The following is a 135,124-nucleotide window of genomic DNA, read 5'->3' as shown; positions in this document are numbered from 1 at the left end:
GGCCGCCTGGAGCTGGAGCCACACATGGTTCTGAGGTGCTGGAAGTGGGTCCTGGAACCACAGTTCCCCTGTAGGAGTAGTACTAGCTCCTGCCCACTGAGCCATCCCTCCAGCCGTGCTCACGCTTCTTGTTCAGTGAGGTCCTGGCTGCTCTGGGCCTCCAGCCCAGACTTCCCTTACCCTGGCTGCTCCTGGGGGAGGTCCCTTTCCATGTTTATATGGAGTCTCCTCCTCCCTCCTGGATGGTGATTTTCTCCCACCAATCCTGGCACAGCCCAGTTGTGTTCCCTGACCCCGATCCTCATGGAGCCCAGACTAGCCTCCAACTCTGTAACTGACTAATCTGCATCTCCTGAGTCTCTGCCTCTATTCCTAAATACTAGGATTAAGTGCAGCACTGAACCTGGCCTTGAGGTCACAGATGCAATCCCTGGCCTTGACGTCTTCTTTGGGGGGGACATGCAATCCCCGAGATGTGGAGCTCCCTCCCCATGTGGAGCAAGCCCTCCAATCTAAGGCCCCGCCTTTGCCTTTTTAATTTGATTTTTTTTTTTTTTTGAGTCAGGGTCTTGCTCTAGAGCCCAGAATGACCTAGACTTCACCATGTAGCCCAGGTTGGCCCCAAACTCACGGCAAATCCTACCTCAACCTTCAGAGTGTTGAGATCGCAGGTGTGAGCCCCCACACCTCCATCTGCCCTGTTTTGCACATCACCTCATTCCCAGGAGATACCTGTTGGTGGCCCTGAGGCAAGCCAGCCCCTGCTCCCTTCCTCTCTCCATCTTTTCCCTCCCTCTCTCTTCCTCCAGTCCTACCTCACCTTCCCTGCTGCTCCTCTGTCTTTGTCTCTGCTTTCACAGCTCCCTTTTTTCTCTTCGGCTTTTTTTTTATTTTTATTTTATTTTATTTTATTTTTTTTAAGGGCAGAGGAAGGTGAAAGGTAGAATTCCTGAACACGGGGACGGGAAGTGAGCATCACGTGGCACAGGCCCCAGCTGGCAGCACAGCTGGGCACCCCTGCCCAGCAGCCTTAACCTGCCTGACCCTCCCCCGCCAGGAGTGCCCGCCGGCCCCAACCTGGGTCTTTTCTCAGCCCCACTTCCGCCGCCCCGACCCTGGATCCAGATCCGGGCAGGCAGGGTGAACCCTGACCTCCCGGAGCAGAGACTCGGCGGGGTCCCGCCGGGATTCAGAGGCAGGGGCCTGGGGCTCTTCTCAGCCCGGCTATAATTTCACTAATTACAGCCCACCTCTGCAGCAGCCCAGCCAGCCTGGGCTACTGGCTTTAACCCTTCTGCTGCCGGGGGAGCGGGTTCCCGCTTTGGATTGGCTATGCGCCTGCCATAGCGTAAAGTGAAGCCTAAACTCCTAGGAGTGTGACCACCATATTTGGAGGCAAAGTCTTTAAAGGGGTGACTAAGGTAACCCGGGCTCTTTAGGGTAGGCGCGCGGTTCCGGTTCCGGGTGGTTGCCCTCAAGCCGGATGACCTGAGCCCTGTTCCTGGGACCCAGGGTAGCGTTCTGACCTCCACATGTGTGCCGTGGCATGGGCACACTCTCCAGAAATTACAAACTAGAAGGAAGGGGCAGGGAGGCGTGGTGGCTCACCCCTTTAGCCCTGGCACATCTGCAGGGTGAGAAAGGAGGGTTCTGGGTTTGGGCCTGGGGGTGTGTGGGGACATTCCCGTGTACCCCAGCTGGTGCCGTGTGCAGCACATGTGTGAGGCAGGGCATGTTCGCGCAGGTGTCTCTCTGCACCTGTGCGTTTGAACAGGGCCCAGCGATTCCCTGGTTTGCGCAGATTCCCACCCTCACCCCGTGGAGCACACGTGCACCCATTCTGTAAGTGTGCCGCAGGGAGAATCGACGGGTGTCAGGGTGCGTTTGTGAGTGTGACTCAGCCACACTGTCCGGCCTGTGGCCAGAGAAGGGGCGCTTCTGTAGACCCAGCAGGCCGGGTCTGAAGGAGGTGGTTGTCACCTCCTGTGCCACTCTGCGGGAGACCTTGTGAAGGGCGCTGCTGTAGACTGTGATCCAGGCAAAAGAGAGGTCATCCCCCTCAGATGAGCTGTGGGGAGACCGGCTGGAGTGGGCCTGTTGACTGTTGCCTCAGGGAAGGAGAGGGGAGGGAGGGTCCTTAGAGCCTCACTGGAGATTCCAGCCCTTCCCTGGAGCCACTTCTTGCCGAATCTCCTCTAATTGCAGGAGGCCTTGGTTTTAGGGCACAGTATAGGCTGGGGCTAGTTAAACTGAGGGGCTCTTACCTTGTGGGAATGGGGAAGCCATCATCCATGCAGAGAGACTTTCCCACTGCAACAGCTACTCTGGGGTCACCAATGTCCTTTAAGCAACCCCTTCCCCGGCCCAATAAACTCATCCATTCCCAGGTTGAACTTTGGTGGAATGCTGCTTTCGCTTGTTCTTGGTGTTAGTATTTATATAAAAATGCCATGCACACACAGATATTATATGAAAGGGGTTTATTGGATGGAGATTGAGAGAAAGAGGGAGGGGGAGAGAGAGAGACATGGTGGGGGTAGGGGGGCCCTGACAGAGAGAGGAGAGGGCAGGAGAGGGGGAGAGATCAAGAGGAAGAGATGAAGAGAGAGACAAGGGGAGTGGCAAACTGGTCACTATGTACCTGTCATAAGATGCTGTGCTGACATAGGACATTGTCAGGACCCTAACAGTCCCTAAGGGAAGGCCAGTTGAATTGCTTGCACGTGGGGCCTTAGGAGGGGTGGGTAGGTGTCATTTACTTCTTCTCAGGGAAGGGATTTTCCCAGCAGTGACTATCAAACTGTGCTGTCCTGAATGCTCCTGGGTCAAGACAGGAGGCAAAGGACTGGCCCCTCAGAAGAGAGCGCGTTACACGTACTGTGAGAGCAGATGAGGCCAAGATGCAGACATCCTGCCAGAAAAGCCTGCTGGACAGGATGGACTCTACAGCGGTCATGTTGCTAAGCCACAGAGGCCTGGAGAGGGGACTGGGTAGCCCCACCCTCAGTCTGATGGCTGGGTGCCCTGACCAGCAGGTGGCACAGCCTCAGCCTGGCTCTCTCTCCCTGGAGCATTGAACAGATTGATGAGGAAGGATGTGACCCCAGCAGGGCCATCTAGGCCACCTCTGCACTGTCCCTTTGGGTCAGTACTTTCTAGTATTGCACGCCATTCTTCTGGGTCCAGAGGTACCCTAAGTTTAGGACTATCTGTTGTCAAAGCAACTCATTTGTAAATATAGCACCCGGGTCACTCACTCAGCATCCCATGATTGCACCGAAGAAGGTCATGTTAGCCATTTTCACCCAGCAGCAGCAGCAGTCCAAAAGAAGTCCCCCAAAGAAAAGTATTTTGGACCAGGGATGCCCTAAGTTGGTAGAGTTCTTAGTTTATTTTTATTTTTTGTAAAGATTTATTTATTTTATATATATGAACACACTCTGTTTTCATGCACACCAGAAGAGGGCATCAGATCTCATTATAGAGCCACCATGTGGTTGCTGGGACTTGAACTCAGGACCTCTAGAAGAACAAACAGCCAGTACTCTTAACCGCTGAGCCACCTCTGGGCTCCTGCAGAGGGTAGAGGGTACCGGCTGCCCCAGCCACCCGTGCAGCTGCCTGTCTCCATCCTGCTGGGTCAGCACCTAGCTTTCCTAGATTCCAGAGGCCATGGTGGGGGGACAGGGGACTGTCAACACTTACACTGCCAAATGAAACGTGACGGGCACACGCCTAACCCGCAATCACACCTAACCGGCAATCAACCAAAATAGCACTCCAGACAGTGCCTGACAAATAACTGTGTTTTCCGAATGTGCAGCCAACGGTGAGGTCTGCTATGAACCTCCGGGGTTCTCAAGGGTGGGAGGCTTCAAGTGGACTGTGCTGGAAGCCTTGGCTCCCCTGGGGAGCCGACTGCTAGCTCGGCCTTGTGTGTTTAGCTCGGCAGATGCATCCATTGCCACTGACTCCTCCCACAGCTGAGGGAGGAGGTCCTTCAACGGCACCCCAAGACTCACCCAGGCCAGAGCTGTGCTCTGATCCGTGTGCCTGTGTTTGCCAAGACTGAGTCGTGAGCCCGGGCCTCACTCAAAGTCTGTGCTGTGCTTTCTGTTGGGTTCTGTGCCGGACTGTGTTGGGCAGACCCAGGGCGATGGCCCGAATGCTCCGCCCCCGTGTATCAGCGCACGCTGGAATTCCTTGCGTGGGGTGGTATTTAGAGGCGGCAGGTGAGCTGCCGTCCTGATCTTGGGTTTGACCTCCACGGCAGTGACATTTCTGCTGCTGAAGCCTCCAGGTCTCTGGCGCTGTGTCAGGGCAACCGCAGCTGGCCTACATCCTAGGCCCCTAGACTCCCAGCATTCCCGGTCTCACGTGGAGTTGTCAGCAAGACCCAGAAGGGCCTGTCGGAAGACAGCACGTCTGAGCCATCTGGAGCCCCTGGACAGGACCACCCTTCAGACAGACAGACAGAAGCTTGGACAGGGTCTGAGCGGAGCTTAGGGGACAGCCCCCAGGCGTCTGGGTGGCGCCTCACTGAGCACATTTGACTACTCCTGCAGGTCATCCAGAGCCGGCGAGGACAGCCAGTGGTGAAGCAGCCACACCTGTGAGTCATGGTAGTGGTGAGGGGCTTCCCAATAGGTTATTGGCAAGTTATGCACCTCCCCTCCTGCTCTGTGGACAGACACTGGGCTCTGTGGGATGGCCTAAAGGCTCTGCCGGGAGGCAAGCTAGGCCAGCTGTCCAGAGCCAGGAAGAAGCAGGAAGAAGCAATGGGCTGCTTGGAGGTGGGGGCTGGGCTTCAGTGGGGGCTGGAAAGAAGGAAGGTGGTGGGGACCTGGAGTTCTGTAAGGGAGGTCCAGAAATGTGTCTCTTTGATGCCTTTATTTATTTATTTTTTAGGTCCCCCAAAGCCCTGTCTCAGTGTCATCTCACAAGGCTGTCGATTTTCCTGCTATTCATGAATAAGACCCAATTCATTATCAGCCTAAAAATTGATTTAGAAAAAAAAAAAAAAAAAAAAAAAAAAAGCAGCGTCTCAGCTGAAAGAACCATTGAGATTCCAGATGATGGATGGCTGTATTAGCGTGCTTCGGTTTTATACTTATCAAATTAAACCTGCAGCCGAGGAGCACTTAATTAAGAGTCTTTTTCATCAGCCAGAGCCGAGAAGATAGGGAGAGAAAGGACTCCTGCCCCACCTCTGGGGAGAAAGTGCCGGGCACCCTGAGGGGCTCAGGCAGGCATGACGTCACTGCAGGAGTGAGGGGCCTAGGGCAGGGCAGGTCTCCTTCCCTAGCTGCTGCTCTCTCGTAAACTGTCAGTGTCAGTCAGAGGTGCAGATTTTATTTGGCTTTAGTGTCCCAAGGATCCCTCTTCACACATCCTCAGGAGCAGAGAAGCAGAGTGTGGGGAGAGTGTGTGTGTTTGGTGGGGGGACTGGGAGCCTGGGCTTGGGGAGGTAAAACGACCTCCTTTCTCATTGTGGAGGTGAGTGAGCTGAGGCTGAGGCCCTGGGTTCCACCCCCAACACCACAGGGCTTGGATGATGGAGGCAGGAAGATCCAGGGTTGAAGGTCATCCTCAGCTACTCAGAAACCCGGTCTCTTCAAACCAAAGAGAACGAAACAGCTCCCTCCCTTTGAGCCCGCCATTTTCAGTATATTCGAGTTTGTATCGTACTTCTGATTATGCACAGGCCCCAGCCCTGTCTATTCTATGATGTTCCCAGCACACCAAGGAAAACCCCGTGCTCTTCAGTTGTCATGCTCAGCCCCCTCCCTCAGCCCCTGGCAGCCATCAACCTGGCTTTTTTGGCTCTGGGTGTGTGTGCGCGCACACGCACACACACACACACACACACACACACACACACACTCACTACCACTGCACACATCATCACCCTTGCACACACACTCATCACCTTCACACATACTCACTACTCAGCACCTTTGCTCGCACACGCGCGCACACACGCACACACCACCCACATATCACCACCACCACTACCACCCTTGCTGTGCTGGGGGCAGAACTCAGGCCCTTGCCGGAGTGCTGGGGTATAATTGTGTGGCCTGGCCCGGCAGAAACCCCTTTCTTTCTAAGGCACATTCCCTGGCAGAGTCTGGTCACATCTCGCACATCCATTCATTCACTGTCTCTGTCCTGGTGGCCTGAGACATTAACTTCTCCGGCAGCCGTGGGAGAGGAAAAGCCTTTATTCTGGGGTGTGAGCTCCCTGGGTGCGCAGGCCGGAAGGTCCATGCCTGCCTGTGTCTGGCCTGAGGACCCCTGATCAGAGCTGGAGCTCAGCCATTGAGCAGATGGGCTGTGAGTTTGGGGGCCTGAGTTTGGAATCCTGGTGTGCATGAGCTTTGGGACACCTCCGTTTCTTCATCTGTGAGGTGGGTATATGAACCGACGCAGGGAGCATGGTGCCCAGCACTGCCTGCTCTCCAAGGACACTGTGTCTGTTTCCTGTGGCTCCTGTGATGAAGACATGGACGCTTAAAGCACGGATATCCCCGGGTCTCCAGGTCTGCAGCAAGGACTCTCCCAGGAGCACCTGTCCCCTGTAGTTTCTAGAATTCAGAGGCCACCTGCACTCCCAGGCTTTGGGGGCCTCTCTCCATCTGCAAAGCCCACCGTGGCTGATAGAGGCTCTTTTCTGCTGCCTCTCCTCCTCACATTCCTCTGCTTCCTCCTTCCACATGAGGATGCCTGAGATCTCATCACAACCCCCATCCAGTGATCCATGATCGTCTATGAGAAAGTGTTACTCTGTGTCCCTGGTTTTCATAGGACTGACAGTATACACTCACCTGGGTTTTCTGCCTCTGCCTCCCGGATGCTGGGTTATGTTGCAAGCCCTACTTTTATATTATTTTTTTAATCATTTCTTTTTATTCTTGGAGATAGGGTAAGGTTGGCATAGAACCCCAACCCTCTCACCCTCACCTCTTTTTTTTTACATTTATTTATGTGTGTGTGTGCATATCACACACACATACATGTGCACCGAATGGATATGTGTGTGTCACAGTCCATGTACTTTCTGGAGTCAGGCTGCTTCCTCCACCTTGTGGAGTTTGGGAATCCGACTCAGGTTCTCAGGCTTGGTAGTGAGTGCCTTTATCTGCTGAGCCATCCCTCCAGCACAAAACCCTGCATTCAAAACAAAACAAAACAAAAAAACCACAAAAAACATGTGTACAGGTGTTTCGCCTGCATGTATGTCTGTGTGCCTGGCGCCTATAGAGGCCAGAGGAGGGTATCAGCTCCCCTGGAAGCAGGGTTACAGATGAATGTGAACTGCCATGGAGGATACTGGGAGTATGAACCGGAGTCCTCTGGAAGAGCGGACAGTGCTTGTAACCACTGAGCCATCCCTCCAGCCTCCACACGGTGTGGTTTTTGGCAAAGCTGATTAGCACCTGCTACCTCACAGCCGGCCTTGCTCTGCTCTTGTCACGTGTGGTAACATGTTCACAGGCGCAGGCTTAGTGCCCTCCCACTGCTCACAGCTCCTGAACTGGCCCAGGAGGCAGTCTGGGGATTACCCAGGTAAAAGAATCGGCAACTGTCTTTCTTATTTTAAGTTGCCGAGCTGAATCGTGTGTAACTACCACAGCAAAAACATAAGCCTGGAATCACATGTGGAGTCTCTCTGGTCATTTCCTGGCATGCAGTCCGTAGGACATAAACAAGATCTCTGACCATAGTGAATGAAGTACTCATTTGTGTTTGCAGTGTCCAGTTGGAGTTCACCTGGGAAGGACTTGTTGCCCCCCCTGGCGCTCTCCCTCTCACACACACACACACACACACACACACACACACACACACACACACAGCTGCTACCTTCCCAATAGAACTGCCAAGGTACAGTAGCTCTGTTCTCAGCTTCCACAAGCTGTGCAGCAGAATGGCTCTCTGGCATAAATAAAAATAAACCCCAGACGCTGCTTTTCAATTGGAGGATTAGCCTAAATGTTGTGAAACAGAAAGCATGAAATATGCATTGGAGAAGTGGCCCTCCCGGGTTGGGGGCCTCCCGCATGGCTCTAGGCGCAGGGTGTGCGTGGGGCTGGCTTTCCCGCGCACTGCTGTCGATGATTTGTGTGCAGTGTCGGTAAATGCTGTTATGACATTATTAATGTGCTGCACTCCAGCGAAGGACAATGGCCTATTGCCTCGTAATGTGCTGTCTGCTGCGGCACCGCAAGCACATGAAGCCGGGACTTCAAACACGGGGAAGCTGCCTGCTTCCTCCTGCCCCAGGTCTGCGAGCTACAGAAGCTTCTTGAAGCCCTGGGAAGGCAGGAGAGGAGTCAAGGCTCTGATGGCCAGAGAGGCCCTGAAGGAGTTAGGGGTGGTGTGGTGTGGAGGAGGTGCAGGAAGCTCCAGGGAACAGTTTACCTTTCTGTTCCCAGATCAAATCCAGTGCTCTCACCCTTCCTCTCGGGCAGGACAGGGCTCCATATCTCTGGGCTTGAGCAAGAGAAAGATGACGGCTTGACCCCAGGAAGCTGGTCTTGCTGAATGGACGGGGCCACAGACCCTCTTCTGCCTCTGGATAGCTGACATCCACAGAGAGCTGTAAGGCAGGCCATCCGGTGGATTTTACTGGCCTTGCACAACATTCTAAAAATATTGAGCCTACATCTTTAAATTATGCGACTTCACAGAATTTTGGCTTGCTTTAAGTGCGTAGCTGGGCCCATGGCCACACAAAGCAGTGACTGTCTGTTCGGTCCTCAGGGGATGCTGGTCTTCCGTCATCTCTAGCCACTCTGTCCTGTTCCACAGGGTCCCCGTGAAGGGCTGAACAGTGTCACCTGAACTGATATGTACTCACGAAACATTTCAAATCACAACTGACTTAGGAATAGGCTCTATGCGGCTGTCCTCAGACAGGATGATGTCATCCCCGATCAGAGTGGGTCCTCTATGCGAGGACGGGTGACCTCACACACAGGGAACTTTGGACGTAGAAAGACAGGCCGCATGAAGAAAGCAGAGAGTGGTGTGGTGCAGCCGCAAACCCAGAAACACCAGAAACAGCACAACGGCAGATGCCAGGAGCAGCTGGGTGAGGGCTGGGACAGAGTTTCCGTTAGAGCTCCCAGAAGGACCAGTCCCTTGATACTCCAAGTCCAGACTTCCGGCTTCCAGAATCCAGAGAGTACATGGCTGCGGGTTAAAGCTATTCTTCTCATGGTGATCTCTATGGTAACCTAGGAAACAGCTTCAGTGGCTTTACTGGTAGATTTCTCCCACTGAGTCCAAGACCCTGAATAGGGGTGCCCCTCACTCCCAATCTTTTCTAAGAGGAGGGGGGAGCTCTTTCACTTTCTTCAGCAAAGGAACTCCTTGCTAGGCAGGCATGCTGCTGGCTCTGGGTTTCTCCTGGCACCTACAGCCCAGGATGCCAGCGAGAGGGGCTGCAGCAAGGCCAGTTCTCTTACAAAAGAAGGAAGTAACAGAGAGGGCTCAGGTGAGAAGTCCCCTCAGGCCTGACACCTCCTCAGATGCGGCCTCCAGCAGGACTGCCTCAGTTTCTATTGCCTGCTCCAAGATGCATTACATCGGGATACTCTATTAACATTTTTTTTTTTTTTTTTAAGGAAAGAAGAAACCATGGCAGCATGTGCCTTGCATTCTTGTACTTGGGGAAGTAGAGGCAGGAGGATCAGGAATTTAGAGTCAGCCCCAATATGTGGCAAGTTTGAAGCCAGCCTGGATGTGGTGGCCTGAATGAGAATGGCCTTTCATAGGCTCATACCCATACACGCTTAGTCTTCAGGTGAACTTTCTGGGAAGGATTAGGCAGTGTGGCCTTGTTGGAGGAGAATGTGTTACTCACGGGAGTCAGGTCCAGGCTCTGTCTGTCTCTGTCTCTCTCTGACTGCTGCCTGCCAATCAGGATATAAATCTCTCAGCTCCCTCTCCAGCACCATGCCTGTCTGCTCCCCACCATGACGATAATGGACTAAGCCTCTGAAACAAACTGTAAGCCAGCCCCCAATTAAATTTTACACGTTGCCTTGGCCATCACATCTCTTCACAGCAATAGAACAGCCGCTAAGACACCGGGCTATATGAGACCCTACCTCAAAATAAAGCCCAGCAATAAAAACCCCAGACACGCCCCCCAGTGCGACCCCAGGGGCCTAATTAGAATAAAGCTTTTCTTTTGCTAAGCTCCATAGCCAAATCTGCTGTGGCCCAGGGGTGCCTGCCCCGGTCTTCAGTTCAGCAAGGATCTGATTTCAGGGTTCTGAGACAAGGACTCAAGCGCAATGGTCTGTCTAGGAGCTGACCCCAACAGCACTGACTGAAGAATGACAGATGATGCAGGGCAGAGAAGACAGCTATTCCCTGGAACTTGGCACCACAGAGCAATGGCGTCTTACCAGGACCATGAGGGGAGCATGGCACAGAGGTGGGACGCGACAGGGCGTCTGCCTACTGCTGCAGGGTGTTTCTGGGGCACTTCAGCCTTCTCTCTGAATGTCGTCACATCCCCACAGCCATTACACAGAAACCTCCAGCCAGAGCTGAAGGGGTGTCTCGGCAACGGGAATTTTAGCGTGCAGGGTGAATGGAGAGGAGACACGGGCAGGGCACCAGCGGCGCCAGCGACACCAGACAGTGACAATGGCAGGCATCCACAGGCTTCATTCCCTCAGCAACCTCATGGGGCTAGTGCTATAGATAGTGTGATTCACAGTGGGGGAACTGAGGCACAGGGCTGTTGCGTTCAAGGCCGCATAACATGAGATTCATGATTTCTCTCTTCATGTGTCCAGCCAGGGGGCCACGTGCACCGAGCTGCACTGTACAGGCGAGGCTGCCAGAGGCGGGCAGGCTCGCACAGGAGCAGGCGGATGGACAACCTGTCACATTGACTATCCCTCGCTCCTCTCCCTCTGCTTTTCCGCTGGCTCTGAGCCTGCTGCTAGGTGGCAGAAGGGACAATCCCTCTGCGGCCCTTATGGACAGATCCAATAGAGCAAGGCCCAGAGAGAGTGGGCAGTGGAGAGCTAGCTCCTTTTCAGACAGTCTCAGGTAGCCTAGGCTGGGCTCAAGTTCACTGTGTGGTCAAGGCTAGATTTGAACTCCTGAGCCTTCTTCCTCTGCCTCCCAAATGCCAGGATGCCAGCTGAACCGTCACATCTAGCTGCGAGTGTCCTTCTCTGTCTTCTAAATCTAAGTTTCTGGCTGAGGGCAGGCCACCTCCCCAGATGCTACACTGCAGTCCTCCCTGCTAGGGGGCTCCCAGGTTCTACCCTCAAGGAGGCCAACTAGGTAGAAACAGAACTCCTTGAGCTTGGGGGGATGGGAGGCACCTGGTCAGAAGCCTCCTCCTCCTCCTCCTCCTCCTCTCCTCCTCCTCCTTTGTCATTACATTTTATTTATTACGTGTGCATGTATTCAGGCACATGCGTACCGTGATGCACATGTGAAGGTCAGAGAACAGCTTGAGGGGTCAGTTCTTTTCTTCTACCTTGTGGGTCCTGAGGATGGAACTCAGTTCAGTGGTCTTGGTGGCAGAGGCTGTAACCTGCTGAGCCATCTCCCTGGACACCATCCAAATTTCTTGACTTTTCTTGATTTGCTAGTAGAGCCCGTATGAAGGCACTCAGGCTGGATGGGCTCTACTGGAGACCAGACCTCTCCCACACGAACACGTGACTCCCACCAGGAAGTGCCCTAAAGTCTTGGCTGCTGAGTGATGGTCTGTGAAGTGTGCCCTCCCCCCGCCCCAAGCTCAGGAGAAAGCTCTGGCTAGTTTTTTTGTTGTTGTTGACACAAGCTCGAGTTATCATTTGAGAAAATGCCTCCATCAGATAGGCCCATAGGCAATTTGTGGGCATTTTCCTGATTAATAATATAGGAGGTCCCAACCCACTACAGTGGTGCCAGCCCTGGGTAGGTGGTCCTGGGTGGTATAGGAAGCAGATTGAGCAAGCCTTGGAGAGCAAGCCAGTAAGCAGCACCCCCCCCCCCCAGGGCCTCAGTTTCAGTTCCTGCCGCCTGGTTCCTGCCTTGAGTTCCTGCCCTGACTTCCCGTGGTGTAAGACTGAAGTGAAAGTGTGCACTAAATAAAGCCTCTCCTCCAGTGACAGTGGCAGTGTTCAGGACTGGAGGACCTAATTAGGACACCTTTATTCTTTTCCATCCAACCACCCTGGCGTCCCCAGACCCTTTGCAGCCTGCCCCACCTCCTGGGAGTCCTTTCTCACAGTGACTCAAGCTGCCTGCTTTTCTGGTTTCTTCACCGGCGCTTGCCTGTCCTGAGTTCCGCTATCTCACTGCCTTACTCCCCGCCAATGTGAAAAGGAGTGATAAATTGGTGTTGGCGAATTGATGTGCTACCTCAGCTAGGTAACACATTTGCATCGAGCAAGGGCAGGCTGACCGCTCCTCAGCGAAAAAGAGTGACGGATGGCGGAGGGAAATTTGGGCACTCCAGCAGGCTGGCTAAGAAAATGTTTGAGGGCAAATGGGGTCTCTGCTGGGCCCCTAAATCACTCCTCTTGTCTGGTGCCTCCAGCTGCCAGAAGCCGGGGTGATAATTTCATTCCTGGCTGTCAAGACCAAAACCACCTCAACTCTAAGGAATGAAGTAAGATGATTACTGGGCAAAGGTACCTGTCACCAAGTCCTACGACCTGAGCTTGAGCCCCCAGAGCATACCACAAGTAAAACACACACACACACACACACACACACACACACGGTGTGCACCAGGCTCCACAATGCTAAAATTCAAGCTGTGGGTTAGAAGTTGACTGTAAAGAGCCTTGGTGAGCTTTTTTTTTTTTTTTTTTTTTTTTTTTCTTGCTCATTAGCTGTGTAGCAGAAAGCAGGTTAACGCCAGCCCTCCACCACTCACTGATTAAGAGGACCGGAAGCTAGCCCACAGATGACATGAATGTCACAGACCCAGCTTTATTATAGACCAGTGAGAAACCGGAGGACTCGGGGAGTTTCTGAGGTTGGGTTGGTGTTGCTGAGAGGTCCACCTGGTGTGAAGCCGCAGGTACAGAAGCTCTTAGGGGTGGCTCTTGCCCCACGGGAGGGACAAGGGTCCCCTCTCCGCACCCACCTCCCACGCGCTTTGCAGTTACCGGAGCATCCCGGGCTCTCCAGGCTGCTGGATTCCCTAGGAAGTTGCACGGACAGGGAGGGCCGCAGGGCCACGGAGGGCTCCCGCGGCTCGGCTCCCGCACTCGCGTCCCCTCCTCCGTGCACCGCCCCCGGGAGGGAGCGCGGCGGGCCGCGGCCACCAGGTGGCGCCCACGCGCCGAGGATGCGCCACGCCGCTCCCGGTCCGCCTCCTCAGAGGGAACAATGCGGCGCCTCCGGCTGTAGCGCCGCGCGGGACCCCGGGAGCCCGGACCCCGGAGCGCGGGCGGCCGAGCGAGCGATCGGGGGCGAGGGCGGAGGCCGGCGTGCGCGCAGCCGTCCCTCCCCGAGCATGGGCGCGGCCGGAAGGCGCGGGGGGCCGGGGCGCGGGCCTGGGGCCGCCTCCAGCGGGCTCCGGGGGCGCGGGCCCCGGGGATGAGGGCGCCCGCCGCGGGAAGCCCGTCTGCGCGCCGCGGCGCCGTCCCGCCCAGCCAGCGAGCCCGAGCAGGCAGACGCGCGGCCGGCGACCTGGGGGCGCGCCGCCTCGCCGTCCCCAAAATGTGAAGCGGGGAGGGCGGAGACGCAAAGACCGCCCGGCCCGGGAGCGCCCGCCGAGCCCCTGCCCTGCGCGCCCAGGCCGCGCCCGGTGCCCCCTTCCCCACCGAGCGGAGCTGCGAAGCAGCGAAGCCACCGCGCCCCGCGCCCTCGGCGCTGCGACCCCCGGCTCCGGCCCGCAGCGGCTTGGCGGTTCCCGAGGCGGCCAGAGCCGGGCCCAGGACGGTGCGTCCGGCCTCGCCCCGCGGCTCCTCGCCCAGACAAGTTTGAACAATGATCACAGTCAACCCCGATGGGAAAATAATGGTCAGAAGATGCCTGGTCAGCCTGAGACCCTTTCGGTAAAGTTCTCTCCTGGTTGGCGCGGGGAGGTCCAGACGTCCCCCAGGGGGCTGGTGGTGGTGCGGGGGAGAGGTCGGTCCCCTCCGGGGGTGCGAGTTGGGGTGGCAAAGGAGGTTTGCAACTCTGTTTTCGATGAGGGCCATGGGGATGGGGAAACGGAGGGAGATGGGCTTGGGGTACGTGTGTTTGTGGGTGCGAGTCTGGACCTTTCTTGAGTTGATCAAGATTGGGACGAGATTAAGTATGGTCAAGATTAGGTACGGAGGGGTCAAAATGGGGCCAGAAAATACCAAGATCAAGGTCCTGGGCTCCAAAGTGGCCCCAGCCAGCAAGTCCCTTTCCTGCCCCTTGAGGTCTTTTCCACCTCTCGTCGGTCCCATCTGAGCAGCGAAGTTAGTGCGGGGTGCCTAGGAGGCACCCCTGGTGTCCCGCCTGTCGCCCGTCGCCTCCTAGGTCGGCTCCGCCTATCCTCTCTGCCTAATCCATCCCCCTTCCCTCACCCCCACCTCCTTGCGTCTCACTCATCTTCCTGGTGGCGGATGAACCTAGGTCTGACAAGAAGGTCCCCAAGATTGGGACAAGGACCCCTTCTGCCGGGGATTCTCTCCCAGCCGCCGGTCTCCGACAGTCTTGACAGGCAAAGCAGGTGCATGGAACACTGACCGAGCCAGCCGCCTCCCTCCCTTCCCTACAAGGACAGTCCTGGCTAGGCAGGGGCGCAGTTTGTGAGGGACCCGCTAGGACCTGTTGGCCCTCGGAAGGGACTCCACTTCCTTCTCCCAGACTCCAGCAGAACTCAGGCCAGGCTGGGGAGAGGGTGGTGGGTATCCTGGGGTAATGCCTTGCTTGGCAGCTGGGCCGCAGAAGACGAAGAGGGAGAGGTGAACACCCTAGCTGGCGGGACTCGGCTAGGCCACAGGTGGAGTTCCGTCCTAAACCTTGAGGCAGGGGCTGGCTTCCCTCCCAGGGCCTGGGCTGGTCCCTGGTGCCTCCAGACAACCTGCTGGACCCAGCTGGGTCAGGGGTGGGGAGATGTGGCCCACCTGAATCTTGCCATCAGCATGCTGAGCAGGTTCTGTGGGGGCTGAGATGGCAGCCTCTGGGGACAGCAGCAGTCAGGATGTCTATGTGAATGCAAAGGACTGTAGAGCTGAGGGCAGGGCTTTCAGAGTGTTATTTGGAGTGTCTCAGAAACCCGTGGTCTAAGAGTCCAGGGAACCCAAGCCAGCATCTCTGGAAAGACTCTGTCTCCTCCAGAGAGATCCTGGACTCGTGCCCTGCCGGGCAACTTGAGAGGGTTCTGGCTGGTCTCAAATCTCCAGTCAGCTTTGCAACCAGCAGGAAGCCCGGGTTCTGAAGGCCCCTGGTATGATGATTGCAGGCTGCAGTTTCCAGCACCACGGACAGCGCCCTCACCCCGAGCTGGTTTTCCCTCTGTGCCCTTACAGGCAGGCAGGGTTCCCAGGGCAGTGGCAACCCCCTTCCAGCCCTGCAACTTCACCTTGTGGCCTATCTAGGCTGGTGAGGACCCATGGCTCCCAGTCTTCTTCAGGTCCCCTCAGATCTTTAGATTGAGGCCAGGGACACCCGTCTGATGACATCATCCTGACTTCATTTCTCCCCAAGGGAGGTCTGGGGATGCTGTCCCCAGCAGAGCTCCTAGCAGGGCCTTTTTCTTGGTGCCCCTGAGATGTTGCCTTGATGGATGAGACCATTGCATCCACTATAAATGACCACCAACTGCTTTGGGGGGACCCTGGGCCCCAGGCATAGCAACTGGAAGTAAGAGATAGAGATAGATGGATAGATAGATAGATAGATAGATAGATAGATAGATAGATAGATACAGATGCTAAGGTGGTGGATTGGGGCCTCAAAGTCCCCTAGATCTCCCTGGGTTTGCTCTGAACACCATTGAAATGTCCCCTGTGTCATCTTCCCACTGCAGCTCAACATGATCCCCCCTACAAACCGGGGGCACGCCTGTCCCTGAGGCAGCCCGCGGGACCCTGAGTACAGGTCCCCTCCCTCACTGACTCAGTTTCTACCAGCTTCCTTTAACTGTGGCCTCAGAATTTGTTGTGTTTTCTTCTCTTCTTTTGCAATTATGTGTTTTCTTTAATGGACCAAATTTTAATTAAACACTACTCTGTTGGTTTGAAACAACGGCACTTAAAATGTATAAAGCAAGTCTTGCAGAAAGACACAAGCAGGCACCAGGGTTGGGGCAAAGTGGAGGTGGGGCAGGTTAGAAGCATCTGGCAGGACTTTGGGGGGGCTCCCCTTGCTTATTCTGGCTCTATATCTGGTGAGGTTTCTCACCCTGACCTGGGGGTACGGGAGGGTCGCCTTTCAGCTCGACCAGCTCATCGGGTCTCAAACCCTCCTCTGCCTCCGCCCTCCCTCTGGGCTGTGCTGCCAGCTCAGTCTTGTCTGGTGGCCAGCATGGGTCTTGCTGAGCTGGAGGCAGGGACTCTGAGCCTGGGTTCCTGCTGTCCCTTTGGGTTACTCCGCTGTCTGGCACCTCTTACAGAATGACTGTGTGTTTAAAGAATGCATGATGTCATGCTTTGGCCTGCTCTGCCTCCCTGCGTGGCTGCAGGCACACTTGTGTGGCACTTCGTGCCTGGGTGGTGAGGGTTGACGAGTCAGGGTGTGCATGACTGATGGAGAACTGTGTGGAGGGAGTGGACACGGCCCGGGGGGGGGTGGGTAGAAGGGATGTGGCCCTGCCCTGAGACATTACCACCTAAGAATGATGGGGCATGAGGTACCCGTGAGGACACAGAAAAGTGAGCTCAGGGCAGATGGCGGAGGCTTTGTACACAGTGCCAGGGTGGCCCAGGTGATTGATGGGAGCCAGGTGGTCACTGTTTGATCTGGTTTTCGCATGTTAGTGGACCGGAGTCATTGGGGAGCTGGTTAAGCGATGGCATGCCCTGTCCCAGGGTCCCATCTAGGAAGGGGGCCTATCGTGTCCTCTCCACTCCCAACCCTCCTCTCTTTTTACCCCGTGTGCTGGAGATTGGACCTAGGGTCTGATGTGTGCCAGGCAAGCACCCTACTGCTGAGCTACATCCCCAGTCCCGAACATCCATTTCTAGTGGTTCTGGGGAGCTGGTGCTGGTCATGCACCATACTTTGGGGGCTTGCTGCTCCAGATGAGCCAGCCTCTACCTTGAGGCTGTCCCTTGCTCTGATTTCTTCCTATATGCACACTTTTATAGTTTATTTCTTTCGTGTGGTCACTTTCTTCGTTCCATTGAGGTGGGAGCCTCCTGGGCCCTGGAGCTCAGTCCCCAACTCTTGGGTTCTTCCGTGCGTCCACAAGCTCCCTCTCTCACTCGCTGATTCTCTGGTAGCTTGAGATCTCCTTTATCCCAAGCTGGGCTGGAACTTTATCCCAAGCTGAGGAGGACCCTGAACTCCCGAGCCTCCGGCGACCACCTCACCCAGCCCATTTGCTCAAGCCTAGAGCATTCTCATGCTTTTCCTAACTGGAAGTGGGGCCCTGGATTGCTGGCGTGCTCTGCTGACCTACCCTGCTCCTTTCTCCCTGCAGGCTCTTTGTCCTGGGCATCGGCTTCTTCACCCTCTGCTTTCTGATGACATCTCTGGGAGGCCAGTTCTCTGCCCGGCGCCTGGGGGACTCGCCCTTCACCATCCGCACAGAAGGTATCTTGATGACAAGGAGAGCCAGCAAGATCTGTGAGGGTTCACAAGTCAAAGGGGACATGCCTCCAGGCTCAGCCCCTGTAGCAGGTTTTCTGGGACATTGGCTTCTGAACATGGAAATGTGTAAGAGAAGGGTGGCCTGAGCTTGCACTGTACAGGCTGCTCGGGCTCTGGTCCTGCTTGTGCCACCAGGATTCTCAGGCCAAGAAGGAGGACTTCCTAGGGTCAGAAGAGCTCCTGTGTTATTTTTCTTGGCATGTCTGGGATGTGTCTTTGAATACAACACCTGTCTCTGTAAGACTCAGGTTCTGTGTCTTTCATCCAGCAAAGCTGTGGTAGGGGACAGGCTTTGCAAAGGGCTCATATGGTTCCTTTCTGGGCTCTTGGAATGTTGGTCTCACTTGGTCCTTCTGTGTCCCTGGCCTGCATGACGTTTGTTAGGTGTGGAATGGAGATGTGGGCTTTTGGGACCAGACAGACTGGAACCCACATCTCTAGTTTCTAGCTGTGGACTGTTGCCAAATGTTTAAGTTACAGAGAAAAGGAGGGGGGAGGGGAGAGTGAAGACCCTCTCTGATGCTGGACCAAGTGGGTCCCTGTGCAGAAACCCCTCGCACTGTGCTGGCTATCACACAGCTTGAAGCTAACGAGGAGTCCTCAGCCCTGCCCCTCCTCCTACACAAGCCACTCATGGGGCTGCCGGGAGCAGACATAGTGTGCCCAGGGTTCCTTTGGGTTGCTAGGGGGAAGGAGGAGCATGGCGTGGAGGGGAGACTGAGGCTAGCGAGGCTTCTGGAGCCGTTTGGCCCTGTGAGGAGATTTCTGCCTGCTAGAGAGTCCCTCTTGGAAACCACCTCCTCCGGCTCGCCTGGCTCCCGGCTCCCAGAGATGAGCACTGTAGGCATCCCGAGGCTGTCTGCTCAAGTGGGCTCTGAGAGCCACTTACTGTGCCATCTGGTAGCCATCCTCCGGCTCATACCGTGGCTTTGAAAATGAGCCTTTAAACCCGCAAAGGCTCACAGAAGCTGGGCGCGGGCTTATCACCATCCGCCATTCCAGCCAGGCATACCGACCCCGTCTCTGACTTCCAGAGACCCCTCAGTATCTGAGCCTTGGACCCCCTCTGGTAAGTGGGGTAGGACGCTGCCCTCCCCAGGGTGGCCACGGGCCTGTGTTAGGAGGCTTGGAGACGGAATCCTGTGTGGTGACTGCACATTTAGTGATAAAGCTGTGTATGGGGAGGGGGCTGCCCCAGGGAAGGGTGCTTAGGGGAGCAGGAGGCCCCACCAGGTGCGTGGGTTGAGGTTAGAGAAGGGCTGGGCCAGTTGTGAGGACTCCCTGGGGAGGACGTGTGGGGTATAGATGGCGGGGTCTCAGCATGGGGGATGTGCTGACTCCCTGGGGATGTCCTTAGATGCTAGTTGTAACTGTCCGGGCTTCAAGAACCGAGGCCCCCACGAGGTTCAGGAGCCTGATGGGTGAGGATAAAGACAGTTCAGGAAGGGACATTGTGCCTGGGCTCTGGTTTCTCTGGCCATCCCCCCAGAGGATTATGGGCAAGACAACACTCCCACCTCATGGCCCTCGCCTGGACCTTGTACCACAGATGGGAGAGAACCCCCTAGGTTACACATGTACGCTGGAGATGTGTGTGTGTGTGTGTGTGTGTGTGTGTGTGTGAGTGTGTGTGTGTGTGTGTGAGTCTGTGTGTGTGTGTATGTGTGAGTGTGTGTGTGTATGTGTGGGTGAGAGTGTGTGTGTGTGAGTGTGTGTGTGTGTATGTGTGGGTGAGAGTGTGTGTGTGTGTGTGTGTATGTGTGGGTGAGTGTGTGTGTGTGTGTGTGTATGTGTGAGTGTGTGTGTGTGTGTGTGTGTGTGTGTGTTCACGCAGGTGTTTACCAATTTTAAACTGAAGTCTCCTAGGTACAGAGCATGTCCACAGTCCATGCAGCTGGGTCCAGGAGCAACACACTCAGTGTCTAGAACTCTCATCACCTCTCCTTCCAGTTTCCATGGTCTCTGGTGTGGCTACAGGAGGCACCTTCTCTGGGCCAGTTTATCCTTCAGGAGAAAGTTCTAGTTTAGGGACACAGTGACAAATCTACTGAGATTTAGACAAAAGTCGCTGGATAGGAATCCCACAGAAAAGTGGGACTTCCGGCTTAGGAAGGAAGAGCCTTTGGTACTCCGGATAGTAAGGCCCAGGCTAGTTCCTCCTCTCCCCTCCTCCTAAGGAGGTCCTTGCTTTCTTCTCACAGATACAGGCAGATACAGGCAGGAGCTTCTCTGGGGAGCATATAGGCTGGAGGTCCTGGGGCAGCTGCTTGTGTCCAGGCTCTGTTGGACCACCCAGGCCCCAGGCCAGAGACTGAATGGAGGATGCTCCCAGTTCTGTGGATGGCTTTTGGAGACTGGCTGTGGATTTGGGGAAGAGGGGTAACAGCTAGAAGGGCCTCACTTCCAGAGCCTGGCCTGGCCTTTGCCGCCAGAGTCCACAGCTCTCCTGCCTTGGCTGGGCCTGCAGTTGCTATCCCATTCAGGAACCAAAATGTGTTCATTTTTCGAGCTGCCCAGACACCCATTCCCGGCTTCTTCTGCAAGTGCCAGGGAGGGCTCTAGTCTCTGGCAGGTAGAGGCTTGATGGAAGTAAAGGGTCAGGATGGGGACACGAGAAACACGAGGGAAAAGGAGAAACAGAGCCACAGAGAGGGTGTCTGGGAAGGACACAGACTAGCTGGCCTCAGGGGGTAATAAGAACACCCCTCGGTAAATGTAGGGATCTATTCATATCTGCAGCCCCTCAGCCTTCCTTATTTATATGGAAGTCAGAGGGGAGCCTGTGTCAGCTCTCAGACTTACTTCTGGGGCCTTGTGGAAAGTACTTACGTGTCAATTCAGTCAGTGCCGAGAACGGGAAGTGACTCAGGGGAGGATGTGTCAGCCTGCTTCACTGACCTTCCCGGGGCCAGCAGTGGCATCTGAGAGTGTGTCACTCGGGGAGATCTTGCCTCCTGGCTCGCTCCCCTCTTTGGTACCTCTGCCTGGTTTTGTCCTGAGCAAAAAAAAAAAAAAAAAAAAAAAAAGCAGCTCAGGCAGGCTGGAGCCACACCTTAGGGCTTTGGCAGAAGGAGGGAGGCACTCCTGAGCCCCACAGACAGGGGAGGAATCTTTTTTGGTTTGGAATTGGGGGGGGTTCCTCAAGAGCCATCAGAACTGAGTCTGTCTTCTCAATCAAAGCCATAATGAAACCTCTAGCAGTGGCCACTTGCATGTCCCCAAGTTCTCTGGTTTTGGGGTCATACCTCCTGCTGACAAAAAAAATTCCATAAGAAAACCTTATTAATTCCTGCTGAGAAGAGCAGCCTCCAACCCCCAAATGTCTTCAGAGGTTCTTGTGTGTGTGGTGACCTATATTTCCCTGGTCATCTCTTCCTCTGGTTTCTTGCTTCAACAAAGGAACCAGCTTACTTCTTCTCTCCTGACTCCTCCATCTTTCTGGCCCTGACTTGGTAGGAAAGACACCCCATTCTCCTTAAGTCCCTTGTCCAAAAGCCTGTGTGTGTGGCCAACCCCATGGGAACAAAGAGGGTGGATGCCATGGGGCGGGGCCTTCAAACCACTGCCAAGCGCAGCAGACAGATTCAAACTTCTCCATCGGTGGTGGAAGATTCCCCCCCACCCCCGACACACACACACATACCTGTGTCTTTCTTAGGTCCTCCATCCTTTCTCTAGACCTCTTTTCTCCAGTCTTCCTGGCTGTGCCAGGAAACTGTCTTCCTGTGTGAATATGCAGGGCCGTTCATCTCTCTGTGAAGAGTCCCTGCTGAGCCGAGGCCCACCCAGGGGCCGGGGGACAAAGCGAAAAGCTTCTTGAGAGGTCCGTGTGCCAGCTTTTACGACACTCTTCCCAGTCTCCCATCTCTGGCTTTACGGGACCCATCTGTTTTTCCTTCCTTTCTATTTCCTTTCTCTTCTTCTCCCCCTCCCCTCCCTCTCTTGTGGCCCCGATCTTACAAGTAGGGAGGAGACAAGAGATTAGAGCCACAAAACTCAATGATTTCCAGATCACCCCCCAAAAGGGGAAACTGGGGCCAAGAGAAGGAAGTGACCTTTCCCAGTGGGTCAGTGGCAAGCAGGGCTGCGGTCAAAGTTTTGATTCTTACTCCAGCCTGCCCCAGGCCCCTGTGTTGCTCCCCAGACTCTGTTGAGCTGCTGGCTTGGTCTTGTGTTCCTCCAGTGGCCCCTGGTCAGTTCTGCAGCTTGGATGGTAGAGCTGGCATATGTTTTTATTTTATTTTCCAGAGCTGAGGACTGAACCAAGGGCCTTGCACTTGCCAGGCAAGTGCTCTACCACTGAGCTAAACCTCCAACCCCCGGTAGAGCTGGAATATGGATGGGCCCGTGATGGGGGTTTGAAGGCAATGAGGAGGAGCAAGGAAGCCTGGGTTGGGCTAGGGGACTGGCAGGGGTGCTGGTGAGTCTCTCCAGGAAGCATAGCACCACCTGGAAAGTCAAGCTCCTGCTGAACTGCTAGCCAGGCTCTGTGGGCCCTTCAGGCTCTGGCCAGTGTGTGGCTAAGCAGGCGCCAATTCTAGGGTGATAGCTGTAGTCTTGATTTCTTCGTTTTCATCCTGCTCCTTTGGGGAAGAGACTCCCACAGAGGAAGCTATGAACTGTGGCCCACCAGGGTCGCCCAGGAAAGCTGAGCAGGTTATGCATTGCACAAGTCAGCAGCCCTCAGGCCTCCGTAATACAGATGGCACCCTGGGGTTCTACGGGACAGTGGCCAGGTCAAAACTTGCCTTGTCCCTTCTCTTATGAGTTGAAGTGACAGTCCCTGCCTCTTTAGTGATGGCTGTCCTGGTCGCCGTGAACCTGGGGCAGAGACTGCTGCACCTGTCTTGTTGAAGCTACTAACTGGCAGGCCCACAGACTGCACGTTAGTGGCAGAGAATGGGCACAGTGGAGGGAGATTTTCCCGGGAGGACTTACCCCGAGAAACCTGCTTGGAGACTGGGGATGCTGGGGATGTCATTCAGTAGCAGGGCACTTGCCCAGCATGCCTAAGGCTCTGGGCTCAGCTCCTTAACACCACAAGGAAAAGCAAAACAAAACAATGGTCACCTTCTTGGAAAAGGAAGGTCTTTCGCTGTTTCTCTTACCTAAGGGAAGGAGAAACCGTTTTCACTCCCTCTCTTCCCCTTCATCTCGCCCTCCCTCTCTCCCTCCCTCTCTCTTTCTTTCTCCCTCCCTCTCTTTCTTCCTCCCCTTCCTCTTCCCTCCCCCCTCCTCTCTTTCTCCCTTTGCCCCCCCCATCCACTTCCACCGGTTCCATGTGACTCCTGGAACACCTCCATTTTCTTCTTCCTCTTCCTCTGCTCCATTTCTTTTGTTTCTTCTCTTTCCACTGGTTTCAGCAGCAGGGATACATCTCCAAAGGACACAGGTCCTCTGGCTGGAACGCTCCTCTGAGCCCAGCAAGCATCATCTCAGGAAGTTCAGCTGCACCTCCTTGCTTCCCACCTGAGCTTGTTGACTGTTTTCATCCTTAGGGAGGGGTGTGGAAGGTCACCTGAGTGCGCAGCCTCTTCCTACGGCTGTGCCTTGGGGAGAGAGAGGGGCTGTATCTGTGCAGTTCCTGGGAAGTACTCATCCCTGCTGGCCAAAGACTTTTCAGGGGTGTCCAATGTGGGGAGAGCACCTGCACCCCTGTAAGTAACCCATCATTTGTACTCTAGAAGGAAGCCCAAAACTGTTGGCTCTCCTCCTCCCTCAGGGTGAAATTTGGAGGGGTCATGCCTCAGTTTGTGATTGGGACATTAAAAGAAAAGATAGATATTGTTTTAGTTGTATATTGTTATAGACTCTAGTTGTTATAGTCTCCCTCTGGGGTGACTGCTGGTTCCCAGGCTGTAAGAGATCCTGGCTCCTCTGGCCTCCTTTTGATTGGCAGGTAGGCTCTGCTGGCAGGGGAGCCCAGCAGAGGTGTCTTGTGTCAGTATCTGAGCCTGACAGCATAGTGAGGAAGAGAGGTGTGGGGAGAGTCCTGCTTGGCTCTTGCGACAGAGGCCCCTTTGCTCCGACTCCTCTGCTGGCTCGTCACCATCTCTCTTCCCTCTCCCTCCTCTGCCTCTTGTGCTCAGTGGCTCTTGCTGCCTGTGCAGGATGCTGAGCTGCAGACAGGCCGTGATATTCTTCTCTCGAGTTAGGGACATTGAGACCAAGAGCAGAAGGTTGGCTTCTCCCCTGCCAACAGACGGTTTAGGAGCAGAAGCAGGAGAGACTCCACATGTCTCCTCCATCGTACTGCTTCTCCCTTGGAGGCTGCTGGGGCATTCTGGCATCTGTTTTGTTTTGTTTTTGTTTTTGTTTTTTCTTTTTCTGAGGAGTAGTTGGCGGTTGGCTCCCTTTGTATTCTCATGCACATGGGCCAGACTTGCAGCTGTCAGCACCTGGGGCAGATGGAAAGTGCCAGGACACAACCAGCACACAGTAACTGACAGGGTGTAGTTGCCACAGATCATGGTGTCTACAGTGGGATAGCCCAGGACTGCTCCACTCCTCTGTGGCTTCCCTGGTAGGGCCAGGCCGTGGTGGGTTCTTCCCTTCCCACCTCTTCCTCACTTTCACTCTAGGTTCCCCTTCACCTCTCAAATAAGATACCCCAACCTTCAACTTAGACTCTGCTTTTGAGGAGCCCAAGAGTTGACACCCTTTGACAAGTAGCCTGGAGGCATGTGGTTAGTGTCTTACTCATTTGTTGAGAACTTAACCGTGGAAGTTTGGAGGGAGTCAAACAGGTCACTTTAATGCCTGGAGCTGAGCACCTTGTGGCCTGTGTGGCTGCCTAGAATGTGCAGAGACACAGAATTGCAAAGACAAGTATTAATCCCGAAGATGGGAGGAGAAAGAGCAGCGACCCCAGTCATCATGGACAAATTAATTAAAGCAGGGAGTTGACTAAAGCAAGCCTTTTTATTTGTGTATGCGGGCTGCCCCCCTCTAAGGCGGGTTTTAGAGGTCACCATTGGAATTGAGGAAGACAAGGTTTTTAAGGGGGTTTCCACATGGGAAATTTGGACAAGGTTACAGGAACAGAACATAAGCATAACAAGGTAGTCATAACAACCTCCTGAAAGAAACACGTGGTTGCAAGGTGGTCATAACAAGATAGTCATAACAACAGGAAGTCATAATAAGGTCGTTGTAGATGGTCAAAGTAACATTTTGAAACAAAATGTTTCCCAAGATGGTTCTTATACTATTTGAAACAAAGAAATGGTTGCCATTTTCTGAAACAGGCAGTGCAGAACCATTTGTAGCTAAGGTTACAGGTCCTAGCCTGATCCTTCAGAAACAGGTTTAATCATAAACAGGAGTGAGCCTAGTTTGCCTTGCTATAATTTAGGATGGCTTCTAAGCCTAAGGTGTAGGCAGGCTGTTTCATCATTAGACAGGGACAGTCTCACAGCTGCCGGTGGAAGGAGCAGAAAGGAGATGATGAGAAACCTGGGTACTTCCGGGATCTTAGTGAGTGTGCCTCACTTTCACTAGGTCCATCTTCACAGGATCTCCCCAGCAGAGGTTAAGGGACAAAACGGGAATGCGAGACTCACCATGGGGGGCTGAGGCCTGAAGCTCAGGACAAGAGCACTGCCATTTTCTAGAAAGGTTCAAGGAAGTAGGATTGGGAAGGGACAAGTAGGGCGTAGAGGCCAGGCATGCATGGGGCAAGTAGCAGCATGCTGGACCCCCAGGACACAGCCTGACCCGGTATCAGAATCACTCAGGAAGCACTCACAGAGAAGAGTCCAGAGCTTCAATTTGTGGACAAGGCTTACAGAAACTCGCCTGGGAGTCCACAGCTCCCCTTCTACTGGGGCCTTCCCGGCGCCCACAGATACTCAGGACACTCCAGAGGGCACAGCTAGAGTTTCATCATACAGTCCACAAACCAGAAGCCAGAGCGACCGCAAAAGTCCCACAGGATACTGAGCAGGGAGGGGGCCGGTGAGCCCAACAGGCTGGTGAAGGGTGGCCTGGGAAGATGGAGGCGGGTTGGGAGTGTGACTACCCCTGACCACGCCCACACTCTGCCCACAGTGCCAGGCGGCCCCGAGTCCCGTGGTGCCCTCCGCAAGATGAGTGACCTGCTGGAGCTGATGGTGAAGCGCATGGACATGCTGGCCAGGCTGGAGAACAGCAGCGAGCCGCACCACACTGCCGGTGTCGCACACTTGGCTGCGGACAGGTGAGGGGGGAGCGGGGCACAGAGAGAGGGCTGCCCCTGGGGTGTTGGGGGCCAGCACTGAAAAAAGACACAAACAGAGCCGGGGAGATGGTTCAGTGTGTAAGCACCCCTTGCTTTTGAAGTATGAGGACTTGAGTTCAAACCCCAGCACGCGTGTAAAACCTGGGTACAGTGGTCTGCTGTGGGAGGGAGAAGCAGGAAGATAACAGGGGCTCACTTGCTCCGGGTGTAGGGAGAGACCCCGTCTCCAGGGTCGGGGGGCCAAGACAGAGAGTGACAGAGCAGGTCTTCCGGCTGTGCCCAGTGTACGGGGATGTGTGCCCGCTCACCCCCCTACCCCTCCCCAACCCCCGCATAAAAAGGTGAAAAAAACCACACAGGCTCCCCCTCCCAGACTCAACCACCATTAACATTCTGCGGCATGTGTAGACAGTCTTTTGTCCTCATTAAATAGAATACCACAGGTGAAAACTGAAGGGCCCCTCAACGGCCTCTCCCTGGAGATGATCGGTTCACACTTAACTGCCAGGTTTCTCCCATTCTAAGTTCTTTTGTACACACTTATCATATTCATTATAAATGTATAGTGTGTGCCACCTGCCCCCATCCCGTGTGTGTGTGTGTGTGTGTGTGTGTGTGTGTGACCCAGATGGCCTTGAACCTGTACTCTTTCTACTTCAGTACTTGAGCCCAATGAGAGCTGGGATGGGAGGTGTTAGTGGGACCCCCTGAGAGTGAAGTGGAGCCCAGTGTTCTTCTTTGGATTGGTGTGGGGTTCCTTGTCATTTGGCTGGCCTGTTCTGGATTGCTGGTCACCCCAAGCCAGCCTGGCCAGATGGACGTCATCAGTCACACGAGGCAGGGGCACTTGACTCTCAATGCTGGCTGTGTCTGGGGCTCTTCTCATGGGGTCACATCTAGCCCAGTCCATCAACCCCACAACCACTGCACAGGGTGTATTCATCTCTGCAGAGGGGGAAACTGAGTCACAGGCACTCAGAAGCACCATTTGGAGGCACTTGGTCCGGCTCGCCTTTGGAACCATGATGCTCATTCCAGCAGCCACATGTGGCTTAGGTTTGTTTCTCTTATCACTGGGGCTGACGTTTTACTTATGTGTTCTGTGTCTACACAGACACATGCCGTGGCACGCATGTGGAGGTCAGAGGACAACATGCAGAGGTCAGAGAACAACTTGTAGGAGTGAGTTCTCTCCTTCCATCATGTGGGTCTTGGGGATCCACCTCTGGTCATTAGGCCTGGCTACAAGAGTACCTTTACCTTTTGAGTCATCTTTATGCATTTGTGAGAATTTTCATATGTGAATTTACAGTCCAGGAAGGAGAATATTCTGTTCGTTTGTGCTCTTTTGAGACCTTTTTTTTTTTTTGAGACATAGTCTCATATAGCCTAGGTTAGCCTCCAACTCACTCTGTAGTCAACTGAACTTTGAAGATCTTTCTGCCTCTCCCTCCCGGGTGCTGGGTTATAGACATGCTCCTCTACACCTGGTTCATATGGCGCTGAAGACAGAGCCCAGGACTTTGTGCGCGCTGGCCAAGCACTCTAACAGCCAAGCCTCTCCCTGGTGCCTGTGTTCTGACTCAGAAAATGCTCATGCCAACATTACTGGGACCAGGGCTTTGGGTAGGCAGCGTGTGCGGTGCCTGCCATGGAGCTGTGGTCCCAGCTCCCCCACCTCGGGGAGCTCTGTCTCCTCGGGGCCGGTTCCCTACTTAGAGCTGATGCCACTTACGACCTAGCACCAAACAGAACAAAGGAGAGAGCAGGTCGTTGGGGCTACCGAGCCGAGGTAATGAGCTGCATGAAGCGCTGTGTGACGAGGCCGGCAGCATCCCGTAAGGAGCCCCTGAGATCACCTCATACCTGGCACAGGCTCCAGAGGCTTGGCGAACAGGAAGGGTGATATTCACAGAGCTGACCAGGGGAACCGGCCATGTGGAGCCGGAAGTGGGGGGTAGAGGTAGCGAGAGCAGTAAGCGCAAAGGCCCTGGGGTTGGTGTGTTGAAGGAGAGAGGCAATATGGAGGCTGATATAGTAGAAGCCAACAGGGGCAGGTGACATGGGGCTGTGACAGCCGGGACACTGTGCTAAGAGCCTTGAGTAGCTCTTCGGTTTACTTGTTTACTTATTTCTATCTTTTGTTTTGATGTTTGCTCATGTGTGTATCGAATATGCATCTGTCTGTTGTTTGCATATGTATAGATGCATACACACACGTGTGTGTGTGTGTGTGTGTGTGTGTGTGTGTGTGTGTGCGTGTACAGGTTCCATGGCATGTGTGTAAAGGTCAGAGGATAGCTTGTGGGAATCAGTTCCCTCCTTCCTGTGGGCCCAGGGACCTAAGTCACGCTGTCGGGGCTGGGAGCCGGTATCTTCGTCTGCTGAGCCATCTCACCAGCCTGGTTGTTCAAATTTAAATTTAATTTTGTGTGTGTGCTGAGATGCAGGGTTGAATGGATTTGTTTAAAAATATATCTCTGACTGAGTGTAAAAAATGGATTATTCATTGGCAAGAGCAGAATCAGAAAGGCTGCTGGAAAGAAGGCTTGAGGTGTCCGGCTTCTTTGGGTTCCACTCAGTGAGACAGTTTTCTCTTCTGTGTGGACTGCCATCTCTTTCTGTGCCGCTCGGGCCCCTGTCCCTACCTTGTCTTGGCTCAGATCCACCTTGGTCTAGGCCCAGGAAGAAGCACAGGCCACAGGTTCTCAGGGGACAGAGTCACCTCCTGCCATGGCCCCTGCTCAGTGAGCTGCTCTGTTAAGAGTTTTGGGACCCAGTTTGGCTGCAGACTGCACATTCACTGACTGGCTTCTTCCAGGGCTGGCCTGCCCCTCCCTCCACTCCTTGCCCTTCATCTGCTCCCAGGGAAGGAGGGAGCACTTCCATCTGTGGGTGAGGGAGCACTCACCACCCCCAAGCTCTATCTCCCAGGAAATAGCAGCCATCCATCATGACCAGCGAAGCCCATCAAACTCCACAGGCAGAGCTATAAATTGCAGGGTCACCGTGGCTTCGGGACACAGGGAGAGAGGTGGGGGTGCGCCAGGGCTCATGAGAGTGTGTGCTCACACATGCTGGCCCCAGCACCCCAGCCACCTGGGGTTGACCATGAGTGACCAGCCACCCTGCAGCAGCCCTCCCACCCCTGCTGACCAACTCCACCACCTGCCCTTTGGTGCCCACTTCAGGACTGTCTGAGGCCCGTCCTCCTCCTGTCCTTCTGGAAGCTTCCAAGCTGCCTGCTTTCCACCGAGGCTGGTGTGTCCTTGGGGAGAGCAAATTTGCTATTTTAGCCTAGGAAAACATAATTAGGAAGGCAGCTTTGAGGCGAACACCACTGTGTTACGCGTCCTACAGCCAAATAGCTATGATCTTTGAATTTCCCATCAGGCTTCTTTGCAGCGGCGACAGCTCTGAAGTTGGCGGCTGGCCGTATTCAACTACATCTGTCTGTTGACTGTTCCCAGGGACTGCAGTGTCTGGGCTGGGGACTCCAGAGTGGGGGAGGGGCACACAAGAGGCAGCGAGGAACTGGCTGGGGACACAAACGACCATGTCAGCAGCCACACACCCTGTGCCTCGTTGTCGCCCCCCCCCCCCCCCCCCGTTTGGGCTGTGGGCGTGGCACCTGAGCCTGAGCCAGTTGCTCACCTGAGATGGCCCTATGGGAAGGGGCTACCTGCTTGGCATGTGGGAAGGACAGTTTTAAGGGTGACAGGTGTGTGCCACCATGCCCAGCCCTAAATGCTGGGATCTGAGTGTCAAGCGGGATAGCGGGTTCTGTGGTTATAAATAGAGCCATAGCATAAGTGTGGAGAATTCAGCATAAAGTGCTGGGAGAAGACACATCAACATTCTTGTTTGGCGGAAATGAAGCCTTTTTTTCGGCACTGTGTTGGTGGCTGTGTGGGGGCTGGGGTTCAGGGAGTGCAGTCACAGGGAGGTCAGCCTCCTGGGGTCTGTGTGTGAGTGTGAGATGCTTCTTCTCAGGATGCTGTCAATCTCAACTTTACAAGATGGGTCCCATTTCCCTCAAGTCCTGTTCTGGCTTTGACACAGGCTGGCTGACAGGAAGTCATTTTGGACTTCTTTAGGGCTGGAGAGGGGCCAAGCTGGCAGTGAGGGATTGTGGGATAATGGTGATGTTAGTGATCAGCTAGACCACCTGAGAAACAGACCTTTAGTGGGTCAAGGGGAGGAAAGGACCAGTTTAAGGTAACCTGCAAGGAGCCCAAGTCAGGAAAGGGCCAGGAGGGAGAGTGGGGCAATGAGCAAGGACCTGGGGCCAACAGGCAGCAGAGAAGCCGGCCCTGGGTCCTTCCTGCTGTGTCTTCTAGGCTGTGCTAAGGCAGAGCAGAGCAGGATGAAGCTGACAGTGGCCAACAGTCAATCATCCAGCGACAACAAACCTGGCAACAGTGACTTGAATAAGGAAGGGCTTATTGTGGCTCACAGTTTGAGGAAGCTGTCCATCATGCAGGAGGAGGCGTGGCCTCAGGAGGCCTTATTGAGGCTCACAGTTTTTTTTCCCACAGTTTATTCATTACATATCCCAATTGAAGCCCCCTCCCCCAACTCCTCCCAGTCCACCCTCCCTCCCTTCCTTTTCCCCCATCCCCTTCCCTAGTCCACTGAAAGAGTGAGTTCTCCTTTGCCATCTTCCCATAGCTTATCAAGTCTCATCAGGGATGCTTCAATCCCGTTGGGTGGAGCTTTTCAGAGGATTCTCTACAGCAGGCTCCTATCCTGTTTCCTCTCTTCCACCGCTTCTAGTGTCTATCCTGTTTGCCATTCTGAACGAGAGATTTAAGCATCCTCCCTAGGGTCCTGTGGCTCACCGTTTGAGGGATCTGTACATCCCAAAGGAGAAGGCGTGGCCTCAGGAGGGGAAGGCCACTGGTCCTGTTGCATCCATAGTCAGGAAGCACAGAGACGGATGCAGGTGCTCAGTTTGCTTTCTCCTTTGTGTTCAGTGAGGACCTCAGCCCATGGTAGTGCCGCCTACATTTTGGGTGGGTCTTCCACCTCAGTTAACCCAGCCCCAAAACTCCCTCAATGACATGCCTACAAAGCTCGTCTCCTAGGTGACTGGAGAGCCTGTCAAGTTGATGAGTTTATTTTAGGTGTTGGGGTGAACCGTCCTTTCTCTCCCCACCGAGGAAGGGACAGGTCAATCTCATACCATCAGTTTGCATCCTCCTGACCTCCTCAGCAGGGGATGAGGCTGGGTTGAGTGAAGACTGAAGAGCACAGGAGGAAAGGTCAGCCAACAGTTGTGTGAGGGGCAGGGAGGCCTGGAGCACACCTGTTTCCCACAGAGCGTGGCTGTAGGTTTTGTATATTGCTGTGTAATTCTGTGGGCACCTAGATACGTTGGTTTCTGTGTTTTAAAAGCACTTTGTTTCGTAATACAATTATTCCCAGTGAGCTTGCTGGCCAGCTGCAGGGAAATCAATGCTCCTGTTAATTGAATGTAACCCTCGTAAATCACAGAGGAGCTCAGAATTAAACCTCCTTCCCCAGGCAGCCTAGTGTGCCACCTCTGGGGCATGGGGACTGGCCTGGAATTGACGATGAGCTTTCGGGGCCATGCCTTTGGGGGCCTTGTTGGGGACAGGCCTGGAGGGGGACTGGAGCAGTGGTCCGGCAGGAAGTGATGACTGCAGATGTCAGAGTTCCCTGCTGAGTCCTGTCACGCCCGTGGGCCTGGGGGTTGCAGAGGGCAGCACACCCTGGGCAAGGGTCTCCCAGAGCACCTGGGGTAACATGCCTGTGATGATGCCTGTCTGTTGGGGTACCCTAGCGCAGCTCCCAGTATGAGCTTTGGCAGTCGGGGAGGCTGGATCAGCCTGGGTCAACTCTCTCTGCTTGCTGAGTGAGGCCTGGTTGTCTGGTGTGGGGACTGTCACATAGGAAAAAAGGAAGGTGTAGCAGGCCTTAACCTCAGTCCAAATGGCAGCTGCAGAGGGAAGCAGCCAGGGCTGCTGCAGGACATTGCCCTCTTGACCTTCCCCATCTCTAGCCTTCTGCGTGAACCCAGGAAAGTCCCGTTATCAGCTGTGGGCCATTTCCTAGTCCAAGCTATAAAAGAAAGGGTCAGCTGGAAGATTTGGGGGGAGCCCATCCCAGGCCTTTGGACCCGGAGCAGCCCCTTGAGGTCACAGTGCCCACAGGAGGAGCTCTGTAGCAAGTTTGGGCATTCTTATCAGTCTTGAGGTGTCAGGGGCCTTTTCCAGCTAGGCCCATGGGTTTTAGTCCTGTACCAGCTGGCCTTTTCTTCAGTCCTGGCCTTATGAGTATGGCCCCTGCTGAGTGACATGGTCCACTCCTGCCTGGCTCTGATCTACTTTGTGGCACCTCCTGCTTGGAGGGGTGAGAAGTTCTACCCCACATCTCTCATTCAACTATCTATATAGCTGAGGATGACTTTGAACCTCTGATCTTCTTTTCTCCACCTCCCAAGTGTTAGGGTTACAGGCATACCCCTGTGCCCAGTATATGTGGTACTGGGGGTCAAACCCAGGGCTTTGCGCATATGAGATGAGTCCTCCACTGATGGCACCTAAGCTCCCTTTTTATTTTCTACCCAGGCATTTCCCAAGTCAGATTCTGGGGCCGAGGCCTTAGGCTCTGCCTTACTGACGTTTGCGGAAGGGCGTCTCAGCGTGAGAAGCCTAATCATTTATTATTTGGAAAAAGCAAGTGCTGTGCGAATGCTAAGTCCAGTTTAATAATAGTGACGCCAAGTGATTTTGTTTTGAATGACTTGAGCTTGTTAAGTCCAACAGATGCCATGGCACCATTTAAAGCCCGTGCCGGCCATATGCTTTATGCAAAAACTGCTTATTGTAGGAGAATTGCTGAGTCCTCTGAGAAAGGTCCGTGTTTTCCCCAGGGGCTGAGCCTTCCCTACTTTCTCGTAGGGTTAGGGTGTCTGCTTAAATAGGGGGGGGGGTTGGTCTGATGCTTGTATTTTGATGGTAATTACTGGCCCTCAAGCTCTGGTTACTGCCCTAAAACATCTATCCCTGCCGTGCAAATCTGCCAAAGACATTACACCTGATTGTTGTTTAAAAGGCCTCAAACCTGGGCAGGGCAGAATGGCCGGGCTTTGGGAATAGGAGAATTGTGGGAAACAGACAGATGGGAAGAGAGGAAGCAGTAGGACTACATGATGGGTCAGCATGGAGAAGGAACCACGGGGGCCCAGAGGAAGGACTCCAAGGATGGCGTGGACAGAGAAAACACCAAGGTAAAAAATCTAAGCAGTATCTTGGGATTATGGTTGGGAGGTAGACCAGATGAGGATGTTTAGGGAGGGTGGCACGGATGGGGGCTGGGAGATGGATGCTGAGGATATTGAGACAGCGTAGGTAGAAATATCTGCTCAGCCCAAGGTGACGAGGACAATTATAAAATCTAAGAGGAGTCTGTGCCTTATTTGATTATGATAGTGAGTTAAATAATACCGCTATCACAATCATAGGGCAGGTAATAAACATTATATAACCTGACACCCACTTTTTATTGCCAACAAGGGAGGAAAAGCATGTTCCCAGGGCTGGGGAGGTAGGGACAGTGGTAGAGCACTTGTCTAGCATGTGAGAGGCCACAGGTTCAACCTTTTCTAAGTGCCCGCTCTATCCCGACGTGTCACCCTTCTTCCTCAGCGTGAATCCTTGAAGTAATTTTGCTTTGATACCTGAGTTTGGAGAGATTACGTAACTCTCCCAGGGCCACAGTGCTGCAAAGAGAAGCCAGCTTAACGTCTAGGCCCTCTGGCTTTCAGGTTCACTGTTGCCCAATAATGTAAATAATATGTTCAGACGCTGGCTAGCCTTGAAGGTCAGCTGATCCCCCTGTCCCCCCAAGGCACTTGAGTTCAGTCAGAGGGAATCAGCTGGAAAAAGAACTTCCCAGCTAGTGGAGCCTGACATGTTGAAGGAGCTTGGTTCAGCAGATGGTGGTTGGTGTTGTTGGGTCACTCGATGAAGTGACAAGTCACGTGGCAGAAAATAACCCACAGTTGACACTTATTCCCTCCTAGCTGTGGGACTGATGTCTGAAGCCAGTGTGTTCGGTCTTCCCAGCCCCCCCGGCTCTGCAGGTCACTTCCTGCCTGCATCACTTTAGTGCCCACTTGTCCCCAAGCTTTTGCTGGGAGACACACAGAAACACCTACTTAATCCAGATAGTGTACCTGCATCCCACGTCCAGCGTGGGGCTACGTATGGGAGGAATACGGGTGACTCTGGCAGCTGCACCATTGAGAAGGCCCTGCCAGCGTGGTGCCAGCTCACAAAGACTCCACCCCTGGAGTCCCTGCCCCAGTCAACCTTCCCCCTCCTCTATACTTTGGCACCCCCAAGGCCATGCCTGACGGGCAGGGTCAGGATGGAGCGAAAGGTCCATGAAGGTCTGACGAAGCCTCTCTTAGGAGGGAATGGTAAGAGGACAGCTCTGTGAGGGTCTTGTGATGTTTGTCGCAATGGCTGTTGTTTCAGGATGACAACACCAAGTCACACCTGCAGGACAGCATTCCGCTGTGCTTTAACCATCCTCCTGTGGTTCCTTTCCCCCGTGGGTGTTGTCACGTGGCCTCTTGGCAGGGACCCGGTTATTGGATTTAGTGTTCCCCCTAATCCAGCAAGACTTCATCTTCCTGAATCTCAAAGCCTCTATTCCCAGGTAGGGCACATGCCAGGCTTGTAGGAGGATGCGAGCTTGAGGTGGTGCTGACCGGCCAGTGATGGCTCCCTGGGTACATGCCCATACGGGCAGGGTCCGGCTCTGAATACCAAAGCCATCCTGTCCTTTAAGGACTCTGTTGGGGCTCTCAAGCATGGGAGATGTTGGGGTTCTGGGAGGGCAGACAGTAGACACCTCCAGGAAGGTGACTTTGTGGTGGTGAGCTGGGGTCAGAATGTCTGGCTAGTCCCTGTGTGAGCTTTCCAATCCCGTGAACCCCCAGTCCCGGCAGGAGTCCCCAACATGGACCTAGCTGTCCTGTGGGTCAGCAGGCCAACCTGGCAGCCATGGAGACACAGCCTGTGTGCTGGGGCTCCTCCTCCAGTCCCCTCAGCCCTCGGTTCAATCTGCAGCACCGCATAAACCTGGCTTGGTGGGGCATGCCTGTGATCCCTGCATTTGGAAGGGGAAAGCAGCACACGCCCCGATGTCTTTGGAACTCTGCTGCAACTTATCAGGTGAAGGGAAGAGAGGAAGCTGGTTGGGCATGGCGGTTTGCTGTCTAGGGCCACTGCTTCTCTGGTAGGCAGGTCACGCAGCCTGTGAGAGGTGGGGTTTGCAGAGTGGAGTGTAGGCTGGAAAGACCCTTCATACATGCTCCGTGCTGGCTGGCTGTGCAGAGCAAGTACCTGAACAGGAATAAACAGAGCCTCAGCAGCAGTAGCTGTGTGTGTGTGTGTCTGTGTGTGTGTGTGTGTATATAAAACTGTGAAGCCAGAAGGTGAGGTGAGGATCAAAGCAAGTGGAATTAAAGTACTGCAAGCAAGTGGCTTCCTGGAGAAGGCCCCAGGGCTGTGCTTGACAGGAAGATAAGGCAAGCGGAGTGGGACCTATCTCAATAGCAGCTTGTGCAATGAGATAAATATGGAGTCTGACAGTGAATACGATTCCCAGAGCACTGGCCAGTAATCAGCAAGGAAATAAATTCTCCAAAAATCAAAGCAGCCCCACACTGATGGAGAAAAAGAAAACGTTTAATGTCTGTGGCCAAAACTCCTTCAAGATGAAGAAGTGGGCTAGGGGTGTGGCTCAGCTGCTAGGATGCCCGCCAAGCCCTGGGTTCCATCCCCAGCGCCACACCAACCAGACACAGCGGCACCTGCCTGTAATCCCGGCATTTGGGAGGGAACAGCAGGAGGATCCAAGGACAACCTCATCCTCCTCGATGTAGTTTGAGACCAACCTGGGCTGCCAGAGACTGTCTCAGAGTAGTAAAAGGTAGTTGAGGTGGCTCAGAGGTTAAAAATGCCTGCAGCTCAGTCATGAGATCCCTGTTTAGATCCCTGGTCCCACGGCGGGAGGCTCACAAATCCCTGTAACTCAGGTCCAGGGCATCTGATGTCTCCGGCCTCCGTAGGTACATGCACACACACGAGTGTGTACACTCACACAGACACAGACACACATAAATAAACTACATCTTTGTCTTATTTGACTTTGTAGACCTGGCTGTCCTGGAACTCACTGCGTAGCCTGGCCATGAACTCACAGTGATCCGCCTGCCTCTGCCTTCCGAATGCTGGTACGAAAGGCATGTGCCACCACAACCAGCAAATTAAATAAATCTTAAAAAGTTAGTAAAGGGCGGGCTGGAGGGGTGGCTCAGAGGTTAAGAGTGCTTGCTGTTCTTGCGTCTGTGTAAAAAGCTTAACATGTTGTCACATGCCCATTATCCCAGCCCCGGGGAGGCAGAGACAAGAGGGTCCTAGACCTTCCTGCTCCGCCCATCTAGCCAATCAGGAAGCTGCAGGTTCAGTAAGAGACACTTCCTCTAGATGTAAGTGGAGAGCAATAGAGGAAGACTCCAATCAGCTCTGCCCTGCCTCCCTCCCCACCACACCACACACACACACAAACACACATATACACAGTCATACATATCACACACACACACACACACACACACACAGAAGAATGGATTCTCAGGAAATCAGTGCTAGTTCACTGGCGGGTCTCCAGATTGCTGGTGTGAACTTGTCTTGGTGTGAACAGACTCAGATGAATTGTCTGTGCCTAGGAAAAGGCCTCCGTCGTCTGGAGGTTCCTGGGCTCCCCCACTCAGGGTCTTTGTCTGTGTCAGTGCCAGGTGCAGTTTGGGACATACTCAGAACACGTGAGCACACTAGGCCCCTGCAGAGGTGTGCTTTCCTGCTGTGTGCAAAGTGTGACTCTGGTGGAGGCGAGCTCAGCTTCGCTCCCGCTGGCTTTCCACTGTGGCTTCTTTGGACTGTCCTAGGCCGTGGGAAGGCCACGTGGGCTGGTCACGGCTTCACCGCCGGCTCTCCCCTCCCCTCTAGGCTCAGCCCCGGGGCCAGCCTCATTGAGAGGATCCAGGCCATTGCTCAGAATGTGTCTGACATCGCTGTGAAGGTGGACCAGATCCTGCGCCACAGCCTGATTCTGCATAGCAAGGGTGCGTCATGGCCGGGACACCGCCTGTGTCCCCAGAGGCCAATGCTCTGCTGGATGGGGTAGGGCCTCCAGGAGGTCCCGTTCCTCTGGTAATGCTTGCCTAGTTCATGGGGTCCCTACTTGAGGCTCTCAGTAGGCCCACCTGGTCCGCCCACCCTGGCCTGCCTGAGGGTGAGGAGGAAAGAGTGGGTTGCTACAGTTCCAAGAGTAAGGCCACCATTCCATTTGGTTTGGGAAAAGCTGGAGGCTGCTGCCTCTCTGCCTCCTCAGGAAAAGCAAGGGTATATTTTGTGGGGCATCTGGGGTGGGTCCATCCAGGAGGCTTCTATGTAGCTGTTTGCAAGAGCTTGCTGCTCTGAGCCTGGAGAGGGCTGAGTATATGGAGGAGGCTCACTCAGACCCCAGGACTGTGGGGTGGGAGAGACCTCAGGCGGAAGGGGCAGGGGGGTGACCACTGCTCTGTCCTACCACAGACCTCCCCGCCTTGCCCCGTGTATCTTTGGCTGCTTCCAGGCTCCACTGTCTCAGTAGGCCATCCTTTCTTTTTGCAGTGTCTGAAGGTCGGAGGGACCAGTGTGAAGCACCCAGTGACCCCAAGTTCCCTGACTGCTCGGGGAAAGTGGAGGTGAGGCCTAGGGGCACCTTCCTGAGGTAGGATGCAGGGTGAAGGATAGCAGACGGGTGGGCGGCTCCTCCTCAGGGCTCTGCCCAGCCCAGCTCAGCTCTGGATTTCTGTCCCAGCTAGGTGCTTTGTTGACCAGACCCCTAGCCCAGCACAAGGTGGTGGCGACCAAGCTCAGAGAAATGTTTCTCCACTGGGCCTGCCATGCTCATCATCCCAAAGCCATTGGGTTCAGTCACCTTCAGGGGCTTTGGTACTTTCTTACGGCTGAAGGCTTGCTGCCACCTAGAGCCCCTGACATCCTGATGAGGAATGGGTTCGAGTCCCTGTTCTTGGTTCTCCTTGCCCAGCTCATGGCTCATTGGACTGAGGGCCTCTCCTGCCCACCTCCAGGGATGCTTGTGGCTGCACAGTGTCCCTGCCTGCAGGCCACAGCCCTAAAGAAAGCTCATCACTAGCTCTGAACCTGTAAGGGGCGGGCTGTGGGCCTACAAATCCCATCTTTAGGGATCACACGGGGCCACCATGGAAAGACCTTCTCTGGCTCTGGCCCCCATGGAGGTCGCCATATGACTCTGCCTCTAATTAAAGTGACAAAGGCAAGGGGGACACGGGCTGTGGTTGCTGAACCTCCTGAATCTCAGCATCGGTGCTTGGTCCCTTTATGTCTGCCAAGTCTCCTCTCCGAGGCTTCGGGGGAGAGCTGACCTATCTCCCTTTCTGGTCCTCAGTGGCACAGGGCTGATCTTGGGCCAGGCTCCCTGGTCCAGCTGTGCGTCTCTAGTTTTCTGACGCATCTCTAGGTTAGGGCATGCGTCGTAGCTCCTGCCCAGACCGGGGGATCTTCGGGTGTCCGTGGCTGGGGGAGCCTATGAGGTGTTGTGTGGGCTGCTGGCTGCCTGCCCCAGGTCTGACCCCTCTTCACAGTGGATGCGTGCCCGCTGGACCTCCGACCCCTGCTATGCCTTCTTTGGAGTGGATGGCACCGAGTGCTCCTTCCTCATCTACCTCAGCGAGGTTGAATGGTTCTGCCCCCCGCTGCCCTGGAGGAACCAGACAGCTGCCCGGACAGCCCCCAAGTCCCTTCCCAAAGTCCAGGTAAGCCTTGAAAGCTGGGCATCCTCAGAGACAGTGGGAGAGAACCTCAGTCTCCCCTCCCCCATGCCATGGAATGGGGTTCCCAGTTCTGCCGGCTGAGGGTCCCCAAGTTAACTCCTGTGAAATCCTGTACAAGTGGGAACTTGCTTGGGAGGCAGGCTGGGGTCCTGCAGATGTCCCTGAATGGGTTAGAATAACAGCAGTAATGGCTGAGGGCTTTCTGCATGCGGGCCACTGTATTTGTGTCCTTCTGTGGATATAGTTAATGGATGAAGAGTCACAGGCTAGAGAGTTAAGAGGTGACATTGGTGCCCATGGCACTGCTCAAAGGCAGCTAGCCCACCCCTGATGATTCAGAGCTGACTAGTTCCCCAGCAGGGCTTGGGGCAGCTGGTTAACTGGGGTGGGGCTGGGCTGGGGCGAGCCCTGGAAGGTGTAAGCAGAGCTCTGGTGCCGGAGCAGCCCCCACTTACAGTAGGTGAGTGCCTCTGTCCCGGGAGAGCAGGGACCAGCTGCTCAGGGACTGAGAGAGCTGGCCTCTGGCCCAACCCAGGCCATGTTCCGGAGCAACCTGTCCCACCTCCTGGAGCTGATGGGCAGTGGGAAGGAGTCCCTCATCTTCATGAAGAAGCGGACCCGGCGGTTCGCTGCCCAGTGGGCCAAGGCTGCCAAGGACCTGGCACAGAAGCTGGGGGATGTACGAAGGGACCAGAAGCAGGTGTGTCATCCTGTTGGCGTGCTTTAAAAACTCTTTTATTTATATTTCTTATATGTTCTTCTCCCTACTCCACCCCAATCCCTTCCAACACCCCGATACCAGGTAGGAGAGAGAAAGGGTTAGTGGGAGAGGGGGTGCAGTTCTTTCTTGGCTGCTTCCTGCTGGTCAGGGTTGTCAGGTTCCTTGGAGCCAGTCCAGTCCTCGTTTCAGGAGATCTCCAACTTCTTTTTTTTGTATATATATTTTTATATTAATTACAGTTTATTTACTTTGTATCCCAGCTGTAGCCCCTTTCCTCCATCTCCAACTTCTTGTCTCACAACAGCAACCAGGAGCTGCAGGGGGAAGCAGGAGCAGCCTTGTTCTTTCTCCAATCTCCTTTCTGGGCTCTGGCCTTTATTCCCTCCCCAGAGTCCTCAGATTTAAACTATCTGCAGCTGGCAAAGAGCTCCTCTCAGAGCCGGCAGGAGGCAAACAGCCTGCTGCTGTGGACCATCTGAATCAGTCCCACATCCCACACCTGGGACCAGAACAACAACGTGTTTACACCCACAGCGTCATTCTTTCAGGCAGTGCTTGGACAATGTGCCTACAGCACTGGGGCTCCAGGTGGCTGTGGGGCTCCGGGAGGACATGGGCATGAGGGTCCTAGTAGACACAGTTCTAAGCGGGCATGAGCCTGGGGTTCCAAGTGGGCACAGGGTTGCAGATGATCACAGGTAGATGGCCTTCCAACTGGGAAGAGTGCATGTCTTCAAGCCAGTGGCAATAGATGCTTTCATCTTGACTCAGACACAGGACTTGAGGGGTGACAGGGTCAGAATAGATGGTAGAGCCCCTGGTCCTTTCCCAGGCTGGGGCAGGAGGATCAGCCCCTGGAGTCCTGAATCCTTGGTACATTTTGATTGTGTCAGGCAGAAAGGGTATAGGTGTCTGGGAATAACAAACAGAGGACGAATTGTTGGCCTGTCTGTCCATCTATCTGTCCATCTGTCTACCCATCCTTCTATCCATGTAATAGAGAGTTGCATGCTTGTCACCCCTCTCTGTTTCTCTCAGAGTCCTTGTCATTTCGTAAAACCCTCTGTCCTGTCTGTGTGTACTGTTATCTGTCTCTTCCATCTTCCATGAGGCCATCAGACAACCGCCTCATTCACCTATGGCCCCAATATCCTGTGTCTTAGAGCAGCCAATCAGGCCTGTGTGCTGTGGATGGTCTTCTGGGGTGATTCTGGGGGTGGGATGGACAGACCTAAGAGGTGCTGCCCCCCACTGACTGCCCACGTCCTGCTCACCCAGATCCTTGTTCACATCGGCTTCCTGACAGAGGAGTCTGGGGACGTGTTCAGCCCGAGGGTGCTGAAGGGCGGGCCTCTGGGAGAGATGGTGCAGTGGGCAGACATTCTGGCTGCTCTCTACGTGCTGGGCCACAGCCTGCGGATCACAGTCTCCCTGAAGGAGCTGCAGAGGTGAGTGCCAGAGAACCATTCACATCCTGGTGTGGTGGGGAGGGGATGAAGGAGAGCCGGGCCACCCAGCTGATGCTCTGCCGGCAGGGTCCACAGCCTGGAGGTGGCCCTCCCTTGCTCCCTCCTTTGTCTGCTTCCCACTCCCCCTTCCACAAAGACACCTGCATTTAGAATGCACAGAGCAAGTGTGTTTGCATAGCATCAGTGCACAGGCTTCGACTTCTGCTAGCACAGACACTAGGGGCTGGACTTGAGCTCACAGGCTAGTGTGTAATGCCTTGAGAGAGGAGTTAGCCTGTGCACATGGGGTCCTCTCTGCCCGCCTTCTTGGTGGGCAGGGCAAAGGCTTCAGGGTGTCTCTTCCGGAGCTGGACTCCTTGGTAGTGCCAACACCAGCGCTAGGCTTGTTCAGGTCCTTCTGGCACAGCGGAGCCCCAACCCTGTGCTTTGTGGTGGAGCGGGTGGAGAAGATTTTTGTGTGTGAGAATTTGGAGGGAAATATGAGGAGTAAGAGTAAGTGGGTTACCAAGGGGTGAAAGAGAGAGAGAATCATATAGGCAGGTAGACAGACAGACAGGAGGACGTAGGAGGAGCATGTGTGTATATTGGGGCAATATATACATATTATCCACTTATCTGTTGGATACATAAGCTTTATGTTTGTTTGTTTTTAACTTTATTTTTCTTATATTTCTTTGTGGCATTGGATACATTACCAAGGTACATCTAAAATGTGTACTAATGCAGCTGTGATGCGTGGAAATAAAATGACAGAATAATGCCAAGGACATGTATGCAGCCACCCCATTCACAGGAAACCTGTAACTTGAATTCTGTCCCACGGGCCAGTCTCATTGAATCAGTGCAATGAGGAAGTGGGGATGGCGCTGTGTTTTGAGAGGGGCACTGAAATGAGCCAGTGTTCTGGGGTGCTCATCCCCATGGCCTGAAAGTCATTCTTGATGGTAATGCTCTTGTCTTGTTGGCACAGTAAAGGTGAAAGGTGTCTCCAGAGAGAGAGTGACAGGGACAGGAGAGGGGTGATGAGGGCCGGGTGGTCCTGCAAACCCATGGCAAGGAAGCCCCTGCTGTGGGCTACTGCCCACTGAGAAATAACCGCTCTGCCAACGTGCCTGCAAAGAACCATGGGAACAGAAAGCGCCCAGTGGGGAGCTGTCCGACTACACTGGTGCTGACCTAACTGACCAGCTAACTCCTGTATGTAGGGAGGCAGATGGTATCTTACTCGGGCATCCTGTGGGCAGTTCTGTGTGTTGAGTTGCATGGGCCACCTCTGCTGAGTTGCTCCTGCTCACCATCCACCAGTACACCCTCTGCCTTCCTGCACCGTGCCCACCAGTATACCCTGCTTCTCTGCACGGTGCCCGCTTTACTTCCTCAGAGAACCTAGGAGGGTGCTTGATTGAAACCAGCTTTTGCAATGACTGTTCCCTGGCCAGAAGGCTTCCTGTAGGAAAGTCACGTGGTTCGTGGAGTAAGGAGGAGGATCATGGACCCAGGTCAGGTGGCATCAGCAGTCTGGTGGAAGTCCAGACACCCAGGTTGCAACTGGACAAATCCTTGGGAGCAGGGGACATCCTGTCAGGTTCACCCACATCTCACCCTGCTCAGCCAGATCACACTTAGCAGACAGCACTCAGCCTGATTCTGTGCCAGGATCTGTGCCAGAGAGGTGTGCTGACCTAACCCTCCTCCCTGGAGGAACGGCAGAGTTTCTGCTGTGCTCTGCTATGCTCTGATGTACGGAACCACCAGCACACTTGCCTGCTGGAGAGGAGCAGAGACTGTAGATCTTCCTGGAAGGCAGGGACTTAGTTCAGTTCCTCTGTCCCAGCCGATGCCAGGGCCCTCAGCCCTTCCCAGCCCAGAGCACTGCCAGCAACTCTGTCCACTTCAAGAATGGGATGCTGAGCCCAAGGCCAGTGTCCATTGCCATTGCACATCCATGGGCAGAGCAGTGACTGTGGAGTTCCTGGATTTGGGAGGCACTGAGAGGAAGTGACGCAATTGAAAAATGCCCATCTGTATCCGTTCCCTTGCTACTTACACTCACTTGTGTGCGCACACAAAACCCCCACACATGAACTTATGGATGTATATCAATAAATGCATGCATGTGATCCCCACATGCACACACACAAATTTATGCATATAACACACACTCATACATAGGAACTTAATGCCCACATACATGCACATACATGAACTTATGCATATAACACACCTGCACACACGAACTTACTGTGTGTAACACTCACATGCATAAGCAGGGAAGCTCTTGCTCGGACAATGCACATACTATTCACATGCTTGCACTTATGTGCCACTGCATGAACATGTGCCCACTTAAATGGGTATGCACATGCTCACACATTCTCAGACAATGTGCACACATGTCTACATAGCCTCTGCTCTCCTATGCACACGTATGTCATGTACTCATGCATGCTAACATATGCACTTTATGTTTATGCATGTTCAGCATACATGTACCTCCAACATCTCATTGCAGACTCAGGGTCTGTGCGTCTCAGTCCCAGCTGGGACCTTGGTGAGAGCTCACCCCATCTCACAGCTGCAGCTCAGGAAGTCGGAAGGCCTGGCTGTGGCTGAGTGCCCTGGCCTTGGTCCCCGAGGGATGTAAGTGTGAATGATGTCTTGCTCTGACAGGGCAAGACGAGTGTGAACAGCCCAGCCCTTCCAGGGATATCCCAGAGGGATCTCCACTACAGGATGAGGAGCTCATTGGTCCTGTTGGGCTTGCTTAGGGTGGGGCTCCGCCCCCGACTGCAGCACAGGCCTGGCCTGCTGGCCTTGAGCATACACCAGCACAAGGCCCACACTCTCGGCACCCTGGTTCAGGGAGTCTCAGCCACACTCAAGAGCGTTAAGATGAAGCTGCCGCAAAGCTCAGAGCCATGGCTCTTCTCAGCAGCCTCCCTCAGTGCAGACTCAGGGACTGTGAGGCTGGGAAGCCATAGCATGGGGCTGGCTTTGCCTGGCTTGTACAAAAGGGCTGTCCTCAGTGGACCCAGGACAAGACCGGAGGACAGGTTAGGGCCTGCAATGGAGCGTAGCGCTGGCATATTCGTAAAAGTGTGAGGGCTCTTCCTGAGGCCCACTCATGCCTGGAAACACTCAGGGTTTTCTTGGCTGTAGGGGTGAGGCCCAGAATGAGAGTTTAGGGTAAGGAGGAACCCACTGAGAAGCTTAGTTTTCTCAGCTTGATACAACCTGAGAGGAATGAACCTCAGTTGAGGAATTTCCCACATTAGATCAGCCTGTGACCATGTTCGTGAGAGACGCACTTGATTGGTAACTGATGTGGGAGGGCCAAGCCCACTGTGGGCAGTCCCATCCCCAGGTTCTTTGTGGCCCACTCTTTGTTGGATTATACAGACTTTTTTTCTTCTTCCACTGTAATTGTAGGGAAGATTGACAGGCATAAAACCAGGTGGTGCTGAGCTGTGGTCATTGGTACACACCTTGTCCCTCTGGCACCGGAGAAACAGGCCTTTCAGGGCAGAGGACAGTTGAGGACAAGCACGGTGTGGCGTGTGCTGGGTTACCCTAGGGCTGCGGCAACAAAGCCACGATGGCTAGGTGGCTTAAACAAGAGGTTCTCTCTCATGGCTCTGGAGGCCAGAAGTCTGAGATCTGCCCTTACTGGCTGAATCCTCTTCAGCCCTCAAGGAAGTGTCTACTATGGGGGCTCCTTGGCACGTGCATACATCAGCCTCAGCCCCGCCTCCCTCCGCTTGGCCTCTTTCCCGAGTGTGTGTCAGTATCTAAACTTCCCCCAAGTACAAGGACTCAGTCCTAGCTGGCTTCACACCTGTATTCCCAGCACCCAGCAGCGTGCAGCAGGAGAATTGCCTTGAGTTGGAGGTCAGCCTGGGCTACGGAATAAGACCCTGTGATGGTTAAACTGCCAACTTGATACAACCTAGAGTCTCACTGAGGGGTCGTCTATAAAAGCTTGGCATGCCTTGGGGAGGTCGTCTTGATTACTTTAATGGGTGTGAGAAGACCCAGCCTCTTGCAGGTGGCACCATTCCCTAGCCAAGGGGTCCTGGACTGTGTAAGAACAGAGAGAGCTAGTAGAGAGAGTAGAGAGTGAGGCACCTGTGCATTTATTCTCTCTGCTCTTGATTGTCTGTGGACAGCTGCAGTAAGTTTCTGCCTCGACTTCCCCACAAGGATGGACTATGATTGGAACTGCAGGCAAATAGCCCTTTCTCCCCTAAGCTGCCCTTTGTCAGGGTACTTTACCATAGCAACAGAAGGAGACCAGGACAGACCCTGGCTTATAAAATAAAATTTAGAAACAGATCACAGTCACACACGAGGGAGGGCCCAGCCTATTGACCCAAATGGGTATTTTTGTTGTTGCTGTTTGTTTTTTAATGTGTATGGGTATTTTGTCTGCGTGTACATCTGTGCCATACATCTGTGCCTGGTGCCCATGGAAGCCAGAAGCGGGCATTGGATTCCTTGGAACTGGAGTTACTGAAGGGCCGTGCAGGTGCTGTGAACTGAGCATGAGCTCTCTGTAAGAACAGCCAATGCTCTTAACCGCTGGCTGCCTCTCCAGCCCCCACTTTGTATTCTGTGTAAAGACACTGTCTCCAGATGGGCTACACGCTGAGGAACTGGCATGAAGGGGGTGTGGGCTGTGGGTAGTGTGCAGCGTGTGAACACTGTCGGGGGAGGGGGCACCTGTTCCAGGCGACCTGCAACAGCACAATCAGCTGGGATGGGCAGAAACCGTGGGGGGGGGGAGGCGTGGTCACCCCCTTCGCCCTGCAGCAGCAACAGGTGAAGGGGAGCTGAAGGCCATTGCGTTCTGAAGGCGCCCTTGGCTGCAACAGGCCCTGTGTGGGGCGGGCGTCGGGACAAAGACACGGCTTGCACCCTGGTTGTAGCTCATTCACAGACGTCCCTGCCAGGTGTCTCGTCGCTGACTAACAGGAAGTCTGGATGGATGAGCCAGCTCTTCTCTCTTTCCTGTGTTTTGGCGTTTTAATTAACCGGCTCACTGGAGGGATGTCTGGGGCAGTGTGCGGAATCCACATTTGGCTCTGGTGCATCAGGAGATTTCTAGAGGAGGAAGGTGGCGTGCGAGAACAATGCCCTGTGATAAGTGTGCGGCGGGGTGGTGTCAGGCACCCACTCCCCGCTCCGTCAGCGTGCGCACAGGAAGGGAGATACGAAGCCCAGGCCCCTGACCCTGATGCATCCTGAGCCGGTCTCTCCGCAGTGGCTGTGGGAAAGGGAAGCCTTGCCCTTCCTGCCTGTGGAGAAGCGGCGGTGCTCATCAATTTTATTTGCATAATTTCAAGCATTAACAGTACATGGCGTGAGGAAAAACGGTGGGGCTCTTCCTCCATCCATGAGTGAAATTGGGTTTAGTAGAAAATTAGTTGACTTAACCGGTAAGTGGTGGAAGAGGGGGTGTTTAGACAAGGAAGCAGAGGAGGGGGCACCCGCGGCTGTCAGTGTGCAGCCAGGCAGGGAGTCGGACTCCAACCCAGGGGCGTTTGCTCAAGCGTCCCCCGGGATCGTCGGAAGCAGGGACACCTCTTGTTCATCTTGTGTGCTTGGTTGGCCAGCTGTGCCAGTCAGACTTCTCTCTAATGTGACAAATACTGGAGAATAACACTTTAAAAGACAGGGTGGTTTATTTTTAGCTCATGATGTGTGAGGATTCGGTCCAAGCTTCCCTGGATCGGTTGCTTTGAGTGTGAGGTGAGGCAGAAAGGGCATTGTGGCAGTGCCTAGCCATGGCTGGGCTGTGAGGCGATACAGAGCAGCATGGTGGCGGGCGGGAGCCCACAGGGAGCAGGAAGCAGGACAGGAAAGGGTTGGGGAGATGGCTCAGCCAGGGAGATGCTTGCAGTGACAGTGTGAGGACCATAGTCCCCGGAGCCCAGAGTCAGGGAGCTTGTCTGGAAACCCAGTGCTCAAGTGGTGAAGCTTGTCCCGAGGACAAGCTGGCCAGCTAGGCCAGCTGTTTCGATGAGCTCCAGCTTCAAGGAGAAGCTCTACTTCCATAAATAAAGCGGAGAGTATGCCGAGCATTGTGGCACACACCTTTAGTCACAGCACTCTGGGTGGTAGAGGCAGATAGAGTTCGAGCTCAGGGTTCTGAGTTCGAGGCCAGCCTGATCTACACAATGAGTTTCAGGACAGCCAGCGCTACATAGTGAGACCATGTCTCAAAAAACAAAACAAACAAACGAACAAAAACCAACCAACCAAACAAACAAACAAAAAAATCAGCCAAACCAAACAAAAAACAAATCAAACCAATGAAGCAAACAAATAAATAAATAAAATTTCATAGGGGTATTTTTTCAAAATAAATAAAATAGCAAAAATTGTGGCTCAGAGACAGAAGAAAAAATGTTTATTAAAAACAATGAAGTAGATGGATGGCACTTAAGTGACCTTTGGCCTCCACATGCACGTTCACATATGTGCGCACACACACACACACACACACAGGCAAACCCTGTCTTGAAAAACAAAAATAAAATAAAACAAAATAATAAAGTAGAAGGTAGTGAAGGGAGACATTAACTTCTGACTTCCACATGCTTACCCACACATGTGTGAAAAAATGCATACACATACATAGAAGACCGGCAGGAAGGGAGGGGAACAAGACACCCTTCAAGGCATATTGCCAATTACCTACTTCCTCCAACCAGGCTCTACCTCCTAAACATTCTACCACCAGCAAGGACCAAGCCTATGGGAGAGTCTGTGGGAGACACTTCCTATTAAGCCATAGCACCAAGTGTGACAGGTTCTGGGGGTTGAACCTGGGCAGATCTGGCTATGACTGTCTCAGACTGTCCTGACCCAGTGGAACGTGGCCCAACTGTTTCTCAAGAGACAGAACCAGAGCTGGGCAATTGGCAACAGTGAGTGGGTGGAGCTGCTGCCTTCTCTTAGGGGTGCTGTGGCTTGTCAACTTGACATGGTCTTGAATCTCCCGGGAAGGGATTCTCTAGATGAGGTTAGCCTGTAGACATAGCTGTGAGAAATCGTCTTGATTATGTCAGTTAAGGCGGGAAGACCCTCCCACTGTGGGCAGCATCATTCCCCAGGCAGGGGATCGCACACTGCATGGAAGCAGGTGAGCACCAGCATGCATGCGTGGTTTGCTCTCTGCTCCTCACCGTAGATGTGATGACTGACTGCTTCCTGCCTCAGCTTCCCACAGTGATCAACGGTGACCTGGAACTACAAGCCTTATGAACCCTCTATCCCCCAAGGTGCTTTTGTCAGGGTATTTTATCACAGAAACAGAAATGAGACTAAGATGGAGGGTGTCCCGGGAATTCAGGTGCAGGAGACTCACCACAGTCCTGTGAGTGGCATTAGGAGGTAGAGTCTTCAGGGCAATCAGGGTTAGATAGGTCTCTAGAATGGCATTAGTGACTTTGTAGGAAAAAAAAAAAAAGGAGCAGAGTTAGCACACTTGCTGTGTCTCAGCAGATGGCACCCAGGTAAAAAGCCAGGCATAGCCACACTCCTGCCTTTCACTCCAGTGCTACGGGGGGTGGAGGCAGGAGGGCCACCGGGGCTTGCTGGCCGCCAGCCTCACTCCAGGTTCAGTGGGAGACTCTCAAGGGAATAAGGCAGCATGATAGAACATGACACCAATGCCCTCTTCTGGCCTCCACATGTACATACACAGGCACTAGGACCTGCATATAAGCGTGTGTGTGTGTGTGTGTGTGTGTGTGTGTGTGTGTGTGTAACACACACAGTGTACAAACAGCCAGTAAAAAATCAGATCACTGGGCTGGAGAAGTGGCTCAGGTTAAGAGCACTGTCTGCTCTTCCAGAGGTCCTGAGCTCAATTCCCAGCACCCACATGGTGGCTCACAACCGTCTATAATGAGATCTGGCGCCCTCTTCTGGCCTGTAGGCGCACATGCACTACAGAATGCTGCATAAATAATAATAAATAAATAAATATTTTAAAAAATCAGATCACACCTATGAGAATGGCTAAAATTAAAAAAAAAAAACCTCAAGTGACAGCACATGCTGGAGAGGATGTGGAGGAAGGGGAACCCACCTCCATTGCTGGTGGGAGTGCAGACTTGTACAACCACTTTGTAAATCAATCTGGCACTTTCTCAGAAAATTGGGAACAGCTATGCCTCTCCTGGGCATATACCCAAAAGATGCTCCACCATACAGTAAGGACATTTCCTCAACCATGTTCATAGCAGCTTTATTTGTAATAGCCCAAAACTGGAAACAACCCTGATGTCCCTCGATGGAAGAATGGATAAAGAAACTGTGGTACAGCTACACAGTGGAATACTACACAGCTATTAAAAATAAGAACATCATGAAATTTGCAGGCAAATGGATGGATCTGGAAAAGATCACCCTGAGTTATGGAACCCAGACCCAGAAAGACACACATGGTATACACTCACTTATAAGCAGATATTAGCCATATAATACAGGATAACCATACTACAATTCACAGATCTAAAGAAGCTAAGTAACAAGGAAGACCCTAGGGAGGATGCTTAATTCTCATTTAGAAGGGCAAATAGAATAGACCCTGGAAGCTGTTGAAGAGAAGGAATAGAATGGGAGCCTACCATAGATGTCCTCTGAAAGACTCCACCCAGCAGGGGATGGAAGCAGGTACTGAGACTCACAGCCAAACTTTGGGCAGAATGCAGGGAGTTTTATGGAAGAATGTGGGGGGGGGGGGAATAGAAGGACACAGAAAGCACAGAAGCTCCACAGAAGACCAACATAGCCAACAAATCTGGGCCCAGGAGGTCCTGCAGAGACTGATGCACCAACCGAGGACCATGCATGGAGAGGTCCTAGACCCCCTGCTCAGATGTAGCTGATAGGCAGCTCAGTCTCCATAGGGCTTCCCTAGTAAGGGGAGCAGCGGCTGTCTCTGTCATTAGCTCTGTTGCCTGCTCTTCAATCACTTCCCCTGGCAGGGCGGTCTTGCCAGGCCACAGAGGAAGAGGATGAGGGAAGTCTGATGAGATTTGATAGGCTAGGGATCAGTTGGTAGGGAAGGAGAGCCCCCCCCTTTCTGAGGACTAGGGGAGGAGGAGGGGGGAAGAGGGAGGGACGGTGGGACCAGGAGGAGATGAAGGAGAGGCCTACAATCAGGTTGTAAAGTGAATAAAATTTTTTAAAAAGTGAATAAAACATGTGGGGGTGTACACCTCTAAACCCAATACTTGAGGGCTGAGGCAGGAGGATAGATAATTTAGGCCAGCCCATGCTATATACCAACACCTTGTTGAAAGACAGTCAAGGAAAAGAAAACACTGTCTTAGTCAGGGTTACTATTGCTGTGACGAAACACCCGACCAAAGCAACTTATGAAGAAGAGTTTATTTAGCTTAAACTTCCACATTGCTGTCCATCACTGAGGGAAGTCAGGACAGGAACTCAAACAGGGCAGGATCCTGGAGGCAGGGACTGATACAGAGGCCATGGAGGGGTGCTGCTTACTGGCTTGTTCACATGGCCTGCTCAACCTGCTTTCTTAGAGAACGCAGAACCACCAGTCCAGGGATGGCCCTCCCCCATCCATCACTAATCAAGAGCATGCTCTACAGGCTTGCCTACAGCCAGATCTTGTAGAGGCTTTCTTTCTTCTTTCTTTCTTTCTTTCTTTCTTTCTTTCTTTCTTTCTTTCTTTCTCTCTCTCTCTCTCTCTCTCTCTCTCTCTCTCTCTCTCTCTCTCTTTCTCTCTCTCTCTCTTTCTCTCCCTCCCTCTCTCTCTCTCTCTCTCTCTCTTTCTTTCTCTCTTTCTCAAGACAGGGTTTTTCTGTGTAGCCCTAGCTGTCCTAGAACTCACTCTGTAGACCATGGCCTCAAACTCAGAAATTCACATGCCTCTGCCTCCCGAGTGCTGGGATTAAAGGCGTGCGCCACCACCACGCCCATCCCCAGCACGGAGGCATTTTCTTAATTGAGGCACCCTCCTCTCAGATGACTTTAGCTGGGTCAAGTTGACATAAAACTACTCAGTACATATACCAAATAAAAGTCAAGTGAGAAGGAGATGGAAAGGTGTACAAGGAATTTGGTGACATGGGTGTCATGGTCAACTGTAAAGTGAAACATTGTGGTTGAGTTGTGAGCACCAAGACCGTAGAATGAGAAGACAGCTTGGGTAACAGTGACTGACTGGGTGGCCTCCTCCTTGAGTTTGGCTCTGACAGGGATTAAAGAGGGAGCAGGCAGTGCCAGGGTGGGAGCCGAATGAAGGAGGGAGTGATTAGTCAACATGCCACAGTCTGGGGCCGCAGATAACGGGGAAGCATTGCCTGTGCTTCTGGAGCTTGCGGTCTGAGGTCAGAGCTTAGCGGAGCTTAGGTCCTCTGCGCTGGCCAGCGCAGGCGTGCTCTGGAGGCCTCAGTGTTCCTGGCTGGCAGTGACCTACTTCTTGGTCTCCTCATCATCTTTCCTCAGAGTGTGTCTCTGTGTGCACCTTCCCTCCTGCACTAGGAGCACTAGGGATCAGGGTTCTGCCGAGCAACCCCATCTCAACACTGATTCCATCTGCTAAGACCCCCCTCTTCCAAGCACCATCATGACCCCAGGAACTGAGGCTAGGACGCCCATCTTCTGGAGAGACAGGCCGGCTCTGTCAGAAGGCCGGCTGGCTCATTTTGCAAGGTGGGAGAAGTTTCATCGTATGGAAATGCTGTCATAAAGGAGCCCACAGAGGGGGATGTTCAAGACCCAGGGCTGAACAGTCACCCCGGGAGACATCCCAAGGCTACCCGGAAGGAAAAGGCAGGGAGTTTAGTTTTGGGAGCGGTGTGTGCAGGCAGTCCAGGGCTGGGGACCAGGGAACTGAGGGTTACCTGGGGTGAATTCTGCTTTGTTTTGAGACAGGCTGGGAGAAGGTTTGTGGGAGGTGGGAGGAGGGTTGGGCGATGTGAGGAGGACGGAGAAGACTCTCCTGGCGGTCTGTCACCACACTCACAGTATGTCATCCCGTAAAATAATTAGGTCAGATGTGGTCGGTGAGAGGTCAGAGCCAGGCTGGGTGGAGGTGCAGCCTTTATGAACTCGTTATTTTATTTTCCTTAACTTTCTGGGCGCTTCAGATATTTTCTAATGCATAAGAACACGGATCAGGAAAAGGAAGGGATGCGCCTGCTTGGACTGGCCAGTTCCTTACACAGTGCCCCGCCCCCAGGGGTATCAGCCAGCTCTGATGACACTGACTGACCTGTCACTTCAAAGCTCTCTTCCCCGCCTCATTGCTGAGGCTCTTGACGCCTGTTAATCTCTCCCCATCCTGACCCTGGAGGGTCCCTGACTGTTGCTGCCCGCTCTTTCTGCCTGGGGATCCTGGGTGGACATCCCCCATGACAGCTGCCCAAGCTTTGACTCCAACATTTGGCTACTGGGCCCTACTAGCCAGAGCCACTCGGCCTTTCCAGGAGGCCAGAAGCATCCGGTGCCATCTCCCTCCCCTGCCATGGTGTTCAGAGCCTGGGGGCTCTCATATGGAGGCCCATGCCTTGTGGGCCCCACCACATGCAGGACGGAGGTAGCTCTGTTGGGGTGGTGGCAGGAGTGGGGGATGGGAAACAGGAGAGTTTCCCACAAAAAGGTGCAGGTGTGTATACTGGTCCTCTCGGAAGGGCAGGGCTGGCCTTCTGGTGCAGGCGGAAGTACTGGAGGGCCAGGCTAACCGCTAGCAAATCCCCAACTACTCAGCTTAGAAGGTAGTAGGAAGTTTCCCTGGAGCCGGGCTGTGCTTCCCTCCACTCTTCACCAGGCATGAGGCGCCCCTTGAAAAAAATCAGAGAAGGCTTCTGTCAGCCCGAATCTCCTGTGGGGAGCCTTGTTTTGGGGTTGGAAGCAGAGCCCCGCCATCCTGTGTCTCCCAAGGCCTCCAAACGGACTGATCCTCAGCAAGGCTGTGTGGGGCTGCGCAGGGGCATGGTGCTCATCTGAGAGTTTCAAAAGAGAAAAAAAAATCCAGCCTTTAATCCCAGCATGCAGGCGTCAGAGGCAGACAAATCTCTGTGAGTTCAAGGCCAGCCTGGTCTACAAACTGAGTCCAGGACAGCCAGGGCTGTTACACAGAGAAGCCCTGTGTGTGTGGGGGGGGGGCAGGGAATCCCAGTGCCAGACCCCACCTGAGGGAAAGCCCCTAGGAGCCAGAGTGGACACCAAGAGCTTAAATGGGTCACCCTTGGGGCTAATGACCACGAGGGCTGCTGAGACAGTCTGTCCTGGTCCTTGGCAACATGGTGTGGGTAAGAGAATCTGAGATCGTGCCTAGCATCAGCACAGCCGGGTTATATAAACCTGCCGCTCCTAGCTTCTTCCAGAGCAACAGCAGCTTGGTAGCTGCAGGGGTGAGCATGTGGTTTCCGGGCTCTCCTGGGAGAGCCACGGTCCTATTCTTAGCCTTCAGCTTGCTTACTAGCAAAGAACACTGGGGAGGAAGGTGTTAGCCTTAGACAACCCACCTGCCGTGTCTGCCCCGTACTGAGAGATGCTGCTTCCTCAGTTTCCCTTTTGCATCCCTTGGTCCATGGCCACAGAGGCTAAGGGGCTGCTGGATACCTCTGAACCTGTCTCTCTGCTCCCTTTCCTCTGAGCCACTTGTCCTGTGGGAACCCAGTAGTTCACCTTGGCTTCGGTTCAGGACCCCTTAACCGCACCTGTGCATGCTAGGTTGGGGAGGGTATCCAAGGAAGCCTGCCCTTCCTGGAAGCAGAAACTGAGGATCATCTCTCTGGGATGGCATGAAAAGTCCTGTAAAGGACAGTGGGCCCTGCTGGCAGGAGACTGTAATTCCCTATTAGCAATTTCCCTGCTTCCTCTGTAGTCCGATAGATGCACAGGTAGGTCTCTGGGTTCCTTCTTTATGCCACCTGATGGATATGGACAACAGCCTGCAGTAGTTATGGGAGAGTGCGGGGCAGTGCCAGTGATGGAAAGGGGATGGGTGCAGCCCCCAGGAGAAACAACGTTCAAGGCAGCAGTGTGACACAACTGAGGAAGCCGAGGATCCTGGGTGTCCTTTAGTACTTGAGCACTTTGTAGAGAATCTTTTTAATTAGGTCCCCCCTACACACACACACACACACACACACAGAGAGAGAGAGAGAGAGAGAGAGAGAGAGAGAGAGAGAGATGGGGAGGGAAAGAGACAGAGGGAGGAAGGGAAAGAGGGAGGGAGGAAGAGAGGGAGGGAAAAAGAGGAGGAGGAAAAGGAGCAGGAGAGAGAGAGAGAGAGAGAATGAGAGAATGAGAGTAGTTCCTCTCATTCTGTGTGAGCAGTATCTGGAGATTTTTTTCTAGCTGTGGACCAAAGGCACAGAGAGAAGCAAAGTGGGGGAGTTTGAGTTTAGGAGACAGTGGAAATGCATTTGAGCAACGCGGTACAGAAGCAGAGGCGAGCAGCAGGGGGAGGCAGGGTCTTGCCCAAGGGCACCCGGCCGCCCGTGTCCACAGAAGGTTTGCATTGTACCAGAACCCCTCATCCTGCTTCCTACTCTGCCCCGTCCTACGCTGACCTTTTAGCAGAAAGTGAGGGAGCTGCTTCTTGCCCTGTGCCATCTGCAGCCAGCTGGGACTCCCAGGCAGGATGGGACCCCGGTGCCTCTGGGAGGCAGAATGCTGGGAACCCGGCATATGGAGGGGATAGCTGTTTTAATTATTATAAAATGCACATCACATGAAATGTGTTGTCTTAACCATTTTACAGGGTGCAGTCTGGTGGCTACAAGTACATTCAGTTTAGGATGCAGCTGTCACGCTCAGCCATTTTCAGGTCTCTTCTTGTAAAATTGCAACTGTCCCCACCATACTGTAGGTCTGTTCCTCCTTCCCCTAGGAACCAGCGATGTGTGTGTGTGTGTGTGTGTGTGTGTGTGTGTGTGTGTGTCAAACTCAGGATGTCAGCTTTGACAAGGGTCTTTACCGGATCAGCCATCTCACTAGCCCCTCTGCATGTTTAAATTCCCCAAGACGGTCCAGGGAACATCTCTCCGGCCACCAGATTTGGCACTTCTGAAAACTGCATCCTTCCGTGGAGCAACCTTTCCTTGGGAAGCTCCGAGACTCAGGATCCACAGAATAAGAGCTGGTAGTGTGATGGAGAGGAGTCAGGACAGTGCTCTGGCTGGGACTGTGCAGCCAGACTGCTGTTTCGTTTTTGTTTTCAATTAAAGCAGCAGCTCCAGCCAACCACTTTGGTGTAAGATCGACCATAAAATTGCACTTGACTTCACAGGCCGTAGACTTCCAGCTCCCCCTCCCTCAGCTGACCTTTCTGCTCCCTGGTACTCAGGTGCCTTTGGGAGCAATGAAGCTCTACCTGCCTTCCTGCCTGCACCCCTGACCCCAAACCAACAGAAGGAGAAAACCTGGCCCCTCAGGTGAGGAGGCTGCAGCTTCTCACTTCCTCCTCCCAGGAAAAGGCGCGAGGGGACCAGCCTGGCTCCTTCTCCCCATCTTTCTGCTTCTCCAGCTGTATCTGGTGTCCAAGGGCTGAGGGGCTAGAGTGGCGTGCAGAAGCTTCGGCTCCATTAGATGCTGCCTTCAGCCTGGGCTAGCATGTTCTGCTGGGCGGAGCTCCACACTCAAAACCATCCTCCCAGGGTCCCACATCCACTGTCTTTTTATTCGTATGTCTGGGGACAGTCCTCTGCCTGACATTATTGGGCAAGATCCTGAACTCAGCCCTGACATTTTGAAGATGGCCTGAGCTGCAGGAGCTTGTACTTGAGACAGTGTGACTTGCAGTTGTCATCCGGTACATCTCCTGGTAGATGACATGAAAGGGACAGGCAGCTGGAGGTCTGGCTCAAAGCTATCACTATGACCAAAACAATGGACAAAGAATTGCGGGGCCTTCTGACTCCAAGGACCCTGGACATCTTCTCCAGCTAGTTAGATGTACAAAAACATGGAGCCCTAACTTGTGCCTTTCTAGAGAAATGGGCAAATCTTACAGAATGCTCTTTAGGATTAGTAATCACCACGTGCTCGCTGAAACAGAAGGAGCATGAGGACCTGGTCCCAGCCCCCATAAGAAGTGACTCTTGGCAGCCGGGTGGTGGTGGCGGCTCATGCCTTTAGTCCCAGCACTCAGGAGGCAGGTGGATCTCTGTGAGTTCAAGGCCAGCTTGGTCTACAGAGCAAGTTCCAAGCAGCCAAGGCCACACAGAGAAACCCTGTCTTGGAAAAACAAACAAAACAAACAATAAAATGAAAGGAAGGAAGGGAGGGAGGGAGGGAGGGAGGGAGGGAGGGAGGGAGGGAGGAAGGAAGGAAGGAAGGAAGGAAGGAAGGAAGGAAGGAAGGAAGGAAGGCTAAATCCAGTCAGGGTAACAACGGTCAAGACTAACCTAGGAAGTCAGGTGTGGTATCACACATCTTTAAACTTAGCACTGGGAAGACAGAGGCAAGTGGATCTCCAAATTCAAGGCTAGTCTGGTGAGAGTTTCAGGCTAGCCATGGCTACCCACATAGTGAGACCCTGTCTCAACCAAACCAAACCCGAAGCAAGACGATCCAGGGATAGAGTGGTACATGTTGCCTGGAAGCAACTGGAAAGATGCGAGGAGGCCTGTCATCTCGTGGGTGCAGGTACCCGAGCCCAGACACGTCTGTCTTCATCTGGCAGACCCAGATGGTGGCAGCTGCCGGGAGAGGGCCAAAGCAGGCGTCTTCGGGTCCCTTCATCTGTGGTTCTCAGCAGGGTGAGGCCGAGAGAAGGGCCTTCATGTCACCTGGCGTCTGGAGCTCAGCAGCAGTGCGGGTCTTTTGGGGGTGTTGGCTTTCCTAGAGGAGTTTGGGAGTGGGCAGAAGGATGCAGCGGAGATGCCCTGCGGAGTCCAGGTGATGGTTCAACATTGAGAAAGACCACCAAATATCTCATGAAGTCTACAGCTGGGAACTGCTTTAGGGTGCCACAGATCGTGGGCTCTCTGTCCATTCCCCGTCACCCCTTGGCTCAGGAGGCATCCTTCCTTGCCTTAGAAGCCTGCGTTCTGTGACATCTGGGGGTCATGGAAAATGGCCCAGGGAGCAGGAGGGAGGGCCAGGGCAGAGGCTGTGTGGCCAGGTTAAAGGCTGAGTAGATAAGGGGTGAGTTCATTAGGCCCTTGCTTTTCTGGCGCATGGTTGGCAGACAGTTCGGCAAGGCAGGTTGCTAGTCCTTCATGTCCTCATGCTTTGTAGGGACAGACACCTCTGATGCCACCATACCAATCCGTAACCCAAACCCTGTCATCTTTTCTTCTCAGTCTTCCAGGCAAGTGCCATCTACATCACCAAAAAGGGGCCGCTGTGGTTTGTCCAGAAGATAGCACACTGCCCCTCCCCCCAGTCTGGGCCAGGGATGTGCTGAGCTGGCACAAACAGTACAGTGCGCTCTGGGCTGGTACTTTTCCACCTGGCTTGAATTATTTCAGAGAGCCTGAGACACAACCAGGCAATGGATCAGTCATGGCCCCGTGTCTTAATGAATCTGTCCTTGCTGGAACCCATCACCTCTCTTGCGGTGTGGGCTCCCAAGAGGCCTTGGGGCCTCTTCCAGCACTATAGCATCTGAGGCACAACCAAAGGAGGCTTTGTCCTGCTCCCGCAGGCAGCCAATGGCCTGGCAGATACAAAGGCTGGGACATCCAGCCCCCTGGAAGGCCACTGTGCACCCCTTGGAGCTGAGAGGAAAGACAAGGGCTCCCAGCACCCTTGACCTGTTTGGACAGAGTCCTTCTTGCTCTCAATGTCTGGTCAGCTCCCAACAGCTGGACACAATGCCTGCTCTGTCTGCTCATGTCCCCTGTTTGTCCCCAGGCCACGCACTCTTCCAGGGGCTCTCATAACCCAAGGAACACAGGTCTCCTGGGGCACAGGGCCTAGCTACCCTGTAGTATCCCACATAACGTGTGTTAAATGGAAGGACCCGAGGGGCTAATGCATGTGACAAATAGCACATCACTGTCCTCGGTGCTGTTTTGGCCCCGGGTTTTCTTCTCTGGACCAGTGTAAGGAGACGGTGGAGAGGGCCATAGGCAGCAGTGACCCATTCCCCACCTGACACTGGTGCTCAGTGCAGACTCCCTAAATGCTAGAGTATGAAGGGGAGAAGCCAGGGGGCTTCCAGTTCCGCAGAGGCTTAGTGGAGGGGGGATGGTTCTACAGAGAGCTGGAATTGGTGGCTGTGGTGGCTGTGCCGAGGCCTAGAGCCTTCTTCAGGGAAGCCACTGAGCAGATGGTTGTCCTAGAAGTCACAGGGCCGTGGCCATGTTCTTCAGGCTCCAATGAGATAAGATGACTGACAGCAGGCTCCTGCTGGACAACAGAGGATCGCCACTGGCTTCTGACCTAGCCATAGTTTCTGGATCACCGGAGGGAAGCCCTGTCCCAGCATTTGTGAAGCACCAGGCATGGGCAGGCCCCGGGTCCCAGGGGACTCAGTGCTATGGCTGGCTAGAGAAGGGAGGGGGTCCCCAGAGGCCAGCAGGAGCTGAGTTTGCTGTGACATTTGGAATCCTTGGCTCTGAGAAAACTCTTAAGGGACTCCAAGGACTTTGGCTCTGCTCTCCGCAAACTCAGCCCTGTGAGAATTACAGGAATCCCCTTCCTCCCGGCTGGTGACCCAGGCCAGGTACACTGCTTGGCAAAGTAGCCTGGGTGGATTTCCGGACCCCTTGCCCCTGGGTAGGCACCCATGTACAGTGAGACGTCTACCCCACTGAGTCATCTCTGAGAGTATGCTCTCACCAACCTGCCCTTGGGCAGTGTCCCCCACCTTGCTTTCCATCCTTGGCTGGGGGAACTGTTTGGGTGCAAGGCTGTTTGGGAATGAGGGTTTTCTTGGGGGCTCAGACTCTAACGGGCTCTTCTCTCAGTAACTTAGGGGTGCCGCCAGGCCGGGGGAACTGCCCACTCACCGTGCCTCTGCCCTTTGACCTCATCTACACCGACTATCATGGCCTGCAGCAGATGAAGCAACACATGGGGCTGTCCTTCAAGAAGTACCGGTGAGAGGCCCAGGGACCCCCGGGACCACAGCCTCCCCTCCCCCGTGCCAGCTAGCTCAGAGTAGAGCACTGCACAGCCCCGTCCTCCTGCCTCAGCCTTCGCTTTTCCTCTCCAATCCACTTCCATCCCAAACAGGTCACTCCGGAGCCTGCAGAATGGGGGCTGAAGCCTGGTTGGATGGGGAGGTGACCTTGATGGAGGGGTGAGGGAGGGTGGGGAGGAAGTGGGAAGGAGCCCCTTTGGGGTCAAGACCTCTGGCATGGAGCCTGGAGTTGGCCAATCCCCTTCCCTCAGTGACGCAAGTGTGCTGCAGCCAGCAGCAGTGGGTCCATTTCGCTCCGAGAGCTCCACTGTTTGTCCTCATGCTCTAATGCCATCAACACCCAGTGTGATTTTATTAGAGGAAGGTGGTGGCTGCTGTTATTGCTTTTATTATTAATGTGGGCTGTCTGAGCATTGCCGTGTTGGCCGCCCCGCCCCCTCTCCCTGGGAAATCAGGAATCCTGCCGACCTCAGCACTCCTGCAAGATTCTGGGTCACCTGGAAGAAATGCTAGGCCCTGGCAGCTTTGTGTGGGGGTGTCTAGGTGTCAGTGCCATTCTTCAGTAGCCACTCAGGGTAGGATGGACGGCTAGGGTTTCCGGATCCATGGCCTCAGAGGTGACCTGGCTCTAGGTTCGCTGATCCAATAGGAGCTCTGTGCTTTAGACTACAAGTGAGTAGTCTAAAGTGTCAGGGGAGAGGGATAACAGTGGAGCAGGGAAGATGGAGTCAGAACCTTGTTTGAGCCCTACCTAGGAGGGCGCCCCTTGCAGAGGAGGCTTGGGGCAGTCTCCCAAGCCCCAGTCTCCAGGACCCCACCCAGAGACACCGTTCTTCCCAGTTGAGCACCCCCTTCAGATACCTCCCTTCCTAGCCTTCCTCCAGTGAGGCAGTGGCTTGGCTGCTGGATACCAGCCAGGGGCAATGCAGGCATAAGAGTGGCCACGCAACCCTGAGGCGGCTGGACTGACAGTCCTGCTGAGGGAGCCAGCACAGAAAGGGTGGAGGCCTCCCTGTGGTCACACAGGGAGGCAGTGTCTGGCTGAAGTCCTTGCCAAGTACTGTGTTTCCCTGACTTAGCTACAGCACTGTCACAGGGCCACCCCTGGTCCAGGGACACACAGAGAGGTCTGATCTCAGTCCTGGTTCCCTCTGGGGGAGGACAGGTGCAGAATCCGAGTCATCGACACCTTTGGGACAGAGCCGGCGTACAACCACGAGGAGTATGCCACACTCCACGGCTACCGGACCAACTGGGGTTACTGGAACCTCAACCCCAAGCAGTTCATGACCATGTTCCGTGAGTGCTCCTGGGAGAAAAGGGGGTATCCCGGTGTGTGCAGGGGCGGTCTCCCCATGCGCAGGGGTGAGTGTCCTTCTTCCCAGGCCAGTGGGATGGGCTTGGCAAGCACCTGCCGTCCCCTTGGGTAGAGAGAAGGTGCCATCGCAGAGACTGCAGAAGGCGTGTCCAGGGTTGGTGATGACCCAAGGCTGGGAGCTCTCAGAAGCACATAGCTCAGAGCAGGGGGCCCAGTGGTCTTCCAGAAGCTTCTGGAACCAACCAGATAAACTGGAAGGGGGTGGGGCAAAGAAAATGGAAGACTTTCTACCCAAAGGGGTGCAGAAAGCAGGGGAGCTTGAAGGTTCTGGAAACATGGGAGCCTGGGGGAGTGGAACTCCTTAGAAACAGAGTGTTGGCCACTTGCATCTTGTTCTCTTACTTCCGGTGCTGGGGTTGGCTCTGGGACCCTGTGCTTGCTAGGCCGGCAGCAGCCCCAGCCTCCCCTGCTTTTAAATGTTTGAAATAGGGTCTCAGACTGTACCCCAGTCCGGCTTTGAACTCCTGCTTTCGCCTGCTAAGTGCTGGCATTTCAGCTGTGTGGTTCTTGCTTAACAGTCTATCTGGTATCCCTTAAAGTATCTTTTTTTACATTCATTTACTCATTTGTGCATCTGGGGAGCACGGTAGAGGAGCACATACATGCTATGACAAACGTGTGGAGGTCAGAGGACAAGTTGCACGAATCCATTCTTTCCTTCTGCTGTGTGAGTTCCTGGGACCGAACTCGGGTTGTCAGGCCCAGCAGCAGGTGCCTCCTCCCGTCTGAGCCATCTTACTGGCTCCCAGTTGTCACTCTTAATTGTCATCAGCTTCTGCTGCTGCTGCGAGCAGAGTAGCATCGTAAGCATCTAATTTGTGGCGATAGGCCAGAAAGCCAGATCAGCCGCCTCGTTAGGATTGTGTCTGAATTAAGAGCAGAGTGGGTTCCACACAGCTCCCAGGGACTTGCAGAGGACAAGATCTCCATTCAAGGCATCAAACTCATGGCATTTCTGTCAGCACCTTGGGTTCAGGCTGCGCTGGGCAGAGAATGAGGTACCACAGTCAGTGAGCGACAGCTCCATTAGCTCCCAGGAGGGTAGGGCAATTTCTGAAGCCCACAAGGTCTAGGTGAGGAGCAGAGGCATTGCGACCTGCCCGCGGACACACAGCCCTGTGGAGACCACTCTTTGCTGGGGTGTGGAAGGTCCAGAAGGGAATGTGGTTTTGCTATAAGGTGTCACAGGGAATGAAGTCTGGAGGGAAAAGATATAAAGGGGAGGGCGGGGCATGGTGGGGAGAATCTGAGTCTTGGGTGATGATCCACTTAGAAAGGAGGTTCAGACATGAAGATGGTAAGAGAGGCCTGGGGGACCTGGCATGGGCTTTGCAGGCAGAGCGCACTGGCTGACTGCAGCTGGACAAAGGCGTGGAGGTCAGTGGGGGACAGAAGACGGGCAAAAAGGCCTCTCTATGACCCTAACAATCACTGTGGGGGGGATGGGGAGGCAGTCGGGGCGGATGGGGAGGCAGGCGAGGCTAGCCTGTTCTACAGAGTGAGTTCCAGGACAGCCAAGGCTATGCAGAGAAACCCTGCCTTGAAAGGAAAAAAACAAAAGGGCTAGCAAGATGACCTGCCAAGTACGGGAGCTTGCCGCCAAACCTGATGACCTGGGTTCAATCCCTGGGACCTACACTGTGGAAGGAGAGAACCAGCTCCCACAATCTGACCTCCACACATGCACCCTAGCACACAAGTGCACACACAGAGAGACAGAGACAGAGAGACAGACAGACACACAGAGAGAGTTAATTAATTAATTAATGCTATAAAATATTTTAAAAGAATCTGCATAAGAAAACTAAGATTCGTCCCACGGTAGCGCTTATCGAATGTGAAGTTACAGGCGTGGCAAACTCCTACCAATCTGCCTGAACCCTAATCAAATGCCTCCGCTTTTTCACAGTGCTTATACTATCCCCTCAGCTATTTCAAACAGGATTCTGTCCTTTTTAGTGTTTTGAGACAGGATCTTGTCTACCTCAGGCTGTCTCTCTTTCCCTCTCCTGGCCTAACCGTCACCTGTCTTGAGTTCTTTGTTTAATTGTCCCCGTTATTTTAATTGGTCACCATGCTTTCTTGTCCAGTCACAATGACTGATTCAGCTAATTATATGCTAAATCTGTCCCTTCTGGTGGAGCGCAGGACAGTCCTGATGTGTCCTCAGCTGCTGAGGAGAGGGAGGCCATCAGAAGCGGGAGGTAGCCAGCCCAGCTGGAGGGAGGGAGGGAGAGACTCATGCAGGCATCTAACCATCCGGAGGGTCTGGCTGCCTTTCTGCAGTGGGGGTGCGTCTAAAGTTGAGACAAGCCTGGGAGACAGTGGAACTGTCCTCACAGAGAGAGCTCTGGGCCTCGGGACAGGGCTCAGCCTCACCCCCTGAAGCCAAGAGGAGGTGGCCTGGGTCTACTCCGCATCCAGCCAAGGGCCATGAGCATTCCCAGGCTCTGTGACAGGAGGCGTCAGGGGCTGGGCATGTGGCTCAGCTGGCAATGTGTGTGCCCAGCAGGCACAAGAGCCCGGGTTCAAGCACTCCATAAACAGGTCATGGCAGCACACGCCTATAATCCCAGCAGTTAGGCGGAGGCAGGAGAATGAGAAGTTGGGGTCACCCTCAGCTACACAGGGGAGAGTTGGGGAAGCAGCAGCTGTGAACTGGAATGTCCTGTAGGACGCCCCTCGGTGCTTCAGGGAGTGGGTGCGGATGCCAAACCCTGGTGGATTAGAACAGGGAGCCAAGGTGTGGGGAGGAAATGGCGTGACAGGGATTTGGGGTCAGGAGACTGAGCATGCCTTGCTGGCAGCCGGCACTCACCAGGGGCCTGCCCACACGGGAATGGCCTCTGGAGACACTTGATTCCAGGTTCTAGCAGCTTCCAGGATGGCTGCCTGAGCCCGAGGGAGGGGAACGAGAGAGGAGACAGGGACTAGTTCTCAAGACGGCAGATCCGCCCACACCTGACCTTAGGACCTCTGGCTGTTAATGAGGAGCAATTTCCTCATTGACTTAAAAAACACTTTTTTTTTTTTTTAAAGTTAAAATTTAAAAAGCATTAATTGAATAAGGAGAGAGGCCTTTTGGTTACATAATCTGTTAGGCAAGTTGTATGTATTGGGTAATCTTTTAACAACAATGTAATGATGATACTTTTCTGAAGATCCAAGCAAATAATAAATGAATTATTAAAAAGATAAAACTCGATTTGTTCCAGAAGGACAGAGAGGAAGTCAGGCCTTGCCCTGCCTGGGCTGGGTTCTGGAAGAGAATTAGGAGCTCTTTGTCTTAATTCTCTGGTGCCATCTCAACAGAGAGCCAGCCGGTGGGGGCCCATGTAAGGCTGAGGGACCCCAGAGAGGCTCATGGGGGCAGTGATGGGGGTGGGGAGCCTGGGGGATCTTATCTCGGGGTGTAGGGACCAGCCGAGGTAGAGGAGACCGCCTTGCCAGGGTGAGGACAACGCTCTGGAGAGGGGACTGAGCAGAGAGGGGAGTCCCGACTGAATAAGTCAGAGTCAAGCCATCTGAAGACGAGGGGGGAGCCAGGCGGCCCTGCAGGTTCCCTGCTCTGAGCTTTGCCGCAGTCTCTAGGCCAGGTCAGAAGGCCCATGGGTGCTGTCCCCACATGCTCAATAGGGACTCCCGGGAGAGGGAGGTCCGGGGACCCGGGCTGCTGCTTGGACGTTGGATAACCCCTTCTTCCCCTCTGTGGCTGGGCTGTAGCTCACACCCCAGACAATTCCTTCATGGGCTTCGTGTCTGAGGAGCTCAATGAGACTGAGAAGCAGCTCATCAAAGATGGCAAGGCCAGCAACATGGCGGTGGTATACGGCAAGGAGGCCAGTATCTGGAAGGTGAGCCCCAGCAGGCCCACTGCCAACCATGGCAGCTCCAGTGCAGGCCACGCCCACTGCAAAGCCACCCATTCGAGTGTGGACATATCCTCTGTACCTGCCTGTCAGGCCTACACAAGTGCAGGCCACACCCATTCTGCCACTAGCCACACCCACTGTGCTGCCACGATCACTCAAGTGCGGGCCAAAGGCACACAGGTCATGTCCATGCAGGACAGGCCACACCCGTCCTTCCTGGTTCTACTGCTGACCACCATAACCATAACCAGGCGGTCCCTGACGAGATGGTGGCAGTCCCCCTCAACCTCTGAACTGTTCCCAGCGACCTGGATGGTTGGTTTGTGGAGGACGCCGATGAAACCCTCCATCCCCACCTCTGGAAACTAATGAATTGAGTAAACCCCACAGGCAGGCTTAGGCACTCGGTGGGAGGAGAGGCAGGGGTGGGGCTTAGAGATTAGGACCCCACCTTCTGGCTTGGGTCCCCCATCCTGGGGAAACCTGTGAGGGGTGATGCCTGCTTCTGGTCACTAACCTGTTCTCTCTGTTTCCTGTGCTCCCTGGCGATGAGGCAGCTCCAGGTACGGAAAGGAAGCCCCCGCGTGCCTGCATGAGGCTTACTCCTCCTAAACAGCAGTGGCTGCCCTGTGGGGTCTGGCCTTGACTCTAACAGTAGCTCCGTGGATGTACCGGGCGGGGGTGGGGGAACAGCAGGGTCCAAGGAACAGTCTTCCCTGGGCCCCTCCCTGCGGGAGCTCCTGGGCTCAGCCACAGACAAGGCTGAGGGGGGAGGGGCGAAAGACAGGCACGAAGCAGATGGCAGGAAGGCAGGGCTGGGCTCAGTGGGTAGGGTGCTTGCTGAGCATGCACAAAGCCCAGGGTCCAGGCCCTAGTTCCCATAAGCAGCATGTGATTGGAACAAGCCTATGGTCTCAGAATTCAGGAGGCAGGATGACAAGCTCAAGGTCATCCCAGGGTACACGGCCAGTGTCCTGAGTCAAGCTTGTGACATGGGTGTCTTATTCGAAAATTCTCATGCCGTTGTTGGGTAGGATTAGATCAGCTGTCTCGGGATTATGGTGACCTGACAGGTTGGATGTCTTTCACAGTTTCCGGAGGTGGCCAGGCTGAGGTACATGGTCCCTTGGTAACATGGTGCTTAGTCTTCACCCTGAGTCTGTCATGGGCTCAGGATGTCCACAGACATCTGGTTCTCAGAGACACATTCCAGTCAGCGAGGCAGGAGCAGGGGTGAGCAGGGCTGTCTTCATCTCACAGCTCTACCCAGTTTCAAGGGACGCCAAGGAGTGGCCTTATTGCAAGCCACCATGTGGCTGCCTCAGGCCTGGGTTCCCGCTGAGGCAGGAGTAGAAGCAAGCGTTAGGCTTCATCTGGATGGGCACACTGAGCGAATGCGAGAGGCTGGCCTCTGTGCTGTTAAGGCCAAGCGCTGCTGAGGGTCATGTCCCCCCGGGCGGTGAGGATAGCCTGGTATCGGGTCCATTCAGATGGGAGAAGTGGGGGCCAGCCAGCTATAGGGTGAACCCACACCTAGCCAGTTGCCAAGAGAGCACTCTGACAACATCTAGCTGACCCCAGACCTGGGCTGCTGAACCCCAGCTCTGCACAATGGGGTTTGTGGAGTGGTAGCAAAAAGTTTCAGAAGGTCCAAGATCCCTGCTGAGGTGTCTGGGGCCACAGAGAAGGCCCCAGAGGCAAGACTTGCTGAGGTCTCCAGGGAAGTCAAGCCTGGGAAAGGGCACAGTCGAGGAGAACCTTGAATGACAGTGAGTGGGAGACTGAACTCTGGCAGATGAGAGTCCAGCTTTGGAGATAGCCCAGACCAACCCTATTCAGCCAGACACCTCAAAGAAATGGAACTTGCTCGCTTGTAAGGTGTCAGGAATGGCCAATGAATAGAATGTGAAGGTCCTGTCCTGGGGCAGGGGCCAGGGAGAGCCTGGTTCGGAAGAGGGAGGAAGGAGGCCACCCATTACCCTTGGTTTGTGCAGAAGCTGGAATCCTTCCAGGTGTCTTGGATTTTGTGTGTGCGTGTGCGTGTGCGTGTGTGTGTGTGTGTGTGTGTGTGTGTGTGTGTGTGCTGACCCCTGTAGCCTTTATCCCTGTCTACTGTAACTTGGCATGTTTGACTTTCAACTGTCTCACTGTGGTTCTATTGGCTATGGCTTTATTCTTTGACCTATATGGAGTTCATAGATCTTTTTGAACCTTGTTTAATTGGTCACAAGTTTTAGAAAATCCTCACTTGTTACCTCATTAACTATTGCTTCAGGCTGGCTATGGTCCCCAAAAAATTAAAATATAGGAGCTTGAGAGATGGCTCAGTAGTTAAGAGTACTGGCTGTTCTTCCAAAGGACCCAGGTTCAGTTCCTAGCACCCATATGGCAGCTCATAGCTTTCTGTAACTCCAGTTCCAGGGATCCGACATGCGCACACAGACACACATGCAGGCCAAACACCAATGCACCTAAAAAATAAAAAAGGAATCACCAAAAACCAAAAATAAGTTAATATTGCGTTGGCTCCACCAGATTCGATTCATGAATATATTAGATCATTGCTGTTTCCTTCCTTATCTTCCCTTTTTGCTTTAGCCTTTTTTGTTGTAATTTTTTAGACAAAATCTCAGTCCTGGCTGTCTTGGAGCTCCCTAAGTAAACCAACTTTATCTCAAACTCACAGAGATCCGCCTGCCTCTGCCTCCTGCGTGCTGGGATTAAAGGTGTGCACCACAAATCTGGTTCTTTTTGCTTTAGTTTTAATGGAAGTTTACACAGAGCAAAAGTTATTTTCTTTGTCGGGTTTTCTTTCTTCTAAGATTTATTTATTTATTATGTATACAATGTTCTGTCTGTATGTACACCTGCACCTGCAGGCCAGAATATGGTACTAGATTTTGTTATAGATGGTTGTGAGCCACCATGTGGTTGTTGGGAATTGAATTCATGACCTCTGGAAGAGCAGCCAGTGCCCTTAACCTCTGAGCCATTTTTCCAGCTTCTTTTTGTTGGATTTTCTAAGGGTCTCCCTGTGTAACCCAATGGTTCTTGAACTTAGGCTCAAGGCTCAGCCCATTCTTGAACCTCCCAAATGTAGGAGTTACAAGGGTGCATCACACCTGGCTAAGTCTCGATTTTAATCGAAATCAAAAGCTATCTTTTACAGACCATGCTCTGGAGCTTCTGGCGCTTCTGGCCACAAAATCCATGTTTATCCCAAACCCACAGCTTTTCTCCAGAACCTCTGCTGGTTTCATGGTTTTAGTTTTCACCTCTAAGTCTATGGTCCATTTTGAGTTAACTTTGCCATCTACTTGGACATACAGATTCTTCCAGTTCTGTGCTGCCGCCTGGATCCCAGGCTCTGAGGCCCCCTCCCTCTCTTTTCCTGTGGATGACAAATGCCCCGAGTTATTTGTTGGAAAGGCCCGTTCTTCCCCCTCAGAAACATTCCTCTTCTCAGCCCTGAGGACTGTGGGTGTGAGACTGTCTGGAGTCAGATGTCCCCTCCTCCTGATCTGGGACATCCTGGTGTCTGCCCACTGTCCCTACCCCTCCTGCCCCACATGGACCTGGGGTCAAGCGCTCTGTTTGCTGATGTTCTTTCCCAAAGCCGTTCCATCCATTCTAGGTCCTCAGCGTTTCCAAATGGGCTTAGCTTGACCCTGTTCATTTCTGGAGCAAAGCCTTCTGGGTTTTCAGGAGGATTTTTTTTTTTTTTGGTTGCCTTGCTTTTTTTTTTTTTTAATGTGCTCTAGAAAATGAATATGAAAAAAAAAATCATAGAAATAATTTAAAGTCAAAGCTGATGCCATTTTCTTCCCAAGAGGATTAATCTGAGTCCTGGCTTATAGTTGGGACCTTAACAGTCCCAGGTCACCTGAATCACGTATAGAAACAACTCAAGTCAGTGGCGGCCCCTGCGGGGCTGCTCTGGTTCATTCCCTTCCACCAGGACCCAGAACTTCTACCACCTTCTCCCTTCTTAGATGAAAGGAGGGATGGATGGACAGGAAGTAGACAGACGGATGGGTAAATAGGTAGAGACATAGATGGATACGTGGATAGAGAGATGAGTAGGTTGGTGGATGGATGGGTGGAAGTGTGGGTAAGTGGGTGGAAAGGTGGATGGAGGGTTAGGAGGGTTGGTGTATTTATGTGTGTGAGAGTGGGTGGGTAGAAGGGTGGATGTGTGGATGGATGGGTGGGTGGGTAGGTGGGTGGGTGGATGGATAGGTGGATGGATGGATGGATGGACTGATGGACAGATGGATGGGTGGATGGATGGATGGACAGATGGATGGATGGGTGGGTGGATGGATGATGGATGGATGGGTGAGTGGATGGGTGGATGGATGGGTGGGTGGATGGGTGGATGGATGGATGGATGAGTGAATGGATGGGTGGGTGGCTGGCTGGCTGGATGGGTGGATGGATGGATGATGGACATGGTGTGGGTAGACAGATGGATGGGTGGACAGATGGATGGGTGGACAGATGGATGGGTGGATAGACGGGTGGGTGGGTGGCTGGATGGGTGGGTGGATGGATGGATGGATGAGTGGGTAGATGGGTGGATGGATGGATGATGGACATGGTGTGGGTAGATAGATTGGTTGCATTGACAGGTAGGTGGGTGTGTGTGTGAGAGAGCTCCAGAGAGATCCATAGGTCCTCAGGGCATCCAGGCTCACAAATACATTTAAGTATTGGGTCTCCTTGGGCTTCTTTGGGAAATAGTTCTGTGGCCATAACCCAACCCTAATGCTTCAGTTTTAGTTCAAGTTCTGAAACTCACAGATGAAAAACTTAGGAGCCAAAGAGGAGAAGGACTTTGCCCCAAGTCTACACCGCAAGTTAACAATCACCTTAAGATGAGCCCCTGTCTTCTGACCCCAGAGCAGGGGTGCCTGACCTACCAGCTCGGCCTTGTGGGTGTGCGGGAAGGGCTGTCATCATCATCATCATCTCCTCCTCCTGCAGGGCAAGGAGAAGTTCTTGGCCATCCTCAACAAGTACATGGAGATCCATGGCACTGTGTACTACGAGAGCCAGCGGCCGCCCGAGGTCCCTGCCTTTGTGAAGAACCATGGCCTCCTGCCACAGCCTGAGTTCCAGCAGCTGCTGCGTAAGGCCAAGGTGGGGCCCTGGCCACTGTTCCTACAGGCCACAAGCCGTGGATCGCAGACATCTACCAGCTAGGCATCTCCACGTGCTCTGCAATCCAGAATCCTGGAGGACACAGAGTGTTCAGCAGGCTGGGAGGCCCTCCCCTGGGAGGGGCTGGGGGAGTGGGATCTGAGCTGTCTCAGCAGAGTCCTAGGGCTAACCAGACTGCAGAAGCTGCTCGGGCAGTCACACAGCAGATCCTCCATAGAGGCTGTAGTCCTCACTGGCTGCTTGTTCAAGCCTCCAGAGTTGGGTCTCTGCAGCCAGAGCTGCTTCTCTGGGAAGGACCCTCTCTGGTCTTTCCTTGAGTCTCTTAGATGTGTGTGTTGGGAGCAGGAAGGATGAGGTAACCCCACACGGTGGTTCTGGACTCAAGACTCCCTTATTAAGAACCTTCCTGGAACCGGTATAGTCAGGTATGGAATGAATGTCACAGCATCTCGAGCAAAGTTCCTTTGAGAGCCTGGGATTTCCATGATGGGAACACTTGCTCCTCCTTTCCGTCCCCAGAAGCACAGCTTGATAGAGCAAGGAGAGGCCATCTATACAACCTCATCAGACCATCCCTTCACAGTGGGGAAACTGAGGGCCAGGAAGGGGAAAAGCTGTCCATGGCCCACAGTGATCTGTCTATACTGCCCCTGCTGCGTATGAATGCTGAGGCCATCCTCACCTTCTGGCTTCTGGAGTCCTGGGCTGAGGTGGCCCAGCCTCCCTGACCACTGGCTCACCCTACCCGCTCCAGTTTTTGTTCTTTTGTTTTGTTTTGTTTTGTTGTTTGTTTGTTTGTTTGGTGGGGATCTGGGCCAGACATATGTATACCAGGTCAGAGAACAACTTCCAGAGGTTGGTTCTCTCCTTTCATCCTGTGGGCTCTGGGTATTGTAAATGGCTCTAGGGTACCAAGGAAATGACCACGTGTTTCACGGAAGCCAAACAGTTCTAGCCATGCAAGGAGCACACTGGGTTTCAAATGCATAGTGGTCCAGAGCTCAGTCTGAACTGGCGGAGCTCGGCCTGAGGTTCTCACACGACTGGCAAACCCAGGGCAGCTGCTCAGCAAGAGACTGGATGTAATCCTCACCATGTACTTTCATCTTAAAAGCGAAAAAACTCCTGGCGCGTTTCTTATGCGTTCCCCACGTGGAGGTGGAGCTCAGGCTTGGCGGCAGGTGCAGCTACCCATTGAGCCATCTTGCCTGTCCTCTGCTTCCAGCTCTTTATAGGGTTCGGATTCCCCTATGAGGGCCCAGCACCACTGGAGGCCATCGCCAATGGCTGCATCTTCCTGCAGTCCCGCTTCAGCCCGCCCCACAGCTCGCTCAACCACGAGTTCTTCCGGGGCAAGCCCACCTCCAGGGAGGTGAGCAGAGGGTCCTGCCCCAAATCTGGGGTTCTGAGAAGTGGGGACCTAGCCTCAGGGTGCAGAGAGGAGAGGGACCTGGGTGGGGACCTGAGCCCAGCCCAGCTGTGGGCTCAAGACGCCATCTGTTGGTCCCGGGCAGGTGTTCTCCCAGCATCCCTATGCAGAGAACTTCATTGGCAAGCCTCACGTGTGGACCGTCGATTATAACAACTCAGATGAGTTTGAAGCAGCCATCAAGGCCATCATGAACACCCAGGTGAGACTCCCATCATGCTGTGGGTCACCCGGTGGGACTCCAACCCCGTCATGCTGTGGGCCTTCCCTATGATTGGAAGAAGGAACTTCCTAGAGAACTCAGGCTTGCAGGGCTGGCTGGAAAGGAGTCCAGCCCTTTCCTGCTTAAACGCAGCCCTGAATAGGGCCGCATGGGCTAGAAAGGGAAGTGTGGGTCCCCACTTCCCATCTTGCCATGTAGGTGTGTGATGAGGCTGCCTCTGAGCTGCAATGCACAGCCTGCACACCTGTGGCAACCGTGGGTCAGAGATCATTCAGTGAGCACGTTGGGGGGCCAGGCCCTGCAAGCCCCCTTGGCACAAGGGAGGAGCTAAGCAGGTGTGCTCAGGGTGGGCCCTGCCATGGGTGTGGGTAGATCTGTACCCTTCAGCAGCCGTCAGGAACTGTGACTGCGTACAGCTGTTCTGGGGACGCTGGCTTGCCTGCAGGTTCTAGCTCAGCAAGCCTGGCTGGGGCCCAGCCAGTGTCTCACACTGATGTCCACAGCACTGGTCCAGGCACGGCCTATTCAGTACCAAGAACAGAACACCAGGGCTCCTTCAGTGAGTGTGGAAGGCCTGGCGTGTGTGCATAGGAGGAATGGGGGTGAGGAGGGGGCTGTACCCAGAAAGCAGACACCATCACAGCCCCTAGTCACCCCTCAGGCTCAGGGCTTCATCCCAAGAAAACGTGCTCTATTTAAAAATTATTTATTATTTCTGTTTATAGGCACACACACACACACACACATGCACACACGCACACATGCACACACACACATGAGTGCTCTCAGAGGCCAGAAGAGGGTGTCAAATCCCCTGGGAGCTGGAGTTATAGGCAGTTGTTAGCCACCAATGTGGGTGCTGCAAACCAGACTCAGGTTCTCTGCAAGAGCATCAAACACTTAACAAAGATTTGCTTCCTTTTATTTTACTTGTATTAGTGTTTTGCCTGCATATATGTCAGTGCATGTCTGGTGCCCACAGGGATCCCCTGGAACTGGAGTTACAGACAGGTGAACCTCTTGCAAGAACAGTCCTCAGACCGCTGATCCATCTCTCCAGCTTCCCCGGAGAGAACTTATTCAAAAACAGTTTTACGCTGAGTTTCCGGGTTTCCATCACCTTGGTGGGGAGGGCATGGCAGAGGGGAGCAGATCATGTGATGGACTGGAAGCAGACTGTCTAGCTGTGCTGGCTTATGCTGCCCTCCTCCCCCTTTCATCCCATCTGGGCCCAGCCCGTCAGGTGCCTCTGCCTTTTAATCATCTCTGGAAACACCCACAGACATGCTCAGAGCTGTGCTTCCTTGACTCCAAAGCAAGGTGACTGGGGGGGGGACCCAGCCACTTCTGCTGGTGACTCCTGGTGATGGGCGGTGTCAGTGGGAGAGAATGGCTTATTATTTACCCTTTGGGTCTAGTTTTTCTTTCTTTTTTTTTTAACTCAAGCATCTGTTCAATCCTGTTAGTTAATAACGATATCAAAAGGATGAAGGAATCCAGTAGGTATTGTCCATCCGAAGGAGACCCCAAAACAGCTAGAGGCTACAGCCCTCAGCCCCCATCTTCCCCTCTAGTCCAGAGGGGCTCAAATAACACAAAGCCCTACTCTCTTGGGGAGCTAGGGCAGGAGGATTGGGAATTCCAGGCCACCCTGGGTTACACAGTGAGACTGTCTGAAGAAAACCAAACTATCAGGTGAGCCTGGGGGGGGGGACATAGGAGTGCAGGGGAAGGAGAGGGGGAGGGGTGGAGCTTACAGCACAGAGCTTCACCTAGCCACCTTGGGGCTGGTTTCTTAGGGCCAACTCTGACCCTGAAGTCTGCATTTCAGACAAGCACCCTGGGTAACTCTGCTTGTTTCAGAAGACAGGCTTAGTAGCAGCTGGCTGGGTCTCAGGGGAATGTGGCGGCCCGAGGAAAGAAATAGCTTGTTTTGCAACTGTGGGTCATTCAGAGGAGCCAGGAGGCTGGCCAAGGAGGCTGAGGCCTCCCAGGCTGGCATACACCACCTGAAGAAAACACAGGCCTGGGCTGTGGCCACTGCCTGTGGACACAGTCCAGAGGGGGCTGTTCCCAGTGAGAGGACAGGACGCGAGGTGCTACCTCTGCATGACCTCCCACATCATCCGTTTCTGTAGGGCTTGTGCTGACAGATGACAGCACTCCTGTAATTTGGCTCAGTGGGGTCATCTCTGGCTGCTGTCCCAGGCAGATGCTTCAGACAGGCTGTCTGGGCTGTCTGGGGATGCCTCTTACCACAGGGGACCACCACAGGGGACCTCTGAATTGCGGGTGATGGGGACTGAGGGACAGGGACTGTTTGCTGGCACTCTGAAGCAGAGGAGCGTCATGTGGAGGGAAATCTCTTGCCCTGTTTTCAAACCTTTCCCCACAAGCCCCGAGAGGCATCTGAGACCATGGCTCAGTGGCCCCATGAACACTGTTCTGAGTGTTGGCGGTCCTGCTCAGTTGCCCCAGGCCATCAGCATAGAAAACAGAGCAGGGTGGGACAGGACTGTGGGAAGGGTAGGTCTGAGAAGGTGGTGCTGGTGGGCAGAGTGGCACGGCAGCTGGATGTGGCCTCCGGGTGAGGAAACCCACACATAATGCCTGGCAGTTAGTCCTAGGACAGGTCAGAAGAGTGACATTGCTTTGAGAGGCAAAGAGAGCAGCAGCCACCTCTTGGGGTTGCGTGGATACTGTTAGCACAGAACACACGCTCACCTCTGAGAGATTGTTTATACTGGAACCAAATGTGAGTGACGTTGGCCCGAGAACATGGATTCACGTTACCCCAAAGATTATGTTCCAAGGTGGTGGCAGTTCCAGGAAAGCCTCTATAGTGACAACACAGAAAAGCATGGCTCAGCACCCTTCAGATACCTTGGCAGAACTGTCAGATGGGATGGGTGGGCCTTGAAAAGCACTAGCTGATGCCATTCTTAGCTTTTGGGTCTGTCTTGAGGTGTGCGTTCCAAAAGCTTTCATGTCATAGTCACAGGGATGGTAGGCAGACACAGAGGCAGGCCACAGGGAGCGGCCTATAGGGGGACAAAAGACAGCTTAGGGTGATTTCACCACATCTCTAACACTCCAGCTCTGTAACTATAGAAGCTCTGATTGGGTTTCGAAGGTACTTGTGGCTTTTATCCCCCCTGGGAGCCTCATAGTGTCAAGGGTGGACTCCTGGTTTGTGGGCATAGTGAAGGGCTTGGAGGCGGAGCTTAGCAGAGCCTAGTAGGGGTTTTGATGTCCCCATCCTGCCGAGGAGGGTAGACACAGGCTTGGACAACGCTGTCCAGTTCTACTGCTGATTGTTGACACGAAACGGCATCGCCAGGAGACAGGCACAGTGATGGTGACAATCAGGGTGTGGAGAGGCCAAGACTGCAACACCTTTCCTCAGAGTCACAGCTGGGTCAGTCATCGTCCAGACATTGCTTTTCCCGCCACCTGACCTTCTGGGCCAGAAGGCTGAGGTAGCAGCGAGGGCAGAGCAGTTAGAAGGATGGAGGTGGCAGGTGCCCTCTGACCTCACTTCTCTGTTCTGCTGGCTTCTCTATCATTTGTGTGTGCACGTGTGTGTGTGTTTGTGTTTTCTGCTTATTGTGTGTGCTGTTTATTATGTGTATTGTGTATGTTGTGTGTGTCGCACATTGCTATATATATATATATTGTGTGCTTTGTGAGCTTTGTGTATATGTTATGTGGATTCTATGCACGGTATGTGTACCGGCACGTGTTTATGTGGAGGTCAAAGGTCAACATCAAGCATCTTTCCTTTTGTTTTTGTTGGGTTTTTCGTTTGGTTTTTGTTTTTTGAGACAGGGTTTCTCTGTGTAGCCCTTGCTGTCCTGAGACTCGCTTTGTAGACCAGGCTGGCCTCAGACTTAAAGATCTACCTGCCTCTGCCTCCCCAGGGTGGGGATAAAAAGCGTGCGCCACCACACTCAGCCATCTTTTCTCTCTTAAACTCCACCTTCGTTTGTTTGTTTGTTTGTTTTAACGGAATCACTTTTCTATATTTGTTTTGTGTGTGTGTGAGGGTTCTGCCTGCACATACGTATGTGTACCGTGTACATGCCCCTGGTCCCTGCAGAAGTCAGAAGAGGGTGGTGGCTCCCCCAGAACTGTAGTTAGTGATGGCTAGCCCTCACCCCACCATGTGGCTGCTGGGAGTCTAACCCAGGTCCTGCGCAAGAGCAACAAGTGCTCTTGGCCACTGAGCTGTTGCCCCAGCCCCCACCTTCATTTTTTGAGTCAGGGTCTCTCATCCACGTGGCCAGGCTGGCTGGCTGGCCAGAGTGCGTCAGGGCTCCCCTGCCTCCTGCCCGGCCCAGAAGCTGGGTTTAGAGGCACATGCCAGCACGCCCGGCTTTTCTGCCGGGTTCCTGTGCCCTTCTTCCACCCATCTGCCGAGGCCAGGTCGCTATGTGTGTGCCTTCTGGACATTTTGCACAGAATCCTCAGGACCTTACTTTGGGGGTGTCCATCTCACGTAGCCGTGTGCCTGGGCAGGACGTAATGTTCGTCTTGTCCATCCACCTGATATGTGTGAATGCCTTGTGCTCCTCTGTGAACGCTCTGCATCTTGTGTGGGATATGGGTGGGGGCGGGGCAGGTGCTTCTTCATGCATGACTGGCTGTGTGCCAGGTATTGTGCCAGGCCAGAGGGGCTCAGGGGTGGAGTCACAGTCTCCGCCTCTGATGGCTTTGCGGGCTCAGCAGGAGATGGAGAAGGAACAGGAAATGGTGACCCAGGAGCTAGCCTGTGCTAGGAGAGGACTGCTAGGGTGCTAAGAGCCACTGAGAAACATTCCTCATCCAGGGATGGGTAGGCTCAGAACAGCTCAGGGGTGGGTGATGCCTGAGAGGAGATGAAGTGTTGGGCTTTGCAAAGAGGAGGGGAGTGGGGCAGCAGAGAGAGCTGAGGCCTGGAGATAGGCAGGGCCTGAGGATCAGACTTTGTGGAGTCTAAGCCAACTCCTCTGAGGGTAATCTGGGAACAGGCAATGTGAGCTACTACAGGGGCCAGGTGGCTGTTTGGCTGCTTTCTGGGCTGAGAGTGCCAACCTGGGCACCAGTAGCCAGGTCCCTCTGCATATCTCTTCCACAGGTAGACCCTTACCTGCCCTATGAGTACACCTGTGCAGGGATGCTGGAACGGATCCATGCCTACATCCAGCACCAGGTAGGCCACCCTGTGTGCTCTGCCCCAGGGACTCGCTGGGGCCGTGCTGGCGCCGTGCTGGTGCCGAGGTTTAGGTAGACTGCAGCCCGCAGCGGGCAGCTGGGGCCTGGGGTCCAGCCGCCATGGAAATCAATCCCGACCCTACCTCAGGGACCCGGGGAACAGAAACTAGCCTTTTCTAAATCATTTCCTTTTCTAAATCAGCTTTGATAACTGAGCTAACAGGACAGTAGTCCCTGCTTGTAGGTGCTTATTTATTTAAATCTATTTTATTGGGGTTTCTTATATCTTTCTCCCTTCTCCACCCCAGTCCCTTTCACCACCCCAACACCAGGTAGGAGAGAAAGAAGGTTAGTGAGGAGAGCAGGCATAGTTCTCTTTTGTCACTTCTTACTGGTTAGGGTCATGGCTTTCTTGGGGCAAGTCCAATCTTCATTCCAGGATATCTCCAACTTCAAACTGAATCAACAGCAACCGGGAGCAGCGGGGGAGGTGGAGAGGGAGCGTCAGCATTCCTCTTTCTTGGAGCCCCCACCCCACCCCCAGGCTCTGGCCTTTATTCCCTCTCCAGAGTCCTCAAACTTAAACTATCTGCAGCTGGTAAAGATCACAGCCCTCTCAGAGCCTGCACGAGGCAAATAGTCTGCTGCTGTGGTCAGTCTAAAGCAGCCCATACCCCACACCTGGGATTAAAACAAAAAAATGTTTACATAACATAACTTCCACTACACCTGTTCCCCACCCTCAGCGGAATCAGTGAGACAGGCGCTAGTGTAGAGGTCTGCCCTGAGAAGCGGGGGGAAGGCCTGCTCTTTTTAGTTCCAGCCATGCCATACAGCCCCAGTGGGCAGGCCTCAGAAAGGCTCTGACAGGCAGCCATCTTCTTCTCGGCCCCCTCAGAATGCACAGAAGCTCACCAGTGAAGCACAGGTCAGGAGACATGCCTGAACCCCATGATCTGAGTTGCCACGAGCTGCAGGTAGCCTGGGCTGTGCCCTGTCAGACTCTGGATGGGAGAGGAAGCCGGAAGATGTAGGGCTGCAAGACTTGGGATGAAAGCTCTGGCTGTTAGATTTAGGCAGAAGATGGCACGTATGTCTTTGAACCTTGTCCGGCCACAAGCATTAGGACCTGGACACTGTTTCTGAGCTGTCTATGGATGGGAATCTGAGGCCCCAGAAAGACCCAGTGGAGGTCATAGTGAGGGGCTCAAGGGCAGAGCCACAGACCTAGGGCTCCGCACCTACACCTCACCACCAAAGCAGATGGCCTCAAAGCTCACAGAAATGGTACTTGCTAGGACATAGGGCTGCTGAGAAGAGTGTCAGACACAGGCCTTGTCCCCACGCTGAGCAGGGCTCACAGGCCTCAGGCTGAATCCCTAAATCTGACCCCAGAAGTGAGGTCATCCAGGAGAGACAGCTCCTAAACAAGTATGAGTCAAAGCTCGCCTCTGCCGTCCAGTTGTGAGTCCCTGGCATATGGCCTGCTTTGGCTCTTATGTACAGTAATTAGAATCCATCCATTCTATGGGCTACTTGGTGTTATGGGAATAATGCTTGAGGCTGCTTGGCATTCAGTAAGCACGCAGCAGTGGCTCAGACCACATTATGGATGGTTGTGAGCCACCATGTGGTTGCTGGGAATTGAACTCTGGAAGAGCAGACAGTGCTCTTAAACCGCTCAGCCATTTTTCTTTTCTTGACAGGACTTCTGTGCAGGTCCAAGCCCAGTCCCACCAGGGGCCCGCACCTCCCAGAGTCCCTTTGTCTTAGCTCCCAATGCCACTCATCTCGAGTGGGCCCAGAACATCAGCTCGGTTCCGGGAGCCTGGCCCCCAACCCACTCTCTGCGAGCCTGGCTGGCAGCCCCTGGAAGGGCCTGCACGGACGCCTGCCTGGACCACGGGCTAGTCTGCGAGCCTTCATTCTTCCCCTTCCTCAACGGCCAAGATGCATTCCTCAAGTGAGTGTGCGCCTGCCCGTGTCCCCACCTTCCCACCTGCCTGGCTTCCCTGTAGATGGGAGTTTAATGCTTTTGAATCAGCAAGAGAAATCCATAACAAGCTGTCCCTCTGGCCTGCCCTCTTCCTCCTCTACTGTCCCCTGGCCAGCCTCTGTGGGCATACTTGGGCTGGGTTACCAAAACTTCAGCCTCACCAGGCCCATAGCTTCTCTGAGCTGACAGGTGGAATCAAAGTGTTTTTTTTTCCTGGTCCAGGGAGGGGTTGGGCCATGCCAGGCTGGGGCCAGCTGTCACCCTACTCACCAAAGAGTGACGGTGCCAATGCCACCTTTGCAGGCTGAAGGTGCCCTGTGACAGCACAGAGTGGGAGATGCATCACTTGTACCCCGCCTTCGCCCAACCTGGCCAAGAGTGCTACCTACAGAAAGAGCCGCTGCTCTTCAGCTGTGCCGGCGCGAGCACCAAGTACCAGAGGCTCTGCCCTTGCCGTGACTTCCGCAAGGGCCAGGTGGCCTTGTGCCAGGGCTGCCTGTGAGGCTGGACCGCCCCGCCCGCCACCTGCCCAGCACCTGCCCACCTGAGGTTGGCAAGCACCAGCACTTTCGTGAGCTCCAGCCATGCTCACTGAGCAGTCTCCTGGCTGCAGCCTCCCCTGGCCAAGGGTGGGAAGAGGAGACTGAGGAGCTCCAAACCCACAGCTCCGTCCTAGGGGGCTCCTTGCTTCACCACAGGACTTGAGGCCACACAGGTGGGCTGACCTACCTGTCCAGCAGGCCCCGGAGTGTGTGAATGGCAGCCCCTCAATTTCTGGGGTCTGGACCAGTTAGAGACATGGCCCTGGCCATCCTTGGGCCCAGGATAGGCTTTCTGATCCACAAGGCTGGAAATGTGGCCGTGTTCCCAGAGTGGCCAAGGGCTGGGAGACAGACCACACCCATACTTGCTGTGAGGGCCACACCCTCTTACGAGGCAACAATTTATGCAGGGCCAGTATGGCCCCCTGAAGTTGTACGGGGTGAAAAAGGACAGAGAACTCAGGGAGGCTGGCAGGGGTGGGGGAATCTGCCCTCCTCCTAGTCCCCCCTCCCTGTTCCTCACTCCTGCTTCCTCCAGTGGGCTTCACTTTGGGACACTTCTGAGACCCAGTTCTGGCATGACCTGGGACTGGTCCACAGTCTCCATCTCTGCTCCCTCCAGGGGCCATCTCCAGTCTAACCTCTGATAACAGGCCCAGATCCCACCACAGCATCTTCTGCAGGCTCTGACCCCACATCCAACCCTTCAGCGTCTCATGCTGGCCGGGCTGGGCTGACATTTCACCCATGGTACTCTCGGCTCCACCAGACCTCCCATGGCTCCCACCCATCTAGACCCTGTCCTTGCCCCATCCCCCCTGCTTCCCCAGCCTCAGGACACTCAGACTTCAGTACCCATCTCTGTGTGGCATGCCCACCTCCAGTCCAGGGTAGCCTTTCCCTCTCCCACCCCAGGGCCTGCCGAGTCCAGCCAGGCCTCCAGGAACACTGCCATTGCTCACCCCCAGCCTCATGAGAGCAGGCCCCCGGGCCCAGACAGTTGTAGGAAGGGCCATCCTGCATGGGCCTTGCCGGTGCCCCCTGGCCTGGTCGGCCCCTGTGGCAGCAGAGCCCAGGGCAGCAAGAGACCTGTGGGTCCAAGGATCTGACAGAGGAAAGCAATAGAGACTCTCTTCTCTCTTTCACTCTTTTTTTTTTTAAGATTTATTTCTTGAAATAAATATTTTATTGGGATGTGAGATGACAAAGAGAAAATATTTTTTTTGTCTTTTCCTGGAACCCCCAGGGCTTACCCAGCATAGGGCGGGCTGGCTGGGGTCCCCAGATACTGCTCTGGGTTGATGGAACATGGCACTAGGGGCCAGAGAATGAGGTGCTGCCTGCACCCGGAAGCCCTCACAGCTCTGTGACCACAGCACCCTCTTGTCAGTGCGGCCTGCCATACCCACCATTCTGGCCTTCCAGCAGAATATAGAGGTGTGAGGCCAGAGAGAAGAGCTTGAGGTTCCCCATCAGAGACGTGCTGGTGCCTCTCGGGGTTCACTGTGTGTAGGACTTTGGGACTGTGATGTTCCCAGTTCAGCCTATCAGGTGTATGCCGTCCTGCTCCCGTGTCGCAGGTGAGCAGAGGCCCAGAGAGTTACACCCCAGGTCACGTGGCATGTAACATCCGGACCATTTCAGAGCTGCCATGAGAACCTAGATCTGGGGTTTTGTCATGTGGCTCACATACATGGAGACGTTCAACAGTCAGGGACCTCCTTCCAGCCAGGGATTCTCCACAGGGCGGCTTTATTCCCTGAAACCGGCCAGACATGTCACATCCTGAGTTGGGGGAAGGCCAGTCACCTGGCAGCCAGTGGATGTAATCACAGGATGCAGGTTAGGTAGGTCAGCTTCCTGCCACACACAAGACCCTCCCTCACACCCTCACACCTCACACCCAACCTCCACACAGAGAAGAGTGTCAGAGAACTGACCTACGGCACCAGCAGCAGCACAAGGTAGACCAGCCCCGCTCTAGGCCAGCAGTTCTCGCTCTGCCCCATCTTGGTCACCAGCATCACAGCTTCTGAAGCTCAGCCGCCCAGGGTCTACCGGACGTGAGTGGCAGGGGTGCCTAAGTCTTCTTCCTTCGATGGGCTCCCAGGAGCTGGGGCTGCTGCTGTGCTGTGGACTGAGCTTTGCGAATCACTGGGCTAGATCAGGTGGGTGCTAGAGGTGTTTCCAATATGCTTATGGTTATCCTGCTTAATTACCCCCTCGCCCCCATGGGGTCTTACATAGCCCAGGTTAGTTTCAAACTCCCTATGCAGCAAAGGATGACTTTGAAGTTCTGATCCTCCTGCCTCCACCCAGTGCTGGGATTACAGGTGTGCGACATCACCAGCAGTTTTATTCAGTGCCAGGGCAGGGGTGGGGTGGGGGGAGAGATCAAAGCCAGGGCTTCCCCTGTTGCAGAGCATATCCCCAGCCAGCCGGAGCAGAGCCTCCCAGGAGCTCATGGTGGAGTGGGGAACAGAGTGTGAGTGTGAGATTTGGAGGAATTTTGCAAGTGTTAGTCAAGTGGCCAGAATCTTCACCCTGGCCTTGGCGGGCACACTACAGTGTGGAAGCTTGCTTTGCTTCCGCCCCTCCCAGTCAGGGCCCATGGCCAGCCTCGCTGGAGCCCCTACGGGTAGCAACTCAAGTGTTAGAGCTCCATGTGTTTGTCCCAGCATTTGACAGCAAAACGCGAGTGCTCAGGGCTGAGCGGGGGCCCTGCCTCCCGCTTGTGTTGGCTCAGGGAAATAATAATAATGAATGAAAAACTGAATTTGTTGAGAACCGTTTACTACAAAAGGCCTCGGGGCACATTGCGGTCCGGTGTAATTAGAAATGGCATCTTTTAAGCTCTGGTTTGGAATGGAAGCTGGCACGGCTACCCAGCAGCCCCTCTGGACTCTCCTATCTCCAGTTTTGTTGGAGGAGCCTGGAGTTGGGGGAAGAGGGCTACCTGACCTGGAGGGTCAGGAAGGACCTGGTAGAGAGGCCCAAAGTTAGAATAGACCTCTGAGATGCCCCAGCCAAGCCCACAGCAGGAAACCGGAAAGGCTGGAGGCAGAAGCCATCCATTCTCAGGAGGGAGCAGGCCAACCCTACTGCTGCCAAACTCAGACCCTGACCTTGATCCATGAGGAATAGGGGTGGCATCTATCACCGGGCCCATCCTGTATGAGAGCACTGTGTGAGGGCACAGAAGAGGGTCTGGGCCCAAAGTTCCTGCACGCTGAGAGCTGCTCTCCAGGGAAGGGATGAGATGGCAGGGGAGCGGTCCCATGTTAGCTAGAGGCCCTGTTGGGGCAGAGAAAGCCACAGCGGTGCCCAGAAGGCATGGGCACCGGCTCGGAGCTGCAGATCCTTCCACTGACTCCTATGTCTCTTTTAAAAAGACTTTGAGAACAACTCTGCATCGGGGTGATATAGGGGACCCGTGGCTGGGCCTAGAAAGGTATCTTCACCTCTGAGCAAATCTGGCTCTCTTCACGGGGCCAGGCTGACGGTTACAACCCCAACTTATGCTTCCCTGTCCAGCAGCCCCTTCAGGACCCAGATGGTTCCCATGATATAAGAACCCACTTTTGGGGACTGGAGAGATGGCTCGGTAGCTAAGAGCACTGCTCTTGAAGACCCAAGTTCAATTCCCAGCACCCACATCGAGAGCCCATGCAATTTCCATTTCACCAAACTGAAGCCATGCTGGGTGTAGTGGTCCTTGTCTATAATCGCAGCACTCAGCAAGTAGAAGCAGGAGGAGGAGCACAGGTTATCCTCGGCTACAGAGCAGGCTGGAGACCAGCCTGGCCTCTGTGAGGAAGAGCCTCACCGACCAAAGTCGATGCGGCCCAGAGGGAATGGAGTCAGCCCTAATTCTGGAAACTTCTGAACAGCTGTCTTGGCCTTTGAAGTGCTGTTTCTGTCTGCCCATTCATTCCTCCATTCATCAATGAAAAAGCAATTTCTGAGCTCATAGCCCAGCTGGTCCTGTGTGGAAGCTGGAGATGAGTGCTCAGCCCTTCATCCCTGGAGCAGAAGCTCACCCCAGCCTCAGGGCTCTGGTGGGGCCAGCCATGAAAAATCAAAACCAAAAACCAGTCAAAAAAAAAAAGCACTTAGTAAAGATGAAAATCTTAATTTCCTGTTTTGATTACTCAGTAGAAATCAATGAAAATATAGGAGGAATCTCTGATGTGGGGTGAGTAGTCAAGGCGGGGGCAGGGACGGGGAAGGACAGAAAGCCAGGCCAGCCCCTCCTTGGTGCGTTCAGCCTAGAGTGTTCCCAGGGCAGGAGATGGAGTTGCACAGGTCTGTATCAGCCAAGCCGGTGGGTGCTGGGGAGGTGACAGGACCCAGTGCTGACCTTAGAGGACTCCCAGCCCACAGGGGACCAACCACCCTGCCGAAGGATGAAGCCACCGTGGGTCTGAGGCTGTGGCTCTGTGGCCAAAAGGAGGCTGGGATGGAGGGGAGAGAAAGGCTCCTGAAGCGCTCTGGTCTCGTCCTGCTGCTATGACAAATCCCATGATACTTGGGGAAGAAAGGGTGCACTCCCAAGCCACAGTCCATCACTGAGGCAGTCAGGGCAGGAGCTGGGGCAGGCAGGCCTGTTGCAAACAGCACAGCCTCTGACCAAGAGGATGGGTGTGAGTATGTGTTAACCAGAGCTCGGCTGATCAGCACCGGTGGCCGGGCCCACAGCTGTCTGCAGATTCATCCGCATTCACCAGCTGACAACATACCTGTCTCCAGAATTCTCCTTTGAACACCGGGTTCCAACATCTTGTCAGTCCCTCACAAATTAACAAGTTCCATGAAACCTCTGATGCCCGTTCGTTTTCTACTTGATGGGACCAAGATTTTACCTTTATAAAAATGACCTGGCAATGTCTTCCAGCCCTCAGAGTGGGAACCCATAGCATGAACAGTGAGATCAAGGAGTTGGCGCCAAATCACCTAGCCAGGTGTGGTGGATTTGAAGCCTGGGGTCTCTGAAATCTCATCTTAGCAGGGCCCAGGCTGTAAACGAGGCTTCAGTGATGGGTGAGACAGGTGTTAGTAAAAAGCAAAGGGTAGCAGCTGATAGAAAGGAGCTTTGATAGAGAGCCACATGACCTCGGTCACATGACCTCAGACAGTCCCAGTTGTGCCAAGAGGTGGGAGAGATTAAAAGAAATAGCCACTGTGTAGCACGGTGGAGCTCCTGAAGGGAAAGACAGGCTCAGTTCCAGACAACAAAGAGGGTTTTGACTCTTTTTAAGGGAGGTGAGCACACTTCATAGCAGGTGCCCTGGTTCTTTTTGTGTGTTTACTTATTTATTTTGATTATTTTGTTTTGTCAATTTGATGCAAGGTAGAGTCGTCTGAGAAGAGGAAGCTCAACTGAGAAAGTGCCTCCGAAGATTGGCCTGTAGAACAGTTTCTTGCATGGTTGACACCCAGCCCACCGTGGGTCCCTTAGGCAGGCGGGTCTGTGTTAGAAAACAAACGGATCAAGCCCTGGGGAAGTAAGCAAGTGAGCACACTCCTCCATGGCCTCTGCCTCAGGTCCTGACTGTGGGTTCCTGCCTCGACTTCCCTCAGTGAAGGACTGTGGCCTGCAAGAGTAAATAAACCCTTTCCTCCCCAAGTTGCTCTGGTTATGGTGTTTATTAGAGCAATAGAAAGCCAAGTAAAATGCCATGTGGCCTATCATGGCCTAGCCCACAAAGGCAGATGTAAGTCTGTCCTGTAGCTGCAAAGGGGTGAGCTGCTTGACTTCATCTCTCCTCTGTCTGCAGGGAGCGGGGAGGGGCCTGGTCTGATTTAGGGAGAAAGAAGAGCCAGCAAGCTGGGTGTCCCAATGCCAGCCTCCCCCTACAGCCTCCCCCTTCCCCTGACTTGTGAAGGCTGTGGGGGTGGCCACAGCCTACCTGCTAATCAGGGCGCCGGAGTGGAACTCTCTCATGACCAGTAGGAACAGGATGCTGTGTCTCCCGGTTTCAGCAGGCTTCTGTGTGGGGTTGGGGAACCAGGGCTGAGACGCCCACCTGGCCTCATCTGCTTCCTAGGTATCCAACCAGGCTAATAAAAATGTGCCTGGTGGCTACAGGGCCAACTTTGATGCCTATGAGGTGTTAGAGAGCTTCCTAGCAGCCGCCTCATTTGCAAGGGAAATGGCTTGAAGGCCTCATTTACAATCTCTGGGCCGGAGGTTTTGATTACTGTGGAGGAAAAGGTCTCTCTGTTTTATGCATGAGGCTTGGAGCCTGGGGACCCCCTTCCATACACACCCCCATGCTGCCAGCTCCTCTCAGGTGGGATGGTGGAGAAGGTCCCCAGAGAGCTGGATGGCTCAAGAAAATCAAGGTCACCCCTTGTGGTGAGAATGGGAAATCCTTTTTTGTAGTGCAGCGTTTGGAGCGTAGGGTCTTGGGCATACTGGGGGAGCATTCTACCATTGAGCTACATTTCCTACACGAGAATGTTAAAGTTTGCAAGAATCCACCCTCCTCAGCCATTGCAGTGGGGACCCAAAACCCCTTCTGAGGACTGGAAGAAAATGAATAAGCTCATTATGCCGACATCCTTAGCAGGGGGCTTTTCTGGCTCTGGCTCCTTGCCCAGGGTTCAAAACCCCCTTTTTGCATTTGCACACTGCATGGCGCCTCCTCCTGGGCACTGTGACCCAAGCACTCAGTCTCCCCCTTCTTCAAGGCAGACTTCTACCTGTTAGATGCCTTGGGACGCCTTTCTCTCCTGCTGCCATTTTGGTGACAATCTCCCTTACAAGTCAGGCCGCACGTCCTACTTCTGGAGGTTTTGCTTCCATCTTCCCTCTGGCAGCATTTGCCAGGTGTGTGTGTGTGTGTGTGTGTGTGTGTGTGTGTGTGTGTGGTTAGCTCCTGCCTCAATCAAGCCCTGCTCCCTCCTGGGAGCCCCTCCTGCAGGCGGGGATGGATCCTGGCTGGGACCCCTGAGCTTGGCCAGGAAGCCCTGGGCCCAGGCTCAGGCCACAGTCAGCTTCGTGGCTGCTTTTCCCAGACTGTTCGTGTTGAAGGAGAGCAGTAGTCAGGGCTCAGCTCCACCCCTCACCCCCCACGGTCCCAACAGCCCTGTGACCCAGTGGCCTTGGAAATAGTAAGGCCAGGGAACTCCTGAGGTCAGAGCATGCTGACCATTGGGCTGCCCCTCTAGTCGCGCCAGGCTGTGGTGCTGGTCGGAGCCCTGGAGCTGCTCTGGGAACGTCGCAGCAGAAGGCTTTCAGAGGTTAAAATTTTGCTCTGCCATGTGCCAGCTGGGTGGTCTCTGGCAAGTCTCTCCAACTCAGAGCCTCAGTTTCCCCACCAGTAGACCCGAGGTGAGAATCTCCGCTGGAAAGAAAGCTGGGAGCTGTGCCTCTCGTCCTCAGCTCCGGTGAGCCCTCCGTGCAGAGAACTGAATGCCCCGTGAGGTGAGGGAACAGAATGGCTCTGCTGTAGGCTTGGGCACACCCCATCTGTGGAGGAGGTCCTCCTGTGGCTTCCATGGCTGGAGACATAGCTCCATTGCTTCACCCTGCTCGTAGGCATGGTGCCGTTCCCAGCACTGCAGGAGGATGGGGGCTGGGGAGACAGCTCACTAGGTAAACAGCTTGTCTTGCCAGGGTAAGAACCAAAGTCTGAGCTCCTGAATCCACACTAAAAAGAAAGAAAAAAAAAAAAAGAAAGAAAAACCTGGGTGTGGTGGCGCATACCTCTAATCCCAGCATTCGGGGAGGCAGAGGCAGGTGGATGGCTGTGAGTTTTAGGCCAGCCTGATCTATGGAGTGAGTCCAGGATAGCCAGGGCTACGAAGAGAAACCTTGTCTCAAAAACCAGATAGATAGATAGATCGATAGATAGATACATACATACATACATACTACATACATACATAGCTACATACATGGACAGAGATGATAGAAAATGGTGTATTATGGGGTGGACACTCCCTCCCCAGGTGCTTGTTAATCTAATGTCTTGGGGAACAGTGTGGAGAGGAGGGGCTTTTAGGAAGTGATTAAGTCATGCCAGTTCAGCACTGAGAATGAGTTAATGCTGTTATCAGGGGAAAGGGTTAGTCACCAAGGGAGCGGGTTCCCAGTAAAAGGATAAATTCAGCCACCTCTCCACCCATCCACTGTCTCTGTCTGTCTGTCTGTCTATCTCCTCCCTGTGATGCAGACCTGGCTTTCCCTGCCTCCAGACTGAGCACCAAACAAACACCTATTGTTTATATTTTATGTGCGCTGTTCTGTGTGGCGTTGGGCCACACAGGTGGAGCGCACAGAGCCCTCCATGGGACTGTAGAGTGGGAGAATGGTGAGCAGGGAAACCCCAGCGCTCCGGGCTCAGGACAGTGGACACTGCAGGGCACAGTGTGGCTCAGAAAAGGCCTGTTTATGGCCTTTTATGGCCTGTTTAAGGCCACTGAACCAGGAATGGTGCACCCTTCCTGTCCTTGGCTGTACCCCTGAAGCTTCATAGACACAGGAACCATGTTGGTTCAAGGCTGCAATGTGGCTGCCCAGCAGGGCGGTCTGCTGTCCTGTTCTGGGAGGCTGTGGACTCTCAATGGAGGAGGACGGGGGCGGGTCCTGCTTTTGACCCAAGTTTTGTGCCTCTTAATCCATCAAGATGTAAAGGCATTTTTCTGCCTCGGCAAAGAAGCCCATGATGGGGTGTACCCCCTGAACCATGAGCCTTAAAGTTCCCCCTCCCCTAAATTGCTTCTGTCAGGCTTTGGAGTGAAGGAAGAGGGGAGGGGCACACATCCTGGTATCGCTGTCAGAACTTGATGCGACCTGAAATAAAGTGTCTCATGGGTTGGAGTTAAACAGGACTGCAAAGCACACAAAAGCAACAGGCGCAACAACTGGAACTTGCAGAGACAGAGGAAGAGGCAGAGCAGGTGGAGGGGAAGGCGAGGGAGAACTTTCCTGACTCCCGCTGTGAAGCCAATAGCTTTCAGCTAAAATTGAAAAAATAAGAATATAGGGCATTATCAAGAATTTCCGGATAACCACCAGACAGACAAAAACTCAGAAGTGGTTGAAAGGGGATCCCCCCAGGGGGTGAGCGGGGTGCAGGGGAGGGTAGATGCAGCCCTTCGGTCTAAGTGCTCCGTACAGTCTTATTTGCACCCGGCCTGTTATCTCCGCAAAGGCAGCATCAAAAAGCAAACAGAATGAAGACAAACAAGGATCATAGATTTCGCCACCCTCAGGCCACCTCCCCAGTGGAGCCCTGCTGTGGTAATGGCTGCACTTAGGCCTGCTTTTAAGGAAGGGAAAAGCAAGCTGGCTGCCCTGGCCTGCAGCCTGAGATCTCGTGGGAAGAGGGAGAAAGAACCTTGCGGGATATATAATCTTCTCTTCTTCCTTTCTTTCTTTCTTTCTTTCTTTCTTTCTTTCTTTCTTTCTTTCTTTCTCTCTCTCTTTCTTTCTTTCTGTCTTTCCTTCCTTCTGTCCTTCCTTCCTTCCTTCCTTCCTTCCTTCCTTCCTTCCTTCCTTCCTTCCTTCCTTCCTTCCTTCCTTCTTTCTGTCTGTCTAAATTGGCTCAGAAGTTAAGAGCAGCTGGACTGACTGCTCTTGCAGAACACCAGAGTTCGGTTCTTATCACCCACACATGGAGGCTCACAACTGCCTGTAACTCCAGCTCCAGGGCCTCCGATGCCCTGTAACATCATCACTCACACTCATACACACATACCCATAGCTAAAAATAAGAGGGCGTGTGCACATGGTGTGCACATGCCTCTGTGATAGAGTCCAGAGACTCCGATGACGTGTCTCCTTTCTTTCTTTACAGGTGTCTGTAGTGTATGCACACATGTCTTCAGGAATAGTGTCTGAATGTGGAGATCAGAGGAACACAAGGGTCCTGCTCTGCTGCTCTCCATCTTATTCTTCTGAGACAGATTTTCTCCTGTCCCACAATGCATTGGCATCACATGTTTGCCAGAAGCTGCCCCTGGCTTTTTATATAAGAGTCACATTCAGGGTTCCTTGATGGCAAAGCAAGTGCTCTGCTTCCTGAGCCATTTCCCCCTGGTTGTTTGTTTTTGAGGCAGGGTCTCTCAGTGAGTCTGAAGCTTGTCAGCTCAGCTGGCTAAAGAATATTAGGGATCCACCTATCTTTACCCTCCCCCACACCCTGCATCTCTGGGTTGTCTCTGCACTCCCACGAACCCCTCAGTTCTGAGGTTCTGAGCACGCACCACGCTTGACTTACATGTGGGTACTGGAGATTCAAACTCATGCCTGGCAGGTTGTTTCATGAATCACCCATCTCCCATCCCCTTAAGACTTTTTTGAATGCACACTTTCCTTTGTCTTCGTGTTGATTTATTGAACAAAATGGGCTTTGTCTGGGAGATACAGATACGTTGATTTGGGTTTAAACAGCTTGTTTTTGTTTTCTTCTTCTGGCTGTACCGCATGTAGTTTAAGTCAGAATCTAGTTAAATGCATGTGCCAGCAGGGGAATTCTAGGCTCACACAGAAAGAATGAATTTGATCCCCAGATATGAGGCACTGCCTAGGGATGGAGGGGCCCTAACACCCTTACTCCACCCCTGTCTTCTTGTCATTTGGATGTGATTGAGTGAAATCTCTCACTAAACACGTTGCTTTCTGAACCTGTAAAGATCCTGCTCCCCTGTTTTCTTGTGGCTTTTGCCGTGTGAACCATCTGAAACATATTCCTGACATATTCCTGCTGGGTGTCTCTCAAATAGAAAGTCTTCATTTCTGGGGAACCCTCAAATAGAAGGATCATTCATCAGCAAAGAAGGCAAAGACAGATTGGTGTGCCCCAAAACAGGCCCCACCAAAGACCTGGAGTTCAAATGACTCTGATGGCATAGAGTCTCCAAGAATAGAAAAAGAAAAAAAAAAAAAAAGACAAACAAAACAAAACAAAAACAGGACATGTACTCACAGAACCATCCTGTAAATGGCCAACATGAGCTGAAATGACTTTTCAGGCAACTGCATCAGGCTGCTCCTGACGCCCTCTTCTGGCCTCCTTTGGCAATTGCACTCACATACATATACCCACCCTTATACACATACACACATAACTAAAAATTCTAAATACTACATAGACCTTGTCAATCTCTCTCTCTCTCTCTCTCTCTCTCACACACACACACACATACACACACACACACACACAGAGAGAGAGAGAGAGAGAGAGAGAGAGAGAGAGAGAGAGAGAGAAATTAAACAATAAAACCTTCAAAAAGATAACAAGAACCAGGTCTGTCGAGCCTTGTTCTAGACCCGGCTCCGGCTCCTCTACCCATGATTCCACCTTTAAGCAGCTCCAGGATTTGAGCAAATGCAGCATCTTCTGGAGCCAGAGTTTTTATGAACATTAAGATCCCACTCTTCCCGGCATCTAACTGCTCTCATTTATTGAAACGAATAAAAATCTCATGAGCAGAAATAGAAAATTCTGCAAAAAATATATGCCCATTAATATAATAGTGGAAATCCCCAAGGCTTTTTGAAATAGGGGGAGGATGTCTGTCTCAGAGACTCTGCCTCAGGGTGGCCAGCTAGGAAGACAGGAACAGCATCTGCCTCCTAAGATGACTTCTAAGAGTGGGTGAGACCCGCCAGCACAGAGAGGGGTCTCAGAAACCCAAGGGGGTGGTGCAGTTCCTAAGCAGAAATCCCTTTCCAGGTAGTGCCCCAGGGTTTTAAAAGGAAACTTTAGGTGTGGAAGAAAGTCATTACTATGCAAATCAGCTTCTCCTCTCTTTTCCCGGTGACTCAGATTTTCACTTTCTTTGTGCTCCTGGGGCAGGAGGCCTGTGGGAGGTGCTTCACTGGGAAGCTCCCACCTTCGTTTCAGTCCCAGCTATGGACCCACAGGGACCTGTGGAGAATGAGGCTCCCTTTGCAGAAGTGCTACAGGTGCTTTGAGACCTCCTGACCTCCCAGGTCAGGGACCAGGCGATTCTTTCAAGAAGAGACTTCCCTGAGTCCAGAGAAAGATCGGATTCCTCTTTCTCTGTCCCCATCCAATCCCTTCCCTCCTATCAGAACCAGCTGAGAGTGGCCCACCCCACCCCAAACAGACATCCCGTAAAACTTAGGAACGCCATTAGACCAAGCTAGAGGGAGGTCTGGGCCCTGCAGAATAAGAGCCCAAGCCTGCCCACACTTACGACACCTGCTGTAAAGTGAGTCTGCAGGAGTCTCCCAAACCGCCATACTGTCTGATCAACCAGCCACATATTTGGAGTTACCTTCTTGTTAGGTCTGAAGTGACCCCTCCCCCCCCAAAAAAAAAGACAGTGCTGGTGACAATGTCCTAAACACAAGGACTCAAATCAGGAAAACAAAAAGATTGTTACTACGTGACCTGAAGCCTAACTCCGGCATTCCAGTGCTTTGCTTGGAACCCTTTAATCTGTGCCCAAAGGTCAATGGCCTCTGGCAAGGTATTGTGTTCTGGTTAGAAAGGCCTGTGTCAGCTCAAAGACGCCCTTCTGCTGACTGTCAGTAGGAGGTTTTGAACTAAAACACACTTGCTTTTTTGCCATTTTATCACCCAACCCCCCCCCATAGTTTGATCCCCAATAAACCTTTCTTTCTGCCCACAGGGTGGTCCAGTGTGGTGGCTTCACCCAGCCCTTGCTTACTCTCCCAATGTCCAGTCATTGGTCTGGAAGGGCTCACAGAACCAGCTCACAGGACCAGATGCCTTGGGGTCCTCCCTTCCCCACCCTAGAAACCTGCAATCAGATGGGGTGAGGTCCTGATTGTCATCATGAATGCAAACCCACTGTGGTAGGAGGTAGTGTGTTCACAGGGACTAAGATATGGGTTTCTCCAGGACTGATTCCCACACATCCATTTCCCATCACACCCCACCCCACTGCACCCCCATCACTACACCCTAAACCTGGTACCCAGTGATTTTCCTGACCCCAGAGCAAATTCGATTCCAGATTTGCTGGTTCTGGACAAAGGTGCGGCTGCATCTCCTTGGCATGCTGGGACACTAAGTCCTGGGCACTAGACTCGGCATGGAAGGAGGAGAGCTCAGCTGTGGACAGGAAGGCCACACTCCTGACTCAGGGGCAGCAAAGTGGGCAGGGATGCCTAAAAGGACAGGTTATTGTCACTGGCTGGACCCTGGAGTGGCTGGGAAAGGACTCCATCTTGGGTTGCTCTCCCCTCCTCTGTCCTTCTGCACCTGACCACACACAGGACCTGCTCGGATTTAAACGGAACACCAGCTCTGACCATCCTTTCTATCACGGATGTTGGTGAGACCCTCACCTTTGAACTCTATCTCCTGCCCTGTTCAAGGTGATCCTGGGCTGTCACCTGCAGCTGTGCAAGGTTTTGGCACCCAAAGCCAAGGTCAGAATACTTAGTGCAGAACCAGGCTCTGTTCTCCCATTGGGAGCCCACTCACCATGCTTGGCTACCCACAGAGGGCACCCTTTTCAACTCTGCCCCAGATACCCTAAGACTCTGACAACTTCCATAAGAGAAACAAAGGGGCCAGGAAGGTGAAGTAATGAATTCAAGCTGTTCAGCCATAACCAGGATTCACATCAGGCCCTGCCAGCTTGTACCATTGCCTAGAGCAAAATTTTCTTTAATAAACACCCAGACAGGTTACAAGTTTAAAGACAGGTGTCTGGCTGCCAGTGGCCTTGTCTGGTTGAGCCTTGGGCAATATAAACCTGACACGTGGAAAACTACCCTTTGAAATGCAAGGGCAGTTTCTGATTCATCGCTGGGTCACTTCTTGGCTGTCTACCATTGGCAGATAATCCACGTCTCTGAGCCTCAGTTTCCCCCACATGAGAGACAGGAGTGTTAGCCATGAGTCTGTAGACTGTTGTCCCAAAGCCTGCAGGGCACTCCTGCTGAACGAAGGTCTCTTTCTAAGGCCTGGACAGTTGAGTACTGGGTTCCGCTACTCAGGAAAACCAGGAGAACAAAGAGAAGTGAGCCAGAATCCGGTGCTGGAGCCCTTCCTGTCTGCTCAGAGAACCGGGGTGCTCCCAGGCCTGCTGGCCTTCCTTCTGCAGGTTGGAGAGCGGTTGTGGCTTTGCACTGAACCAAGGGTGAGGTTTTACAGGGCAGAGGATGTGTGATTCCGCCTGCTTCTGCCTGCATTGGCCTGGGGTCGGGGGAGGCCCCCATCTCTCACCCTCACACCCCACCTCAGGGCTGCTTCCTTCACCGGAGACTTTTGATTTGTTGGCATCATTTCATCATCATTAATTTTTTCCCCTCTGGCCAGGCTAGCCTCAAACTGGATGTGGAGCCAAGAATGACCTTGAACTATTGATCCTCCTGCCTCTGCCTTCCAGGTGCTGGGATTGGAGGCATATACACCACCTTACAAAGCTTGTGGGAGGCTAAGGACTGAACCCAGGGGCTCTGTGCACACTGGGCGAGCACTTTAGCAACTGAGCAATGGGTGTGAATGTGCAGCCCTTTCAGGACACATCCTCAAGAGAGCATGGGACTGGGATGACTCTTGCAAACTGTTTGGAAAGGAGCCCGAACACAGCATAGCAGGGGCCTGAGGGTGGGGGTGGGGGTCTGAGGTAATTTTCTTATTCTGCATCTCCGCTGACCACATATGCGCTCTCCTCCTCCATTTAAATGTGAGAGATAATGGTCACCGTAATCTCCGGCTTCCCGCCGTGGAGTCAATGACATCCATCATTGTTCTTGTAGAAATTAATACTGTGGCCCACCCCTGGTCACTATGACAACAGTCCTCCCCTCCCCTGTGCTTCTGTGAGCGTGAAATGGAATTTATCAGAAATGCTTCCTAGTGAACTCCAGATAAGCGGAACAGAGAGCGAAATTACCAGAATCCTCAGCACCTCTGAGAGGGTCTTTGTTTTAAGAACGGTTCAGTCAGTCCCATGAGAGACGCAGAAGCCACCACAGAAAAAGACAGAGCTAATTAAGGAAGGCTGCAGAAGTTGCCCTGGCACAGCGGGTCTGCTCCTGGCCCCTGCCACCTTGATCAGCCCAGAGCTTTCCAGAAATGTCAAAAACAATGAGGTTTTCTTTTTCATCTACTCTCCCTCCATCTCCGGCTTCCCACTTCAAATTACCTTTCCATGGCTCCTGACTCTGGGAGGTACAGAACGGGCCCAGCCCTAAAGCAGCAAACCCAGGACTCCCCAGACTGGAGGCCACTGTCAGGGGCTCATGGAGACCCAGATGTCTGCAGCGCCGCGCAAGGTGAGTGGACCCACTGTAAAGGAAGGTGCGTTTGTGTGCCAGTCAGCCCTGTTCCTGCCAAAAAAAGGGAACAAAACAAGACAAAAATAAGCAAAATAATAATAAGAAGGAGAAGAAGAAGAATGAAGTACACTTTTCCTAATTACATAAGTAGCTCAGACTTAGAAATTGTGGGAAATTTGGCATGGCTGTTGTTTGTACTAAAGATCTCACTGCAGCTGACCTGCCCAGGGCTGGTCCTGGCTGGGGAGGGGGGGTAGAGTGGGAAGAGGGGAGGGCTCCATGAGGCTCCACCCACCCCAAGGGACTCTCATTGGTGAGGGGTCACTCTTCAGCAGTGTAGTATCGAGCTGTTGCCTTGCTCCACTGAATAACCTCCCACTCTCTGGCAAGAAACTCTAAACTCTGGGTCACGCAGCAAAGAAGACACGGACGGATGAGGGGCCCCGTTGAGAACAAAGGTTCTAGTGGGAGAGGGAGAGGGAGGAGAAAAGGGAAGGGGGGAGGGATGATAAAATTCATTATAAAAACCTATGACATTGTCAAATAATTTAGAAAAAATTAAAAAATATAGAGTCACAGGGAACTCCATAAAGCCAATTGCAATCCCATGCTCCTTCCAAATTACCGCTACTTTGGGGGCACATTAGTCCGTTTTGTGTTACTAAAATGAAATGCCTGCTTTGGTCTAAAACGTGTTTGGAGGCTGTAAGCAAACAGCATGGCAGGCGGTGATGGCTCGAGCGGGTGTGGAGGAGGCGGCTGTCCTGTGGGGACAGCTTCGGGGCGGAGAAGGTTTGTCTGGAGATGGGTACTCTCAGGCTCCAATGCCCACCCTCCCAAAGCTCACCCTTTCCAGGACGGGACCCCCAAGGACTTCCTCAGAGGCTCAGCCTCTCAAAGGCTCCAGATTACCTCCTCACGCTGCCCCAGGTCAAGCCTCTAACACAGGAAACTCAGATAACACAAGGTGGAAAGCAGCCTGTTGCAGCAGGCGCAGCCCAAATGCAGCAAGCCCAGCCCAAATGCAGTAGGTGCAGCCTCTTTGCTCTGCTCCTTTGTGGAATTTGCTCTGACGCCTCTGCTCCTGTCCACAGCACAGCACCACTTTGATTTCTGTCTTAGAAACTCATGATCCAGGAATTAGAGAGGGGACGAATCATAGTCTCCCCTTGAAGAGGTTCAGGTGTAATTTTACTGCAGTAAGAGGCCTAGGCATTCAGGAGAAGCTGCTCTGGAACTTGGGTCTTTCCTGGGGCAGTGATGTGTCTCTGGATGCCATAGCAGCCGTGACCCCTGGCTCCCAGCCAGCCATGCCAGCCACGTGACAACAGAGGGAAACAACAGTACCTCAACCTGGATGAGATCAGGCGTTCCCCTCATCACCCAGGGTGCTCAGCATTAATTGTAACTTAACAGAATCTAGAGTCACTCCGGGCCTCTGGGCATGCCTGTGGGGATGATTTCGATTCTATTAACAGGCATGGGAAGATCCATTTTAATTGTAGGCATGACCCATGCCCTGGCTGGGACCCCAGGCTTTATAAAAGTGAGCTGAGCCAAAGCGCGCATTCATCTCTCGGTGCTTCCTAATAGCCAGTGTGATGTGACCACCTGCCTCAAGCACTGTGATGGAAAGTACCTTGAGCTGTGAGCTGAGAGAAACTCTCTACCTCACATTGCCTTCGTCAGAGTATTTTATCATAGTAACAAAGAAAGGGACTTAGCCAGCATTGGCAATTTACAGTGAGTCACTGGGACTCAACTCCATCTTAAATGGAGGAATCCCGCCCAGAGGAGAATCTGTGGTGGTTATCAATTGCTTTTCTCATTGCTAAGACACAATACCTACTTAACAGCTGCTCACCGTCCATCATGGTGGAGAGGTCGAGACAAGAGTGAGGCGGCCGGTCACACCGCATCTTCCGGCAGGAAGCAGAGAGGGAGGGAGAGATGGATGCTGGTGCCCAGCTCTGTTCCCCCTTCTTGTTCAGTGCAGGACACCAGCCTGGGGGAGGGGCCACCAACATTCAGGCTGGGTCCTCCTCCCCCCGCCCTCCCTGGAGAGACCCTCACAGGGTTCAGAGGTGAGCTTCGCTAATGCCTCCGGTTGCTCTTAGTCCAGTCGTCAGTGAAAATCAACCATCAGAGAGGACTTGAGTGGACAGGGAGGTTTAGCAGCTGGCTGTCCCCTAGCCCTGACTGCCTAACCCACCAAAAATACAGACACCCTAAAACCAGTGCTTCGAAAGGGGCACAGACCGTGCTGTGACGCAACTGGGAGGTCACCCCCCACTGTCCCTTTCCCTTCGAGTCCCCCCTGAGCCCACTGTCCCGTTCCAGCCTTCCCTTCAGCTCCTCACATGCACAGGGACTCGGGTGTTGTCTGCTTCCACCCACCGTGTGCCCCAGTTCGGCTGAATGTGGGAACAGACAGAAGCAGACAGCTGGCCTTGTCTGCACCCTAGCGCGTCCTAGACGGCACGCACGCTATGGAGCCACTCCTTCTTTTGACAAATGAACCAAGGGATGTCTTGGAACATGTCCCCATGGTACAGGGAGACAGTTGTGATCTCATATGGTGCTCCCCTATCCATGGACTTGTGAGCATGAAGCCGGGGAGCCTAGGAGCCCTGGCTGCTAAGCCAGACCTGTGAGCCAGTGCAGGGAGAGTCGGCGTGTGAGAACTGGTGTGCGTGGGCGGGCTAGGGGATGGAATTAGGTCAACTGTACTCCATCTTGATGTGACACAGGGTCTCTCTCTGGACCCCAGCTCTGCTGCTGAGTCTAGGCTGGCTAGCCTCCCCAGGGCAGGGGCTGCAGGCATGCGCTACTGCATCCGACTTTTCATGTGGGTGCTGAAGATCCAGCCTCAGCTTCTAACTGTACTAGCTCCCCAGCCCCGGAGAAGCTTTCCTTAAAAAAGTTAATTGGATCGATGTATGAGTGTTTTGCCCGCATGTAAAGTCTCTCCACCTTGTATATAGCTGGTACCCTTGGAGGCCAGAAGAAGGGTTCAGATTCCATGGACCTGAAGTTGCACGTGGTTGTGAGCGGCCATTTGGGTGCTAGGAGTCAAACCTGGGTCTTCTGGAAGAACGCACAGCGCTCTTAACCCCAGTCACCCCTCCAGCCCCAAGGTTTGTTTTGCTTTTGTTCATTTTGGTTTGTTTTTTTGTTTGTTTGTTTATTTGTTTGTTTGTTTGTTTTGAGACAGGGTTTCTCTGTGTAGCTCTGGCTGTCCTGGAACTCACTCTGTAGACCAGTTTGGCCTCAGAACTTATAGGGATCCTCCTGCCTCTGCCCCACCCCCCAGCTCAAGCTTTGCTTTTTAAAACATTCTCAGATGATTTATTTTCCCAACTGGTAGACTCCACCCTCATCCACCCACGTGTGTCAGCGACAGTTGAAGAACTGAAAGGCACAGGCTGGGCTCCTGGAGCAGGGCAAAGAGCATCTGAAAGTTTCGACTGCGGGAAACAGCCTGATTTCATTCTCTTGCTCCTCCCAAGCAGAACCCCTTCATCCACGCAGTTCCTGGCTGGGAGCCAGAATCTGCTCTGGGTTCGGTGGCTGGAGAGCACAGCGCTGAGATGGTTGGATGAAGAGCTGGACGGGGAGCTGCAATCACCCCCATTTACAAATAGATTCCCCAAGGCAGGAGCTGTCTGCAGTCCCTACTGGGGAGAATCCATTCTTGATTTTTTTTCTCCTGATGTTGGCTTGAAGAGCCGGTGCTGCTTGCTGGCTTCCTGAGTGGGGGGCGGGGTGGGGATCTAACAGCAGAAGGTGCTGCACTTATGGGAATCCCTTCCAGAAGCCAAGCTGCAATCAATCAACACACCTTCCAGAGCGGGAAGAAAGCCGCCTTCCATTTCCTTCCCGTCGCTGGCTCAGAAGTTCTTATTTCTGGTACACTCACCCTCCTTGCTTTCATTTCATTTCTGCCCTTCTGGCTAATTTTGCATTTCTTGCGGAGGCCAGGCTGGGCCGGCCAGCTTAATGAGCCTCCCCGACTTGCCAGCAGATAAATGGTGTGCCATTAGCCGCCTGTTTAACAGCCATATTTCTTCCTCAGGATGAGGGCTCAATATCTCGCACATGAAATATGGCCTGAAGAGCCCCCAGTCCCCAGTGTGAAGTGCCGTGCAATTACTCAGTGGTGATTCCAGAACCGTGGCAGCCCGTGACGGCTGCCCCTTCCGGCTCATCTCTTTGTGTTGGATGGAAATGGGGACCAGGCAGGATTCCCTAGACTGATGTCCTCTCTTGCTCCCTTTCCCCGACTTTGGCTTTCTGTGAGGCTCATCACCTCCTCATGCCTTTGGTCCTTGCCCTCTGAGAGTCGGGGAAGGTCTGCCGGCTGGTGGCTTCCCCTGGCAGACCTTGCCACAACCTGTGGTCCTCACAGTTGGGAGAGAAGGATGAGCTGTGCCCGGGCTGTGGCTCCCTGGGGCTGCCTCTCAAGTCACACCCCACTCCAAGCTGCCAATGAAAGCAGGTTATTCTCTGACCCCAAAATCCATCCCAGAGGCCACCCTGGGCCCCACTCAGCAGTGACTTCCGAGGCTGAAACTTCACCGAGAAAAGGAAGCGTGGGAATTGATGTGGGATCCCATGCACACCCACAGGAAAGCAGCTTGGGAAGTGGCATGTGCCCAAGCATGCTCAGTTAAGATGTGTTTCCCTGAGTATGTTCAGCTGGAAAGATGGCAGATTCACACGATCAGCTGGGGCCACAGAGGCCACGCTTGAAAGGTTGAAATGGTGGAGAAGAATGCTTCTTGACACTCTTGTAAAGACGGAAGAGGAATGCTTCTAGAAACATTTCCCCAAACGGTCTTAGTTGCAGCCAGAAGAAAGGATACCTTGAAGTTGACTTAATACAACAGTTTTCTTCTGCAAGGGCTCTTGTCTCTCTTAGCCTCTAACAGACCTTCAAAGTTGAGCAAATCAAAATACCACATTCAGACAAAATAGTCACACTCCAAAGAAAGAAAGGGGTCGGGCGTGGCAGTGCATGCTGGTAAACCCACCACTTGGAAGTTGAGGCAGGAGGATTACCCTTCTTCACTGGCACTCAACAGTCTAACACAAACAGACACATTTCAAAGAACCCTATGAAGAGCAGGCCAAGAGTGAGGCAGGCTCACGGTGGAGAGCTGGCTGCATGATGAGGGAGGAATCCTCAGGGCCAGCCTGGGCTAGGTAGATTCTGTCTCAAGAAGGGAGGAGGAAAAGGAGGGAGAGGAGAGGGAGGAGGAAAAGGAGAGAAGAAGGAGGAGGAGGAGGAGAAAAGCATCAAATCTTCAGGCCTATGCCAAAAATAGAACCAGGGCACAGTATGATTTTCCACTCCTAGAGGGGATGAGAAGGGCAGTCATGAAGGTAACATGAAGCTGACCGGGAGCCATTCATCCTCCTGAGCCTCGGCAAAAACAGATAGGAAGTTGCTCTTCGGAGGCAGTTTCACCAATGGGAGCAGACGGCACCCACGCAGGGCAGGGCAAACACTTTTAATATAGACTCCCAGCTAGAAATACAACAAAGGCCTGCACATCCGTAAACCACTGTGAAAGAAGAGACGGGAGAAATGATGAAAGGAAGCCAGGTTCCTAGCGACTGAAGCTACCCGTGCAGGCGCAAGCACTTGCACGCACGCTTGCTGGTGGGGTCAGAGGACAACGTGCAGGAGCTGGTTCTCTTTCTTCCGCTCAGGCTGTCAAACTGTGGCCAGCACCTCTGAGGCTGAGTCATTGTGCCAGCCTCCAAGCGTGGCTTGAGAGATCACCTAAAATGATGTGGGAGCCGAGGAAGGAACTGGAGTCAGGAAGAAACAACAAAACAACCAGAAAAAAAAAGCCACAAAAACCAACCTAACAGTTGATGTGATAGAAAATTTTAATTGTCAACTTGACACACTCTAGATTTTAGAGTCACCAGAAAAGAGAGACTCAGCATTGGACTGTCCAGATCAGGTTGTCTGTGGACATGTCTGTGGGGGTTGTCTTGATTATGGAAGTGTGAGGGGCTGTCTGTGTGGGCAGCGCTGTTTCCTGGATTTGGGGCCTAGAATAAAGAAACAGGAAAGCAAGCTGGGCTCCAGCATGTATGCATTCATTCCCGGCTCTGTGGATGTAACAGCCGCTTCAAGGTCACCACAGGGACAGACTGTGACCTGCAATGTGAGCCGAATCGGTTACCTTCCCTGTTTGGGCTGCTTTGTCGGGCAGTTTATCACAGCAAGAGGAAAGAAGACCGGACAGTCCTAGGGGAAGAACATGTTTTCACTGAGCTGGGAAGGCGGCTCACACCTGTAATCCCAGCATGTGGGAGCTGGGGACTGGAGGGTTCAAGGTCAGCCTTGAGTCTGAGTGAGACCCAGTGAATTTGAGTCAATGAGACCCCATCTATAAAAAAAAAATTTTTTTTGGAAATGATAAATCAAGTTTATGAGACATCAAAGCATTAGAGAAATAGAAGGAAATCATGCAAAATACAGCATAGAGAACGCCCCAACATGAAAAATATGGGGACTTAAGAGAGATGGCTCACTCTGCAGCCAGTCCTGAAGAGACCTGATAAAGCAGGGTCAGATGGAAGGGGAGGAGGTCCTCTCCATCAGTGGACTTGGAACGGGGCAGGGAAGAGATGAGGAAGGGAGGGTAGGGTTGGGAGGGAATGAGGGAGCAGGATACAGCTGGGATACAAAGTTAATAAACTGTAACTAATATTAAAAAATAAAAAGAGAGAGAGAGAGATGGCTCAGTGATTAAGAACACTGGCTGCTCTTCCAGAGGACCAGTGTTCAATTCCCAGCTCCCACATGGTGGGCCACAATTGTCCGTAACTCCGTTTCCTGATAATCTGATGCCTTCCTCTGGCCTCTGTGGGAACCACATGAATGTGGTTCACAGACATACATGAAGCCAAAACACATAAAATAAATTCTTTAATGGGAATACGCAAATGCGTAACGTCGATGAAGAAACCGGGAAGGCATGTTACGTAGTTTGAACACGTGTAGACAGAGAAGAGAGCAAAGACTACAGGGCTGGAGAGATGGCTTGGCGGATAAAGATGCTGTTGCCAAGTCCGATGACCTAAGCTCAGTTTCGGGGGCCCACATGGCGAAGGGGACAACAGATCCCAGCAAGCTGTCCTCTGATCTCTATAGGTGTGCTGTGGCGTGTGTATGTGTGCCCACAGAGCACTGGTTAGTTAATTTAAAACAATAAAGGCAACGAAGGAGAGGCAAATTCCACCTGCAAACATGACCAGAGCTCTCTTTAACTGAAGAAATGAGTCATGGGAGCGAAGTTGCTACATTATCCAAACACAAGAAATAAAAAAGATCGAGACACTGGAGAAAACCTCTGAAGTCACAGAGCCCTTAGTGTAACCAAAGAGCTAAGGGTCCCGAAAAAGAAATGACAATTTGATTGGCAGAATTCCCAGCATCACCAATGGCTGCCAGAGGCTACGCTTTGAAGTACTGAAGAAGTTCATCTGTTAGTCCAGAATTGTATACCTGAAAGGACATATGCTAAACTATGATCCAGAATCAAGTGTTGAGAGAGGGGATTCTTCAGCCAGAGAATGAGGATTTCCCTCTCACGAATCCTCACTGGGAAAACACAGCAGATTTCCTTGACTTGTACAAATTAAACTTGGAAGTCCATAAATAACAGTAATATTAATAATGATAATGATGATGAATCAGAGAAGTTAAACAAAATAATTAAAGTGCTAGCCAGCAATAACATGCAAGATGGGAGAAATAAATTATTAAAAACTGATATGAATGCATCAGATAGAATTCCAAATATGCCAGTTAGGTCCAAATACATCAGCATTTCCAATCATTGGAAATGTCCTAAGCTTATCTTCTATTGCCAGAGTCTAAGAAGGAGAAGGTATCTGCCCTAGCGGGGTTTCTGTTGCTGCAATAAGCACCACGACCAAAAGCAACCTGGGGAGGAAAGGGTTAATTTGGCCTAAGGGTTAGAGTCCATCATTAAAGAAGACAGTTGGAATGGGAGTTCAAGGTAGGAAGCGGGAGGCAAAAACGGAAGCGGAGGCCATGATGGAACACCGTTCCCGGCTTGCCTCTAGCCATCTTTCTTACACACCCCAGCTCACTGGCCTAGGAAAGGTGCCACTCACAATGGGGTTGGCCCTCCTACATCAATCAACGGTTGAGAAAATGCTCCACAGTTCATACCCCGGTTTTCTCAGGCATGGCACGTTCACAGGACACAGAGAGGCTGTGTGGGAAAGATAGGCCCCAGGGAAGATGCCACAGGAAATCAAGACCGGACAAAGGGGTCATTGAGGTAAAAGTGGGTCTGAAGAGCAGGTTCAGTGACCTCTAAAGCCATGAGCCAAAATGGACATTTTCTCCTCATAGTTGGCCGTCTCAGGTGTTTGTCCTGGTGACGGAAATCTGACTCACACAGCATACATAGGGAGTTTCAATAAACACCAAAAAATTCTCATGGTGAAGACTCCCTCCTCCAGCCTGACTGATAAAACGAGGAATCCTAATTTTAAAAACATCAAATATTTTGAAGTTAATGACAGCGAGAAAAATGTACATCAAACGCAGGGTAAAACTAGCATCTCAGTCTCACAATTAAAAGCACTCGCTGGTCAGACATAGTGGGCACGGCTTTATTCCCAGCAGCACTCAGGAGGCAGGGGCGGGGGCAGGGGCAGACAGATCTTAGGGATGCTGAGTACAGCCTGGTGGACATGGAGAGTTCCAGGCCAGCCAAGGTTACAAAGTGAGACCCTGTCTCCAAAATAAAAATAAATGAATGAAGACCACTGACTAACAAGCAATACTGAAAATTAGTAAAGTACTCATCACTAGAAATGAGGGGAAAACAGAAATGCACCAATAACAGAGGGAAGAAATGCTATAGTAAGGATGGAAATGAATAAAACAGAAAATAATCGAAAGAAAGGTTGGGTTGGGGGCTGGAGAGATGGATCAGTGGTTAAGAGTACGTCTGCTCTTCCAAAAGATCCGGGTTCAATTCCCAGCACCCACATGGCAGCTCACAACTGTCTGTAAGGCCCATTCCAAGGGATCTGACACTTTCACACTAATGCACATAAATAAAATTAAATAAATTAAAAAAAAAAGTTGGGTTGGAGAGATGCTGGGGGTAGGGGTTGGGTTAAGAGCATTTGCTGTTCCTCCAGGGAACTCAAGGGCAGTTCTAGCACCCATAATGGGTGGTTCACTCTTACCTTTAACCCCAGCTCCTCTTCTGGACCCCACAGGCACCTGCACACACATAAATGATCAAAAGCTGGGGCTGGAGAGAGAGCTCAACAGCAAAGGTTTACGTGACTCCAGTCCCTAGCCTGGTGGTCTGTGCTTCTCCCCAGCTCCAGGGTGGCGGACACAGTGGTTCCCTTGGGACTGTCTGGTCAGCCAGCCCAATCGGTGAGGCCAGCAGGCCAGTGAGAGACCCTGCCTCAATACATCAGATAGACAGTGCCTCAGGAGTGACAGTCACGGTTGCCCTCTGGTTCCAATGCACAGGCATACATGTCCACACACGGCTGTGCCCACACACAAACATAAAAGCAAGCTATTGAAGCGCAGAACGTTAAGGCTGTTAACTCAGAAATCAGTCGCCTCTCACAGCGTGGAGAGTCACAGGCAAGTCTCCCCAAGTCCTTATGTAAGGGGGGACATAAATACCCAAAGCAGGCAAGAACGGTATGAACCCATGAGGAAAATCTGAAGACGAAGGCACAGATCCTGAATCAAAATGAACAAACCAAGCCCACCAAGAGTTTCTATGGAAACACTTCATCACAAAACCACAGACTGCTCAGGAACATAAAAACAGTTGACGCCAAAATCTCCGCTACAGCGAAGTGTCAACGAAGGCCCGGTGTGGGGGTGTATGTCCCTGGGGGGCTGAAGTAGGAGGATTCCAAGTTCCAGGCCAAGTCCTTGTGTTGGAATTCTGTACCCCACCACCACCCAGGCCGTTTATCCCAGCCACCAGCTGCAGGAGTTCTAGACACACTTGTGAGATGGGCCCCGGGGCACACCGTTTGGGAATTATCTTGATTGGGTTAACAGAGAAGAAAGCCACCCACTGTGGGCAGCGCCATGCTTGGATCCTGGACTGAATAAAAAGGAGAAAGTGAGGAGCCTGGCAGGAAGGAAGCCCTGGGTGGACCCCTCAGAACCTCATAAACCAGGCAAGTGGCCAGCGCCTATAAGCTCAACACTTGGGAGAGAGAAGCAAGAGCAGAACTTTAAGGTCATCTCCCGATACATTGTCAAGTTCAGGGTCAGCCTGGGCCTTAGGTGTAAATAGAGATGGCTCTGAGGTAAAGGGAACTCAGCGTTCTTGTAGAGGACCTGGATTCAGTTCCCGGAGCCCAAGTAGCTGCTCATAACTGCCTGGAACTCCAGTTCCAGGGGATCCGATGTCCTCTTCTTACCTGCATTCATGTGGTGCACACACACAACACACACATACACACACACAAAATAAAAATGGATAAATAAATAAATATGTAAGAAAAGGCAATATTTTGCCGTGGACACAGGGTGACTTTAATCCCAAAACTGGGGAGGCAGAGGCAGGCAGATCTCTGTGAGTTCGAGGCCAGCCTGGTCTACAGAGCTAGTTCCAGGACAGCCAAGGCGACACAGTGAAACCCTGTCTCAAAAAACCTAAAAAAAAAAAAAAAAAAAAAAGCAAAATTTTAAAAAGCATTTCAAAACTTCTCAGCAGATACACGAGAGATTCATTCACATTAGCATAGAGAATTCAAATTCAGAGACCACAAATTATACAGAAATGAGATAAATCTAGTTTAGCCATGGAAAAATGAAAACTCTTAAACCAAAGAGATAGCGTAACAATTTGGGTAGGCAAGCAGAACTCAGGGAGGTCCTTCAAAACCACCGAACTGGTCCAGAGACGCCTAAGCAAGTAGAGGCCCGTGCCACCAAGCCTGGCAGCCTAAAGTAGAGCCCTGGAGCCCACAAGGTAGGAGGAGAGACCCCCCTCACATCTTGTCCTCTGATCTCCACACTTGAACATCTTCCCCCACAATCAAGCAGTGTAAAAAAATTAAAACCAAGCTGGGAGTGCTGGCGCACACCTTTAATCCCAGCACGGGGGGGGGGTAGTGTTAGGGGGCTGGGGGGCTGGGTGGGGATGGAGGTGGGGCAGACAGAGGCAGGCAGATCTCTGAGGTTGAGGCCAGTTTGGTCTACAGAGTGAGTTCCAGAACAGCCAGGACTATACAGAGAAACCCTGTCTCCAAAATAAATAAATAAACGAATAAATAAATAAATAAAAATGAGAAGCCATCATATTGTTCAATGGCTATTGGGTGATTGGATAGGCGATGACTGGAAAGGAGGATAGTGGGTAGTGGATAAGAAAGGGATGAATGAGTGGATGAAAATGGATAGAAGATTGAGGTAGGGATAGATAGGTTAGATAGGTGCATCAATTGATGAATGGATGGAGAATTAGTGGGTGGGTTGAAGGTAGATGGATGAGGGATAGGTAATTAGTTGGATGATGAGATGAGTAGATGGATTTAAAGATGGATGGATGGATTAGTGGATGGATGGATGGACAGACGGATGGATGGATGGATGGATGGATGGATGGATGGATGGATGGATAACAGGTAAATGGATGAAGTGGGTAAAAAGAAAGTCACATGTTTTATCTTGCCTGTCCTGGAGATAGGTAAAGGCTAAATGTTTAATATAAAATTTGAAACCAGGACTCGCCTGACCCGAAGCCTGGGACTTAGCCTCAGTCACAGGAGACATCTGCCATTGAAAAGCTATTTTACCCGAAGTTTACAGAGAGGGAGCGTGCATGCCACATTGTGGAGGCCAGGACACACTGGGGAAGCAGTGTGGTCAGTGGGCAGGGCTAGAGATAGCATTACGGTCCAGTGCCTTTCCTGAGGCCCTGAAGGAAGGATGGAGCGAGCCAAGGGAAAGGAGGCTTACACCTGTCATCTGAGCACTTCTGTGTCTGCTGGGCGTCACAGTGACCTGGTCACCCCAGTTGTCCAGTTCCTAACCCCGGGGTGGCCAGGGCAGGCTAGATAGTGATTCAAGCCATGAGTCCAGAGGAGGATGTTTGAGGGGCCCGGGCTCGGCTTGAGCTGTTCGAGCTTGGGAGTCATGCCCCGGGAGAAGGGCTCCTTTCAAGTTGGGGAAGTTAGTGCATGTGGTGAAAATGAGGGAGGCGGGGGGGGGGTACAGTAGAGTGAGGGAAGCATCGCATGGGTCTCTAAAACAAGGCGTGTCTAGGTCTGCTGTTTGCGGCCAAAGGGTAGATGTTAAAGCAGCCCTTTTGCAGACCCAGGACACGTGGCTGATCCAGTTCCAGGTCGGCTGTCTGCTCCCCTCCCCTCCTTGTTTTAATTACCCTTTCTTGGTAAACAGCTGCTCCTTCTGGAACCTTGGGAGACAGAGCTGACATTAAGGTGACAGAAGCAAGGATTTATTTCTGTGTGTACCCTAATTTTAGTAAGCAAGGCTCATGGAGCCTCTCTTAGCCATCGCCTGCTTTGTCAGACAGGACGAGGCTGCGGAGAGGACTCCTCGTGTGCACACTTGGCGACTGTTTCTGGGCTGCAGCCTTATCCACAGAGTAATCTCGAAGGCACGGCTTTGGGCTGTTCAAACACCAGCCCAGCTGTTCCGTTCTCCGCCACCCTCCCAGCCACATCCTCCCCGCCCACAGCGCACAGCAACCGGACCAGCAGACAGACCTGGTCTCTCCGGCAGCTGCTGCGTGAGGAGCTGCCTCCAGCCAGCAGGTGCCTGCTCCCAACTTTGAATCAGAAAGAGTTCCACCCTGGCTAGATTTCAGCCTCCCCGGGACTGGTACTCAGCCTCCGTTGCCGGGGAAACACTTGGCTGTGTTCGGGAGCTCCTAGTACGGAACGGCACCTTCAGGGATCCGAACTGTAACTCAACAGAGCCCCTGTACTCGGCACCTAAGCGCTGGGCTTCACAGCAGGTAGTGCGGTTTGGAAAGGTGGCTGAAGGTTCAGGAGGTTGGGCTGCAGGCACGGGAGACTACACCTGGTCCCTTGTGCTATCTCTGGCTCCTGTCTGCCTTGAGGGGTGCAGCCTCTGTCTATTCACCAGCAAAAGAGAAAAGCAATCATTCCTGCCAGGACTGAGAATCCCCAGCCTTGGGCCAGCCTGCTCAGGTGATGGCTACTGGGACCAGTCAGACTGGTTGTCTTTGGGTCAGGGTACTGAGCAGAGGCTCTGGACATGGAAGCTGAGCCATGTGTTGGTATGTTGGTGGGGGCAGCAGGGGTTTCTTTGAACCCCAAGACAAAGGCTACTTCTTTGAGCTAGAATCAAACTAGCAACGTAAGGACCGTCCACAGATGGGTACATTTCTCTGAGAGGAGCCGGGAACGGGGGTTCTGAGCCTACCTTGCTCCCTGGCAGCCATTTCAGAGCATGAGTGTTTCAAGAGCTTTCAGGCACTGACCCACATTCACACCACACTGCTTGCTTGCAGGGTTGCACAGCGCCTTCTTATCCATTGGCACACATTTTCTCCAGTTCCACCCCTGGCTCCTGCCCCATGCTCCCAGCTGGGGACAACTCTTGCCTACCCTTGCTGACATTTGTCTGCTCTACCCTGTGGTCCCTAGCGTCAGGTGGAGGAAGAGGAGCCCTCTGGTGTCCAGAGGCCCCAGGCTAGCTGCTCAAATGGACTGCAGGAGGCCTTCAGAGCTAAGGTGCCAGCTCCAGGGTGCAGATGAATCCAGGGTTCTTGCTAGCAAGCCTCCGTATGCCCAGAAAGCACATTCTGTTTTTCCTAGCAGCCGCTGTCTGGGTTCTAGTTGGTTAAAGTAGTCCTGGGCCAGTCCCCGCCTGGGGCTCAACTCGTCCTGATGTCAGCATACATTCTCCTCTGGGATGAACATTCTGGAAACTGCAGATGGAGCTCAGAAAAAAGAAGTCCACCAAACCTGAGCCTCAGCTAAGCAAATTCTGATATTGCCCTAAAAAGACTTTAAAAATTGAAATCCGAGCTGAGAGCGCAGCTCAGCTGACAGGGCGCTTCTGGGCACACACAAGGCCCTGCGTTCAATTCCCACGGAATGAGCCAGGTAGGCTGGTACATTCGATAATCCTGGTGCTCAGAAGGTAAAGGCAGGAGGCTCACAGCTCAAGGTCATTCTTAGCTACCTAGGGAATTTTAGGCTAGCTGGGGCTATGTGAGAATCAATCTCTCGCTCTCTTTCTCTTTCTCTCTTTCCTTTCTCTCTCTTTCTCACACACACAATCTAAATATGCAGACAATGAGCAAACACTGAGATTTTTAGATAAAATAATATATATTATGTACTTATTTCCATTCCAGGCATTTGCAACTAACAGTGTCACTTATTTTTAAAGTATGTAAATGTGTATCATTCTAAATTACAGGAATCTAAAGTAAAGGCACAGAGCAATCAATGCTAATTAGGTTCTTATCTTGGCTAATGAAAATAAATATTGAATTTATGCGCGAAGTCTGGAAGTAGGCCCTGCATGCCTCCAGAAATCTCTGTGCCCTGCCCTGTGGGTGGCTCCCAAGTTGACTCCTGTTTCTGTATCCACAGCCTCACCTCTAGTGCCCTCTGGGATTGGTTCCCTGTGCTTGGGCCCAGTGACGTCCAGAGGAGACCAGCCAGCCCACCAGGGTCCGAGGCTCACCTATTCTACTTCCCCACAGGGCTTTGAGCTATCCTGTGAGCTGGGTCTATCCCGGATGAACTCAGTGTTCAGAGAAATGCCCCGCACATGAGGGGCAAGGTCCTCTCTACAAACATGCCAGAGCCTCTGGGAGATGGGGCAGGGACAAGGGACAAGCCACAACACAGTCCCACACACTGGGCGGTGTGACACAGCAGAAAGACATGTCCCCTGTCTAGCAGTGAGAGTGTTGGCAGATCCAGTACGGTGAGGGCCTCACCCACAGATGACTCCTCCTCTCCATGTCCTCACGGGGCTGAAGGGGCATCAGGAGCTCGCCGGGGCCTCTCGTATGAGGGCACTCATTCCACCCACAGGGCCCTTTGTCTAGTCACCTCCCAAGGCCTGTGGTGTCCCAGTTCCACCCCCTCGGATCTTGACTTCACAGCCCTGGGGGTCTAGGGTGTTGTGCTGATGGATGCTGGTCTCATGCAAGGCAACTACATAGTCAAGTACCAACCGGCTGCGGCTCACCCTCCCTCACATTGCCAAGGTCTTCTACCACCAATGCCCAAGCCGGTGCCCCGGAGTGTGCTGCGGTGACTCTCCTGGGTCAAACGACAACCTTTACACGGCCCCCTGGAGTGCTGGCCCACACAGGCCTTCTCGTGTCCACCCTCTGCCACAGGCAGCCCAGACGAGCACTGGAGACCAGGCCCTGCAAGGGGGCTGAGCCCATCGGTCTGTCTGAGGATGGCACCTTCAGACTGCCCCATGACACGGCATCTGGATGCTCATAGTAGAAGGCCTGGGGAACTTAAGCAGGGCGTGCCCCGGGCTCAGACTGTGGCTCTGTCCTTGGGCCAGCTGGGAGGCCCCGGCCACTCACCCTGCTCGAAGCTTCAGATGCCTTCAGTGGGAAGAGGCTGGAGTGACACTTCCTGACAGACAAAACAAATATATGTGTGTGTCCCTGTAAGAGGCCTCCGGGCAGGAACCATGGCTGCTTGCTCCCTGTGTGCTCCTGTCATTGAAGCCACTCCAGAGCTTCGGCAGGTCTGCAGTGCCGGTGAATAAGAAGTGAAGAAGGCAATGAGTGAATGAATGGGGTCATGTTAATAAGTGATGAGGGAATGAATAATGAACGACTCTAACAATCACTGAGGTACGGCTTTGGTGGGGCCGGGAACTGCTCTAAGCAATCCAGCATCTACTTAGTTATTAGATACATTTTAAAGATCTCTTTTATTAATTATTATTTATGTCTGTATGCCCCACGCATGCAGTGCCTGTGGAGGTCAGGAGGGGGCGTTGCATCCCGTGGAGCAGGAGTTATGGGTAATGTGAGCCACCTGACCTGAGTTCTGGGAACGGAACTCTGGTCTTCCAGAAGAGTGGAAAGTGCTCTTACCTGATAAGCCGTCTCTACAGCCCCCTCTTACCTAGCCCAGGCTGGCCTTGAACTCATTATGTGGCCAAGAATGACTTTGTATCTCTGGTGCTTCTGCCTCTGCTTTAAATAGCTGTGCACCAACTCTGCTCCCAGGCACCAAATTTACCATATTGATTCTGCAAATGCCTACAGACACCTTATGAAACAAACCCTGTGTAATTCCCACTCTGCAGATGGGTAAACTGAGGTTCAGGCAGGTTTTTTTTTTTTTTTCAAGGCTCCACCACAACCCACAGGGTGCAGAAGCCAGGACCTAACCCCAAGCTGTCAGCTCAGGGCCATTAACTAGTACATTCTAGCACTCCCGAGTTTTCAGATCAAACCTCCTCTCTTCACAAGCCAAGCGAGAGTGTCCCAGTAATCATCAGCTGACGACTGAATCGACTCGGAGCCCTCTCACCTAGAAGTAAAATGAAGACGTCGTTATATTCCTGGCACCTGGAGTCCCCGGCACTTCACAGGGGACAGAAGAATGAAGACAGACAGCCAGGCTGGGACGTTAGTCATTAGCCACCAGTCTGCTTCCCACGGAGCGCTGGCATCCTCAGGAGTCTCCACCTGGACAGGGACAGGGTGGCACCCTCCTGGGGGCTGTCCAGGTGGTCTCCTGAGAGGGAACCAGGGCCGGCAGGCGCTCTCCGTAATCGGCTCTAAATTAGATTAATTGAGCTCTGTCTTCTCAGGCAAAGGATTGAATTCCAGGCTGTTGGCTGCTTTTAAAAAGAGCTTTGAAACCGCGTACAGCCACCAGATGACAGGACGGGGTCACCTCCTCAAGTGTCTCCCCGCTTCTAGAATGAATAGAAGGGGGACAATTTGCAGTCAGATTTCCCATCACTCGAGAAGGCAGCCTTGGGGAGGGGACAGGGGAGCCGATGGCTTATTCCATTGTGACCCAAGCCCAAACAAGTCTGCTCTTTCCCCTGGACACTCTTTCCTGCCTGCTGGTCATTTCCCAGCCACACCTCATGACCCCACCTGACATCACTTCCCTCTACCCTGTGCCTCTCCTCTGAACCCACAGGAACACATTCATACCATACCCCCCTACACACACACACACACACAGTTATCTTGGTGCCAACTATAACTCAGCAAGGCCCAGGAGTGGCCTCAGACCCCTGTGATTCTGTAGCACTGAAAGGTCAGGCCAAGGCCTCTGCAGGAGCTGGGCTGGGATACCAGAACCCCATTGCAGTTTCGGTGATATGACAGTTTAGGTGATATGGCTGTTTTGATGATTTGGGGGGTTACTGTGATGGTGACTGAAGGAATCGACAGATGTCGGGGAGAGGCTGGTCAGGAAGCTACTCTCCCCACCTCTCTGTCACACTCATAGACTTCCTAAACTCCATCCCAAAATGCCTCTGTGTGGATGCTGCTTGTGATTGGCCAGATTAGGCACCGGTGAAAGGTGCTGTCGGGGCTGCATGACGCGCCCTACGGCACACTGGTCCACTGTTACAGGAACAGCTCGGCCATCAGAGAGTGTCTATGCTTTGCTTGACTGGGAGGTTCTGCAGTGTGTGTTCAGTCTGTAACTACACAGCCTCTCAGGAATAATGGATCCATGGTTTAGTTGTTGCAGTGCTACAAAAACCACAAATTGTAAAATACTGGAAAGAACATACTGGGGTTGGAGAGGTGGCTCAGTGGTTAAGAGCACCAGCTGCTCTTGCAGAGGACCTGGGTTCAATTCCCAGCACCACATAGCAGCTCACAGCCAGCTATAACTCCAGTTCCTGGGCATCTCATGCCCTCCTCTGGCCTCTGTGAGTACTTCACACACATAGTACACACGAACTCACACAGACATACAGACATAATAACAATAAATAAAAATAGAAAAACCCAGGCATGCCGATTCATGCTTTTAATCCCAGCACTTGGAAGGCAGAAGCAGGCAGATCTCTATGAGTCTGAAGCCAGCCTAGCAAGTTCCAGGCCAGTCATAGTTACATAATGAGGTTCTGTCTTGAAAATGAAAAATAAATAAATAAAATAAACAAACAAGAAACACCATAAGGGCTGGAGAGATGGCTCAGTGGTTAAGAACCCTGTCTGCTCTTCCAGAGGTTCTGAGTTAAAGTCCCAGCAACCACATGGTGGCTCACAACTGTCTATACTGGGATCTGATGCCCTCTTCTTGCATGCAGGTATACATGCAGATAGAGCACTCATATACATAAAAAAAAAATCTTTAAAAAAAAGACATGTGAAGGACTGCTTAAATAAATGGCAGATGTTCATACAAAGGAATTCTAGAAGGCTCTTTAGGGATGTTCAGGGAGAAAAAAATCAGGAACAGAATGTGTTTGTAAACTTCATTTTTGTGTACTCAGGCAAGAAAGAACACGCACACAGCATCTAGAAAAGCTTGAGGATTTAGCAAGGGTTAAGATGGGTAAAGATGGAGGCCTCCAGGAAACCCCAGCTAGAATCCTTCTGGCATCTTGCCCCGTGTGCTCCTCCTGTGGTGAGACTGGTGGGTGGGCCCGATCATAAAAGATGCTGTGTGTTCCTGTGTTTCCTCTCAATCTCTCTCTCACTCACTCACTCTTTCTCTCTTCCTCCCTTCCTCTTTCTCTCCCTCCCTCCTTTTTTCTCTCTCATACACTCTCTCATTCACTCTCTCTCCCTCCCTCTTCCTCTCTCCCTCCCAACCTCTCTCTTTCCCTTTCTCTTTCTTTCCCTCCCTTCCTCTATTTCCCTCCTTTCCTCTCTCTCCCCCTCCCTTCTTCTCTTTCCCTCCCTTCCTCCCACTCCCTCCCTTCCTCCCTCCCTCTCTCTCTCTCTCTCTCTCTCTCTCTCTCACTCTGATTTTCAGGTTGGTAAACCCAGTCACCTGCCACAGAGAACCTGCATGGCAGAGACCTGAGGCCCCTTGACAACAGCCCATGAACAGAAGGGCTGGACTCCTACACTAAAGTCCCCAGACCACTGAACCCTAAGGCCCAAGTGGCTTGAGAATGTGCCAAGAATGTCTTCACTATGGCTGACTGAGTTCGCCCAAAGCAGTCTGGTTTGGTCATGTTGGCAGCCGTACACACCAGCGGTGCCTTGATCCGCACACCTGCGCCTGTGTGGATCCAGGGTTGACAGCCAGGGGCTCAGGGTCCAAAGAGCAGGTGAGCTGCTTCCCGCCACCCCCTATGGTCCCACCCTCCCCAGCAGCCCCAGCTCCGGCCAGCTGTGACCCGAAGGAAGGTGTGGGTGGCTCACAGGCGGAGTGGGCTCTCAGAGAGAGCGATGTGCATTTGCCTGCCCGCGTTGCTGGTTTTGGAGGCTGACACGAGAACATTGCTAGGTGACCGTATTTTCAAAGCTCAGACTGAGACAGATGGTCTGCCCGAAGATGTTTTCCCGATTTAGCCATTTACTTATATAAAAACCCCGGCGAGGAGTGTATGTCAATTCCTGCTGGATTGTCCATTAACCAGCCCCCTTTAAGAAGCTGAGTGAGAACTGGGAATGTGGCTTAGGTTGGCAGAGTGCTTGCTCAGCGTGTGTGAGGGCCTGGGATCGGTGCCCAGCACCACAGCGACTGCATGCTGTAGAGTATGCATATAACCCTACGACTAGAGAGGGGGAGGATGAGCAGTCCCGAAGACATCCACAGCCAGCCTGAGGACACTGTCTGGGGAGGACAGAGCTATGCCTCTACCACCGTGGGATAGGAGAGGAGGTGTGGAGCTGGGCTATTGATGCCCTGGACCAGCACCCCCCATTACCTGAACATGCATGCATGCATGCAAGAGCCCACCTGAGCCTTGCCGAGCAAGGCCCCTCCCTGTAGACAAAAGATGTGCGTTATTTAGAGCTGCTGGAGGCTTCCTGGCTGGGTGGCATTTCAGTGGCAATAGCTATCTGATGTGCCTGGACAAGAACCCTCGATTACCCAGGGAGCTGGCAGTCTAACTGCAGTGGGTACCAGGGAAGTCTGCGGTGAGCCAGAGCTGCAGGGAGACCCTGGTTCTTCTCCGGGGCAGCTAGGAGCCTGGGAGGGATTGCTCCACTCCAGTTTGTCTCTCGTAGACATGGCTTCTCACACCCCAGGCCACACTGCGGATGTCAGAGCGGACTTCCTGCCCTCCTCTGCTTCTGCTCTGCAGAGCATGAACCCAGCAAACACCCTTTCTCTTAGAAGCAGCTGAGGACATGGAGGGCTCTCGTAAGGTGACACCCAGAGCATGGAAGAGATTAAGGAAACACTAGGAGCCTGAGGGCCAGATCCTCAAGGTATCGGAGGCCACCATCCCCACCTTTGGAGCTCCGGGGTCCATTTGAGAACCCGGCATTTCTGCAGTTTGGGAATGCTCTGGGCATGTGTGTGTGTGAAGACAGTACCTAGCAGTAGACAGGGACTTCTGAGCCACAGCCATTGATTACCAGATGCCACTCTTCGGGAGGGCCTGTCCACTCCTCCAGCCCTCCACCCCTCAGTCCTTTGTCCTCCACAAGGCTCAATTTCTGTGTCACCACCTAGCTGAAGCTGCCTCAACCTTCCACCCCTTCCCTTGTGCCCTGCAGCCCTTTGCACCAACCTCTGTCACGGGGACAAGGGCCATAGAGCAGGCAAACATCATGTCCCAAGTTCAAAGAACAGCTGGGCACGGTGGCGCACATCTGTAACCCCAGCACTCTGGGATGCTGAGGCAGGCAGATCTTTGTGAGGCCAGCCAGGTCTGCATTGCTTAGACCAGAATCAAAGTCACATGGTCAAAAATGGGGCCATCGGGATTTGAACCTCTGTGCCTTGAGAGACTGAAGCCCATGGTCTAGCCCTTCGCAAATTGTGCATTTTTAGGTGTGGGTCGCTCTCATCTGGACACTGAGTTCCTAGGTGCCACAGCAGCCACCAGGACCCACGTACACCACCACACACTCAGGGGCTGCGCTTCGCTCCATCACCAGGACAGATGGAGCCCGCTGCACAGGCTTCCCAGCAGCGAGCTCCCTCCCGCAGCCAGCAAAAATAGCCATCTCATTTGCATGGAGGTGCATGGGGAAAGAAGCAAGGACTCAACTCCAGACAAAGGGAAAATTTCAAATTAAAAAAAGAGAAGAAAGGCAGTGAGCAGCCAAGCCCCATGGAATAAGGCTCCGGCCCAGCAATTTAGCATGCTTAGCTGGAGATGCAGTCAGTCTATATAATAGCGGTGCGTTATCAGCATTGCCACAAACCATTATTCATTATCTCTGCGGCTTGCTGAACCACGGAGTCTTCTCCTGCATCCAGCTGTATTTTAATCAGTGGCGTTATGGGGGAAGGGGAAATGTCCCCCGGAGAAAATTGTGGCGTCACTCCACGTGCCGGCCAGCTGGCAGATCGGAATAGGGATGTTCCAAGGTGCCGTGATGTCATGTGACATTGTTCAAGTTAATCTGCAGAAAAATTAAACATGCAGCGAAATGGAGCGAGGGAGCTAAGTGGGGCTGGCTTCGTTTCAGACGCTACTGAGACGGCCTCGGGGCGTGGAAACGTTTGCAGGGATTCATGGTAGCACTGACTCCCTCAAAGGAGACAGAACACCGGTGAGAGCTGCCCCCACCACAGGAGTCTCCGTGGATTGTAGGGAGTTATGGGGTCTCGGGGGGGGGGCAGAATCTTTCTCATCTATACATGTTTCCTGAGCCCTTTCCACGGTGGCCTTCACCTCGAGGGAAAGAAGGGCAGGTACCCAGGCCTGGGAAGATGGCTCCGCTGGTAAAGAGCTTCCCACACAAGCATTCAGACCTGAGTTGGCATCCCCAGTGTCTGTGTCAGAAGCCAGGGTGATGGCATGTGTCTGTAATCCCAGCACTAGGGAGTCGGAGACAGGAACCTCTCTGGAGCTCACTGGCCAGTTAGTCCAGCTTCCAGTGCAGGGACAGGCTGTGTGGAGAAATAAGAGGCAGAGCAATTGAGGAAGGCACAGGTACCCTCACTCACCCACCTGCATTCCCTCCAGAAGAGGGAATGGTTGTCTTCTGGGTCTGTTAGCACACACCTGCAGGTTCCACACTCAGGAGGCCGAGGCAGAAGGATCATCAGTTTGAGATTAGCCTCAGCTACATAGTGAGAGCCTGTCTCAAAACCCCAAGAGCCAATGATAACAATAATAATAATACAAATGGTTGTCTTAAGTCATGAAGCTGGGGCTGTTTGTTATGCAGCATTGTCGGGGTGGTGGCTGTGATCAGCTACTGTCCCGTTTTCCATTTGACTTCTTGCTTGCTTTTTCTTGCTTTTAGCCGCAGTCTGGGAGGCCCTTCTACACCCATCTTGGCTTAAGAGGACCTCTGCAAGGTCCTTTCTCCGACATCTAGAAAGCCATTGTCTATCCTGCATTCGGAGAGGAGAATTGCAGCAGGTGCAGGGCAGGGCAGGCCAGGGGATGCAGGTTGTCGACATGCCAGGGCCTGGGGCGCGTCTCCTCACCCCCTGCCACTCCTTGAGGCCCATCACTGACCTCTCAGGGTCACCTGCTATTTGCACTGAGCTGGAAGCTGGGCTGCAGACAGTCTCCTTCCCGATTAAACTTTCCCAACAGAGCCTCGTGTTAGTCGGCCGGTAGGTAAGACGGAACTGCACGCGGGTCCGTGCTCTGGAATTTAAACAGCCGCTGCCACCTCCCTGAAAACACTGTGTTTTCTAAGTAGCCAGCCCGTATTTTAATTTCAGCGTCTCTGTTCTTTCCAGCTTTTATCACGCACCAGAGATTTCTGTGCAAACACAACTACATCTCTGACACATCTCTGACAGACTCGACAATCCCTCTGCTTCCTCGCCTGGTGCTGATGGAGGCCTTCCTTATCCCTGCCTCCTCATGAGTCTATAAATAGAGATCACACACACACACACACACACACACACACACACACACACACACACACACACACAGGCTCAGTGCTGTAGAACCGCTCAGCCTCAGGGAGCTCTGGGAGTATCTTCCCAGACTTCGGGTTCGCTTGCCCCCGTGCAGCAGCTGGCAGTTGCTTGTCTCTTCTGTCAGTGACCTCCTACCACCCTGGACCATGGAGGGGCAGAGGCAGGTCCTGCTGTGCAAACTCAACCCTGAGGTGCACACTGGGCTTCTCCTTAGACTGTTCAAGCAGGAGTAGAGGCCAGCTCTTGGGAGTCGGGGTACGAAGGGTTAACCCATCCTTCGGCAGATGTTGGCTGTCCATGCCCCGAGAGGCCTACTGTGTGGACAGGAAGCTTGGCTTTGGGCCTGTGGCAACCGCGTGGGCAAGGGGCTCAGCCTGCCCTGTGATTGGGCGCAGCCTCTTGCAGATCTGCCTGCCACAGGGAACAGGAAGCTCCAAGGAACTCTGGGTCCGGTGAGGAGCAGGCCTGGACTCCAGCTATAGTTTGAGGATTGCTCCAGATAATTTCACTCCAGAGAGGATTAGATAAAGACTCCCTGGCCCAGACCGATGACTGGCAAGTGAAGAGAAAGGCTCACTGTTGTGTGAGCCTTCCTCGAGTTTGGGGTCGTCTGTGTGCTGGTGTTTTGACACAGTAGGTTCACCTGGGAAGATGTAACCTCAATTGAGACAAATGCTCTATCAGATAGGCCTGTAGGCAAGTGTGTGTGTTGGGGGGGGGGGGTTCTTGATTAATGATCGATGTGGGCAGGCCCAGCCCACTGTGGGCAGTGCCATCCTGGGAGGTGGTCCTGCCTGGTCTAAGAAAACAGGCTGAGAAAGCCATGGAGAACAAGCCAGTAAGCAGCCTTCTTCTGTGGCTTCTACTTCAGTTCCTGCCTTGAGTTCCCTTCATGACGGACTGCAAGCTGCAGGTGAAATAAACTCTCTCGTTCCTAAGTTGCTTTTGGCCATGGTAGAAAGCAAGCAAGAACAGCTGGCCAGCTCAAGGGGGCAAGCGCCTAGGCTTATTCTCCCGAGCTGTTCTTTGGATGGAAAACTAACCGACAGGGGCATTGCTGGCCCTCCTTAAAGAAGACCATGAACTCGGAGTAGCTTTACGGGAGTGAGAGTTCTGTTTCCCTACTTTTCCCAAGATCCCCAACAAAGAAGCACCTTCACCCCTATCCGTGTGATAATAGGAGGCCGGGCACAGAGCTCAGTGTGTAGGTGCTTGTCGATTGAGCACAAGGCCCTGGGTTCCATCCCTAGCACCCAATAAAACAGGCGTGGCAATGCATACATTCAATCTCCACTTGGGAATTGGAGGCAGGAGGATCAAAACTTCAAGGTCATTCCCAACTATCATAGTAAATTCTAGGTCTGTGGGGAATACATAAAACCTCGAGCCGGGTTAGTTTTACTGTCAACCTAACCAAAGCCAAACTAACCTGGAAAGAGGCAACCTCAATTGAATAATTGCCTCAATCAGATTGGCCTGCAGCCTTTGGTGACAGGTGATTGATGTGGGAGGGTCCAGCTTCCCTTGGGCAGCAACCTCCCTATGCTGGTGGTCCTGAGCTGTGTCAGAAAGCACGAGTCTGTGAGCAAGCCAGGAAGCAGAGTTCCTGCGTCGTTTCTGTGTCTGTTCCTACCCTGACTTCCCGCAATGATGGACTGGGACCGGAAGTGCAAGCTGAAAGGAACCTTTTCCTCCCCTAAGTCACTTTTGGTCACAGTGTCTATCACAGCACAGAAAGCGAACTAGAACATCCTGACTCCATAGAGAAAGGCTAGCCTAGAACACACCCTTTCTCAATAGAGTGAGGCTAGTCAAAACATCCAGTCTCAATAGAGTGAGGCTAGCCCAGAACACACCCAGTCTCAATAGAGTGAGACTAGCCCAGAGCACAGCAAGTTTCAATAAAGTGAAGCTAACCCAGAACACCCAGTCTCAATACAGTGAGGCTAGCCCAGAACACCTTGTCTCAATAGAGTGAGGCTAGCCCAGCTGCTGAAGTCAACTGATCAGTGACAGGCTCAAGGCTGAGGCTCTGGCCTCAACACCTGCTAGCAGGTGAGACCCTCCCAGCACCCTAGGGGACAGTGACATAGAAACCCATCCTCAGAAGCCTGGTCCAACTGTGGAGGTGCTGAATCAAGGCTAGTTTGGAAAGAGGAGCTAGAAGCCTGAGTATCTGGGCCTCCCCAAGGGTATGTGGGTACATAGCATATATATATACACACATATATATCCAGTGAGTGGAATCCTCGAACGACCCAGATAATCAATATTCAACTACTGTGTTCCAGAGCAAGGCATCGACTCCCTGCCAGCCATTGCTAGGCAACCAGAAACGTATACACCATCCTCACCCGAGACAGCAGGGCATCCCATGAGGCAGGTCCTGAAGGAAAGGCATGTGGCGCCAGGGAAACATTGGAATGTGCTTCATCTAGTACGCTGACTTGAAGCAAACGGCTTGATTAAAAATCCTTTTTATTGTAGACAATTTCTCGTTGATGCACACAGAGATATTATGACAAGTGCCCATGGACTCATCTCCCGTGAGTGTAGACTCTTGATGGCTAGGTTTCATTCCACACCCTCTGTGCCACCCTCGGCCTAGCCATATCTGGTCAATCTTCCTATCTGGTCAGCACCTGGCTGTTAACAAATTAATTAATAAAAGAGAGAGATTTTTTTAAAATAGTTTTTCTTTTTAAGATTTATTTATTAATAGTACTCTTCCTGCATGTGCACCAGCAGGCCAGAAGGGGGCACCAGATCTCATTATAGATGGTTGTGGGCCATCATACGGTTGCTGGGAATTGAACTCAGGAACTCTGGAAGAGTGGAGCATGCTCTTAACCTCTGAGCCATCTCTCCAGCCTGAGAGAGACAATTTAACTGAAGGAGAGACTCAACCTGGATGTTGGTGACTGTAGCCAGAGTTTTCCACTACCTTGTGGGTTCTCTCTTCCACCCTTCTACACTTTTCTTCCACCCTTTCAACCCCCTAACACTAGATGAAAGAGAAAAGAACATGGAGAGAAAAGGAAAGAGATCCCTGAATCAAGTCAGGGGTCGGAAAGGCTTGACATTATTGTTGGACCACTCCCTGCTGATCAGGTCTGCGAGCTCCTTGATCCAAGGGGCAAGCTTGATCTCCCTGCAGACTATCTAATCTCCTCTTCTTGTTTCTTCCTTGTGCATGACTACTTAACAAATTGGGACCAGCTGGAACCAACAGCGACCAACAACCAACAAGCCACCACGCCTCTTGGGACCCTAGCATGTATATACCCTCTGAAAAGTCCCCAGAAACCACACACTCCCAGAAACTATCTGCAGCTGGCCAAACCATGCCTCTGCTGGAGCACAAGGCAAATCCTAGCCAGCTGCTGCAAAGCAGCCCTGTGTCCCCACACCTGGGATTAAAATGAAAACATATGCTTATACTTTTGTGTTTTTTAAAGAAACCAAAATTCTAGAATTCTCACTACAGGTAACACCATTCAGTGGGTTGGAGGCATGAATGGAGCAAAAGGAGGGAAAGAGCCTCCTGGTATAGGTGTCTTAGTAACTGTTCTATTGCTGTGAAGAGACACCATGACCAAGGCAACCTGTTTTTCTGTGTGTGTGTGGGGGGGGGGGGTGTTGAGACAGGGTTTCTTTGTGTAGCCCTGGCTGTCCTGGACTCACTTTGTAGACCAGACTGGCCTTGAATTCACAGAGATCCGTCTGCCTCTGCCTCCCAGAGTGCTGGGATTATGGGCGTGCACCCCATTACCCAGCTGACCAAGGCGATTTTTAATACAAGCATTTAGCTGGGGGCCTGCTCACTGTTTCTGAGTCTGTGGTGAGGAGCCTGCCAGCAGGCATGTGGCTCGGTGCTGGACCTGCGGCTAAGAGTCTACATCTGAGAGAGCGAGAGAGACAGACACAGAGAGACAGAGAGAGACAGGGCCTGGCCTGAGCCTCTTGAAAGCTCAAAGCCCACCCCACGTGACACACCCCTCCAACAAGGCCACGCTTCCTGATCATTTTCAAACAGTCCGCCAACTAGGGACCAAACGTTCAAATACATGAGCCTGTGGGGGCCGGGCCTCTCACACTACCTCAATGGCGTGCTCTCTGCTGCCATGAGATGGATGAACAGCTTTGCTTTGCCCCGCTCTGCCTCACCCTGACTCAGCAACAATGGGGCCGCCAACTGTCAGCCGAGCCTCTGAGACCAGGGGCTGAAAGAGACCTTAAGAGCGTGTGTGCGTGCATGAGTGCGTGTGCATGCGTGTAGAGGTCAAGAATGGACGAGAGTGTCTTCTGTTGCTCCCCGCCTTGTTTTGTTGAGTGAGGCTCTCACTGACCCTGGAGCTCACCCTTCGACAGCCGACTGGCCAGTGAGCCCCAAGGACTTTCAAGTGCCCGCTTCCCCAGTGCTGGGATCCCAGTGGTGGAAGTGCTGGCTTCTTCCAGGAATGCTGAGGACCTGATCTCAGGTCTGCATGCTCAGGCGGCAGGCACTTCACCGACTGCGCCATTCCTCAGCCCCGCAGCTGAGAACACACTGTCCTTAGAGAGGCTCCCTCGGCCTGGACCTCATGACCTCAGAGTGGTTCTCCATCCTGCCCATTTCTGTGGGCTGGGAGGAGGTCAAGGAGCTTGGCCAGATTCGTGTCCACCTGTAGTAAGACTCCTTCCTCAGAACTCCTCCCAGCAGCTTGCCGTGCCCGGCCGTCTCTTCTTTTTCTAATCGGCTGTTGGTGAGCTAGGGGTTGGCAGCCAGGGGAGACAAGCAAACATGGATTGACAAACACATCATAGGTGGGTAACGTTGCAGAGGGACCCTGACTGCTCACACTTACTAGGGACAACAAACACTGGTTTTGCTTTTTTTTTTTTTTTAATATTTTTTCTTTTCTGCTAATTTAATTTTTATTATTTTTATTTGCATGCATGTGTGTTTGTCACATGTGTGCGGATTCCCTCGGAGGCCAGAAAACAGTACCAGAGCTCCTGGAGCCGGAGTTACAGGCTGTTTGTGAGGTGCCCGACAAGGGTTCAGGGACCCAAACTCAGACCCCCTGGAAGAGCACTAAGTGCCCTTGACCTGGGACTCATCTCCCCAACTGTGAACCACCGAGTTTTGCTTGTTTTGGTTTGGTTTCTTAGTGCTGATTTGTCGGTTTTTTTATTTGCCTGTTTGGCTTCTTCGGGTGGGTCTCAGTACAGAGCCCAGGACTGGAACTCACTGGCCCAGGATGTTCTTGAACTCTCCCACCACACCCCTGCTTCCCAGATATACCAGGATTACAGCTGTGTCCCATCACTCCTGTCACCCAGACACCAGCTTTACATTTTTTAAGTAAAGATTTGTTTTATTACTCTTATTTATGTGAGTGCATGCCATGTGTGTGCAGGTACTTGAGGAGGCCAGAAGAGGGCACCAGGCCCAGCGGGGCTGGAGTTACAAGCTGTTGTGAAGCCTTCTCACGTCAGCGATTTAAGGTCCTGTGGAAGAACAGTAAGTGGTCTTAACCACTGAACCATCTCTCCAGCCCTCCAAACCAATATGGTTGTCATTATTGCTCCTCCTCCTCCTCCTCCCCCTCCTTCTCCTCCTCTCAGGGAGCCTGGGCTGGACTTGAATTTACCCTGTAGCTAAGGGTGTCCTTGAACTTCTGAATCTCCAGCTTTTCCTCCTGAGTGCTGCGTGACAGGCGTGTGCCAACACACCCAGATCAAACTACTGCTTTTTGAATGCTCGAGCTCTCATCTCCCCATCCTGGAACTGACGAAAACATGAATATCAGTGAAAGCCCCCCCTCCCCCTGGGAGAGGGTAAGAGATATTCACACACACAATGGCTCACCCGCAACTTACTTTGACCACAGAGAGGGGCTCCTTTGAAGAAATTAAGGCATCAGTTCCCCAAGTCTGATGAGACAGTTGGCCCAGAATCGCTGAGGGACACTCTGATGACAAAGAAAAACAAAGTTAACATTTCTCCTGGGGTCCCCTTGCTGCAGTCAGAGACAGGAGAGAGCCCCTCAGCCCTATTGCCCCCTCCCCCACTCATCCTCCAGGACCACCCTGGGACAAAACACGTAAACATTAGCACATTACTTCAGAGCTTCCCCCCTCTCTCTTTTTTTAATTAACTGAAGTAATTTTGTAATAATCCCCACAGCTTGTGTCTTCAAACGGCAGCCAGTTAAGGACAGAGCCCCTCTTCCCTCGGAGTCCTGGGGCTTGAGCCAGAGAACCCTGCCCCACAGAGGACCCCAATAAAACCCACAGAACTCTCAGATTGTGCTTCAGATGGCAACAGTGACAAGAGCATTTAATTAGCCCCTGCATTAGCTGCTGATTTAATGGGCCTCAGCTAGCCCAGTACCTGTGATATGTGGATCTACAGAGGCATAAACTTCTGAAGGGCTATAAAAAGCTTTTTGAGAATGATGGCTTGGAGAGCTCTAGGTTCCCGGGCTCACATAAAAGACGAAGGCCAGGCTTCCCGCTCCGTTGCCTCCTTTGCTCCTCTGCTCAGCACGAGCTTCCTCTCCACAGCACGCACACAGTGCACTCGGAGCGTCCACGGGCAATTAAATTCACAGTGTCCAACCCCACAGGGGCGCAGGGGCCATGCACAGCATCACCACCGTTCCTCTGAGCCTGTGGGTCAGTGCTGCACATAAACCCCAGTGTTTACGTGTCTCTCAAAGCCGATCCTGTCCCATCAGCGTGTTTCAGCCTCACAAACCCCAGCTGGTCTGGTACTTGTCGGTGAGGGCCCCAAAGCAGCACTGTCACCATCCAGGGGCTGAGGTGGCCCTGCAGTGCCTGCCCCTCGTGCCATCCATTCAGGAAAAGCAAATCTGATAGTGTGGGAGGGGACCAGCCTGGACCATCCTCCCCATGAAGGTTGAGAAAGAAAACCAAACCCTACTGCTTAGCCCTAAGCTTGGTCCTTTGGGGTCCTGGAGGCGACTGACTGGATGCCTAACCCCTTTGTGGCGGCCTCTGCACTTCTGGAGTGAGCAGATCGTATCCAGTAAGGGCTCCTGGATCCATGCTGCTCCCCTCAGTCTCTGTCTTCCACTATGAAGCATCTGCCGCCATTCGTGGTGGGGGTCTGTCTCCATCTTGCTAAGTCATCCCATTCCCAGCTGGTCTCTGTGCAGTTGGTGGAGCACTGTGTTCCCTGAGCGTCCTTCCCAGCTTTTCCCCAGTCCACCACCCCCCTGCTTTGCCAAGGCTGGCTTCTGTCACACAGCTGTCCTGAGTTTTCTGAAGTCTTGTGTATCTTCATCCGAAGGGGTGGTGACAGGAAATGGCTTAGAAAGAAATGTCAACTCCAGCTGCGGAGCCAGAGCCGACAGTAGAGAAGGGCATCAGCTCACTCGACTCTCCAGGCAAAGCTCCAGGGATCCCATGGCCCCTAGCCACTCTCAGCCTGGTGGCCAGGAGCCTGGAGGCACACAGCCATGGGCCCCCTACCCTCGAGCACCTTGGGCCATCTGCACTGCTTGTGCCCTGTCTTAGGGACACTATTGTAGTCAGTGTTTATACCCGCTGAACCATCTTTCCAGAGACCATACTCCAACCAAGGACCATGCTTGGAGAGGAGCTAGACCCCTACTCAAAGGAAGCCCATAGGCTGCTCGGTTTTCAAGTGAGGTCCCTAGTAAGGGGGGCACGGGCTGTTTCTGACATGGAGTCAGGGGCTGACTCTTTGATCACCTTCCCCTGGGGGAGGGGGTGCAGCCTGACCAGGCCACAGAGGAAGGTGATGCAGCCAGCCTTGATGAGACCTGATAGGCTAGGATCAGATAGAAGGGGAGGAGGGCCTCCCCTATCAGAGGACTAGGAGAAGGGCATAGGAGGAGAAGAGGGAGAGTGGGTGGGACTGGAAGGAGATGAGGGAGGGGGCTGCAGCGGGAATACAAAGTGAATAAATTGTAATAAATAAATAAATAAATAAATATTTTTAAAGTGGGAAAGATATTTTAAAACAAAACTAAGGGAGACAGTGGGCCATGAAGCCAGTATCTCACAGGAGACCCCGGCTCTGGCTCTGGTTAACTGCAGCAGCAGGAAGGAAGGCTGGGGCACCCCTCACTCTACCAAGGGCGCCTGGCAGCTGTCCCCACCCCCTTCCTCGTTTGTGCTCCTACACAAGCCATTTGTCATAATGTCATTTCCCAAGTATCTGTGGTATTTGAGATCTTTCTGAAACATCTCAAGAAAACAAACAAAAACAGGAATTGGAGGTGGGCATGCTAGCCCACTCCTTCCATCTCAGCATTTGGGAAGCAGAGGCAGGAGGCAAGTTCAAGGCCTCAAGTTCCTACAAGTCTGAGGACAGCTTAGCCACACCACGAGACCCAGGCTAGCCAGGGCAACATAAAGAGACCCAGCTGTGCTTTTATATCAAGACTCAGCTCGCTCAGCAGTGACAGCAGCAATGGGGTTCTACCCTCCTACCCTCCACCATTTTCCCACACCTGTGGGCTGTGGGCTGCCTCCCTGTCCTGGCAGACCACGTGTTTTAAAATGCCCAGGCATCTAGGGACTTAGGCCCACTGCCCAACACACACAGCACCCCCAGTTTCTGTAGGCAGAGGCCCCCTCTCATTTGCTTGGTGGACTTTCTTGGTTTCAGGTCCCTCTCCACAGACCATGAGAGCCTTAAGATGGCCAGGCACTTCCTGTCCACTTCTCTACCTTACCACCCAGCTCCCACCTCTCCTCCTGTCTCCAGCACTGTGGCCAGGGGCCTTCTGGACAGTGTCTACCTCAATCACTTTCTCTTCACCCTGCAGACAAGAAGGGATTTCCATTCCAGGGTTGTGGGGCAGCTGAACCCATACCTGATGCTGGGCAGACTCAATGAGTTGTTGGTCACACCCACTGTGATCTCCCAGGGATAAGAACGCCTCGTGCCCCAAAGAGGAGCACGTGGGTGGTGTGTCGGAATGGAGCAAACCACCAAGCTTTGCAGATCACGGAGGCAAGGGGAGGGCTGGCTCAGTGGATAAAGGGCTTGCCCCCAGGGTCTGAGTCTGGTGCGCAGACCCTCATGGTGTCCTGCAGGCTGTGCTCTGGCCCACACCCCCCGAGCAGAACCTGTGTACACACACACTCATCTACATAAACAAAGATTTCTTAAAACAAATCAAGTAACGAAATAACAAGGCAAAACACACACACAAAGAGGCAAAGTGTGTGAGCCCTGCTTCAAGCAGTCGGCTTGTTTGAATAATCCCCAAATTAGCAGGAAAACTGAGGCCAAGCACAGGGCTAGCCAGCGACAGCTCAGCCCCTTTGATGAGGAGGCAGCTCAGTTTCTACCCACAGGAGCAGAGCCAGAGCGGCTGGAGTGGGAGGCTGTTTGTGGGAGGCTCCTGGCTACCACAGCATCTACATGGCCTGTCTCTGAGCTTCATCCCAGCCTTTCCCCAACAATGGATCTGCCTCCTCCTGGGCAGAAAGGGTGCCCTGAGGCTTGCTTTATTTTAAGTGTCAATTTTGCTCTTCCCAACACCAGGGAACATTTGGTTTCCAAGGTGCTGAGGCTGGCAAAGCGTGGGGAGGGAGGTGTCCATCTGTGGCTGTCCCTCCCCTGCTGGGACAGCTTCCTGGAGCCCACAGCAGAAATCCAAACTCTTCTTCAGCATGGCGTTCTAGTCCTCCCTCCCCCACAGCTCCTGTCCCCACCACCATCGGCTGCTAATTAATGCCAATTTTATCCTAGAAGCTTCTCGAGTCCCAGTCTGGAAGTGGGGAAGTGAGTTCTAGACTAGCCTGGGCTACAGAGTGAGATCCCGTCTTAAAACAAAGCAAAACAAAACAAAAATCCAAGCGATACCCCCCACAGTAATGATAGTGTCCTGCTCACTTGTATGAGAACAGGGAAGGACAAATCCGGCATCCGGAATGAAATCGGTGAGAGTGAGCAATGTCTCTCCCCTGCCGCCTCACACACACACACACACACACACACACACATTGCCTCCACCACCCTGCACAGTGGTCCACACTGAACATGGCAGGGCAGGGACGGGACCGGGCTGCTCTGCTCTTGCTGCTGTGTGGTCTTGGCCGCAGGACAGATCCGAGGGTTGCTTGGGGACTGGCCGTCCAGGGATGCAAGCAATTTTCCAACACTCTGCAGAGCTGAAGGTGAGGCAGGGAAGAGGGTGAATCTAGTGAGGATCTTCCTGATGGACTGACCGTCCTGTGGTGGACAGCAGACAGTTCAGGGAGGGAGGGAGCAAGTGCTAACAGGAGCGCACATGCTGAACTTACCCACACTCCTTTGGGAGGACCCCACTCTGGCCACACAGTGCTCAGGGCCTGCTCATCTCTTAGCTGTCCCAGCTCATGGACTTTGGGGGTGCGGAACACATATGTGTGCACAGAGAAAGCCCATGAGAAACGGCGGAGGAGGAGTGTCCAGGCCTAGAGACCTGGGTTCTGAAGAAATGAAGGGGACAGGGCTGGAAGCGCCCCAAGGAGCCAGGCCCGTGGTTCACCAGGAGCGGTGCCTGGCTTAGAAGCGCAGAAGCCAAGCCACGCAGCAGCTTCCGGGGGAAACCCACGGCACCTGGGCGGAAACAGCAGCCTCCCAGCCTTCTTCTGAACTCAAAAGGTCACAGAGCAGAGCCAGGCTCAGAGGCGCTCGGTGCGTCCGGGCAGAGGTAGGGCCAAAGAGCTGGCCACCTGAGTCACGAGCATCAACTGTCCCTTGTGCCACCATCCTGAGCAGCTACCCGAACTTTCCCAGCTGTGCCAGAGCCCCCAGCCATTCACCTGGCATCCACCAGGGCCTTGCAGGGCTGTGTCCCTCTCCTCTTCTGCCGGAAAAACCTGGCACCACCACAGAGCAGCTGACACACAGGGTCGTGGGGTCGGCAGCAAAGTGCAGCTTTTCTGTGTAGGTCCTGACTCCGGAGGTGATTATGGGTAACCTCCGGTGGCGGAGCTTGGCTTGGGGGCCGTGGGGATTTAGGGTTAGCTCTGTGGTACCCGGTCACGGCGCAGAAAATTAGGAAAAGGTTCTGTGCATGCACTCCTCTCTCAGTGTGTATGTGCCGCGGCGTGTCTGAGTCTCCAGGTGCACCTGTGCCTGTCTGCATGCACATATGTACATGTGTATAGCTCTAGCCACAAAGGCTGAGGCCATGTGTGAACTCAGAAAACCCAGAGCGGAAACACTCAGCACACCTTTCTGACTGCAGTCACACGTCATGCACACGTACACGCAAGCTCGTGTGTTTTCTGCAGCCACGAGGGCCCTCTGCATACAGTCCTGGCCACACACAAACTCAGGCATGCATGCACACATACACGCAAGCTCATGGTCTCTAGTCTTCAGAAGTAGGGGACCTGCAAATCCCAGATCACCCAAGCCCCACAGTTTCCCAGCAACCCCAGGAGCAGCTGCCCCCCCATTGCCCCCTGCTACCCCCGACAGTCCCCTCCTGCTGACTGCCCCCCCTGCTGACTTTTCCCCCCTGCTGACTGACCTCTGGGTGCCCCCAGGCAGCAGGGCTGAGGAGTTGGCCGGAGGCACCCCAGTCTCAGCTCCTGCCTCCTAGAGCCTGCATCCCCCCCCCAAGGTCAGCAGCTCTCTCTCAGGGAGAGCAGGTGTCCTCTGCAGAACTGTCCCCGGAGCCTGTCCAGGCAAAGCAAAATTATCCCAGGGTCCCTCCTCACCCCCTCCTCTGCCCGCCTGAGGGGGTCACTGTGGCCCTCTTCGTGGTCTCCTTTCTTCTCTTCCACACACTGAAGGGCCTGGAGGTGTTCAGAGCGCCCCCTTGTGTCCAATAGGCATAAACACAGCACCAGGGACACCCGAAGTGTGTGTGAGGGGGTGTCTTCCTAACACCTAAAAGAGGGATGGGAAGCTGCCACAGAAGTCCCCCTCCTCCCCTAGGCCGGCCTCCTCCTTCCTCCTGAGCCCTGTGGATGAGGGAGGACGCCTGAATCTAGGTCCCCTTGGACAGCAGCGGCTTTCACAGCAGCCGCCCTCTGGGGCACCCCAAGGCCTCGAGGCAGGATGTGTATACTGGAAGGATTCTGCCCCACCCAGGGTTTAGCCCAGAGCAAGGAGGAGTGTGGTCCACCCTACACCCCACACCCAGCCCTCCCAGCCTGTGAAGGACAGAAGGATTTCCGGATTTCCCTTTTTCCATTCTCAATTGTACTCTCCAGCGCGTGCGTGCGTGCGTGTGTGTGTGTGTGTGTGTGTGTGTGTGTGTGCGTGCGTGCGTGCGTGTGTGTGTGTGTGTGTGTGCGTGTGTGTGTGTGTGTGTGTGTGTGTGTGTGCGTGCGTGCGTGCGTGTGTGTGTGTGTGTGTGTGCGTGTGTGTGTGTGCGTGTGTGTTTTACCTCTGTGGGCATACAGCATGCACAGACAGATGGGCACATGTAAGGAATGTCAGGAATCACCCTATGCTGCCGTAGTGTTCATTGAGGCAGGACATCCCAATCAAACCCAGAGCTCGTTGATGTGGCTCCTCTCGCTGGCCAGCTTGCCCTGGGGACCCGTTACCTGTCACCTCATGAAGCTTGAGCCGGCTCTCCAGCATCTTCCAGCATCTTAAAGAGCCCATTCTGTTTTACCCCGAGCTTCTCCGACCTTTGTGGCGAGCATCTGCTTTTAAGCCAGTCTGAGTGATGGGAACCACATGAACTACCTTCATGCCCCGTCTTCCCGATGTGTCTTAGAGAGGGGCCTGAGACCTGTTTTCCCAAGACCCACCTCTGCTGTCTCACACCTGTCCACATGCTGGGTGGTGCCTGAGGGCTCCTGTCTTGAAATTTTCCCAGTGAGAACACAAACTTCCTGGGAAAACAAATATGGGGAGAGGGCAGGGACTACAGCTCAGTCAGTCAGGGGCTGAGTCCAGACCCCCAGCACTAAGTAAAAAGCTGAGCACGGCAGCACTGCGTGTTTGCAGCTTGGGCTCGGCAGTCTGGGCGTGTTATCCTGGTGCTGGGGAGGCAGAGGCAAGCAGATCCCTGGAGAAGCAGAAGCCGAGAGTGTCCGGTCAGTGAGTGAGCCTGTCTCAAAACCGAAGGCAGGGTTCAAAGGTTGAGAGCACTGCTGCTCTTCCAGTTCAATTCCCAGCACCCTCATGGTGGCTCACAGCCATCTACAGTGAGATCTGGTGCCCTCCTCTGGTGTGCACTCACACGTGTAAACAAAGCACTCACATACATTAATAAATAAATATTCCTTAAAATATGAAAGCAGTTGAGGAAGACATACTCTAGCCCCTGGCCTCCACATGTATGAATGTGCCCCTACACACCCACACATTCACACACAGATTAAACATGTACATACACATGTACCCCCGCTCATACTCATAGCAAGTACATGGACAGGCATGTTCACAACAGCATCTTCACAGTGGGCAAAGGAGCCATTAACAGATGAACGGATGGATCCGTGCAGCGCAGCACCCACAGAGAGGAAGGAGATATAGCTCCGGTGACAGGTGCCGACCCAGTACGCATGAGGCCCTGGGTCCAATGCAGCACAGCATAGACCAGTGTGGTGGGGCAGCCTAGCACTCAGGAGGAGAAGGCAAGAGGATCGGGTTCAAGGTCATCCTTAGTTACATACTGCATTAGAGGCCAGCCTGGGCTACACCAAACCCTGTCCCAAAAAGCAAAAATCAAACTATCGCACCAACAAAAGAACCCAACTGCTTGTTTGTTTTTGAGGGGTTTGGGGAAGGGGAATGGCCGCTGGACAGAAGTGAAAGTCATGCGACATCACCGCTAGCTCGGGCTGCTCCATCCTGCTGGGGCTTTGAGACGGCTAATTCAGCCGGGCAGGCAGTGCCTGTGATCCCAGAGCTTGGAAAACTGAGTCAGAAAACACAAAGTCCAAGGCTAGCCCGAGAGACAAAATGACCCCCTTCGGAAAGATATTTAATTTTACGTTTCATGAGTTTTCCTTCAGTGAAAAGCCTCTCGTGTCAAGATTTCATACAAATTACCCCTGCTTGCTCTAATTTCCCGTCTCCCTGCTCATTCGGAGACCCAGGCGCCCGAGGCTCTGGCTATGATTTAGATGGGCCGTCATGGTCCCCACCTGCCTCCCCAGCCAGCCCTCCCTCCTTGCTTCGCTTTGTGCCTGGACCTATATTTGTCTGGAAAATGACTCCAGTCACCACGTGAGTCGGAACGGCTTTCGCTGAGGGCTTTGGACCTTATTTTTATTTTTAGATAATGTCCAAGAGGAACAAAGAGCCCAGACGGCCTCGGCGAGGGTTGGAGCACTGCCAAGCTCTTTGGAGATCCTCCTGCCAGAGATGAAAGGAGAGTGGGCGCCGTCCACGGCCCCTCCAATAACGAGGCTGTGTTTGTCTTCTTAAGTCACAGGCAGGAGAGGAAATCTCTTTCTGTCCCACCTCTTTCAACCCCACTCCACGGGTCCTTGTAGGAGGTGGAGGGTCCCCCACTCTCTTCGCACCCACCGCTCCCCTCAAGTCACCCAAGAATTCAGGGACACCACCGACAGGAAGGAAAGTCTTAAAAGCCCACGGCCTCAGCGCTGGGCCTCCCGGTGCATCACAGCGGCTTGCTCATCCCTAACATTGGCGGTCAAAGGGTCCCACGCTGACCTTGAAGCTTGCATCCAGGGGCAAAGGTCAGAGTTTGCTTTTTCACAGAGAGAGACACGCAGACAGACAGACACAAAGCACACCCCTGTTTGCTGGGGTGACCTCGCGGGCAGAACTGAGGGTGCAGGCCAGACTAGGCATAAACGGCCTCCACGCCCCAACCGTGCGGCTTGGCCCTTGCTTACAGGCCGCTCTGCTTAGGAGCTGACTCCCTTCCACTTTCCAGTAAGGGTTTTACTGCCTCACGAACAAGGAACAGAGGAGGAAGGGCAACACGCTCGCTACCACCCAATGCCTCCTGCCTGCTCTGTCTCCTCAGGGTGCCCGGCTGCGGCCTGAGATGGGTCTCCTTGGCGTTTCTGCCCAGGTCATTCTGAGCATCCAACCCAGACTCAGGAGCATCCCTGGGAAGGGAAGCTGTGGAAACCACGGTCCTACACTCTCCTCGGCACTCATTGGAGAGAATGGGGTCACCTGACCAGTCATGGCCCAATCACTGGCCTTACAGAGGCCCTGTCAGTTCCCACCAGGGGCTGGTGCTCTCACCACAGAGAAAGTATCGCTTGAGATGGCAATAGAAATATAAATCCTTGGGTGCCAGAGTCACTCAACCAGAAACCCAGGAGTGGATCTCAGCAAACTGGGGCTTCAGTGATTTGCTTGCTGGTTTAAAAGGGAGATTTGATTTGGCTCAGGATTTTAGTCCATAGCCATTTATTTTTGTATTTCTGGACTCATGTGAGGCAGGGCATTACGGTGAGGGAGCATGTGGTACAGGCTCCATTACTACATATAATATATATAATACATTTATATAAAGATTATTTTGTGTAGGTGCAACATGTCTATGCAGTACCAGCAGTGGCCACAAGAGGGTGTGTGAGAACCCCTGGAACTAGAGATACAGGCTCTAGTGAGCCGCAAGTGGGTGCTGGGAACTGAACTTGGGTCCTCTGCTGCAGCAGCCAGTGCTTTTAACCCGAGACATCTCTCCAGCCCCGGGCCATATTTTATTTGCTAGAATAATCACGGTGGCCGGACCACTGTTTGACATAACTAGACCTAATATAAGTCCTTCGTGTGACACGTAAGAGTGATTTTCCAAAATCAAGATCCAGGTGAGGGGCTGGCTCCGTGGATAAGAGTGCTTGCTGTAGAAGACAAGGGGACGTGAGTTCAGGTCTCCAGCAGCTGTGTAAAAGCCAGCACGGCCCCTTGTGCACGGGTGGAAGCAACTACAACTGCGTAGCTACCTACACACATACAGTGGAGGACAGATGCACCACCCATGTTAAAAAAACAGAAAAGCACACAATTTGGGCTGGAGAGATGGCTCAGAGGCTAAGAGCACTGGCTGTTCTTCCAAATGTCCTGAGGTCAACTCCCAGCAACCACATGATGGCTCACAACCATCCATCTCTAATGAGATCTGGAGTCTGGCGAGCAGGCACACACGCAGGAAGACTACTGTATAAATAAATAAATCTCTTTTAAAAGCCACATCATTTTACATACATTTTATTGACGGAAGCTTGCTGGGATATTGGTCCCCATCTCTAATTGCATGTCATTACTATACAGGCAGTTACAGTCCTGGACTGTGTAGGGAGTTAGGATTTTTTTTTTTCCTGACTACTTTTGAACTGAGATTGGTTGAATCTGCGGACGTGGGACTCAAGACACAGAGGGCTGACCATTCAGCGAGTTCCTGAATTCTGTGAGTTGCCGAAGGGAACTGTTGAGCCTGAGGGTCCTGGGAACCCCTAAGTCTGTAGTCTGCCTGTTGGGTGTGAGGGTGGTTCTGGGGACCCAGAGCTTGCGGACGGCATGTGGAAGCCAGAGCTGTCTTGGAGGGGGATGAGCCTGCATTCACACCAAGCAGCTTGCCGGAGCACAGCACATGTTGCCTCTGCCACCTTCTATTGGGTAAAGCAAGGCAGGAGGCCCAGCCATGCCCAAGGGTGCAGAGGGGCTCCCATCTCCGTAAAGGGGTGCACAGGTCGGCACTGGGGCTCATCACAGAGACCATCTCCTGGGCTGGCCTCTGCTGATGGTGTCTGAAAATGCTCAGAGTCTTCCTCAGTCTGCTTCGGACTCCTGGGTCAGAGCGAGGACCTGGCACATCGCAGACCTCGTTGGTGTCTGATGGAAGCGTAAAAGTCAGAATTAATGAGTTGATGTGAGTCACACCTCATGCCTGGCTGCACCTAAGAGTCACGTGGGAGCTTTGAAGAAGCCCAGGGCTAGCTCACTAGAAGTGAGTGGTTCCAAATCTGAGGAGGAGGTGGGCTCAGGCCTCTACACTTTAAAAGGATTTCATTATTTTTTTAATTGTACTTATTTTTATTTCACGTGTGTGTGGTTTTGCCTGTATGTATGTATGTGTACCTCATGTGTGCCTGGTGCTCACAGAGGTCAGAAGAGGCTGTCAGAACTGGCGAAGTTACAGGTGATTGTGAGCCACCGTGTGGGTGCTGGGAACCAAACCCAGGTCCTCTGCAAGAGCAGCCAGTTCTCTAAACCACTGAGCCCTCCGCCCTCCAGCCCCTGTGTGGCGTGGGGTGGGTACGTACCTTTGGGTGTAGTGCACTAAAAGTTCAAAGGAGGGCAGTAGCTCTTCTGGAAGTAGAGTTATGGGCAGTTGTGCTTGGCCTGATGTGGGGCAGGGAACAGAAGATGGGTCCTTTTCAAAAGCGCTGCAGGCCCTTGGCTGCTGAACCCTCACTCCAGCGGCGGCCCCATGCCCTGCATTTTTAAAAAGCTTCCCAGGCGATCCTAATATTCAGGTAAGAACCTGGAGCCATGGACCTAGACTTGACTGGAATCCGGGCAGTGGGCATCAGACCAGTGCAACAGTCAGGAAAAGTATGAGTAGCACAGACACTGTCAGTCAGGGAGTGAGAAGCGAACCATGAATTCAATCATGGAGAGGCAGTGCCCGACCCAAGGCCAGGGCCAGCACTGCCCTGAGCCCACATTCCTGAGGGCCTGTTCTGTTTCTGCCACCCAGGGCCTGTACGATCTCAGGGGAAAGAGCGTGCAGTAATCTCACTCATGGGCCAGCAAAGTGGTTCAGCTGGTGAAGACACGAGCTGCCAAGCCTGAGGCCTGCACTGGATCCCGGGATCTGCAATACAGAAGGAAGGAGGTGATTGCCGCCAGTCCTCTTACCGTCACGTGGACACCCACATGTCACACACGCACACAAAATACACAGGTGCAGTGGGGAAAAAGAATTAACAGCTCTAACTT

The 135,124-nt window shown here is 53.1% G+C and overlaps 1 protein-coding gene and 1 long non-coding RNA gene across 2 annotated transcripts; one reads left to right on the top strand and one right to left on the bottom strand.

Moving 5' to 3' along the window:
- Positions 1–13,817: 13,817 nt before the first annotated feature.
- Mgat5b (alpha-1,6-mannosylglycoprotein 6-beta-N-acetylglucosaminyltransferase B) lies at positions 13,818–79,841 on the top strand. The gene is made up of 17 exons (XM_060386324.1): positions 13,818–14,036; positions 17,600–17,712; positions 25,819–25,966; positions 37,036–37,151; positions 37,702–37,775; positions 38,700–38,870; positions 39,424–39,588; positions 40,888–41,057; positions 58,991–59,122; positions 60,332–60,465; positions 64,268–64,398; positions 69,403–69,558; positions 70,805–70,951; positions 71,094–71,210; positions 76,348–76,422; positions 78,131–78,387; positions 78,724–79,841. Exons 1-17 carry the CDS (start codon positions 13,969–13,971, stop codon positions 78,920–78,922), a joined length of 2,373 nt encoding a protein of 790 aa, XP_060242307.1. The 5' UTR covers positions 13,818–13,968; the 3' UTR covers positions 78,923–79,841.
- A 42,772-nt stretch (positions 79,842–122,613) lies between these two features.
- LOC132655371 (uncharacterized) lies at positions 122,614–124,697 on the bottom strand. The gene is made up of 4 exons (XR_009593183.1): positions 123,626–124,697; positions 123,112–123,203; positions 122,883–123,019; positions 122,614–122,739 (listed from the first exon to the last, which is right to left on the bottom strand). It is a non-coding gene; the product is annotated as an uncharacterized LOC132655371 (long non-coding RNA).
- Positions 124,698–135,124: the final 10,427 nt, after the last annotated feature.

This window comes from Meriones unguiculatus, chromosome 7 (genome assembly GCF_030254825.1).
Source record: "Meriones unguiculatus strain TT.TT164.6M chromosome 7, Bangor_MerUng_6.1, whole genome shotgun sequence".
NCBI classification, from domain to species: Eukaryota; Metazoa; Chordata; class Mammalia; order Rodentia; family Muridae; genus Meriones; species Meriones unguiculatus.
Note: the sequence above shows the minus strand (reverse complement) of the source record. Positions and strands in the feature narration are given on the sequence as shown.

What these genes read in the sequence shown, in the direction of transcription:
- Mgat5b (XM_060386324.1), top strand. Translation starts at nt 13,969, where the DNA reads ATGATCACAGTCAACCCCGATGGGAAAATAATGGTCAGAAGATGCCTG. An exon ending in AGGAGGCCAGTATCTGGAAG is followed by an intron (nt 64,399 to 69,402) that starts GTGAGCCCCAGC and finishes CTCCTCCTGCAG; the next exon opens with GGCAAGGAGAAGTTCTTGGC. An exon ending in AGCTGCTGCGTAAGGCCAAG is followed by an intron (nt 69,559 to 70,804) that starts GTGGGGCCCTGG and finishes CTCTGCTTCCAG; the next exon opens with CTCTTTATAGGGTTCGGATT.